The sequence below is a fragment of the Mytilus californianus genome, unplaced genomic scaffold (assembly GCF_021869535.1).
Source record: "Mytilus californianus isolate M0D057914Y unplaced genomic scaffold, xbMytCali1.0.p SCAF_7, whole genome shotgun sequence".
NCBI classification, from domain to species: domain Eukaryota; kingdom Metazoa; phylum Mollusca; class Bivalvia; order Mytilida; family Mytilidae; genus Mytilus; species Mytilus californianus.
The window spans coordinates 26611439-26750799 of record NW_026262723.1 but is presented as its reverse complement, the minus strand read 5'-3'; the positions used below and the strand labels follow the sequence as shown (position 1 = coordinate 26750799).

The window sequence follows — 139361 nt, the reverse complement described above, 5'->3', positions numbered from 1 at the left end:
CAAACCGATTAATTTGAGTGGTACAAACTATCGCATAAAAAAAATATATTACAAGTGTATATTCTTGTTCGAGCTAAATACATTTTGTACGAAGACAATTCGCCGTTTCAGAATCTAATGCATTCTGGGTAATGATTTTCAAATGAGTACACCAAAACGCCGTGATTTGCTAACAACACCCCAAACAATTGAACATTAACCAATGACGTGACGATGTTTTCCATTTGGGATACGATCAATGAAATTACCCACAGTCCTTTAGATTCTGAAACGGCGAATTTAACCTTTCTGATTTACAGTACCCAAACTAAATTTTTTACCCCTTAGTTCATTTGTATAAAAAATATAACTTGAAATTAATAGACATTAACATTAAATAAAACTTGAAGATAAAACAATTAGAAAAAACCTTGATGCGAACGAGTTAGATGCTGAATTACAATTATAAATCTTTGTAAGTTATAACATATTCATGATATTGACTACTTGTTCACGTTCATGAAAAAAAACGGTAGGGGATGGTACAATATAAATATGGGAGCCGTTATAAATTGCATGCATCCAAAATTTAATGAGTAATTGATTGGTATTTAACGGCACTTTTGGCTATTTCGTATGGTCAGTTTTTATTGTAAGAGGGAGCCACAGTGCCGGGAGGGTACCACCGATCGTCGGCAAGAAAACTGACAAACCTAGTCATTTAAGATTGGCGTCGAGCGCACCTGTCACGTGCGGGTTCCTAACTCACAACCTCTGTGTTGACAGGGTAGTGATATAGTAGTTTGACTACATAGGCCACTCGGCCACCCAGACCCATATATGCATCCAAAATTACTACTACAAAAAAATAATAGATCATTAGTTACACAGTGTGTTAGTACCCTAATACTATATATATATATACGGGGTCAGTAAATCTCATATGGGGTGAGATTGAAGCTTGAACCCTATATATGGAATTACTGACTGCGTATTTATCGTATTAGGTCACCAGTCTATGGAATGTGCGAATAGAGAAACCCGTTTCTTATGTGAAGTCGAGATATTTTCTAGTATGAAATTGTAAATATGCAGACACTCCACGAGGAAAGGATGTTTTTTGCTGTAAAAAATAATTTAATATTAAGATATATAAATACGTTCAGCCCGAAATGAATTCACGCGGCAAGCAGAAGAGTTTACTGTACATGTATTACCATTAATCAAAAGAGCGTGAAATCGATTATTATCAGATTTTCAAGGTCGTTTTAAAGGGAAAGAAGTCAAATAGACTAGTTAAACGAGCAACACGCTAAGATTTCTTTATGGACATATAAACTGTTAACCTATCGTTTACACGGCTGCCATTCGGTATATCGAGAAAAATGATCGTGAAAGAATAAATAACGGTGGTCAAGTATTGCGATTGGATCGTGAAAGATCTGGTATATGATCGTGAATGAAATATTATTGAGAAGACACATGCAACGTCAGTAAATAATCAGATTTAATCAATAATAATGACAAATATTGGAAAAATATAACTGTCTGTCAAAATGGTTCAACATTATGATCAGTATCCAAGAAAAAAACAAGACTTAAAAGTACACCGTTTTTACAAAACTACAAAAGGCTGATCGCTCTTCGAAATTTCAGAGAAATAAAAATGTAAACAAACATGATTTTTTTTCAAATTTTTAATGCATAAACTACTTTTCTCTTAGAAATATCGTTCAATATTACTGTTTAAAATAGTTCTTAAAGTTATTTTGATTTAGTTTATTCAGAAACTTTGCAAAAACGGTATTATTTGTATTTATATGTAATTTCTGATCGCGAAAGATCGGGTACCGTATTTTGATGATCGTGAAAAGGATCGTGAAAGATCTGTTGCCGCTTATTCGTTATTGCAAAAAATCCACGAAAACGATCAAATCTTTCTTTAAACAAGTGATAATTTATATTTTAAAATGGTATATCAAAAGATTGCATTTGCATGACTTAATCCGCTTTACTTTTGCATGTGAATAGGTCTATGATGGTTCAATGCCATTGGATCTGATTATTTGATAATACCACATAACAGACCTACAACACAACTTAATTTAACGTTCAAACACACTTACAATTTAATCAAACTAAGACGCCAATAAAAAAGTTTGTGTAGTTGATTATACAGTCAGTATAGTAAAGCATAATTACGGAGCCCCTTAAGTGTGATGTATATATAAATATTTTCGTTTGCCGGAGATTTAATCTGGTGTGCACCAGTTTGAAAACTCGTGCGCATGACTTTCAAACTAGTGCGCATGACTTTCAAACCGGCGCGCACGACTTTCAAAATGGTGCGCACGAGTTTAAAAGTCGTGCGCACCAGTTTTTGAAAGTTGTGCGCACCAGTTTATGAAAGTTATGTGCACTAGTTTCATATATCGTGCGCACGAGATTAAAGGTCGTGTGCACGAGATTTAAAGTCGTGCGCACGATTTTTCAAACTATTGCGCCACATTAAATCTCCGGCAAACGAAAATATTTCTATTTACTTGGTACTTAAGGGGCTCCGTAAGGTTAAGACTGTAAAGTAGATAAAATGCTACACAGAGTCAGCACCTAAATGCCTGGCTCATTAATTATTTGCTCAGGCACTGGTAACGTTTTACAAACTCTGATTATCAGCTGCAAGCTCCTGAAAATCGTATGGGTTGAGAAATGTATACTTCATTCGCGGATGAAGTTGGTTAATCGCTGCTAAGGTGAGGAAATTTGATAATTTAAAGATTGAAATCATCTCGTTTGTCATTTACTCTGGTATTGAGATGACCGTTGTAGTAAAATTCGGGGTATGTGTCTAAAAATGAAACCGAGGAAGCTGTGTATGTTGTTTCTGTAATCTCAAGTTCATGACTATTAATGGGACCCAATAAGAAAAGTTTGTATTGTTGATGGAAAAAACATCTTCAATATACCTGTATGTAAAATTAAAAAAATATAGCTTCCGTTTGATCTAACCCTTACGAAAACAAAAACGTACACATTAAGATATTTCCAGGGGAAAACCACCAGGTCCCCCTCTCGCTTCACTCATTTTTGGATGCATTACGCATTATATATACAAAGATATTTACATTTCGACAATTTACGCTCCTGGAGGTCTTATTATCTTGGATGCCTAGTTACATGTTGCATTGCCTCTTAAATGAAAACAGGTTTAAATATGAGTAAATGTATCACCAACAAAAATTAAAGCATTATTGTACGTTCTTAGAAGCAATTACACGCTTTAACCAATTACAAGTATACCAATTGGTAAAATAAATGCTGTTTTCTGATCATTAAGTCTGGACACGCCTTGTTTTTCACGATCAAAATAATACGTTGAATGATCTTTCACGGTCATTTTTTTTTATTAAAAATCAACAAAAGTATACTTTTTCAAAAATAATATAAACTTTTTTCAAGTAATAACATACATATAACATGTTACTTTTATTAATCTTCCCTTAGTTTATTTATTTTGTATTTACATTGTATCATAGGTCAAATTTATTTGTTCAGTGTATGTTCACTAGTGTTAATATGTCCTTTGATTGAGTTAAGCTATTTCAGTTGATATTTTATAGTGTGTCTTTCTATGTTATGATATTACACTATTGTTTCAGAAAAAGGGTGAAGGTTTAGTACCATTTAAACGTTTAAACCCGCTGCATTTGTTTGCACCTGTCCTAAGTCAGGAATCTGATGTTCAGTAGTTGTCGTTTGTTGATGTGGGTCATAAGTGTTTCTCGTTTCTCGTTTTTTATATAGATTAGACCGTTGGTTTTCCCGTTTGAATGGTTTTACACTAGTAATTTTTGGGGCCCTTTATAGCTTACTGTTCGGTGTGAGCCAAGGCTCCGTGTTGAAGACCGTACTTTGACCTATAATGGTTTATTTTTTTAAATTTTGATTTGGATGGAGAGTTGTCTCATTGGCACTTATACCACATCTTCTTATATCTATATATTTTACTGGACTATCTGACACAATAAAGATTAAGTTTCAAATATATCATGGTATATTGAATTGTGACCATTATGGATACAAAACGTGATTTTTTCTTAATGATTCTCATTGAATTGTGTGTCGCCTTTTGTGTTTTCTTAAAAAGTACTGCATTTTTTCATTAACTAAGTGCACAGTTTTATTAAGGAAGTTGAATCATTTTGACAGACATAATTTGTTTTTCTTATTTGAAAATACAGCAGATTTTTTCACAGATTTTGAAGTAGAACTACACTTAATTGCATTCACGATCCGATACCAGATCTCTCACAATCCGATCGCAATGCTTGACCACCGTTAGTTATTCTTTCACGATCATATCTCTCGATATACCGAATGACACCCATGGTTTAAATATAAACGAAAATTAATTCTTGAAATATGCTCAATATCAAAGTAATAGCAAAAGTTTATGTCCTTGTAAAAATTGTACTGCTACGTTTTTCTTTTATAAAGAAATAATTAAATGCTATTTATTTAATTGTAGATGCGTTATTTTTTAATGCAGTTGTGGTATGTTTTTATTGTACTATACTGCTTACTGTCAAAATAAACTTTTTTTCTCATTGTTGAAGGCCGTACAGTTGCCTATAAATGCTTACATCCACTTCATTTGAATTTTGGTGGATAGTTGTCTCAATGGCAATCATACCACATCTCCTTATTTTTATTTTGAGACATCTTTCGAAATTTTTAATTGTTTTTCAAACAAATTTGTATTAGATAAAAGTTATACCTGGCAGATGTTTTTCACTTGTTACGTTTATTGACAGTGTTTGATTTGTCAGTTTTATCGACGTCCCTTTTTTAAATTTGCCTTCGAGTTCGGTATTTGTGTTATACGTTTTATATGTGAAGAATAAAATAAGTTATGTTGTATAGACCGACCTAAATTTTCGTTCAAATTGGTGGCATCGACATAACATCAATCAAATTTCTATAAGAATAAGAATATTTGATTGAATCCAATTAAAGGGCCCGTTACCGAGCATATACATATATATATATAGTATTAATTATACAATAATTTTTTAAGATATATTACATTGAAAATAAATAAATGAATAAATAACTATACTCCATACCAGATGGTGTTTGAAAATAAATAAAATAAAATATCAACCCTCTCTAATACATAAAACATAAACTACATCACTTCTACATAGATATAAGAAGATGTGGTATGAGTGCCAATGAGACAACTCTCCATCCAAGTCAAAATTTATAAAAGTAAACCTTTGTAGGTCAAAGTACGGTCTTCAACACGGAGCCTTGGCTCACACCGAACAGTAAGCTATAAAGGGCCCCAAAATTACTAGTGTAAAACCATTCAAACGGGAAAACCAACCATTGCCAAGAATCTGTCCGGTTTAAGGGAGATAACCCAATTTGAAAACAATTATTTGTATCGACAAGGACGATAACCCGTCCTCGCTCCATATGGGGTCACTTGCCAATTTGACATATGCGATAAGACGCACAATTAAGGGGTTAAACACCCGCTGGTCTGTAAAGATAACTTCAGTGAAAACCAATACCAGATGTTATCGATAAAATAATTTTGAATCATGTTTTCTGTATTTTGTTGTAGTTTGTAAAATTAATTGAAGGCCGGAGTTCCTATCCGATCTTTGTTGAAACCTGGGACTACTGAATTAGTGTATAAGCCCCAGTTGAAACATTGAAACGACATGAGATGTTTTACCCAAATTGGTAAATGAAAAATGCATATAAATAAAAATAGATATTCTTATTCAAAATGAATTGAGCATCAAACTGACTGAAATGTAATTGAAATTTTAGTTCAACTATTTCACATATAATTGGCCGAAAAGCCGTTGTCTTACGGTTCTTTATATATATATTTAAAACGGGTACCTCGAGAATTCGGAATGTCTGTCATTTTATTTAAATTTAAACATCCATTGACAGTTCATATTTATTGAATTTAACAGTATACATTGAGTGAGGATAACAGCACAATTCCTGGAGTTAAATGAACTGTTGTTGGTTAATGCATATATGTCTGTTATATTTGTTTTTCGTAAATTGTTTTGTTATAAATTTTTAGGCCGTTAGTTTTCTCAATTGAATAGTTTCATATTTTTCATGTTTTGGCCTTTTATAGCCGACTATACGGTATGCATTTTTCTCATTGTTGAAGGCCGTACGGTTGCCTTTCATTGATTACGGCCACTTCATTTGAACTTTGGAGGATAGTTGTCTTATTGGCAATCATACCACATCTCTTTATTTTTATATGTATGTTGGATGTGTACTGGTAGATAATTTATCTTCAGATCGGTACTTTAGATCTTTTGTCTTCTGTAGATATTTTTTTGCGTGTCCATCTGACAAGGAAGCCTTTTCCTACTAATTTCAACAGTTTGGTCTTGTGTTGTGCTTTTATACCACTGCCCCAGGTTCAGTGGGATTAAGATAGATTTGAGCACTCACAAACATGTTTAACCCGCCGCATGCCACGGTTTATAGTTCTGTTTTAAGTCAGGAACAAATTACTTTTTCAAATCAAAATCAAATCAAATAATTTTATTGGTGTAAATTCCAATACAGGAATGATACCAGCTGACATTTACAAAATACAAATACAAAAACAGACAAAAATAAACAAAAAAAAAACAAATATACAGAGATATGTTTTCTCAATGATAAGAGACACATATTTTATATCTACATTGCGTGGAGGTGTTATTCATACTATATTACTTGTGATTACGTGGTTGTCGTTTCTTGCTGTCTGAAATATTTATTTTCTTGTTGTTATTGTTTTAGCATAAACTAGTTCGTTGGTTTTTTCCCGTTTTAGTTGTTTCGACAATTAACATGAGATCTGTCAAAACATGTTAACCCCGCCGCATTTTTGCGCCTGTCCCAGGTCAGGAACCTCTAGCCTTTGTGTGTGTTTTTTTTTTATTTTGGTTTATTTATATGTTTCGGAGTTTGGTGTGGCGTTCTTTTCGCCGAACTAGTATACATTATTGTGTAGGGACCAGCTGAAGCCCGCCTGCGGGTGCGGGATATTCTCGCGCTGCGTTGAAGACCCATTGGTGGCTTTATGCTATTTTCTGCTCTTTGGTCGGGTTGTTGTCTCTTTTAACACATTTCCCGTTTCCATTCTCAATTCTATCCTACTAATCTTACTATACGATATGGGTTTAGCTCATTGATAGAGGCCGTACAGTAACTTATAGTTGCATTCAACCACGTCCTTTGGTCTATGGTGACAAGTTGTCTCATTGCAAATTTTACCACATCGTCTTATTTTGTAAATTATTGTATTTACTTCTAAGTTAAACCAGAGCCATGTATATATATATATATAACTCTGGTTAAACCATTATTTATGAAGGAACGGGGGGTTTAAAGCTTTTCATACATTATGATAGCCAATTTATTCAGTTAAAGCTTACAGAACCCTCTATTATCTTGTGAATTTTGTGGGTGGAGGGTAGGTTATCTCGTGGATATTTACCTATTTATCTCACATTATATAAACATCTAAGACGCAAACAATAGAAGTTAAACAAGAAACAGGAATCATACAAGCTTCCAGCATCGTTTCAACCATATATCCACAGGTATATACCCTGAAGCTGACATGTTAATTGTCATACATGTACAAGTACCTGTTCAAAGCTAACAATCTTTACCGTTTTGTGAAGAAATTATTGATTTTCCGATTCAATAAATTTTAATTGAGACGAAAAGCTAGTGATAAAAAATTGACAAAGGGAATTTAATAAAAAGTATTTTTTTGTTGTTTTTTTTTTTCATTTCATACACTTTTCGTTTTGATTATTTTTGTCATCAACAAGTTTCTTTTTGACGGCGAATGTACAATTTAAGTAATGAAGGAATTTCAAAACTATTTAACGGGTCTTGAATGGTGCAAACTTTTCAATTTATTGTGCGCACATATTATTATTCGTGTATTTAGTTTCAAGAAATTAAATAACAGAAACTCGGTTTGATGTAAAATATATGATTAGATTTCATCATGCCGTATCAAGTGGTCGAATTCGTGAAGTATTCTAAATGGTTTTTTTTATGCACTCTTTAAAGTGCGACGAAATGGAATTGTTCTCCTATATGATTGTGTATTCAAATCGTGTTAAAATTGCCTAAAAAATGATTATCTAGGGATTGTCAAGAAAACGAGCCAGTTGTCTGATTGACAATCATACAACATCTTCTTCTTTTTTTTTTAAATAAATGTGAATAGAAACCATTTAATGCCATTGAAAAAAAATATGATTGTGTATTGATAAAACATTCAGATGAACAAGCATTTATTTAAAATGATTCGATTTAGATTTTGATTGCATTCTAATGATATATTTATTAATTTTCGGTTATAACCACGTGAAAACAGAAACAAAAAATAACTTAAAATCTAATCATCTTCAACAAGGATTTGTATAGTGAGATATACAAATCCCTGTCTTTAATTATAAAAAAAACGTTAATTATAATTATATGGTGTTTTGCTATTCCGTTAACCCTAAATCAAGTTTATACAAGATGTCGTTTACACTATATTACATGACTCTGGGAATATATTATGTCTCAGTAAGGAGGTTATATGAGCCTCCTTGGTCTCAGCATGACTGTATAAACACGATTGTATAACAATTTGTTATCTGTTTACACACACGATGTGTCCTGTTGTCAAATAGAAATTGATAGAAAAAAAACAAAAATCGCCTACTTTTAAATCAAATTTGGAGCAAGAAGAAAATAACCAATTTGAAAATAAACTACACCACGTTTAGCTTTAACTTTTCATCTTTTTCTTGGTCGCAGCAGCTAAGGTATATCATAAGTAAAAGTATTTTATTTATTTTTTCAAAGCTGACCACTCTTCCGAATAATGACATTTTCCTGTAAGAATAACGGCAAAAGTAAGCCATTTGACATCACTGTAAAAAATCCAAATTTGTTGCAAGAAGTTCAAACTTTATTTTAAAATAATCTATATCATTAAAAAGAAGACACATTAAGGATTCTGGGGATCTCAGCAGCTAAGAAAACCATTGAGAAGAAACTTGAATAACATCTTGTAAAGATTATTTTCCGTATAACTTCTATATAACGATTTTATCCATGTAGGGTATATGAATTCACGCATGCGCAATATTGACCGGACTGATTCTTGACAATGGGTCTAATCTATATAAAAAACGAGAAACACTTAGGAACCACATCAACAAACGACAACTACTGAACATCAGATTCCTGACTTAGAACAGGTGCAAACAAATGCAGCGGGTTTAAACGTTTTAATGGTACCAAACCTTCACCCTTTTTCTGAAACAACAGTGTAACATCACAACATAGAAAGACACACTATAAAATATCAACTGAAATAGCTTAACTCAATCAAAGGACATATTAACACCAGTGAACATACACTGAACAAATAAATTTGACCTATGATACAATATAAATACAAAATAAATAAACTAAGGGAAGAATAATTAAAGTAACATGTTATACTGCTGTGAAATGCTAAACAATTTAAGAAAAACAATATGCTCGAACAAAAATACCAGCCATTTGCAATAAATTTAAACACAGGTAAATGAAAATAATTTTGTTGTTAGGTATACATGTACAATTCCAATAGAGAAAGGAAATATTTTTACAAAATAAATAATTTTGATGTTCATAGTACGAAGTGAAAATTTATAGTAATACCAAACACTTATCAAAGCTGGTATATAGACCAGATATAACCCTGAATAACATTAAATAACAAAAAAACATTACAATTAGTATCAACAGGTCAAATAAACAAGAAAGTACGATTTGAGAGTACTCGCAGTTACTGACAGCTAGTTAAAAGCCAAAACAATTAATAATAAAAAATCATGCATCAGAAACTAAAATCAACTAAACACATCCCAGGGATTTAGTATTTTAACGTCATGGACAGTCAAAGAAGACATGACTTGTGCAATGCCAAAAATAAATGTATCGGCAGACAGTAGGATAGTTAGGAGTTTAACCTCTTTATAGATCAAAATGAACGTGGGTGTGTCTTTATACATCCCGTTTGAAAAGAATACAAATTTAGTTATGTTTTAATTTGCTGATGACAAAATCGATATTAGTGCCAATGTAAACCATATTCAAATATCTAATTACAACATTGGTAGGATAACCTTTACTAATAAGTTTTTTTAAAGGTTCGATGAGTTTACACGGTTCACATAGTGATTTCCGCGCTTTAAGTACAATATTACCGTAAAATTTAGGAACGTTTTTAATCAGTTTTCTACAGGTACAGCCAACATGTATATTTAGTTTCTGGATTGCAAATTTTCTCTTATTTCAGAACAAGTACTAATATATCTTGACACTGACGTATTAACATTTTCAGACTCACTGGACATCAACCAAATAAACTGTTCGTACTTTGAAATATAAGGTAAGTTTTTATATTGGAAACATGCTTCATTAAGAATAATATTCCTTTCTATTTCGTATGCAGTGCATTCCATTAAAAAATGAAACTTTTCTTCAACCTGCATATTTTTACACTGCCCACAAAATCTTGTAATTCGCCGGTTCATTGACTGCGAAAATTTGCTTACAGTTAGTTTTTGATTAGGTCATTTTAAGGAGAACCATTACAATAGGTCAGTGATATTTGGTATGCAGTTGTAACAGCATTATCATATCTCATTCACAGGGAGATTCTTTTGCCCTGCAACTTCAGTCATGTTTCATTGACTTTGAATGTGTTGCATAATAAATGCATGATAAAGTATTTTCATTCTAATTTCAACAATTGCATTTAACTATTAAAATTACATATAGACAAAATGATTATGGCGTAGAGTGCAATGGAATACGTTCAATAGCCATTCCACTGTCTTTGGTACATCATTGTCAAAGTATTTGGTAACCTCAAAATCATAGATCGTGCAAATAGGTTTTATTCAATGCAAATACATATTTACTCGTTTAAAAACAACATACTTGTGATAAAATGTTCAAAATACATGGCAAGTTGTAAATACGTTTGTCCTGTTAAATACGTCTATGTTTTAAAAAGAATAAACGAGTATTTTACGATGAATTTTTTTTTATTTCTACAAATGTCAACATTCGTCTGCGATTTACATTTACAAAAGAAAATATCGCTACTCCACATAAGAAACGGATTTCTCGATTCGCACTTTCCATAGACTGGTCACTAGCACACTGTGTAACGAATTTATCTTCCTGACTATCTTAACATTTAAAATTTAGACTGTTGGTCTATTAAAATGATCAATATAGAAATAAGAAGATGTGGTATGATTGCCAATTATAAGACAACTCGCCACAAGAGACCAAATGACAGAAATTAACAACTATAGGTCACAGTACGGCCTATAGAGTACAGCTAGTTCAATACCATAAACAGCTTACAAAAAAAGATCATGCATCTAAGACTAAATTATCAATCAGTATACATCCAACATCAAATGGATTTAGTGTAAAGACGTCGTTAACAGTCAGAAAAAAACATGATCTTGTGCAATGCCAAGATACAGGTATCGCTCAGATTTAAGGTATGACAAATTATTCAAATTGTGTTTTCTTGTGTCAAACACTACCCGTCAGTTAGCCACCATATGCGAAATAGCTGCGAAAATAAATAATTTTGTCACATTGATCGACCTTGAACAAAACTTCCAATTTACGTAGAACACCAATTATTTCCTCGTGTCAAAGTTTACGATTATTTGATACATCATGTGCATGTATTGCTTTGTTATTAATAATTATTTCTGTGCCTCATACAAAAATGTGCGAGCGGGTCCTTCATGACATGTTAGTTTTCTATAAAAAATAGGAAGATGTGATATGATTGCCAGTGAGAGAACTCTCCATCATGCAGAGACCAAATGACGTAGGAGTTAACGACTATAGGTCACCATACGGCCTGCAACAATGAGCAAAACCAATACCCATACTAGTTGGCTTAAAATTAAGTTGCGTTTTTTGACATTTCTTTCTTTCTATAATAGATATAAATATATATATTCTTTATTGGAGATCTTGTAAAGGAGACATACGATGGGAAATAATCAGAATTAAACAGTATTAATGGAATTATACTGGGGCTTAAAACAAATCCTACAGTTGAACAGCGTACATGTATAGAGTGCATTGACTTAAATACTTCCTCTTCATAAAAGTGAGTTCAACGTTATTTGATAAAAGAATTATCCATGAAAAAAACCCATCCTGGCCGATTTAAGTTATACAAACAGAACCATTGTAAAATCATATGATGCAATGAAAGTCAGACGAAAAACGTTGAGACATGAAGTTGTGACCGATTTTTCGTCACCACCCTGGTCAGCTCTTAAAGCCCCATATCACGAATTTAAGACGCCAAATGTGCTTAACCTACATGTAGCTCAAATATCTTTGACCTGGTCTTTTCTTTAACGTCAAGATGTATGACTAGACATTGATAAGTATGCCCTAAACGTATAAAGTTCTTTTTCTGGTAAGCTTGTAAAACACGACAAATCATTTTGTTCACGAAAACCATACAACTACAATGAGATTATAATCACATACATGTAGCAGATTTCCCAAAATATTTATAATTATGGAGATTGATCGTTGTTTGCTTTACGTCGAGTGCAAAAATTTCATAGATATAAGAAGATGTGGTATGAGTGCCAATGAGACAACTCTCCATCCAAGTAAAAATTTATAAAAGTAAACCATTATAGGTCACAGTACGGTCTTCAACACGGAGCCTTGGCTCACACCGAACAGTAAGCTATTAAGGGCCCCCTAAAATTACTAGTGTAAAACCATTAAAACGGGAAAACCAACGGTCTAATCTATATAAAAAACGAGAAACGAGAAACACTTATGAACCACATTAACAAACGACAACTACTGAACATAAGATTCCTGACTTAGGACAGGTGCATGTTCAGGACGAGATCAAATTAACAATAAATTCATTAAGTAGGTGCAGTAATAGAGGTTGACAGGATTGAACGGTGGGAAATTTGGACTGCCGCTAGAAAATGTGGCGATATTGGACATGGACAGAAATTTACCTGTGCAACAGGCCACCGACAAACCCCTCAAAGAGTTGTTGTAAGGGTTCGTAACTTTCAGTGAGCATGTCACCCTCTACACCAGGCGTCGAAATTAACGTCCCCATTCTGACCCCACGTGATTGCGTATTCATACAGCTCTCAGAGGCAAACGGACGCCCCACTTAAGCAAGGGTTTTATTGTCGGTCGATAAAAGACCCAAAATGGCCATTTTGTCTATTTCGTAGTCACCCTTGGGTTCGGCACAGTATGAAATCTTTTAAACTCGTTCACTTGCCTCGCTCATTTTAGGACTCGCACTCGACATTTTACAATTTCATGAAAAACACCTAATATTTGGGGCAAATGTTTTGATCCGCGGACTTTCTTTCATCATACCAAGAAAAAATGCAAGAAAAATATTCAATGCATGCTGGGACTATTATAATAAGTATAATAGTACCAGATGCATGCTAAAAATTATTTTAGTGCCATTATTACAGATTTGTTAATCAACCTATTTTTACTTTGCTATCAACATCAGTGATCCTAAAATGTTTCTGTCAGAAAAAAAATAACCGTAAAAATACACATAATATTAAAAATATTTTTGGTAAGGGAATTCCCCTAAATATACCAATAGAGTTTATGTTAACATGTAGAAAGCTTTAATCAAAGACTGAAGAAGTGCAATTTCGAAATCAAAGCATTCGTTTTTACTACAGTAAATATAAGGGTAATAACCATTCTTATACTTTAATCTATTGTAGGTGTGTATTGCATAATCACGCAGCGAAGTATACCTAAATAAAATTTCGTTTCAATACCCTGTTAAATGGACATCAATGTGTATTAAATGGCATTGTATATACTGAACATATGAAAAATGTCACCTTTTCAGTAGACATTGAAATAAAAAATATAATGTGTTAGATAAATATTGCGCGTACAATTTTTTCAACTGTTTAATGTTTCGGAGGAGTGAGTTGTAGCGAGCATATTAGGACTTTGTTTAACAACAACTTTATACAGCAAGAAAAACAATCATTGAACTTTTTTGCAGTGTTCAAAACAGTAAATGTGGAAACTGTTATGTTAATATATTTGCTTATTTATAATTCAAGAAAATGTCAACGAATCAGCTTTAAAATAAACCAACGATCCAAATTAAGCATAAAAGACACCTGAATTACCTATTATTGAAAACAAATTTTATCAAACAGAAAGTTGGTGTTATGTTTTATTGGATGCCCAGTATATTTAAATCCTGAAAGAATCAATATTGGTCATCATTACAATACTATGGTCAATTTGACGTTTTTTCAGTTTGTATATTTTGGAATTAAAATTTCGACTGTCGGCTAGTGCTCATGTTTAAATGATCTATATATAGCTAGTAGCAGGTTATGGTAGATAATTTTTAGTTCGTCTATCGGCCGCGTTGTCCATTTCTGTCTGTGGATTGTGAAAATGCAGGTATGATTTGTAAAATTTATAAATAGCTAAGATTAATTGAACATTAAATCACTTTACTTTTTTTTTTAGCAAATAATATATGTCTTTGTTTATAGATTTTCACGCTTCGTATTTTAAATACAACAGGTTGGGGATTATCTCCCGAATGGGTAATAATATTTCTTTTGGAATATACATGTATTACCCTAAATGGGATATGATTTTACTGAATTTTACAATTTTTGTTTTATTCAAGGTTAAATAATGCAAAGTGCAAAGGATAACATAAAACGCATCAACTTTGGTTGTCAACTTTTCAGAGGGAGCAATCAATCGAGCATCTTTTATAATTTTCTAGCTGGAACAGTCGCTGACCAAAAGTTGCTACTATTGACCTAAACAAATATACTCTTCAAAATTTTTGCTAATTTCTAAAATAAAGATATTTGCACTGAGCATTATATCCCATTTGGGCTATAATAAATTAAAAGAGTTAATATGACTTATTTGGAAGATAATTTCCATGAAACATCACTCATGACTCAGATCGACGTCCGGTCTCTAATTGACGTCCGTTCCTCAAATCCGCGTCCAAATCTGTCGTCACAATAAAAGATTTCAAAATCGACGGTCAATTCTATACCTCTCTAATCGACGTCTTTTTTGTTGTTCTCAAATCGACGTCCAATTTTTGGCTTCCCTAATCGACGTCCGTTTTATTGATTTGCCGCAATGACGTCATAACTTTATTAAAAGACCGATGTAAACAGGTTGTGATATCAATTTTAAAATCTAAGCAATTATATAAAATAAGTAGATGTGGTATGATTGCAAATGGAGAGATATCCAATAGAGTTCAAATGAAGTGGATGTAAGCAATTATAGTCTATATACTATAGCCTTCAACAATGATAAAAACCTTAGTCTAAGTAAAGACTCATACTGCAAAGTCGGCTATAAAAGGCCACGACATGAAAAATGTAAACAATTCAAACTAGAAAGCTAACGGTCTTATTTATAACTTTTGTTTCAAAACAATTCCGAAAAACAAATATGACAGACATAAACCAACGACAACCACTGGACTACAGACACATAAAGAATTTGGCGTGGTTAAACATGTTTGTGAACGCTTAACCCTCCCCTAACCTTGGAACAAACATAAAAACAAATGCCAATTTCTTTTGTATATGTTTGACTTCAGGTGTAAAAGTCAGAAATTTGTTGAAAAATATCTTACAGAGTCCGAATTATAGTACACTTAAAACGGTTGGCTGTATTTCTTTATTTTGTCCATTGTTGAATACTGAATGTTGCCCTTTATATGTCGTTTGGTTTTCTTTGTCGTTGGTTTGTTTTCTCATTGACGTATACTCACATGTCATTAATCAATATGAATATGAATGACTTTCGACAACGTAGATCGATTGGATTAGTTTCAATCAAGATAAATATTAATATACATGTATATGTTATAAGATGTCGTTGGTTGTCTTGTCATTTATCGATGTTAGTCCTTTTATTTTGTTTAGTTGATTCTTTGGGAAGAGATGTAACTGACTGTGTTGTTCCTTCTCATTCTGTACGTCTACTATGTCATTACGATTTGTAATGTATAAAGACAATACGTTACTTAAAACAGCTTTACATAAAGACAAAACGATACAGATGATATAAATAGAGATCAATCTAATAATATAATGCTGCGTCGGATAGAAATCGACCTCATTCAAAGGAATATCAATACATCTGTTACCTTTTTCGGGTTGAAAAAATCTCTATGGAAAATCTGTAACTGTTTGAAAATTGAGTTGTATAACATGTTATAAGAACCCTACAAAACAGACCAAACTTCATCTTTTATTTCGTATTTGTTCGAAAATCAACCAAAGTCTTATACATGTACATGTATACGTGCAGTAATTTATCATTTATTGATATTGGACATCGATTAGAGAAACTACAATTGATCGAACGTCATTTGGGCAATATATGACGTCACATTGGACGTCAATTAGAGGGTCAAAATATTGGCCACTGATTTGAGAATGTGACGTCAGACTTGGACGTCGATTTGAGAATCGGACGTCGATCTGAGTCTAGCATATAAATATATATCAAATGTGTTTTGTTGAAATTTACTTTTTCACTTTATGGTCTTTTGGAAAATGTTGTTTGTGCTGTATTTAGACCCCTCTACCAAGACATTTGTTTTGCATGCACACGTATAAAAATTGCGGTTTTTATCCAACGCAATCATAGGTTTGAACGTTGTTTTTAATTTATATTGTATATATATTTATATATATAGGCATAATGCAAGGCGATTTGGTGCCACGATATCTCAGTAGCATGAGTTCGAATCCCGGCCAGGGAAGAACAAAACAATTGCTTTCCGCAAATTTACTGATCTAACATTGTTGGTCTGCTATTTAGACGAAATATGGATACAGAATGTGTTTTCGGCCTTGTATATTCATCACTGGTGATCCGCTGGATAAAATCTGTCGTAGAGTTGTCACTGGTTCAGACGTACTTATAATATAATTATTTCTGTGACTGTATCCTACATTAATTTGTAAGATCCTCTACGATAGATAATTCAGCTGATCTGTAATATTCCTTCATGCCTTATATACCATGTATATTGTACACTGTGTTACGACGCTAGATAATAAACAGCTGCGCCATGAGCGCATGATACGCCCGTCGTCTTGTGTGTGAATTTTTATGCAATAAGCATAAATAGTTTCTGACATACGGCGTGACATGCGAAAACCCCTTTTTTTTTTACAAAAAACTCAATATCTCTTAAATAAAATTTTGAATCAAAACCAAAAAGTATACAGATCTTTAATTTAATATAACTAAGAAGTGTGTAAAATTTTTAGCAATAATCATAAATCGTTTTTGAGATACGGCGCGACATGTGAAAAACCCCTCCCCCTTTTTTTTACAAAATACTCAATAACTCAAAAATAAAATTTTGAATCATCACCAAAAAGTATACAGATCTTAAGGTTAATATAACTAAGAAGTGTGTAAAGTTTTAAGCAATAATCATAAACTGTTTTTGAGATACGGCGCGGCATGTGAAAAACCCCTCCCCCTTTTTTAACAAAATACTCAATATCTCTAAAATAAAATTTTGAATCATCACCAAAAAGTATACAGATCTTAAGATTAATACACTACAAAAGTCTAAAAGTCTGAAAAGACCAGTTTTTGTCTTAATTTGCATGAACTTTTACTCGACATTCTCCAAAAGTATGACTTGTGTCTTAATTTTTCTTGACAAATTCTCATTTATATTAAATTTGTATGAAATTTACTCGACATATTCTCGACATTCTGAATATGGTCTTAAAATTTCTTGACAAATTCTTGACATTTGAATACTGTCTTGAAATTTCTCGACATATTCTCGACATTCTTATTTTTTCTCAGTATGGCTTGACATATTCTGAACATTTTGAATCATGTCTTAAATTTACTTGACAGTTCTGAGTTTTACAAATCATGACCAATATTCATGATATAACTTTAATCTTTATTTCTCTTTATATGATATACTGTTGTTTCAAGTTACACTTCTTTACAACAAAAATAAAAGTTGGGCATGTAAAATCATTGAAAATTTGGGTATATAAATATTTTTACAAATGCAAATATGGCTATGAAATCTAAAGTATAAAATAATTCAAATGTGGGTGTGTTGATATAAAACAATTTCAATGTGGGTTTTTAAATAATTACAAATTTTGATTCCTAAATCTTATAAATTAAATGATTCAAACCAATCATACTGTAGACATATTTCATTCTACATTCATAATATTCAATGTTGATATGGTAAATAATTATTATACCAAAATGTGGTTTATATAAATAGCAAATTATTATGATATACAAATCATTCATTTAATTTAACAGAAGAAAAATTTGTGTAATGTCATCTGTTGGAATATATTAAGTATTAATTACACATGGACAGGATGTTCCCCATAAAATTAAGGTATTCCACACCCCAGAGTACACGCAACTGTCAAATAGAAGTTATTGCTTTACCTGTAATCAGCCATACAACTTATCAGTTGACCGACCATGCCACTACAATTTAAAAAGTTTGTTTATAGATGAAAATGAAAATCATTATTTTGATGAAAAAAAATTGAATTGAAATGGATTTTCTTCATCAAAACTATGAAGTTAATTATTTTAACATAAAAACAAATTGAATAATTCCCAAAGATTAAAAGAAAATTATTATCTACTCCAGGAATAATAAAAAAAATGTATTTATAATGGGTCCCATCAATATAGAAATCATCGGTCTTATGAAATGGTTCTCAAACAGACATGCATAATATAGATCTAAACATTTTTTTCTTTTCAGGAAGGAGTTATCACAAATATATATTTTTGATAAAAAATTATAAAATTCAACACTCAAATTTGAATAAAAAATGTTTTTGGGTTGTTCTAAAAAATGAATAAGGTTTTTGAATCAAGATGGGAACAAATTCTTTGACCTAAACGAAAGCCCCCCCCCTCTTTTTTTAGCCACACAAACCCAAAAGATGAATTGTGGGGTCCAAAAGAGATACAAGACACCTATTTTAGTAAAGCAAATTTGACTGACAGTTTTGCGAACGGCAAAAATCTAAATGCTGTTTGTCAATACCTTCGACTTATATTCCAAGTGAAAACAATTACTTAAATGTTTAATAAAAATAAATCAAAATTAAACTACATGGGGGATTATTCAGGGTATTCCAACTTAGTTGCACCAAAAGGGTATCTTACTATACCAATTAATCCTTGATTCTTCAAAGTTTAGTTTAACCATAATAAAAAGGAGTAAATAACAGCAATAGAATGTCATAAACAGTGCAGAATAAGTCTGATTACATTTCAGGCGAAATTTATACTGTTGAGATAGTGTCAAGACATATTTAAGACTGTCAAGAATGTGTCGAGACATATTCAGACATTATTTAGAATGTCAAGAATATGTCGAGACATATTCAGACATTATTAAGAATGTCAAGAATATGTCAAGACAGATCGAGACAAATTTAAGACAGTCAAGAATTGGTCGAGACTAATCCAGACTCTTATCAGATGATACAGGAAGTGTCGAGAAATTTTAAGACAATGTTCATACTGTCAAGACACTTGTCAAGAAAAATCAAGAACCTTATTAGACAAATTCATACTATGTCAAGAATTTTTAAAAATTATTCAGACAAATTAAGAATGTCGAGTAAAAATTCATGCAAATTCAGACTAAAACTGGTCTTTTCAGACTTTTTGACTTTTGTAGTGATATAACTAAGAAGTGTGTAAAGTTTTAAGCAATAATCATAAATTGTTTTTGAGATACGGCGCGACATGTGAAAAAAAAAACCACACACCTGTTTTAGTTACTAAGTCCCGTAACTCAAAAAGTTTTAATCTTATTTTCACCAAAAAGTATACAGATCGTTTGACCATCATAAGAAACAACTATGTTAAGTTTCATGAAATTTGGATAAGTCATTCTCAAGTTACGGTGCGACATGTTTACGCCGGACAGACAGACGGACGGACAGACGGACAGACAGACGGACGGACGCCGGACATTTGTATACCATAATACGTCCCGTCAAAAATTTGACGGGCGTATAAAAACTGACGAGGAAAGGTAACACCCGGCAACAGAAAGCCACTCGGCCACCCAGGACCATAAAAAAGTATATCCATCCAAAAATACTACTACAATAAAATAATGGATCATTAGTTACACAGACAAGTGTGCTAGTAACCTAATACTATATATTTATCTTACCTCCTATACATTTCTAGGAATATGATTGGTTAAAACAAACCGCGTGGAGACCGTGTATATTTCATATTAGGTTAGCAGGCGGGGCTTATTTCTATACACGGTTAGTAGTGGTGTTACGTCCCTTTATAAAAATAACACGGTGTTGAGGAAAAATCTGAAAGGTTTCAACAGACGAAGAAATTGATGATAAACGATTGAAATAAATTCATAAAACACATTTAAAGGTAACAAGTTGTTATTGTTGCCATTTATATTTGTATAGACAAATGGAGGTAGGTTCTAAATACTAAGTATTGAAGACTTAATCACTTTGATAGGCCGCTAGTCTAAATACTACATGTGAAGATAGTCGGCAAAATAAATTCGTTACACGGTGTGCTAGTGACCTAATACGATATATATGGGGTCAGTAAATTCCATATGGGGATTCGAGCTTCGCTCTCACCCCATATGGAATTTACTGACCCCATATATATCGTATTAGGTCACTAACACACCGTGTAACTAATAATATATACGGGTAGGGTCAATTTCATATAGGGTAAGATCCCCCTATATGGAATTACTGACTATCTTTACATTTAAAATTTAGACTGTTGGTCTATTAAAATGATCAATATAAAGATATGAAGATTGGGTATGATTGCCAATAAGACAACTCTCCACAAGCGGCCATAGCACAGAAATTAACAGCCATTAGGTCACCGTACGGCCTATGGAGAACTTGCAGTTACTGACAGCTAGTTCAAAACCAATAACAACTAACAAAAAAAAATCATGCATCTAAGACTAAAATATCAATCAGTTTACATCCAACCTCCAATAGATTTAGTGTAAAGACGTCGTCAACAGTCATAGAAAAACATGACCTTGTGCAATGCCAAGATACAGGTGTCGACAGATTATAGAGCCATGAATGTGCATATGTAAATAAAAATAATATTTATTTTGGTTTTAATTTACTGATAACAAAATCAATATTAATACCTCATGTGCATGTATTGCTTTGGTATTAATAAATTATTTCTGTGCAACATACAAAGATGTGCAAGCGGTTTCCTTCATGACATGATCGTTTGCTATATAAAAATAGGAAGATGTGGTATAATTGTCAATGAGACAACTCTCCACCATGCAGAGACCAAATGACGTAGGAGTTAACGACTATAGGTCCCCGTACGGCCTGCAAAAATGAGATAAACCATTACCTATACTAGTTGGCTTAAAATTTAAATGCGTTTTTTTTTTTTCTAATTTTCTTTCTTTCCATAATATATATATATATATTATGGAAAGCAATTTGTTTTGCATGCACACGTATAAAAATTGCGGTTTTTGTCCAACGCAATCATAGGTTTGAACGTTGTTTTCAATTTAGACTTTCTTATATATATATCTCGATTTGTTGTTATATATATATAATTCGTCTAAACAACAGCCCACAATGTTAGATCTGTAAATTTGCGGAAGCAATTTTTTTGTTCTTCCCTGGCTGGGATTCGAACTCATGCTACTGAGATATCGTGGCACCAAATCGCTTTGCTCTATGCCCGACGCGCTAGACCACTCGACCACCTAGGCTCTATATATATATATATGCATTCTTTATTGGAGATCGTGTAAAAGGAGAGATGCCAAATAAACAGAATTACAGTATGAATGGGATTATAGTGGGGTTTAAAACGCATCCTACAATTGAACAGCGTACATGTATAGAGTGCATTAGCTTGAATACTTCCTCTTCATAAAAGTGAGTTCAATAGATATAAGAAGATGTGGTATGAGTGCCAATGAGACAATTCTCCATCTAAGTCACTATTTGTAAAAGTAAACCATTATAGGTCAAAGTACAACGTTATTTGACATTATTTGATAATAGACTGAGTTATCCATAAGAAAATTCCCATTCCAGCGGATTTAAGATATACAAACAGAACCATTGTAAAATCATATGATGCAATGAAAGTATAGTCGGACGAAAAACATTGAGACAAGAAGTTGTGACCGATATTTCGTCACCAACCTGACCATATTACGATTTTGACCAGATCTTTTCTTTGACGTCAAAATGTCTGACTCGACATTATGTTGAAAGGTATAAAGTCCCTTCCAGGTTAGCTTGTAAAACAAGACAAATCAATTTGTTCAAGAAAACCACAAAACGACAATGAGATCGATAAATCGATAAATGTTACACAGTAGCAGATTTCTAATTATGAAAATGATTGATCGTTGTTTGCTTTACGTCCAGTGACAAACATCTCATGCATCTTCAGGTCGAGATCAAATTAACAATAAATTCAATAGGTAGGTACTGTAATGGGGGTCGACCGCGTTTAAATGTTGTGAAATTTGGACTGCAGCTAAAAATGAGGCGACATAAGTTAGGTACAGAAGTTTAGCATTGCAACAGGCCACCTACGAACCCCTCAGAGTTGCTGTAAGGGTTTTTAATTTCAGAGAGCGTAGCAGCCTCTACACTACGCATTGAAATTTTTTGCTTTGTTTGCATCAGTATTATAATTAATAATTTCTGTGCCTCATACAAAAATGTACAAGCGGGGTCCCCCATGACATGTAAGTTTTCTATTATAGAAAGAAGAAGCTGTGGTATGATAGCCAGTGAGACAATTTTCCACTATGCTAAGACCAAATGACGCAGAGGTTAACGACTATAGGTCAACGTACGGCCTGCAACAATGAGCAAATCCAATACATAACCCATGCTAGTCGGCTTGAAATTAAGTTGTATTTATTGAATTTTTCTCCTTTCCAATATATAATATATACATTCTTTATTGGAGATCGTTTAAAGGGAGACAAACATTCAACTTGACGCTGAGAATTCGAATAAACAGAATTATACAATATGAATGGGGTTACACTGGATTTAAACTGCATTAGGTCGTGAATACTTGCTCTTCATGAAAGTGAGTTCAAAGTTTAGATTTAAGAAATAATTCTTTCATGCCATGTTCTATGCTCGTTTTAACATGGATAGGCATTATATTTGTCAATATCTTTATATCGAGCGTTATTTCGATTCTAATAGGAAAATTTAGGACTTTCATCTTCTGAAGCGGACCTATAATACATAAAACGTTCGAAAGGCAGTCATTTTGATTTCACGAATTCAAAAAAATATAGAAAATCAACCGTTTCACGATAAAAAATGAACATGTGAACTTACTTTTAGAATGATTTTATTTAATTTCCAATCGAGCGACACCAACACAAATGTCCATTTTGATCTCCGGCGTTGTTTAAAATACAACTGACGTTGTAATTTTAATTTTACGTCAATCACGTGCAGCCTCTGTATTATTCGAATTACAACATGGCTTTGTTTCCAAAGCGAAAGAAGAACGTCAAAATAGAATTGATAATAGACTGAGTTATCCAGATATAAAAACAGAACCATTGTAAAATCATATGATGCAATGAAAGTAATAGTCGCACGTACAAAAATTGAGACAAGAAGTTGTGACCGATATTTTGACAACACCCTGAACAGCTCTTAAGTCCCATATTTCTCGATTTTGATGTCCGCCTAGATATTAAGTCTGTCCCAAGGTATAAAGTCCTTTCCCGGTTAGCTTGTAAAACAAGACAAATTTAATTTGTTCATGAAAACCACACAACTACAATGAGATAAATCAAATACATGTAGCAGATTTCCGGAAAATATTAAACATTTTATAATCATGGATATTAATTGTTGTTTGCTTTACGTCCAGTGGCAAGCATTTCATGCATGTTCAGAAAGAGATCAAATTAACAATAAAATGGATAGGTAGGTCCTGTAATAGAGGTCGACAAGATTGAATGGTGGTAAATAATAAGTAATGCTGCTAGAAAATGAGGCGATATTGGATAAGGACAGATTTAGAAATTTAGAATTGCAACGGGCCATCTTCGAACCCCTCAAAGAATTGTTGTAAGGGTTCTCAACTTTCAGAGATCGTGGTACCCTCTTCACGAGGCATCGAAATTAACGTCCACATTCTGACACGACGTGGCTGCGTATTCGTACAACCCACAGTCAAACGGATGCCCCGCTTAAGCAAGGGTTTTACTCTCGGTCGATAGAAGTCCAAAAATGACCATATTTTTACAGTCACCCTTAGAGTCGGCACAATGAGAAGTCTTTTGAACTTGGTCACTTGCCTTTAAGTTATTCGAAAATTAAAAACTACTCATTTTAGGACTCGCACTAGATGTTTTACAATTTTATGCAAAACACCTGATAATTGAGACAAATCTTATGATCCGCGGACTTTCTATTATCAAGCATAGGAAAAAACTAGCTATTCAATGCATGCTTACATGTAACATTATTATAGTGTTAAAATTGAGAATGGAAACGGGGAATGTGTCAAAGAGACAACAACCAGATCAAAGAGCAGAAAAGAGCCCAATGCCACCAATGGATCTTCAACAAAGCAAGAAAATACCGCACCCGGAGGCGGGCGTCAGCTGGCCCCCAAACAATAATGTATACTAGTTCAGCGAAAATGGACATCACACTAAACTCCGAAACATATAAATGAGCCAAAATTTAAAAAAACATACAAGACTAACAAAGGCCAGAGGTTCCTGACTTGGTGACATTATTATATAATTGTTAATCAACCTATTTTTCTTTGTTATCAACACCAGTGATCCTAAAATGTTTCTGTCAGAAAAAAAAACCCGTAAAAATACACGTAATATTAAAAATATTGTTGATAAGGGAAATCCCATTATCAAACCGATAGATCCATGCAGGAGATGTGAAAGGCTTTAATTAAAGGCTTAAGAAGTGCGATTTCGAAATTAAAGAATTCGTTTTTACTACAGTAAATATAAGGGTAATAACCATTCTTAACACTTTAACCTATTGTGGGTGTGTATTACATAATCCTTTAAATGGACATCAATGTGTATTAAATGGCATTGTATATACTGAACATATGAAAAATGTCACTTTTTTTAGACAATGAAATAACACATATAATGTGTTAGATAAATATAGCGTGTACAATTTATTTAACTGTTTAATGTTTCGGAAGGGACATTTGTAACGAACATAGGACTTTGTTTAACGAAAACTTTACAAGAAAAAAAAAATCATTGTACTTTATTGCAGTGTTCAAAACAGTAATTGTGGAAAGTAATAGTTAATATATTTGTTTATTCATAATACAAGAAAATTTCAACGAAACAGCAAATCAAAGATACAAAAGAAAATATAAAAGACACCTGATTTACCTATTATTGAAAACAAATTTTATCAAACAGAAAGTTGGTGTTGTGTTTTATTGGATTCTCAGTATATTTAAATCCACAAATAATCAATATTGTTCATGTCCTTAATTCTTGACCTGTTCCATGTACATTATAACATGAAAGTAAAAAATCAACATAACATTGCTATGGTCGTTTAAATTGTCGTTCTTTGTATATTTTGGAATTAAAATTTCGACTGTCAGCTAGTGTTCATGTTTGATCGATCTATCTATATATATATATATATATATAGCTAGTAGCAGGTTATGGTAGATAGTTTTTAGTTGGTCTATCGGCCGTGTTGTCCATTTCTGTCTGTGGATTGTGAAAATGCAGGTATGATTTGTAAAATTTATAAATAGATAAGATTAATTGAACATTGAATTACTTTACATTTTTGTTGAGCTAATAATATATGTCTTTGTTTAAAGAATTTCACGCTTCGTATTTTAAATACAACAGGTTGGGGATTATCTCCCGAATGGGTAATAATATTTCTTTTAGAATATACAAGTATTACCCCAAATGGGATATGATTTTACTGAATTTTACTGTGCAAAATTTTGCTCTATTCAAGGTCAAATAATGCAAAGTGCATATGATTACACAAAACTCATCAACTTTGGTTGTCAACTTTTCAGAGGTAGCAATCAATCGAGCATCTTTTTTAATTTTCTAGCTGGAACAGTCGCTGACCAAAAGTTATATTCCATTTTGGCTATTATAACTTAAAAGAGTTAATATGACTTATTTGGAAGATAATTTCCATGAAACATTACATATATACATATATATATATGAACGGTCATCGTAGCGACTACAAATGCAAGCCAGACCTCCCTCTCAGTCGACATTTGAGATCCCCTGGCCACACTAAGGCAGATCTCAATCGACTGACCATTACAATCATTGACCACAACTCTGCTTGGTCTAGGGAGGATAGACTCACTCGGGAAAGATTTTGGATAAGAAAATTAACAACTTTGGCACCAAATGGGATAAATGAAAAGATGTAGTTCTACTCCATGCAGTGCTTCACATTTGGGTTATATTGCTTATTATTACAGTCTCTGTTTCTATTTCTTTACCTTACTCATCTCTAAAATCTGTTGAATATACCAATTTAAATTGCTTAATTTTTTGAGGGATGTAAAAGTACCAAGCCACGTTCAACTAGTTAACCTTAGTCAAATTTTATTATCATATTTTAACGGCCGTTTGTTTGCGATGTTTAAATACGCAGACTCTGTTGTAACTACTCTACCGTTGTCAAATTTGAAATATTTACAAATTTAGATCGTTCAGTGCTGTTTATTTGGAATTCTTATTGACGCAATCGTTCTTGTAACATCATAACTGTCGTCACCGTTAAAGCTTTAGAATTGTGCTAGTTCATATCGCACATTAATATTTTTATTTAAAGCATATATTTGAACTCTCTGTTGTAATTAGTCATATAACCTATGTCGTGTTTAACACATATCTAGAATTGTGCAAGCGTCTTACCTGATGTTCGGTTTGACTTTTTTATTGTATAAATTTCAAGATTGTTATAGTTTAATCTAAGTAGACTGATATATGATTCATTCAACATCACAATCATATTTACTGATGAAGGATATCTGTTATCCGAAATATTTATAAATAATTACATTTATAGTTCCTTTTTTTTGTTATTGGTGTTGTTGTGTACACTTTTTAGGCGTTCATATATATATATATATATATATATATACAAGTCTAAATTGAAAACAACGTTCAAACCTATGATTGCGTTGGATAAAAACCGCAATTTTTATACGTGTGCATGTAAAACAAATTTCTTTTTAGAGGGGTCTAAATACAGCACAAACAACATTTTCCAAAAGACCAAAAAAAGTGAAAAGTATATTTTAACAAATCGCATTTGACAAACAGGTCGAACAACTGATGTTCTTAAACCCTGCTGACTGCCATTGACGATTGCCAAATAAATTGATCACGAGATGTAACATGGATCTTAATTATTAATTTAATACCAAACAGAAAAAAACAATAAACTTGCGGAGAAGATGGTATACCGCAAACATGAGGTGCAAAAATTTGTACACCATATCCGGATTTCGACAATTAATGTCTCTTCAGTGATGTTAGGGATCGAAACGGTATTTGGAAGGCCATATAATTTTCCTCAATTTAGGATTGATATATATATATATATATATATATAGTTTGTCCGCAGTTTGAAGCGCTTTGACCAATTGAACCCTTCATGTCTATCTATACTTTTTTTCCGTCGACAGAAACAAAGAAAAAAAGGGGGAGGGGTTCGAATGACGTCTTTCCAAACTGCGAACAGAATACTATTATTTGTTACTGATTACTACATTACTTATTACTAAGTACTAAACAAGTGTGAACGATCACTGCCTATGGAAGTATCTTATTTTCCACTTATAAAGTGGTGGATTCAAGAGTAGAGGGCGTAGAGGGCGTACGCCCCCTTTTGATTGAAAAATATATCATTGTCTAACATAGAAAGGTCCAAAAAAAATGTTGGCCTCGCTACTCTTAGCGATATTTCTTCATGCAGTTTTGTGGAATTACGTCCCTCCCCCGCCCCCCCCCCCCCCCACCCGGACATCATGATCTTATTTGTCATTTATCACTACCAAACAATTGCGGATATAATCGTTATACTCTCATTAGCCATTTATTAGCAAAAAAAAAAAAAAAAAACTGCAGACACAATACTTGAATTAGCCACCTATTACTACAAAAACTGATAAAAGAAGACTATAAAGTATTTTTACAAAAATACTGCATACAGAGTTCTCATATTTGCCACGTGTTACTATAACAACTACAGGCAGAATAATGCTCATAATTGCATTAAGTAAAAATAACAAAAATACCGAATTCCAAGGAAAATATAAAACGGAAAGTGCCCCATCAAACGGCAAAATCAAAAGCTCAAACACATCTAACGAATGGAAAACAACTGTCAATTTCCTAACTTTGTACAGGCATTTCCCTATGTAGAAAATGGTGGATTAAACCTGGTTTTATAGCTAGCTAAACCTTTCATTTGTATGACAGTCGCATAAAAATTCCATTATATTGACAGATATGTGTGAACAAAACAAACAGACATAATAGATAAAAATGCAAAAAATTAGGGTACAACAGTCAACATTGTGTTATAATCTTAATCACTATAAAACAAATAAATATGTCAACAAAGAAAAACAAAATGATATACTTATTACTACAAAACGGCGACAAGATAGCTCTTATTTACAACTAATTTCACAATATAACTACAAAAATAATACTCTTATTTGCCACTTATTACAAATCTGCGGACACAGTCATACCCTTTTTAATATGCAAAAATCCATATGTTGATGAGAGCCATAGACAACTAGTAGCGTAACAAGACAATTTATAATTGGAAGTTTCGGCTTGTGGTGTGAGGGTTTCTAAATATACCAATATTTGCATTTTACAATTTATAGGATTTTGTCTCAGCAGAGAATACGATGGATTCAGCATACCTGTCTCTTTTTGAGAACTCTTTGCTTCAGTCTTCCCCATGTTTTCTCCTTTTACTTGGAGCACCACTACGAGTTTTTCATTTTGGTTGGAGAAATTCTCCAAAACGGATAAATACTCTCGGAACTGTAAGTATCATTATAATTACAAACATAATTAGTCATATAATGGGAACGAAATACAACGATAGAAGTAGTAAATCATAGCAAGACAGGCGTTTTAAATTTAATTGCATGATGCTTATGCTGTTGGTTTAGTATCTAACGTCCAGTGGCAAATAGTACATACATATCAGGACGGAAACATGTTATTGTGATATGAAAGAGAACCATGCTTTGCACAATATCGGCAAACTGGGCCGGATCTAAACGTGCCAGTTCACAATACACATTAGTCTGTCTAAGAGTCGACCTGTCCGCGTTCTTACTCCTAAATGCTTAGAATAGTATGTATTATCTAAATGAATCTTTTGGCCATGCACAACATGAATTGACTCACAGTAAAACATTTATTATTTGTTCCTCTTACTGTTTCTTGAAATTAAATATTTAGAATTTCTTTTTTAATATTTTGATGGAGATTGTCCTAAATGCTAAATAAATGTTGCCGCAAAAAGACTGTCTTCAGACAAAAAGTCAAATGCAACTTATGTTTTAACGGTTATTATAATGAGTGCTTGATTGAATGATTTGTGTTTAACGCCACTTTCAGCACTATTGTGCTATTTCGTGGTGGTCAGATGTTATTAGTGGAGGAACCGGAGTGCCCGAAGCGAGAAAGGAGAACTGACAACCCTTGTCAATTAAGATTGGAGTCGAGCGCTCCTGCCACGTGCGGGATTCGAACTCACAATCTTAGCGTCGACATGCTAGCTAAACAGCAGTAAGACTACAAAGACCACTCGGCCAACAAGGCCGCCACAGAGACCCTTTGCTATTATAAAGATATATAAAATCTAAACGAACATGAGTTTATAACGATGTAGTAAAATTAAGTCAGCACTTGCAGACAATACACCATGAAACACAATGCGTTTAATAAAGGAAATCATACATGATTTTAGTCTGTTTGTCAGAAGTGGAAAACTTCTCCGTGAAGAAATTGGCAGGTATATTTTTTCGATAAATATATAATATGAGAAGTGAACACGATATATTGGTTTGATGCTGTGATCTATTGTACGTTCTTGTTTCGGAGGAGTTGTTTGTTGGTTTGGTCTATTGATGTTTTTTTCTTTGGATTGGCCAAGCCGGGGATGTGTTTAATGCATATCAGCGCCACAGATAAATGTCAAAGAATAAGAGGCACAACAAATAATAAAAAAAAAACGTTAATCGAAAATAATGAACAGATGTACGTCATGCAGTGTAACAAAAATCACTCTCTAAATATTATATTCTATAAATAAGAAGAACCTATTCAAATTAATCGTATTTTTCATTGCAGATTTTGACGGTTTTAATTGCTGTTTTAACATTGGGTGTGTTAGCACTTAATATACATGGCTTTCTGGAAGGTGATCCATCGCTGACGGAATTGTTTCCAGTGCTTGTCATTATAACAATGGTAATATTACATATATTCTTTAAAAATGCCTATTGCACATTTCAATATTATTCACACACTCAGGCCTTTGAAACTGTTTTACATTCAAGCATGATTTGAAATACACTTTGTTTTAATGTACCATTGAATAAAAGTTAATCATTCGGTGACAAATCCATGCGTATTGTACTTTATGCCACTGCTTAAATAGTAAGTCTTATATATGCATTTTTGATGTTGGTTGATGTATGACAGAAATCACACTAATTTCCCAGCTCATTTGTCCCGATATGACACCTTTATGCCAACCAGTTAAAAAAACGATGAACGTTGTTCAGTGTTTTTGTTAAATAATACAATCTAGCTATAAGTATCTAGCAATGCTATTGTTAAACGTGGTGTACTGAGAAAATGTAACAAAGTTCAATAAAATGTCGTTCCTAATTGACCGGATACTTGTGATATTTCCGTTTCTGTAGATATGATAGTAAGTATAAAAACAAATGGTATCCGGATGTCTATAAATAGAAGGCGATGTGAAGTTTATGTCATCGAGACAGCAACCAAACAACAAAATTTCCAAAAGAAATGTAGAAGAAAACATACAGTCTTTAACAATAGACATGCGTCTATATATATACAATATACCACGCTATAAATATAAATTGTCCTGATTCTACGCAAATGTTGATTAAACTTAGCAGAAATAATCAAAGATGATTTGATTATATTATTAACACCAAATCCCCCTCCCCCCAAAAAAACATAAAAAAAATGAATTTATACATCAGTTAGAAAAACTTTGGACGAAAGACACACGGGAATGTAGCGGGGTTACACTAGTTTAAAGAGATCTCAACCATTCTCCATTTTTTTAAATCTCAATCATTAGACTATTCAACCGTACGTAAAAGATCACACAATAACATAGAGTACACGAAAAGCACTTAGCTATAATAGAAAAGTAAGATAACATAATCACAAAATAAATAAAAGAATACTCGCAGTTACTGAAAGATAGCTCAAAGTACTTAACCTGTCACCATACACAGGCGCAGATCCAGCCATTTAAAAAAGGGGGGAGGGGTTGTTTCCATCCCCAAGAATACCATGATACTTTCACATAAAAAGGAAAAAAGGGGGGTTCCAATCCCTAGACCCCTCCTCCCCCGGATGCGCCATAATATATATAATTTACTTAATATTTATATTTTTTTTTTACTTAAAGTAAGAAAATAGTTTACTTGGGATGATTACAGATAATTATTACTTGAATGAATTGTTCTTACATTTACTAAGTAATTGGAAGATTATACTTTTGTACTTAAAGTTACTTAACGTAGTAAACCTTTATATTAGAATATGAAATGTATCGTCTTTGCTTGTATAACCAGGGTGAATTACTTAGTATTTCATATATGTTTTTATTTAGTAAATAGGTACTTTGATTATGGCATGCCTGATTTTGTTGAATAATTTAAGAAATATTAATTAATCATTTAAATCAAAGGAGTGGAATTCAAGTATTTTTCATTATTTTTCAGGCATTGGAAGCATATTTATCTCGAACAAAGAAGATATCACGGCCTCGTTCAAAACTTTCTTCACTGTTACTACTGATGCTGTTCTTGTCAGTTTTTCTGAGACTGTGTTTTAGCAGTTTACAAGAAGGTGTAACTTTACGTGTAAGTATATTTTGAAATTTTCAGTCAATCAAAAAAAAAATAATAAATCTTCATGCTTGTGTCCAGTATATACAGACCTTCTAAAATTCAAACTGACCACACGCACGATACACGCACGCACGATACACGCACGCACGATACACGCACGGTGAATGTACGATGAATGCACGGTGAATGCACGATACACGATACCCGCACGATGAGCGATGAGCGTTTCACGGAGGATTAACGAAAAATGTCTGTTTATTGTATATATATAATATTCGTAGTGTAGGAAAATATTAAATTTATTTGACGAGCTTTAGAAATAGAGAAAAAAAGGCGAGGCTTGCTAAGCTTTTCTCCTGTTTCGTAGCCAGTACAAGTACAATTTATTTTTTCAGACACTGTACAAATATTGGGTTTATACTGCAATTTAGCATTGAACTTAAACGTATAGTTTTTTTCTTCCGTCGATGGATTTTTCTAGTGAAATCGACATGACTTAAACGCGGACTTCTATGATGACCCAAATTGAACTCTGGTGTAAACAAACAGAAATTATTGAAAAAAAAAACATAACCGTTCGCTAGCAACAGAAGCAGGATAACAGGAGACTATATAGTATACTTTTATCGCTTCGTGTTATCTGTACACCTGTATTTGTATTCTAGTACATTGTAGTAGAAAGGACGATTGAAGAATAAATTTTAATCAACCGAGGCGAGGCGGTATCGTTGTAGCGTATTCGTTTCGAACGTTGACGCAAGATTGAATATTCAATAACCAGCAACAACAAAAACTTTTTTTTCTCATTGCACAAAGGTGTAGAGCATGTGCAATATATAATATATAAGCGAAACGTCCAATAACTAATGTATGCAATTACACTTCGACCGTGCGACCTTCATGGGTAGTCAAGGTTAGCCCTTAGTGCAACTACAATAACATATAACATAAATAAAATAAGTAGTTTATTATGCGAAAATAGACACATTCAACAAATATTAATTAGAATTTAGGGACCAACCATTTAACTTCAAAAAGGGGGGGGGGGGGGTTTTGTCTGAGTCAGACATTTTTTTTATATTAGTTTTAGTAGTTTTTCATCAAATTGGAATTTTTAGGAAAAAACCATAACCCCACTTCTTGAAGTTAAATGGTCGTTCCTTTAGTTCTTAGTTATTTAATAATACCCGATCGGGTCAAAACTAAGACCTTCAAATTGGTACCGTGGTAGCTGCTTTTCCGTTTAGTTGGCGGCAATTTGTAGTAAGAGTAGTGTAAAGTACATTTTGAAGTAGCATGTAGGTCAAGTTCAATCAAGTACAAATAAGGAGATCTGGCATGATTGCCAATGAGACAAATATCTACCAAAGTTCAAATGAAGTGGATGTAAGCAATAATGAGCAATCGTAACGCCTTCAACAATGAGAGAAACCCATACCGTATAGTTGACTATAAAAAGCCCCGACATGAAAAACATAAAACAATTCAATGGAGAAAACTAACGGCCTAATTATAACAATAGTATACGAAAAACAAATGTTACAGAGATGACCAAAGACAACCAATGAATTACAGGCTACTGACTTGGGACAGGCACATACAGAATGTGGCGGGACTAAACATGTTTGAGAGCGCTCAACCTTCGTATTGAATAAAAGTTTTATTGTTCTAAATATGCATGAAAAAGTTGCTAGTGGACGATAAATAGCCATCCATCATAATCATTATTGTACGTAACCACTTTGGCTGGCATTCTTCGTTTTTATAATTTAATTTTTAGATGCCCCTGGTTCGATTTTGATCGGGTCAACTACTTGGGATTTTGATTTTGAATGAGAACAACTCTTTGCACATTTTGGGCTTTTGTACAGCTTTCCTGGGTTAACTTCTTCAGGAATGATCAAAACCAACAATTTGAAAGTAGGAGGATCTGTATGGCAAAATATATCTAACAATTCTAATAAGAAAAATACCGAAATCTAAGGTACATTTAAAAAGTGAAGTCCATAAAAACCAAACGCTAAACTATATCAACCGACAGAACGATTAGAAACAACTGTCATAATCCTGATTTGGTGCAAAAAGAATGACAATTTGAATTACTGAGTTATCTTGTTTAATAGATATCTTTGTATTTTTATGATTTTGCAAGCTTTGTATCCTACATTTTATTATGGTTGCGGTTTGTCATCTATTTCCCGCATGAACAGATTCTTTTAGTATCACACCGAATGGAGTGTGCTATAAATAAGTGATACGAAAAATACGTAATTTTGATATGCTCATACTGCAATGTGGTACGAAATTGGGAACGTTCTATTGGCTATTCGTTAGGTCAGTGTTGACTTGTAAAGATAAGTATCATCCTGACAAAAGAGATTTTTTATTTCAAAGTGTGGCATACATGCAAGCAGTCACATTTGTCAACAAGAAATATTCTCTTTGTAGAAATTATTTCCATTCTAAAGCATAACAAAAGTTCTTAGCACGTTAGCGGATTTATATTTAAAGTGATGCTTGTTAAGTAGAATTTGAGGACAAATATAATGTTTACATTGAGAGAAAGATGTTTAGTCACTAGCTATGTAGTGTGAATTCATTGGCGGATCCAAGGGGGTGTTCCGGGTTTTGGAAGCCCCCCTTTATTTTTGATTTTTTTTTAAATATTTAGCTCTTTTTTTTTAAAATTATTTGAGGGTTTCATGGTGTTACCCCCTCCTTTTTAAAATGGCTTGATCCGCGCATGGAATTAGATATCGCTTGATATTATCAATCGTTATTTCATTTCATTAATATAATAAAATTGTCAATAACTCGAGTTGATAATTTTATTTTACCTCAGAAAACTATATGTTATTTAGTAAATACTATACTCTACTTTTGTTTTAATGTTTATATGATAAAGATGAGGCATCGGTGGTCGAATGTTCTTAGAAGTCGAACTACTGTATCGCTAACTTGTCAAGACTGCGGTTGTGAGTTCGAATCCAGCACGTGGCAGGTCTACTCGACTCCAATCTTAATTGATTAGGATTGTAAGTAGTTTTCCTACTGAAGTTCGGTGGTTCTCTACGAGTACTCCGGCTTCCTCCACAAATAAGAACTGACATCCACGAAATAGCATGATAGTGTTGAAAGTTGCGTTAAACTCCATCAATGACACAGTCAATATATGATCTAGAAAAAGAACCGGTACTATAAAAAAAAAAAAAAAAAATATTTAAAAATTTTCAGTTCAATTTGAATAAAGAACATTTTCTATTTTTTCAGAATGGAACCTATGATTTTTTACAAAGCAGCATCCTTTTGTTATATTGTGTACTGGTATTGATTCGCCTGGTTGAGTCATTGTTTTACAACAGTAATATTGTGGATTCTTCTTCAGGAAACCAGGTGACATTTAAATCAGTAATATATAATTTGTAATACTTTTTTAGCAATGGAATATTACGCCACAACTGCGAATTAACCCCGCCTTATAATGATTAACGTATCAAAAATCGACGCTGTAACATCCTACAGCAAGTTGTAAATCCATGCTGAGGCGCATGACAACCAGTTGTAAATTCATGCTGAGGCGCATATAATTCGCAGTTTCAGAATTAAAAGGACAACAGGTATTTCCATTATGAGGGTCCCGTCCGATATTAGTATACCCCAGAGGCAAACTTAATATTTACGGGGGGAACCAACCGAAATAGATATCCGTACCCATAAAAATAAAAATACAGACACGCCATTGTTTGACTTTTCATTTTAAAGGACGTCATTATGCGATAAAACTTATTCGGTACGCCTTTGAATATCACCCAGGGTATAAAATATATGTAATCTCACAGAATTTCGGATGCTATCATAATTATTTTCATTATTTGTAGGATAGTAGGTTCATCCTACTAAAAAGGTGTTGTAGAAGTAATAAGAGTGTATGGTGTCGTTAGAAATTAAGCATTTTTCCCGAAAGACGCTATGTGATTCTTTACATTTGTTTTGAATCACAAAACCTTGCCACAGTCAAATACACCTCGTGGTTACTTACATGAATGCATGTCCTATACAAAGGCTAGCGAATGCTATTTTGGAAATGACTGTTGGTCCTAATGTTTGACATATGGGGCTGTGAACGCTGATAATGTATGTGGTGACTGATACAGAAAAAAGAGATAACCGATCGCAAGAAAATACTGCACAATACAACAAATTACATTAAAAAACAACACCCGACTCCTTTAAAAAGCAGACAAACAGACGTATAAACATATAAAAAAAAACAACACTATGTACTGTTACAATAAACTCTTCATCATAGATACCTGGCTATAGATTCACAGATATTGTGGTGTTTATTTTAGGTTCCTGAAGATGATTTGAGCAAAACCAATATATCTGTTTTATCGTCACTTACGTTTAGCTGGGTAGAGCCGTAAGTTGAAATTGCTTATATTATTAACAACAATAATAATAATAATAGTAATTAAAAACCAATTGTTCCGTCTTTCCACCAGAAACGATATATTTTGATATGAAAATATAAAAATCCGGTTTTAAATGTCATTTCCAGTGTCAAATATATATGGTTTCTATACATTTTTGTTTGAAATAAAGGAGATAATTTGTTACTTCCGGTTTGAAAAATGTCACTTTCGGTTTTATTTGATAGTTTACTTGACACTGATTCCAAAAATGTATCATGGTTCTATATACTTTTACATTAAATAAGTACAAAAAATAGCTACTTCCGGTTTACACATGGTCACTTCCGGTTGGCTTTTTCAAAGTCATATGGCTTGCAACCTAATGCACAAAGTCCCATGGTTTTATCATGTATACATATGAAGTTAAAGCAAAGGTTAATATCTAGAACGTCAAATTTACCTATGACCTTGACCTCAATTTCAAGGTCATCAAGCAAGGACCTCATATCAAAAGACCATAGGTCTCTATTATGTATTGTTAATAAGTTATATTACAATTCATCTAACTTTTAACATTCAAGGGGAGAAAACTCCTAGTGAATGTTATCACTTCGCTTGGAATAGAAATTTCCTATTGCAACAGATCACAAATAACAATTAAGTGGAAATATTTGTCGATATCTATTACAGTTTCTTAGGAGTAGCATGCACAAGCAAAAGCAAAAAATTAAAACATGACCTTGACCTTTGACCTTTGACCTTGACTTTATTTTCTTTTTGATGGACCCAGGACCTCAAATCAGAAGACCCTAGGTCTCTATCACTAAAGATTTATGAGTTTCTATTACATTTCTCTTATGTCAAATACATAAGGGGAAATAACTCTCATATGGAATGTTCAGATCTCTTCGATAAAGATTATTCTTGACAACCTGAGGATGTAACGAGTTATTTGGTAAAATAAATTTGTCGTAATCTTTTACGGTTGCGAAAGATAGTACGCACAAAAAAAAACAGTGTTCGGGGAGATAACTCTTACATGAGAAAGTGTTCGGTTAAGCGGTGTCAGTTTCAAAAGTGTATAAACTGTTCGATATCATATGCAAAATATCTAAGCGACATCTTGTGAAATAACAATACAGTGCATGAAAAAAATTAAGTAGAGGAAAAAAAAAAAAAAAAAAAAAAAAAATCAGAACAAATCCTAAAGGTCTTTGCACGGGAAAGTGGAAAGTCCTAATAGTAATAATAAAAATTTTAAATGTTGGAACCCCCCTTTTTCTGGTTTTGTTTTGTTTTAATTATGCAAACGTTTCATAGTATTGTGATGGTTGGACCCCCCCCCCCTCCAAAAAAAAAAAAAAAAAAAAAGAAAAAAAAAAAAATGGCCTGAACCACGCGTTACAGTCACTCTGATATCAGGTATTAGTCATATACTAATTATATCCCTATTTGTTTTGACGTGCATAAATGAGCAAGTTTTGTCATGTGATCAGATTATTTTCTTCCTACAGTTAACAAATGCCACATACATATTTCAAGATTATTATTTGACCTTATTTCAAATTACCATTTTTGTTTTATTAATCAGTCTATAAACACATGGTCGTGTGAATCTTATAGTATTATATGTCCACTTTTGATAAAAATTTAAAACTATATATTTGATATCCAAGTGCAATGGTCTATCTCCTTATAGGCAACTATTATACGATATGATTGCACCCTACGAGGTTTTGTCTGATCTATACTGTTATATCGTCTTTACATTCCCATTGGATTATAATAGATTATTCATCTAGTTGTTACACAGGAAAATATCCTTATAGTGCTGCATCACCATTATTTAATTTCATGTATTTTTGCTGTAAAATAATTGTTTTCAAAATCATCTTACTAGTTGTATGCTTAAATTGTTTGCATGGTTTGAACTCAATCTATGAGCAGTCCTTAGCGAATCCTGAAGTCCAGAACTGGGGATATTATACAGTTAAAAAATTATGATCTATCTCAAATATAAATATAGGGATACATTTCTAAAACAGCATTGTTTGTAGTGAAGTGTTATATCTCCAGAAAAGGGGATGTTTATTTATCTTAAATGTTTGTCAATTAAATAAACAATCGAACATAGAGTTTCTTTTTATGTACGTGAATTCAATTCCTATATATAAGTTTTAATGACTAAGACAAATTTTAATGATATTGTGCTTTTAAACATTAAGTTAGATTTTAACCACTATATTGCCAAATGTGAAATACACCATTATAAGATTCACACGACGACATGTTACATTCAAGTTGAACATTGTACTTTCAGACTGTTTAGAAAAGGACGTGATAACAGCTTAAAACTAACTGATTTGCCACCATTTGCACCATCCAGTACAACAAAAACATGCATGGCAAACTTCGAAAAATATTGGACAAAAGAAGTAACCCGAGCTAACAGGTTTATAGCACATGGTTATCTCCCTTATACAATAATATTTATCATTTAACGGCACCAATTTACTGCGTTCAATGCGCATTTTAACTGCTTATATCTCTTCAGTGATGCACTTAGCCAAAATATTGGAAATATAAAACCCACTACATATACTGAAGGGTTGATCAAACAAAAAGGGACCAAACATAATACTCTAGACAAGGAATCAGAGTCACATGCAAGCACGCGGGAGATAATTCCTGACATCAGAAATATTATAATTAGACCAAACATAATACTCCAGACAAGGAATCAGAGTCACATGCAAGCACGCGGGAGATAATTCCTGACATCAGAAATAGTATAATTAGACCAAACATAATACTCCAGACAAGGAATCAGAGTCACTTGCAAGCACGCGGGAGATAATTCCTGACATCAGAAATATTATAATTAAAAAAAGAATTTTGTCATTCCTTTCTATTTCCATTATACATCATAAAGGAGCATAAGATTTCCAGCGATTTTTTGTCTGAACAGCTAGCATACGGTTTCCCTCTTTGTATATACTATCTTATACCAAAACACAGTCTGATGATAAGTAAAAACATAAAAATAAGTTTAAACCTACGTTATTGTTCAAAATCAAATTGAATGACAAAAATATCAGATAAACGTTTTTCAACATAGATAGTCTTTTCCATTTTGCACCAATAACCATCGGCAGCTCACCAGGTATCACATGTCTCATTTCAAATATGGCAAGCCGCAAATGACGTCCTTCAGAGGTTCATATGACATTTAACTGTCAATCAACAGGAAAACATTTAAAAAATATATTATTTTTATATTTGTGATAGTGAGAAAAAGGACAAGCACTTGGACAAGAAGAAAATTCCAAAAGCCAGGTTACTGACTTGTATTTGTAAGGCATCAGGACCACAATTACTATTGTCTGCATTGAACAAATTAATTACACATGGAACAGATATCGCACATCCATTCACCTTGACGTAAGTTTTGAATATAATCATGTATCAACACACTTTTTACACGAATTTAATCAAAGCTTGGTCATGCAATCATTCTCGGTCAAACATTGGCTATGGAAAATTCTACTTGTACAACAATTAACTATTCATTGAAGTAAAAAAAGGGCCAAAGTGTATTACATGTGTGCATTAATTCAATTAGAAACACCATCTATAATGGAAAACAAAGATAATTTTAGCTTCTTATTATTTTTCTCTAGCAGCTCCTGTGTAAACATGACGAATCTGACGGAGATTGCTCCTCCAAAAGATAGACATACTTGGTTTATATATATATATCATACTAATTATTTAATATTTGATTCAATGTTTCCGGCGTACTGGGTACCGTTTTCTTTTCAAAAACATTTAATTATATAATTCATTATTATACACTACGTACATTTTAATAAATATAATTTTTGTGTGATGCATTAAAACTCTCTCTCCGAAGAAGAACATACTAGGCAACCTCTTGTCAACCTATAATATACTTGTCGCATTTTAAACTATGAATCAGAGTTTCCCAAAATTTGGTATCAAGTCTCAAGTGAGAATGCTATGTGATGCTATAGCTCATAATTCATCTTGTTGTTTTTATTCATAGATTGTTGTTAGCTTGTATATCGTCAGAGTCACCCGAAGAGACACAGAAAGGCTACGTGTATGCCTTTTGTATCTTTGGAATCGAACTGATTAGAATCTTTGCTGTGATGCATCATATACACATGACTCAGGAAGCAGGGAGAAAGAATGAACTGGCACTTACAGTAGCAATTTATAAGAAGGTACAAACACATGTATATAATAAGCCCTTTGTGATTTGATGAACAGTTTTGACATGAGACTAATTAAAGATTAATTGAAAGAGAAAATTTGTTTAAATTGTTAAAACAAACCTCTTCAAAATTGTCCGTTTCTAAATTTTGAAATTGTGAAGAAACTTACATTTGTAAGGTTTCAACTTCCTTAGGAAAAATTGGCCTTAAATGGATTTTGGCTTTTTTTAAAAGTCCTTTTTGGTTATACAGCTCTTCAACAGTTTCGGTTCATCAACATTCTTAGCTTTCAAATATTCGGCTTTGAGTTTTCCTGACAATGGTAAATCCAGAAAAGCTCTTCGGTCGCCTTAAACGTATAGCGTGTCTTTAAATTTACTTATTTTTCTTTTTCATTTACTTCGATTTCCTCTCTTAATTTTACATTTAAGGAATGACTGTAATTTTTTTTCTGTCTATGAAGAAATAACATAAAAAATGTGGTGCACACTGAATAACCCGCGTAGCAGGTTATTTTAAAGTATTATGAACCACATTTTTTATGTTATTTCGAATAGACAGAAAAAATATTACAGTCTTTCCTTATAATTTAATTCTAAATTCCATTTTAAGCCGGAGTAAATCACGAAAAAACGTCACATGACAAAATTATGTATATGAGCTGATAGACAAAACACTGTCGGCCAATCAGAAGACGCGTTACATCCAAAATTAGATTATTTGCCTATATAGTAACGTTATTTTAGCTTTCTGTTTTATTGATCACGAAAACAAATTGCTTTTCTTAATAAAGAGAAAACCAAAACGTGCAACCTACAACACTTTATGCGGGAACTTCAATATGCTGTACACGTCTTATAACAATACAATTTAATTATATAATTTATTTAACTCAGACATATTTGCTTAAATTATATGTATGTAATATGCAAAAGAACAAGGTGAATTAACATACACAAAGCAGTTGAAAATATATGATGGTAAAAAAATTTAGTCGGACATGCAGTTATCATGGTTATAATTTTGAAATATTAAAGAAATAATATTGTAATTTTTTTGTCATTTTTATTGTTACTTTGATAAATCATTCACTTTCGTTACTTACATGCACACCGTTTAGTAATTGCTTCCTTCTTATATAGCCCAGTGAACTTTTTTTTCTTTGATATTGACTCAGATGAACAACTGCAATATAGAATCTAACACAAAACTAACGTTATGATCTCTACTTTTCAATTATCAACTTCCCATTACTCAGCAGTAACATACAATCTGCTCTATTGTATTTGCGTTTACATATCTTAATTCAGGGGCGGATCCAGTTATTTTTAAAAGGGGGGGGGGGGTGGGGGGTCCCAACCTAGGATAAAGGGGGGGGGGGGGTTCCAACTATATGTCCCAATTCACCATTCAAATGCATTGATCGTCAAGAAAAAAAGAGGGGTTCCAACCCCCCGGAACCCCCCCCCCCCCCCCCCCCCCCCTTCTGGATCCGCCACTGTTAATTGATACGTTACTCTCGTGCATGTTCACACTATTCCGACTTTATCAACAAAGGTGTGCTCCTTAAAAAAACCTCTAACAGAGTTATGAGAAAGGACTACTGAAATCGACACTACGCACGATTTACGATCACCATCACGAACACGTGATCACGAATTGGTTGACTGTTACGATATGTCTGTGTTTCAGCTTATAGAGACATGTTTTTACGGTCATATATCTTAAAATTCCAGAATAGTAGTTTGATCTGTCAATTTGCTGAGTTGTCCCATTTCTAATGCTTGATTTGTATTGCGGGTGATACATGCATAATAGGAGACGCATACCCTATCGTCATGTCAACGCATCCGGTCTCGCTGCTTTTGGAGTTCCTGCGATTCCATCAGTTGTGTGTATTACCTTGAGTTGTATGCTCGTATGGATTTATGAGATATGAACAGCGGTACACTTATATTGTTGTGTCTTCCAGAGAGTGTATTTACTATATATACTTATGTATTTTTGTAGATACTAAGACTATCAAATACATCAAGAAAATCTTCTACAGTAGGAGAGATTATAAATCTATTGTCGGTTGATGCCGGGAAAATAGGAGCATGTATGTGGAGTATAAATGATGTATGGGCAGTTCCATTAGTTTTCTGTACCTGCTTTTATATCACATGGAGAACGCTAGGTATATATAGATATATATTTGCCAAATTTTGTAAAGCTCTATACGATGCATGCAGGGATTTTACAACGGGGAAATAAATCATTATTCATACTTTTGAATTGTATTTAGTTTAGTGCTTTAAACTTCTGTATTGTATGTACATGTAGAAAAAAAAATCAAAGACCAAAAACATAACAACTTAAATGCAAGCGTCATCATTTATCTGTAAGAAACTTAGATTTTGCAATTAAACCAGGAAAATACAAGATAGTACAGCGATTAATATTTCCATACAAAAGCAGTGATAAGTTATCGGATCATTATGATGACTGACGTAATTAAAATTCCATTCCTAATCAATAACTACAAAAACATTATCTGAAAGTGTTACTGCATTTGGAAAATTTTACATAATGACACTTTTTCTTTTTTATCAGAACAAATTGCACATTTTAGCTCAAGAGAAAAAAATCAAATATTTATTTCAGCTGTAAGCCTCTCATTTCTAATGAGGGACCGACTCCCCTTAGATATGAGAGTCTTACATCTAATACAAATTATCAGTTAAAAAACCTGCGATTTTCATAAATAATAATGATTGAGTTGAGTGAGGTCTACCAAAACATATTTTGCTACGAGACATCATTCATCAATATGTGAATATTGGTCAACATTCTATTTATTAAAAAAACAATAGTATTACACAATTTCAAATCCTTTGACAATTGTTATACTTTTGTAATTTTAGTGGAAAAAAATATTGGTTCATATCATACTCCCTTCTTTCCGATCCTTTGAAGAACCCACAAAAATTAGTCAGAAAGACAATGCACAGCTTTACCTCTTTATGTTCCCGCAGCAGGTTTGCTTTGCTTAAATATACAGCACCTTGAACATCGTCAACACATTCTTCAATTCACGTACCGTTAGTTAAATTTTAACGGATGTATTTTAATCGTTTGCACCGTTGTAAAGATTACATTGTGAATTGTAAGGAAGTATTATCTTCCTCTATAATTGTATAGTGCATGATAGATGAAGTTCAAATACGTTTGTTTGTTAAATATCTAGATTATTTTTTATAACACTTTGCATCATTAACATTATAGAATACATTTCTTTCAACAGGAAATGCAGTAGTGATAGGTGTTGGTGCCTTGGTGGTTCTTATGCCTATATTTTCAATATTCATAAAGAAATCACATGCTTTTCACGTAAGTATAAATGATAATTATTGTTCACACTTAAGTGAACAAAGCCGCAACTATAGACTAATGATATGTAAACATGTACCGACGGACACGAACTTCCAGAGAATCTCCCAGACAGCGAGGGACCAGGATTAAAATAAGTTTTATTTGCATTTAAATGAAGCATACATAGATTAGAAATACCCTGACAAGTTATTTTGCTAGATTCTTCAAAATAACAGAATTATGGTCATTTTTGTTAGTTTCGATTTTATTAAAAATTTTCATTCTTTTTTTTATATATTTGTTTTCACATGTATACTTATCTATTATAGTGTGTTTTGGGTGTGTGTGTGTGGGGTTCAAGACTTTCTCTATTAATTAAAATGCAATGGTAGCTTTACCAACGAAATAACTGAAGAATTTTAATTTGGTTGCCATAGCAACAATGTATTCGAATCTGCAAATAATACAATCATGTTATGATGAATTAAACTTTTTCTTTTCTACGTCAATTCTAAGAGAGTGAATAACAAGATATATAATTATATATATAAAATATGTAATAAACCACCAAAGACCTGTGTATTATTTAATATGGTCTCTTATGTTCATTTATTATCTTATTGGTGAATACATGTATCCTGAAAAAGTGATTATATCAAAGATCTGTCAATGCAGAGTAAGATGAAAAATCAAACAGCATGATAAATAAAAAAAGGGCATGTATGTAAAAGGGATGTTAAAAAACTTTCAACAACATATACATTTTATTCATGTAATTCTAAGACAGTCATAGATAACAAAACTAGAGACTACTTTTGGGGTCCTAATGGGCAGGTATACCTTGCTTGATTAACATGTACCGGTATATAACGGAAATGCAGCAAACTGAATACGATCAATAATCTATTTAGATTTCATACTCTTTTCAACCACAGCAGAAGCAATAATTGTAATGCGCTGCGTCACCAGTTACATTGTCTTCTGCAATTGCGACCGCCAATTCCCAATATACGGTTACAACAATTCAATACCTGTTGATACAGTAAATTGATTAACATACAATCGGTATCGACAAATGTTCAAATAGCTGATATGATGTCTTTTGACAACTCCGTGTTCATTATACTTTTTAACAGGTTTTAAAGAAGAGTTTCACTGATGCAAGAATCAAAATGATGAATGAGATTTTAAACGGGATACGCGTAAGTAGCTTTGTGATCAATTTGATAAAGTTGGTTGATAATTCCACCTTTATAGAATTAGAGCCGGTTTTGGCTATACTTTAGGTTCCTTAAGGTGATCAGCTCTTCAACGTTTGTATTAGGTTTAAGACTTTCAAGTATTTTGACCTGGAGCATCACCGAAGAGACATTACTTGTCGAAATGCGCATCTGGTGCAGTAAGATGTATATCGTTTAAATTATTATAGATCCCTTTCGATTGTTGGCAGCCTATTTTTAATTTTGATTTTGAAGTTTTTATTGAATTATATTTTACAAACTATTTGAATGAGGAACTAGCCGCCTTGAAACTTAGATTCATCTAGTTTTTTATAACAAGACAATTCAATGTTAACAGCTGACTGGAATTTACAATAACTTTCCTGGCAGTGAGAAACTGTGTGGCCCTTTACTGAAATTAAATTGTAATACTTTATAATAAATTCATTTCATTATAGTAATACATGTATTAAAACAAGAATATGTGGTACCGGTATGATTACCAATGAAACAACTCTCCATCAGAGACCAAATGACACAGACGTTAACATTTATAGGTCACCGTACGGCCTTCAACAATTGCAAAACCCATACCGCATAGTAAGCTATAATAGGCCCCGAAATAACAAATGTAAAACAATTCAAACGAACTGCCTAATTTATGTACAAAACAATGAACGAAAAACAAATATGATATACCGCAACTAACGACAACCAGTGAATTACAGGCGCCTGACTTGGGACATACACATATAGAACGTGGAAAGTTTGGGTACAAGGTACATGTAGCATTGGGTTTGAAGTCTTCTGTTTCTTTTAAAAATATAAGATAACCCCATGACATGTTTATTTTGAATTTGTTGAAGGTTATGAAGATGTATGCATGGGAAGAGTCGTTTATGCAACGTATTACAGAAATACGCGATAAAGAATTAAATATGAGACAAAAAACTAAAAGAATGGAAACATTCCAGCACGCATTGTCATCATCAACGCCTTTTATGGTAAATATTTTAGCAGCCAATCAATCTTTATAAAACTTTCAATCACCTCTACGTCTTTTATGGAGTTTTTTTACGTCGGTTGTAGGAAAAAAAATAGTTGTTTCTACCATAGCTTGTCCAAGTTTCAAGCGGATATTTAGTTACGCTGGTATCTGGAATATGCAGGTTTTTGTATACCTGTAACCGGAGAGCATGATGCTTCTGAGAAAATCACATTGTCTCCACCGGGACTCTCTGTATTAAAGTGCAGCGCTCTAACCCACTGAGCTAAAGAAGTACTTCCTTAGCTCAACCGCTTACGGCTGACTTAGTATCTACTAATGAAGGGAAGCAATCCTGTCCCATATCTTATTGTTGACTTTTGAGACGTATAAACAACACTTTAAAGGGACATTTTATTGCGTACGTTCAACTGATAAAACAACTCCATTACTTGGGTCTGTACCAAGACAAAAAAGGATACTAGTGTGCAATTTAAAAATTAGGTCCAGTGAAAACAAACAGCATCGTGAACAAAACGAAAATCCACCACAACACAAACAACAGCAAACAACACAATCAAGATAAAAAATAACTATTCAACAACGTAAGCTCTGTTATAACCAGAATTGACTCCTGCAAATCTGTTATGAATATAAACATCAAAACATAAATAACAACTGAAATGTGGGAATCGTTTGACACACTGTTGTAAGGTATGTTCCTGCTATGCATGCATCAACAGACATAAGAATCCGCAATACAATTAAAATGTCACAATACGCAATCTGTTGATTAACAGATCATACGACACTTCTGGTAATTACAGGTTAAAATTCGAGATGACATATATCATGATAAATAAAAATAAAAATATGCGAAATGATTGCTGATACGTCAACAAATATTCTACAAGAGACCAACTAACAAACCAAAACCAACGACCCCATAGACCTGATGTAAGTAAAATCAACAAGGAAAAAAAAACCAAATATGACAGACAATAAACAACGACAACCACTGAATTATTTGTTCCTGACTTGGGACAGGCACACACAAAATGTAGCGTTGTTTAATAAGCGATCCAACCTCTCATATCATTTGACACTGGTTAAACAACACACCTTAAGAACAAACTGTAAACATTCATTGAACAGGGATTAATATTTCAGATTGGCGCAAAGCACAAAAACAAATAACAAAAAAATACATTAAGTGAAGATCAGAGTACTCGAAGTTACTGAACGCTAGTCGAAGGCAATAACAACTGATATACAAATCATGGTTCCCAGACATAAATATCAATCAGTACACATCCAAAATTTAGTGTAAAGTCGCCAACAATAGACATAGAAAAACAAGATGTATGACATGAAATAGCTTAAAAATTTCGAAGTTGCCATCAAACACAAATCAATTTATCAATGAATGAATCAATAAATCAATCAATCATTGTGCATGTAAAAAAAGAACAATAGCGTAATCATGATAATGACATATATACTAACGAGAGACAAACAAGGTGCAATGTTATGCCATACAATAAAGTTCTTTATTAATTACCACCTGAATTGTTTTTCAGATATCATTTTGTACTTTTGGTTCGTATGTGTTCTTGTACCCTAACGACGCTATGTCAGCAGAGAAAATATTCTTATTTACCTGGATGTTTAGAAATCTTCACTGGGCTTTGCATGCCGTTACACATACTATCAACAATTTTAATCAGGTGAGTGCCAAGAACAACAGGAAACATTTTTCGCCTGGCGGGTGATGCGTGCATTGCAAGAGAAAGTAACCTGTTTACATATATGCCTAGTCTCTCTCTTTTTGGAGTTATTACTTTATTATTATTTTCTACTTCGTTTTGAACGTTCTTGATTGAGTTATGAGATTTAAAAATCGGTAAAACTATGGTTTTCTCTAATGAACTACTGAGACTTTAAGTTTGGTAAAATAGGGTCATTAACGTTAAAATATTTGAACGACAGAACGAGAAATAGACATAGCCATTTCATGATGAATGAAAAATCCAAAATAAAATCGCTAATACCTTGCTTTGGTTTTACCAATCCGCAGTAGAAATGCTTAAAAAAAATGAATATACCACAGCTACTATCAGACATAATAAATGAAAGAAAAATCGACAAGATTATGGAAAGAAAATTGCAAACGACAAAAAAGAGAAGCAAATGCCTACAAAAATACTGAGCAACACAATTCACTCCTGAAACCAGGATGGACTCCCAGACCATCGGGAAGAATAAGGAGATCCTGCACCATATGTGGCACTCGTGATGTTGTTCATAACAAGTACAATTCGATGATAAGTCTCAATCGGTAACACTGTGTCACACTCAAAACAAAGACGATAATATTGTGTTGATGATTGCAAAATGTCTGTGACAAATATTCCATTACGGCCAAAACACATCATGGTGTTTTTTGTAAACATTTTTAAGGGTTGACGTCAATTTTAACACTAGGAATTGTGAATTGAATAGCTTCATTGTAAGCAACAACCCTCTATCAAGGAGATGATAATAGAAAAAGCAAAGTATTGTGATAAAAAACGTTGGGTTTTTAGTTGCTAATAATAGGTTTAATAACAAACGAGAATTGCATATCGCTTGATATAAACTCGAGGTATTTAATTTAAATAGATTAATAAACGAGCCTTCGATCGTCGAGTTTATTATTGATAATTATATCAAATATCGAGAGTTTATATTAAACTATATCCAATTCTCTCTAGTTGTTGAAACTATTTCTCTTATAGTTAAAGCTCTCTTGTTTTAAATTACAAATTCAACAAATCGTTGATCTAGTCTTTTGCACATAGCAGTTCGACGTCATATATCCTGTTCTTACGTTAAACTTTAACACTAGGCACTTTAAAGCCTTTTGTACGCTTCAGAATGCAATAAAACTTGACATCTTTTTTGCAACATTTCTGTTTTAGGCTTACGTATCGTATCAACGAATCGAGAATTTTCTTAACAATGAGGAAATAGATGACGATTTTATAACACGGAGTAAAGAGACAAGTGAGTAGTTACTTATCAATTATGGACTTTTGACAGGTTCATATATAATGTATTGACTGAGTGAAAGTCCTTAATTTATATATTACATATGTAAATAATGTATTTGGAAAATGGCGTTCAATGTTCTTTCTCTGTATTTTTAAATTGTATTTTGCAAGAATGTTAACATATAATTGAAAATTTCAATATTCTTGGAATAACTTCATAGCTTGTTGCCTTAGCTTTCTTGTATTCTTAGCGTCTGTATTTAACATAAAATTCTTGATATCTCCTTCTGATAAATTTGCAACTTTTCTTTTCGTCTGCGGCGCTTCCTCCATGGTTGTTATTTGTGACGTCATGACGTCATAAATCTAAATTTAGCAAGATTTTTTATATTGACCGTCAATATACATATAAATAGAAACATAGCTTCAATATACTTAAAAATAGAAACAAAGCTTCGGATACACAAAATAACCTTTGAAACACGTGATCATAATATCCAATGAAAACAAGAGATGTAATATTTGTCTATATTACATATAGTTCGATTTTCCTGTTTCTCATTGGTTTATTTGATCACGTGTTTCCGAATTAATATATTTTGTATTTTTTTCACTATTTTGACATATTGTCTCCAGCTACTATTTTTAAAAATGATATTGACTCCATGTTACTAAATATAGTAAAATCCAGTCAACTTCATTTCCAAAAATAGTAACATCGAGTCAATATCATTTTCAAACTTACACTATATACATATAATATATATATAAATTAAGGACTTTTACTCAGTCAATACTTTATATATGGACCTGTAATTTTATATTAAACCTCGGTCAATATAATCTGAACAGGTCTATATATAATGTATTGACCTCGTCAAAAGCCCATAATTGATAATTAATATAAATAAAATAGAAGGATATTTTGGGTAAAAGCCACCGATACAGCACCCCTATGACGAAACAAAATGACCACATTTCAAGGTTAATTGACAGTCTTAGACCATAAATAAACGGTATGAATGAAGCATTACAGTAATTATGACAATTATCTGAAATTAAAAAGTGAATATTTTATATAGTCTAGGCTCTTATTTCCTTAAGTCAAAAAGAATAAAAATAAATAAAAAACAAAACTCTGTAATTAGCATGTGATATTTAAACAAACGCTTATGAGACTACTAATACATGTAGTTGCGCTGAGTAACTCGATTTTTAATTATCATTTAAGAATTAAGAAACTAGTTTCATTACTGTAATCATTATTTTAGTAATCATTTTAACTGAGTTCTATAAGTTTTCTATGTACCCTCCCCCTTTTTTTTTACATTTTTACCTTTTATATCTGTTTGTATTGTTCACACATTGTTGTCAATATATTGGAATTTTATGCGACTGTCATACAAGTGAGAGGTCTAGCTAGCTATTAAACCAAGTGTAATCAGCCATTTTCTACATAAGTAAATGTTTGCACTAAGTCAGGAATATGACAGTAGTTTTCAGTAGTTTGATGTGTTTAAGTTTTTGATTTTGCCATTGGAGAAGGGACTTTCCTCTTGAATTTTCATTTGATTTCGGTATTTTTGTTATTTTACTTTTTTAATCATTTAACTATGCCATCATGCACCAATTCCAATTACTTAATATACTTGTATATGTTACATTATATACAAGATTCACAATTGTACCATAATTCGTTCCACATCACATCATACATGTCATGCATAATTCATACTTTCAGCATCATAAGAAGGTCTCCATGACTGCAAACAGCATTCCATATGATATCAATAAGGTTTATTAGGAAAGTCACAATTGTTGACATTCGATGCTGGCAAACAAGTTTAAATATTTCTATTTTTGAATTAAGAAAGAGGATTTATTATTTCTTATTTATATGCAGAATATGGAATTACATTAACTGATGGAAATTTCAAGTGGGATAAAACGGCAGAAACAATATTGAAAGAGTAAGTATTTACTGCTTTTAAAAAGAAAAATATTAACATATGAATTTAATTAAATAAAACAGAAGAACAAAAGACAATAGCATATGGTCAAATTGCTAAATGCCTAAAAAAGCAAAGAACAGTCTACAAACATTACACCACAAAATAAAACTAAGCACACGAGTTAACCTCAAGTGAACCGGAAGGAAACAATATCATTAACTACTTAGACATATAAAATATTTCAATGCAGTAGTTGCTTAAGGTTGTTTGCAATCGTGCTGGTTCTTCAAAATTACATTTTATATTCACACCTCAGACTCTAGCAAGTGGCATCAGCTAAATAGATAATTATTGTTATTTGTCAGTTACTACTATATAATCTGTGGAATTAATGGTACAAAGGAACATCAAATAACTTTGATTCAAATGCATTTACAATGTTTCATGACAAATAAATTGTTTGGTAGTTGTTTCCCCATCATAGTCGTATTTAAATTAAAAAGGAAAGTACTAAACTGCAGTCTAAAACCGTAAGTTTCAGAAAAATAGACAACATCGTTGAACATTCAAAAAACACAATACTATGCATTAAAAACTTGAAACTATGCAATGGTTACCCCTCCAAACCAAAACGCTAGTAGTTAAGATGATCCTTACACAGCTACTTTTGCATAGGTATTATTTCTGTACCAAAAATATATAGTACTGGAAATCTACTTTTAATATTCAGTACTATTTTGTAACTTTAAAATTATTGTAATATTTAGATACATGTATTTTACAATACTTGATATGTACTTGAAATTTAAGTACTACAAAATTTTGGTTACACCGTTACATTTTCAGTATTTTGAAAGTTTGTCTATTTCAAATCTCTTAAAGTTATGATTTTCAAACATGGAATATTGTTATAACTGTTGGTTTTACTTCTGTACCAAAAATTTCAAGTACAAATCAAGTACTGTAAAGTACAGATACCTAAATATTACAAGAATTTTAAAGTAAAGAAATAGTACTTAATATTAAAAGTAAATGTCCAGTACTACAGATTTTTAGTACAGAAATAGTACCTATGGAAAAGTAGCAGTGAAGTATTTACACAATAACTTTTCCAACAGTGAGAATTCGGTCTGATTTCATCTGTGTGAAGGCAATTAGCAGTACTGATTCGTTAGTAGAATAAACATTGGTGTCTCATTGGCACTCATACCACATCTTCCTATATCTATGGTGGTGAATTTTGGTTGTTTTTTGGACCATTTTTTTCTTTGAATAGAAACTTATACTGTAATTATAAACATCGTATTACTTGCATTAGAACGGAGGTTACCGGTCGTTTTTAAACCCTGATCGTATTTGATTATCGAGACACCGCGATATACAAGACTGTAGGAAGCGCAAGACAACTTTAAAGGCTTATGAATAAATAAGTTTTATTATAATTAGATTCGGTAAAGAATGAAAACCAGGACATACCATAAGCTCTAATGAGCTTTTAATCGACCAGCTGTATAAAATACATACCAACAAGAAAATATGTGTATATCTCTCGTTGATGCGTAAGTTGAATATCTTTTCAATTAATTAATGTAATTGTAGCATCAATCTGAAGATACCAGAAGGATCACTTATTGCAGTAGTTGGATCTGTAGGATCTGGAAAATCTTCATTTCTTACTTCACTTCTTGGTGAAATGGAAACGGATACGGCAAACATTAATGTAAAGGTACGTAGGAAAATCTTCATTTGTAACGTCACTTCTTGATGAATTGGAGACGGATACGTCAAACATAAATGTAAAAGTACGTAAGACGTCTTCAATAATTAAAATAAATTCATTTCCACAGATATTAAACACGTGTTATCATTCATGTACAGTTGATATTTTTTGTTGATTTATATTTGTTTTTTCTGGTTTATCGATAAGATAGATATAGATGTTTCAGCAATTATGTTTGGTTGATAGTTTGTTTTAAAGTAAGCAAAACTGACAGCATGCCTGTTCAGAAAACCATCGAAATGATAAGAAATAAACAATAATGTCTCCTCTTTAGATGGCCCGAGGTGAAGCTTATTTTGATTATACATTTTATAAAATTCTAGGCTCTTCAGTCAACCCTCAACAATTGTATGTTGAGTATTAATACGTGAAGTGTGATTTCATACTCCGTGCTAAAGGTTTCAGTGCTTTCAAGATGAAGAGCAGTTGACACCAGTGCTGTTTCCTCTTTGTTGCTTTACCAAAGTTCCAGCACGGATTTCTGTTTTTCTTATACTCTCTTTTCAAGTATTTACAGAACTTTGGTGGATATTTGTTTAAATGGTTATCAAACGACATCTCCTTAGTTTTATATTTGGCGGAATTACTTTGTATAAAAGGATGGGATCACTTACATTATAAACTCCCTCATATATTTCAATATCATGTCTCTCTACAGGGTTCGGTTGCATATGTTGCTCAGCAAGCATGGATAATGAATGCAACATTACAGGACAATGTGTTATTCGGCGATAAACTGAAGCAAAAGACATATGAGCAAATAATTGATGCAACATCTCTAAGAAAAGACTTAGAAATGTTTGCAGCTGGTGATCAAACTGAAATTGGTGAAAAGGTAAAATATGCAGTTATTATCTCTTGTTTTTAAGATCGATAATTTCTAAAAACATTTTTTTTTTTTTGCAGTAATACATGAAATATTGGCGCATTTAGTAAAAATGAAAGAAAGAAGAAATGTTCTCGTTTGTTGCGTGTGTATTGCACAAACCTTTGAATTGAAGATTTTGATTATAAATTAAGACAGGATATATGAATCTGTATTCTATGCATTTCAGTTTTTTGTTCATTATAAGTTTCAATTTTCAGCACCTCTCACAGCCTTTTATATCTAAGTTGTCATGAATATACCAGATATATACCATACGTATACAAATCGCAACTGCTAATAAATACAGATACTCCTTAAAATGCATATTGATATCATGATTAAGAATACATATTCAACTACACAGGGCATCAATTTGAGTGGAGGACAGAAACAAAGAGTAAGCTTAGCACGAGCATTGTATAAAGACGCGGATATATATCTCCTTGACGACCCACTAAGTGCTGTAGATTCACACGTTGGTAAACATATTTTCGATTCAGTTATAGGTCCAAGTGGTATTTTGAAGGACAAGGTATGTATCAGTTAACACTCATCCATGGTACAAAGCTTATTTGTTTTGATTTGCCAGACGTGCTTTCATCATGAAAGAGGCTATCGAATACAAATAGTTAGAAATCAAAATCAAGTTCGAAGTGAAACAGCACTTAACACCAATCATTAGAAATGAGTATACCTAATACAGCAAAGAACACCTTAACATACCAGAAGAAAATCTTTAGTGTTTCAAATATATCAAAATTATGTTAAAAACATAATTATGACCACAGGATGTTATATGTCAACAAAGATTCGGTACATACTGGTCTGGTAGTACTCTTAGGGTCTAAAGATTAATTTAACCGGCAGCTCATCAAATATAGTAGGTCAGCAATTGGCAATAGGCACGTTCCTTCTTTATTGACATTTTTGTAGTAGCTAAATATGCTAAATACCGGAACTAATTACACAGAAAGAAAATGAATGGTCAATGGTCCTTTTTTGGAGAAATTTGACGTTGATAATTTGTCGTGAAATGATTCTATCTAGATTGTTCGTGCTTTTATCATTTGCATACTTTGTTTTTAAAAAAATATAGAAAAAAAAAATAAGAGTTTTATAACATTTTGAAACTTTTTTTTTAACTATTTATAAAATAATAATGGGAAGGGAAAGTAGGGGGTTAGTGGGCAAAATATCTGAAGGCATAACATATAAAAAAAAACCAGTTGATTTCGAATATCTGACTAATATTTAAATAAACTCATCATAGATACATGTACCAGGATTAAAATTTTATATTTGCGCAAGAGGCGCATTTTTTCTACAAAAGTCTCATCAGTGTCGCTTCAATTGAAAAATATTAAAAAGGCCAAATAAATATGAAGTTGAAGAGCATTGAGGACCAAAAATTCCTGAAAATTTGCCTAATACGGCTAAATTAATCTACTCCTGAGGTAGAAAAGTCTAAGTGTTTCAAAAATTCCAAATTTTGTAAAATGTTAATTTATAATTATGACCATATCAATGATAATTCATGTCAACACAGAAGTGCTTATGAAGTTAAGCAAACACCTATTGCTTAATGTGTGTCAATTCAGATGCAATACTTTGTATGATATACTTTTATGACACTTGGTATGATATACTTTTATGACACATGGTGTTGATACTTCTCATTTGTTTGATCAAATACTATTATTCAAGCTAATTGATAAATCAGTATTTTAATATGTAAAGTGTTTATATACATGATATATATAATTACAGACAAGAATACTTGTAACACACGGACTTAGCTTTCTTAGAAATATGGATATGATAATCACACTAGTTGATGGTAAAGTAGGAGAAATAGGATCATTTACTGAACTCATTGGACATGATGGCGCTTTTGCAAAATTTTTGAAAATATATATGATAGAAGAACTGACATGTGGAGACCCTGAAGAAGAACAAGAAGGTATACTTCTGTTCATAAGATTTATTTCATACTTTGTAAATCGGAAATAAAGGTCATAAACTCCCTGAATGGAGTTAACTTCAAAATTTATACGATACAGTTTCATCATACAAAACTACACAAAACGAAATTCCAAAAACCCTTTCATCTATCCCCTTTCAGAATTTTGAATCACAATAGATTCGCATCGTTCAAAATTGCCCAAAAATTAGTGTGAGTCAAGAAATTGCATGCTTCATTATTTGTTTTTCTAAAATGGACTAACATTTAAAAATGATATAGTATTCCCCAATTACAATGTACAATGTACCATACAACATAAACCATGCCCCTTAATCCATTACACCATACACCTTAGACCATTACACAATTACACCTTAAAACATTACCACATTACACCATACAACTAACACTATTACACAATACACCTTGAACCATTACACCATTATAAAAAATAAGATGAGGTATGATTGCCAATGAGACAACTCTCTACAAGAGATCAAATGACACAGAAATTAAAAACTATAGGTCATCGTACGGCCTTCAACAATGAACAAAGCCCATACCGCATAGTCGGCTATAAAGGCCCCGAAATGACAAATGTAACACCATTCAAAGGAGAAAACTAACGGCCTAATTTATGTACAAAAAATGAACAAAAAACAAATATATAACACATCAACAAACGACAACCACTGAATTACAGGCTCCTGACTTGGGACAGGCGCATACATACAGAATGTGGCGTGGTTTAACATGTTAGCGGGATCCCAACCCTCTCCCTAACCTTGGAAAGTGGTGTAACAGTACAACATAAGTACGAACTATAAAAATCAGTTGAAAAAAGGCTTAACTCATCAGATGGATACAAATAGAAATACATCTAACAAAAACACAGAGTGGACGTGGCCGGGTACTTGTATATCCCAACAACAAAAAGACACTAAATACTGATCTGAGAGTACGCGCAGTTACTGACAGCTAGTGCAAAGCCACTAACAACTAATAAAAAAAATCATGCATCTAAGTCTAAATTATCAATCAGTACACATCCAACATCCAAAGGATTTAGTGTAAAGACGTCATAAACAGTCAGAGAAAAACATGACCTTGTGCAATGCCAAGATACAGGTATCGACAGATTGTAGATCCATAAATGTGTATATGTATATCAGAATAATATTTAGTATCCTTTTAATTTACTGATAACAAAATCAATATTAATACCAATAAAAACAATATTCAATGATCTTATTACAGTGTTGAATTGGTAACCTTTTAGAATAAGTTTATTTAAAGGATCGATAAGTTTACCAGGATCGGTTATGAATTTCCGGGAACAGTTAACAACATTTCCGTAAATATGAAGATGTGCTATCCCGTTTGAAATAAGTTTTCTACAGGTACAACCAAACTTCAAAACCAAATCTTTATATCTATGGAAGAATTTAGTAAAGGTTTTAAGTAATTTGTGGTAACGAAATCCCTGGCTTAATAATTTACCAGTAATACATAGATTACGTTCGTTAAAATCAAAAACGTCACAACAGACACGGGCATAGCGAACTAGTTGTGAAATATAAACACTGTAAGATGGTGCCAAAGGAACATCACCATCCAAAAAGGGTAGATCAACAATAGGGAACGAAAAATCTTCCCTTTTGTCGTAAATTTTAGTGTGGAGTTTCCCGTGTAAAAGCGATATATCTAAATCTAGGAAAGGACAGTTATTACCGTTTATATTTGATTTATTCAAAGTAAGTTCCTTTTGGTAAATTTCGGCAGTATATTTAGAAAATTCTTGATTATTTAACGAAAAAATATCATCAAGATAACGGTAAGTGTTGTTTATTTATCAACTGAATGCAAAATAGACGGGTCTTTACTGAGTTTGGTCATAAACTGTGATTCATAACAGTACACAAACAAATCTGTTATTAAAGGGGCGCAAATAGTGCCCATAGGAATATTTACAAACTGTCGATTAACTTTGTTGTCGAAACGTCCATAATTATTATCAAGGAGAAAATTAACAGCTTCAATCATCTCATCACACCAGTAAGTATATCTAGCATATTTACTTTTCTCATTAGAGAAGAAGGCATTAAATGAATTGCAGCAAATATATTTGCATTCAGATTTACCAAACGATCATTTAATTAAATAGGAAAACTTTTGAGATAAGATTGTGAGGAAGTGTAGTGTAAAGAGTAGAAAAGTTAAAACTGTGACCAGAATCAAAAGGACCATCAAAAGCACTTAATTTATCTAAAACATCCAAACAATTTTTTACACTCCAAAAAAAGTTAATTCCACTATTTTCATATATTTTATTACAATAGTTTATAGTAAGTTTTTTGATAGTACATGTAGTTAATGAACTTGTTAAAAGCACTGAAAGATCAGTTGTAGAACACTTACTAGAGGCCGAGATGAAACGATATTTAACTGTTTTTTGTGTAGTATAGGTTACCAATACATAGTTGGAACCTACAAATGTTCAGAAGAAGCCTTAAGCTATGATGTGGTTATGATATGTTTGTTTACTATATGACTCTCTGTGGAGCGCACGGACTTGAATGTAGGTGAATTTAACATGTCATTCTTAAGAACGTCCATGTAGTATTTACGGCATACCACCACCACATACACCATATACCTTACACAATTACACCATACAGTTAATGCCATAACACCATGCGCATTAAGCAATAATAGAATGCACTTAAAACCATTACACCATACAACTTTAAACTTTTATACCATACCTATTCAACCATTTTACCATGCACTTATAACCATTTTACAATACAAATTAAACCATTATACCATAAACCATAAACCATCACACCATACACCTTAAACCTTAACACCATACATCTTAAACCATTCAATCATACGCATTAAACCATTACACCATACGAATTTCGTTGGGAAGGTTTTAACATTCTAGGGCTGAAGCAATTATTTTGAAAACATTAAAATCGTCATGTGTTTTGTAATTGATCAATGGACATACATTCATTGTTACATATATCATACATTTGATTATTTAGGTTTTTCTTATTCTTATATTTTTTGTGGACTATTAATTGTAGCATGGAAGAGGAATACACTGTGTTACAGCTGTCTGCCCGTCCTTTAAGGAAGAGGTTGACTGTAGATTTTTTTGTCGTCTAATCTATGATATAGTTGCTCTGAAATTAACCAGCATCTCTTTAAAGCTTATTTATTTTCATATAAATGCATACCCTTTAATATTTCTTTTAACGCTATCTGTTTATATTATTTAGTAATGAGTATTTTTCAATTTTTCAGCTCTTGCATTAACAGAAGAAGTTGCATCCGAACTAGAGAGAAGTGGAAGTTCATCAGTTCTAATGAGGTATATATTTTTTATTAATGTAATTGTCATTGTTAACATTGTTTCCTTTTTTTTTAAAAATTATTTTAGTTTTAATTCCAATATAACTATGATATCATTCAAAAAGGGATTTGTGCTGCAATAACTAACCATTTACAAACAAAGTTATGTTAATAACCAAACAAGATATGAATAAACTGCGATTTAAAATGCGCTTTTCATGGCCATTAAATACATGCATAATTTTTATTTTCAACTTTATCATATTATATAAATATATCATAAAGTTGAAGTGTTTAGTATATAGTTAATCAATGTTAATATTCTTTATAGACAGCTGTCAGAGATAGCACAATTGAAAAGAATGGAATCAAGCGAGGATGAATCATACAAGTCTAGACCCTCATTACTAAGTCGTCATTCTGAAAGACCCACATTACTTAGACGTCACTCTGAAATATATAAAAAGACGATTGAATATGGATTAGAAAATGAAACGGTAGAAAAATGTGTGTTGAAGAAAAATTTTCTGAGACAACAGTCAGCAGATATTCATTCTACCACAAAATATTTGAATAGTTCCTTGCATGAAAAATTGCATCATACTTCCAATCAACATTTGCAGTGGTTAGAAGATAGAAACATATACAACCCTGACCCCTTAGATGATATTATAAACGATATATGCGTTGAAGACGAAAGTGAACACAGTATTATGAATAGGTAAGATTTCCTATACACAATGAGCTGTTTACACAGAGGCACCCTACAAAACATATTGTAAATACTCTTGAATAATCGAATATTTGTAGCTGACTTGACATCGGTATACACTATTCAATGTATTCGTTTAACTATTCTTGTAATTTTGATTGTTTATACATAACATTTTTATCCCTCTGTCGATGTCACTATTGGTTGACTGTGAAATGTTGGTCATTATACCCCCGCTTTAAAAAAGTGGGGGTATACTGTTTTACCTCTGCCTGTCCATTAGTCAGTCCGTCAGTTCGTCCGTCAGTCCGTCTGTCAGTCCCATGAATATTTTTCGTCGCATCTTTCTCAGGAACTACAATACAAGGATTTCTGATATTTTGTTTCAGGGTTAATATAAGTCAGGTATACCGTGTGAGGCGTTTTCAGATTAATCACTCAACAACTTTCTGTTAATCGAACACTTGTTTCATTTTACACATGATAGCCAAGTTGAAAATTTTCGTCACATTTTTCTCAGGAACTACAATACAAGGATTTCTGAAATTTGGTTTCAGGGTTTACATAAGTCAGCTATACCGTGTGATGCGTTTTCAGATTCATCCCTCAACAACTTCCTGTTTACCTTATACTTTTAGCGGGCAGGGGTATCATTAGTGAGCAGTAGCTCACAGATTCACTTGTTTCACATGTTTCATTCGTGTTGATCAATTTGACATCATGGGATGGCTTTCATATCAAATGTTAGTGGTAGACTTATAAGATACGGTGTATCGTGTATGTTTTTGAAAATAGGTTAATTTGACAAAAAAAAGAGGCTTTTTGTGTTTATTTTTTAATTACTAAAGAAATCAAAAATCGATGAATTCGGAAGTGAAAATAGAGACTTTCATTGCATCTATACAGATAATTCGATAATTTTTTTCGGACTGTGCGTCCGTTCGTTCATTTGTTCATTCGTTCGTCCGTTCTTCCGCCCGTCTGTCCCGCTTCAGGTTAAAGTTTTTGGTCAAGGTAGTTTTTGATGAAGTTGAAGTCCAATCAACTTGAAACGTAGTACAAATGTTCCCTATGATATGATCTTTCTAATTTTAATGCCAAATTAGAGTTTTGATCCCAATTGCACAGTCCACTGAACATAGAAAATAATAGTGCGAATGGGGCATCCGTGTACATTCTTGTTTTTATATTAAAATAGTCATTTTTTTACAAACTAAGAATCAATTATTATGATTATGAAAAAAAACTTACTTAAAATACAGAGGCACTATACAGTTTGTATGGAAATAAAGGATACCAAAGGGACATTCAAACCTTAAGTCGAAAAAAAACTGACAACGCCATGACTAAAAAAGAAAAAGACAAACATACCAACAACAGTACACAAAACACAACATAGAAAACCAACGACTGATCAACACGAACCCAATCAAAAACTGAGGTGATCTCATGTGCTCTGGAAGGGTAAGCTGATCTGGCTCTACTTGTTGAACCCGTCGTGTTGCTAAATAGTAAATAAGAGGCAACAATTGTTTAGCAAGGTTCAAAAATAGGCTAAAGATACATTGTTCGAAAATAAACTTACAACGCCATGGTAAAAGAATTATTGATCAAAAGACAAACGTTACAGTATACATGGTATACAAAACACAACATAGAAAACTAATAACTGAGCAACACGAATTCCCCTAAAAATCGATGTTGATCTTTAGGAGCTCCGGAAGGGTAACCAGATCTAACTCCGCATGTAGCACTTGTCAAATCTTATTAATTCATTTAGCAGATACAAATCAACAAAAACAAAACAAAATTGCATCAACTTCAAAGGAACGAGGTCTGTTGACTTTATTTTAAAATTTCAGATTATCTGATTCTGTTTTTATTGACTAGTATTTATAAGATCTCAGCCTTGAGATGAGATGTAGTCGTGAAAAACCTTCGAGTTTGAAAGGCCATCATTGATGATCTGTTTATCGCTATTTTGCCTATGACGTCGTTGATGTTTACCTAACAACGACAAGTGCGCCTTTAGTCTCAGACGATAATTTTCTATTTTAAGCGAGTAGTATGATATGCAAAATTATCCCGAAAAAGATCAAAGGAAAAACATACTACATGTAAATAGCGATAAAAAAAATTACATTGATTTGCTGAAAAAATTCATGACCAGTTCTACATTATAAATACTACATTTTTGAAATTGTGAAAATGGTAAATGCACACACAAATGTATTGTATTCACTAAACATTTCGACAAAAGATATCATTATTACATAACAGACGTTCATCTCGATCATATCGTTTTCATGTAGGTAGTATTTTATGACAGGCAAGATTCATTCAATAGCATATTCAATCACACTGTACATTCTGACACTATGAGTAAAATTAAAAGGACGCAATATTGAATTATATACGAAGTGAGAGATTTAGCTAGCTATAAAAGCAGGATTAATCTGCCAATTTCTACCTAAGGAAATGCCTGTACCAAGTCAGAAATATGACAGTGATTTTTCATTCATATGACATGTTTGATGTGTTTGAGCTTTTGAGTATCTTTCCATTTGAATTTTCCTTGGAGTTTGGTATTTTGTTATTTTATTTTTATTTTGCAGACTATCCTCACGTTGTTTGTCAAGACAAGCATCAAAGTGTATTATCACGAATGATAATGAAAAATGCACCAAAGCATCACTGATAGAAGATGAAACCATTGAATCAGGAACGGTATCATATTTATCTTAAAATATGTCAATGAACATTTTTAATTTAATTAATTCTTCAAAACAAATAAAATATCATTCACTGCTCATTGATAATACAGCACGACAAGAACACTCGTATATTTTAACTTATCCAACATTGTCAGTTTAAACTATGACCACTAATTCACAAAATTTCTTTCTTTTATAAACATTGCGTTAAACAGTTTAGTTATCCTTCATGGAACTACTTCCTCAAGATTCAACTTTTTTCATATTTCTTTGTAAGATTTTGTCAACATAAATATCTTCAAAAAGCAACATAAAAAACATTGCATAAGTTTGTTAAAGACTTAACTTAAAAAAAACTCTGTGGTTAAGAGTGAAAAAAAAAATCAAATTAACTATCATTGCTTTCAAAACGTTGTATTGACATAAATGCATAAATAAAAATACTTTTGTTTTCAATAGGTGAAGGTCAGTGTTATAATGTCCTACGTGCGAGCTATTGGTATTAAGTTGTGTATAATTGCATTAGCATTCAATATGGCACATTACGTAGCGGAAATATATTTGGACGTGTGGCTAAGTAAAATCACTGATGATGCTAGTTCTGACGAAAAGGACCGACCATCTATCAAAATGAGAGTTGGTGTGTATGGAGCCATAGGCTTAATAAGAGGCAAGTTTAAACATAAGTGAAAAACAAGATTTGCATACTGTTTCATTTGGTTATATCATAAAGCTATTACACTTTCTCATACATTGTTGACTTGGGTAGATATTTTGGGTATTTGTTGAAGTTTTTTTTAAGTTTCCAAAATATTTGGTTTTTTAATTTACCTGAAAGAGACTATTTCAGAAAAGCCCTTCGAAAGCAAACCTGAAGTGTAATTTCTTATTTGTGATAATGATAAAAAATATTCGGTCGTACCTGTTTTTAGTGATTTGAAATATACATGTAAAAATATAACTTTAAACCTTGAACGTTACATTTAATAATTTTAGGCATACTTATCCTGATAACAGAACAATTGGTAGAAATCGCTATGATAAATGGAGCTAGAAAGCTCCATACTAGCTTACTAAACAACGTTCTCATGTCACCGATGAGCTTTTTTGATTCAACTCCACTTGGTAGAATCATCAACAGATTTTCAAAAGATATTGAGTCTATTGATGAAGACATTGTATTTATGTTCAAAGATGTAGTAGTCAGCGGTTTCTATTTTATCATGTCTGTAATGGCCATGTGCAGTGGGACACCTCATATGATTTTGGTCGTGGTACCAATAAGTATGGCTTTTTGGTACATCCAGGTAAGTGCTTTTATACATTTTAACATAATTGCATTCATCTTTTATAAACGATTTCTACATAGTTTGTCGAAACGTGTTCACAAATGAATGCACCCGACTACAAAAGTAAACAGATAAAGTGCTGGTCCTTATTTTTTGTGTGTTTTTTGCTGTGCATGTACTGATTTTGTGTCATGGATTGATACCAATATCCTTAGTTTTTCTAGTATGATAAAAAAAAATATAAGAAGACGTGGTATGATAGCCAATGAGATAATTCTCCACCAGAAACCAAATGACAAAAAAGGTTAACTAGAGTAACGATTTATTCTTCTTAAACTTTAGATTACTAGTTCTCGTTGATATCATCGGTTCATAGGTCCGTACATGTAGCAACTCTGACATGCATAGGACATGTCGTTCTTAAATTATCCAATGATAAATTTGTAATTTTACCTGATTAATGTAAGTCAGGAAAAGTGTTTGCACACAATGTATTAGTTTTTTTTTTGTTTGATGTTTATTTACAACATATGTTCTCGATTGAGTTCACTGTAAACAAATTCTAATTTAATATGTCATATTATATGTAAAACGTAAAAGAGTTACATAGGGGGAATGAAAAAAACGTAGATAGGATGATCAATTCTGTCAAAATCATGCAGCAAAAAAATGCACAGAATTACAAAAACAAAACTGAACTGCACAAACCCAACTAAAATTTGGGTTGACCTACTGTGGAGGGATTATCAGTAGAAGTGCCATATATCGTGTTGATCATAACAAGTAGTTCAGTAATAATCACAGGAAGGAAGATGAAATTGCATGAACGGTCAACGGAACAAATCCGAAGTCACGGCGAACCACCAGTTGATCATAACAAAAAAACCCAATCATGTCAAATAAATATTAAAAAAAAATGAAGTCAATTTTTGTTTGTTTACTTAAATTTGTAACAAAGAATTCTGTCTACTTTTTATAAGTGTAGAACACAAAGAAAGGCTTAGGCAAGAATTTTTTTAAACATGAACATTTTTTTTTGTTCAACTTTAGCAATGTTTAAGATTTGTCACAATTAATCTGAAAAAAAATGAATTATAGTACATGTTTTGTTATCTCCCTTCTTTTATCCAGCAAACAACAGTACCAACCCGACGGCAATTGCAAAGACTAAGTTCAGCTGCGCGATCACCAATATACTCCCATATGGGTGAAACCATATCAGGGTGTTCAACCATACGAGCATACCAACAGGAGAGTAGATTTATCCAAGAGTTGATAAATCGATGCGATGATTATAGTAATTGTATTAATCTTATTTGGTCAACAGGAAAGTGAGTTAATATATTTGCATAATTTTATATTACTTTTTAGGCTAAAGTATTTGTAACTTGCAATAACTTTTAAATATCGTTAACCCTTTTTTTGCCTAACAACACAGTCAAATACATTAGGACAGTTTCAGTCCCGATTTTATAAGGAACCTTCTTCAACTTTTGTAGTCTATAAATACAACTGATGCGTTAATTGATCGTTTGTGTTTAACGCCACTTACAGAATGACCAGTTTTATAGATGTAGTCATCTGTAGAATACCAGGAGAGAACAAACCTTCGACAGGATAATTGGAAATTTAATCAATATCCTATTAAGATTGAAGTCGGATGCATGTAGCCGAAATTAGGTTTTGAACTTACAATCTCGGAGTTGACAGGCTAATGATCACCGATAAGATTGGAGTCGAATACTCCTGGCCAAAGTGAGATTTTGAACGTACATTATTAGAGTTGGAAAGATAGTGATCAATGATAAGATCGGAGTCAAATTCACATGGCCAAAGCAAATATCTTGAGTTGACATGATAGTGATCAATAATAAGATTACAGTCAAATGTGCTTGGCCAAAGCAAGGTTTTGAACTGTTGATCTCAGAGTTCACAAACTAGGGAATCATAAGAATTGCATAATACTTTTGAACTACCATAATTTTGATTGGTTGATTGTTGGTTGCTTAACATTCACTGTCATAATTTGAAAATGATAGTTTTATGAATACATTGTTTAGAAATAACTTGCACATCTTGCATGATTAGAATAACTATCTAATAAAGAGAAAAAATCAGTAGTCATAAATTATGAACAGTTCTTTATACAAGCGACCAATTTAATGTTATGGAATCTGTGTTACAAGGGAATCGTTAGAGAACATAATTCTTCTATACATAAAATTGATAATGGAAATGGGGAATATGTCAAAGAGACAACAACCCGACCAAAGAGCACACAACAGCCGAAGGCCACCAATTGGTCTTCAATGCAGCGAGGCAATCCCGCACCCGGAGGTGGTCCTCAGCTGGCCCCTAAATAAAATTGTGTGCTAGTTCAGTGAAAATGAACGTCACACTAAATTCCAAAACATATAAATGAACTTAAGTTAAACATACTAGACTAACAAAGACCAGAGGCTCCTGACTTGGGACAGGCGCAAAAATGCGGCGGGGTTAAACATGATTTGTGAGATCTCAACCCTCCCCCTATACCTCTAGCCAATGTAGAATAAAGAAACACATAGCAATACGCACAGTAACACTCAGTTCAAAAAAAGTCCGAGTCCGATGTCAGAATAGGTAACAAAAGAAATTAAGCAAAATGACAATGAACCATAAATGAACAAAGGACTACTAGCAGTTACTGACATTCCAGCTCCAGAACTCAATTAAACTGATTGAAAGATTATGTCTTCATCATATGAAAATCAAGTACAGTCCCTCCATTTAGGGGTTTAGTATCATACCATCATAAAATATATGAGAAGAACATAACCCGTATCATACCAACAACTGGTTTTAGAATAAATGTGTTTATTTCCGATGCAAAGACCCTATGAGTGAATCAACATTAATACCAAAATATGCAATCCTTAATGACTTGACAACAGTATCGTAACTATATCCATTCCGAATAAGTCTGTTTAAAGGTTTGGTTAGCTTTTGAGGTGAATGCCGACATTTTTGTGCTTTGTAAAGAATATTACCATAAAATATTGGATGTGAAATACCTGAACGTATAAGATGTCTGCGTGTTGATTTATATTTACGAATGATGTCCTTGTACCGATGATAAAATTTAGTAAATGTTTTGACTAGTTTGTGATATCGAAAACCCTGGTGTAATAATTTTTCAGTTATACAGAGATTTCTTTCGTTGAAATCAAATACGTTGTTACAAACACGAGCGAATCGAACAAGTTGAGATATATAAACACCATAAGATGGCGACAAGGGAACGTCACCATCTAAAAATGGATAATTAACAATAGGAAATGAAAAATCATCTCTTTTATCATAAATTTTGGTATTAAGCTTCCCGTTAAAGATAAAGATATCAAGATCCAGGAAGGGCAGTGTTCATTGTTAGTATTAGATTTATTTAAAGTCAATTCGGCAGGATATATCTCTGTATATATTTGATCTACATTAATTGACAATCTTATCATTATGTAAATGTGATCTTTCTTCTAGATGGACACATATCAGAAATGATTTCCTTGGAGCGATTGTAGTATTTTGTGCCTGTATGTTTTCGCTGATTGGTAAAGATCATCTCACTGTAGGGATTGTCGCTTTGACATTTACATATGCCTATAAAGTAAGAATGACAATAATAAATAGCTAAATTTGAAATTAAAGTTGCACTAAAATATCTTATCTTGAATTTTTAGTTGCCCTATACAGAAAAGGAATCAAAAGCAAAAGACCTTTAGGCAGCACGTCAATGTTACCTAGATAAACTATTTTGTCAAGTCTTACTCAAAAACAGCACAACACAGTGAACCCTACAAAAAACAACACAACAAAGGGAGTAGTAGATGAACAGAACGACCAAAATAACTTAAAATCAAACAATAGTCCAAAATTACACTCGTCACAGACTTATAAGTATTGAGCAAAGCGAACCCAAAAACAAAAAAAGAAATGTGCTCTGCTGAATAAGTGAGCTGGTCCTGTTGCACTTCGATTGTCCTTCATTTTACATTGTTGATACACATAAGTTAATTTTCTTGTGGGTATATGTTCATGCCCAATTCTCATTGTTACTGATTGTCCTGATGTTTTTTATCGATTATTTTGTATTGTTGGTTTATATATTACATGTATTTCTGTTATTGATTTTGCGTTATTCTTTATACATATGCCTGTACATCTACTAGCGTTTAAATAATGATGTTTTATTTGCCATTTAACATGAGGATTTTTTTGTTACTCACATATTCTGACATGTTTTTTAAAACTCAATGTTGACTTCAAGCGCAATAACAACTTTTCATATTTTTAGATGAAGGATCTTATTCGATGGTTTATGTTGAATTACGCCGATTTTGAAACCAACATTGTTAGTATTGAAAGAGTCACTGAATTCGTTGAAACTCCAAAAGAGGTATATTTAGATTTATTGAAATGTTGTATTGATATTAGAGAGAATTACAAAACAAATTTTCGTTTTCATCTTCTTATTCGTTTGCCTTTAAACCAGAACAAAATATTAATCTACCAAAATGTTTTATCAAAACTCTTAAGTCGAAGCGAACACAACAAATGAAAAATGACAAATGACACAACTAGATTCCACAAACCAATACATAAGAAACTATAGACTGACTAATGAGAATCCGAATAAAAACCGGATGTTACTGTTTGTTTGTGTGATTCCTGCTGAAGGCCTCACTGTGACTTTGAGATGAAGAACAGCAAAAAAAAAGCGCTGTTCCTTTGCTTTTTGTGTTTTTTTATCTGTGCATGTACTGATTTTGGGTCATGGATGGTTACCCAATATCCTTTGTTTTTTCTATTTTATAAGTTGTTAACATTTACATCATTGTAGTTTTAAATTGGTGTTTGATTACAAGTTATACCACAATTGTTAAAAATAAATATGCAACTTTTTCAAAAAGTGCGTAACACAAATGTGTTTTGAATCTTTCTTCAGTGGGATGCTTATATTGCACGGTTAACGAATGTCTGTTTGATTACAATTCAAGTTTTGACAATAACCTGTACGAAATCAGACGCCTGTAAATGACACGGAAACCAGGCGTAGAAATCATACTTTATCCTGGCGTCATTGCAGTGTTTAAGGAATGCATGTCCAGGCGTCAACCAGGCGTAAACCAGGCGGAAACCAAGCGTAACTGAGGCGGAAACCAGGCGTAAAATTAGGCGTAATATTTAAATGAGTACGCCTGGTTGACAGAAAATCAGGCGTAATATGCAAATGAGTACGCCTGGTCAATAAATAAACCAGGCGTAATGTCCTTACATAATACTACACTTAATTTAAATCAGTGTGTTACCCTAGCTGTGTACTTTGTGTATTAGATACAAACTTGTACTGTTGCTTAAAGTTCTCACTGTTTGACATAAAACTTGAAATATTAACCATTGAAGAAGCTATATAAATAAATACATATTAGACAGACACTGTCTCAAATAAGTTTAAGTTTAAATAAGAATTATGACGATTAGTTTTTCTTGACATAAAACTAGCATTTTGACTAAGTTGTTTTGAAAATTAATGTCATTTAAACTAAAAAAATCAATGATAATACTGTAATCAAACTTGTGAAAGATTTAAATGTTATTATCCAAGGATGAGGGTTTCCAGATTAGAAATTAATGGTAAAAAATAAAAAATCAATAACTTAGTTACTCACATAATTATTATTTACCATGGCCATGTATACTACTTTCCTTTCATTTCACAATTTTCATTCATCAATTTGATTCCATAGTTACAATTTCAAGTTCTTTCAAAAAGCACAAAAAAGTTAATTTCCCCTGAATATATATGAAGCTGCCATATGTCCAACTTGCAAGCTAATACCAGAGAGCCAAATTTTGAAAAAATTTCCCATGATCCTTTTAACAAAGCATTATGGGTATTATGATTTACGCCCTTCCAACAGTTTTACGACCGTAGGAAAATTTACGCCTGGCTTATTTCAATTTACGCCATGTTTACCACTTTTTTCTACGCCTGTAAATGCTACAAATTTACGTTTCCTGCTCCATTACGCCTGGATCCGGACACGTAACTACCACTTACGCCTGGTTTACGCCAGATTTCCAGGCGTAATACGCCTTATAATTTCGTACGGGAAGGAATGCATTATAACATCTCAACAATATTTCCAAGTTTCATACTTTTGCTAATCATCTATGGACTAAATTTTGCAACAAAACATAGCCGTACTGTCTTTGAACCCAGTTGACTTAAAAAAACCACACATCCTACCAGTCGCACGCACACTAAGAGCCAAACGATCTTAGATGTTCATCTTTAGTGGTTAGTGGACACAAACCTGTCACATCTGAGTTTGTAAGTTCGAACACCACTCGTCGCGAGTTGTATACGACTGTGATCTTTATTATCAAGGATTGTTAGTTTTGTAGGTACTTCATCTTCCTCACCAATATACCTTGCTGTCAAAGTTCTCAAGATTAGCTTTATAGACCAATAAACAAACAAACAAACACATACACAAACTTACAAACATATGAAATTAGATGATATATTAAGGATTTCTATCAGTAAAAGCAACCATTTCTCTTCAAATATTTTCTTGTGAAAAAAATAATTTTATCTAATATATATTTTGTGGTATTATGTTATTGTGTACAAGTTATCTCAAACAATCTGATAATATGTAGGCGTTATGGAGGATTCAAGAAACAAAGCCAAAACCAACATGGCCAGATGAAGGTCGTGTAGAGATGAACGACTATGGTGTTCGCTACAGAGAGGACCTTGATTTAGTATTAAAAGGAATAACCAGTAAAATACTGCCCTGTGAAAAGGTAGGAACTGCTTATTGTATGCATTTTTGTCATTATTAGATATTTCTAGTTGCATGTATATGGTGTCAATATCCTATGTTTTGCTAGACTTGAATTGAAATAAATCAAACCTTTGCAATGCCACCTCTTTGTTTCATAATGTGGTTTTATATTTTAAGATTGCATATGATATTTAATTTGACAATGTTTTGCATTTGCATATTGAGTGTTACATGTATATAATGTTAAGTGTATGTTTGCATTCTAGTTTGCATTTCAAACTGTAAATTGAGTGCCGCTGATATGAATAATGTAGACGTAACGCTTTTATAGCATATTAAAGTTTAAGCTTGGCTTCCATGATGAACTTTTTAAGAATAAAATGCACGTTTAAATTTTGAAACAACAACACGCTTGGGATTTGAAAAAAAACTCATTTTCTGGCCTAACATCCTACACACGATTGTAGTATAAAAGTCAATTCTTCTTTTACTCTAAAATATTTTTATTTTTACTTGACTGAAGATTGGGATAGTTGGAAGGACTGGAGCAGGAAAGTCGTCATTGACAATGGCCCTCTTTAGAATACTTGAACCAGCACAAGGCAATATAATTATCGATGGTGTCGATATTTCCACAATTGGGCTTCACGATTTAAGATCAAAGATCACAATCATACCACAGGTGAGAGTTTATTATAAATAAGACCAGGAATCATCTGATGATCCATAATCATAATTTCAACTTTCATATTACTCCTCTCAGTAGCCAGCGTTCCACTACAGATATGCATGATATGATTTCTGATAAACATTTGTTAAATTATTTCCTAAAAAACTAAATTAGAAAGAAACTTGTGGTTAGAATCTCTCAGGCAAAGCAGACCTCATATGGATGTGACTTTTCTTTTTAAATTTCTTTAATTCATAAAAGCTTCTCGAGCTTCTTTGAGGTTAATTGTTTTGTAAGTTTTAAAATTTAGACTTTGATATTTCCTGATGAAGTTCAATTAAGAAAAATAAAAAAAAATACAAGCTTCGAGCGGAGAAAATTCATAAACTGTTGTTTTCATAATCACAACGATTATCTTGACGTTTTCCGTAGGCATACCTTATGAATTTCCTGCCAAGAACATGTTCATTTATTTAATGATATGGACATCATATTATTCCCGTTATCTATTTATACATAGGATCCAGTTCTTTTCTGTGGAAGCATCAGGATGAATTTGGACCCGTTTGACGTTTTCTCGACTGAAAACATTTGGAGAGCACTAGAACATGCCCATTTAAAAGATTTCGTCCAAGGACTGGAAGACGGTATGGATCACCAATGTTCTGAAGGCGGGGAAAACCTAAGGTACGACAACAATAATCTTTCAATGTTGGAACAGTTTTTACTTGAAAACAAACATGAATCAAATGCCTTATACTTTCTACAGGCGTAATTGATAAGCGGATGTTTAAAATTTCGTCAAAAGTTAAAGAAATATTCTATTAAGTCTTAATGTTCATTATATATTGCCTTTACATGATACTACCTTGTTTCATTAACACATGTTACAGTGTTGGTCAGCGCCAGTTGGTGTGCTTGGCAAGAGCCTTACTACGGAAGACAAAAATCTTGGTGCTAGATGAAGCAACTGCTGCCGTTGATTTAAAAACAGATGAACTTATACAAAACACAATTAGAACAGAGTTTGCTGATTGTACAGTATTGACCATAGCTCACAGATTAAACACAATTATGGATTACACCAGGTGAGGAATTTATAAGGATGCCCATTGATTGTTCACTTTTAATATGCATACATCAGCTCGAAGCGATATGAGAAGTTGCAGGATGATAACTAAATTTTTTGATTGTCAATACAGTAGAAATTAATTTAAATTCTATTATGAAAGTTTTATGAAATGAAAAAAAAAACTGTTATACTTAATATGTAACTGATCTTCAATCGTATCGTTTGATACTGTGTTACGTGCACCTGACACATGTCTTACCTATACACTTGATTCATGGTATTAAGTAAACACAAATATTTGAAAGCCACAAATGTTAACCAGTTGAGAGTATGAACCTTAAAAAGCTCTTAAACAAAGCTTTAAAGATTACCTTTGTCCAAATGATACACAACCTTAATTCTTTTGTTCGATTGATTAATAAATTTGAACTTTTCAGACACTATACCAATTTTGCTATAACTATGGAAAGCTTCGCCTTAAAATAAATGTATAAAAACTAATGAATACATTCCTGAGGGTCAGAATAGAATATAATGTTCCGTTAATAAACAAAATTAACACAACAATCTAGTATTTGCAAATGCAAGTCATTTTCGATGAAGCATTAACCACTGTATATACCGTTGTCACCGTTATCCCTTGACAAACGGTTTAACATCCATAAACAACGTAAATAAGTGTCATTTCAAAACTGGTATTTTATAAGTTTTATAATTCTTTTAATGGTTCAGTCGAGTGTAGGCTCTTTCTGTAAAAAAAAAACCTGTAATCAGATGTGTTTAAACTTATTTCTTCACGATTTGTTTTATCAGATATTCCTCGTACTATTCTTCTTTTCCTGTTATGATGGCATTATATTTATGGTAGTTACTTTAGTTTTGACTTTAAGATAAAATGGCTACTTGATTTAGTCAAGCGCATTTACAAAAGTTGCTTTTATATTATTGTCATATTGAATCTTTACATGTTCATGTATTTGATTATTCCAGAGTTATGGTACTTGAAACTGGAAGAATAAAGGAGTTTGATTCCCCCACCAATTTACTACAGAACAAAGACAGCGTCTTCTACAGTATGGCGAAAAATGCTGGACTGGTAAAATGAAATTTGAAAAGAGTTCAAATTGTAGAAAGCATTCATATTTGACGTCAAATATAAAACAGATGCATTTATTGCATAATTTCTAATTGATTGCATGAATCATGCATAATAAATGTCATCGTGTGGATTCATTTTAAACGTTTACATTATGAATAATTTGGACAAAAATGTTTATCATATCAACTGCTGCCATTAGTTGATTTATGTGAAAGAAAGGCGAAGGATACCACAGGGACATTCAAACTGAAAGGTCAAAAATAAACTGACAACGCCATGGCTTATAAGGAAAAGACAAATAAACACCAGTACACAAAACACAACATATAAAACTAAAGACTGAACAACACAAACCCCACAAAAAATGAGAGTGGTCCTAGGTGCTCCGGAAGGGTAAGCAGATTCGGCTCCACATGTGGCACCCGTCATGTTGCTCATGTTAGTACAAACCCGGTGATAAGTCCAATTCGGTAGGTTACATTCCGGGAAAAGGGGACGGGATTGTAGTTACGACATTTGGAGCATATCTGTTGTCATCTGTGAATCGGATATTTCATAACTGTCAATCACCCCGTTATGGCGTCTGTACAATTTACGAGGGACGATTTCAACTTCACCAATTGCAACTCTCAGTTTAATAGCTTCCTAGTGCATGTAGTGAGCAGTAACCTTCTATCAAGGAAAACATGATAGGAAATACAAGCCCGTGAATATCGTATCAACTTAGAGATATATACTCTGTATGTAGGTGCTGCTGGAATTCTGCTACATAAAAATTAGAAGTTCACAATTAGGAAGCTGGAATCATCTCTTTTGTCTTAAAGTTTTGTTTTCAACCGACCCTCATTGTCAATTTCTAGATGTAAGTCAAGATATAAGGCCGACTTAACTTTATCTGATGTATCGTTTATCATAAGTTCGATGGGATAGATGAGTTCAACATAGTCACCAAATTTGAATTTTGAATTATTAAGCGAAAGCACATCATCTTTATAGCGGCAACTGCTAACTACTTTTCATTTTTCCCAAGAAATTTCTATATGAAGTCTGACTCATATGAAAAAAGGAACAAATCACTTGAAGAGGACTACAGTTGAATTCCATGGGATTGAAAAAACACGTCCTCCAAACGTGACAAATATGTTGTCAATCAAGACATCAAACTTCTTAATAATGTCAGTTTCAGAGAATATTTTGTTTGAATCACAGTGGTTTTTTGTCGAGCCTGCGACTTTTGTCGCAGAAAGCTCGACATAGGGATAGCGATCCGGCGGCGGCGGCGGCGGCTACGGCGGCGGCGGCGGCGGCGGCGGCGTTAGCTAACTTCTTAAAAGCTTTATATTTTAGAAGATGGAAGACCTGGATGCTTCATACTTTGTATATGGATGCCTCATGTTACGAAGTTTCAGTCAGTCACATGTCCAATGTCCTTGACCTCATTTTCATGGTTCAGTGACTACTTGAAAAAAAAGTTCAGATTTTTTGTAATGTTAAATTCTCTCTTATTATAAGTAATAGAATAACTATATTTGGTATGTGCGTACCTTGCAAGGTCCTCATGCCCGTCAGACAGTTTTCACTTGACCTCGACCTCATTTCATGGATCAGTGAACAAGGTTAAGTTTTCGTGGTCAAGTCCATATCTCAGATACTATAAGCAATAGGTCTAGTATATTCGGTGTATGGAAGGACTGTAAGGTGTACATGTCCAACTGGCAGGTGTCATCTGACCTTGACCTCATTTTCATGGTTCAGTGGTTATAGTTTAGTTTTTGTGTTTTGGTCTGTTTTTCTTATACTGTATGCAATAGGTCTACTATATTTGGTGTATGGAATGATTGTAAGGTGTACATGCCTAGCTGGCAGGTGTCATCTGACCTTGACCTCATTTTCATGGTTCAGTGGTCAAAGTTAAGTTTTTGAGTTTTGGTCTTTTTTTCTAATACTGCATGCAATAGGTCAGCTATATTTGGTGTATGGAATGATTGTAAGGTGTACATGTCTAGCTGGCAGGTGTCATCTTACCTTGACCTCATTTTCATGGTTCAGTGGTCAAAGTTAAGTTTTTGAGTTTTGGTCTTTTTTTCTAATACTATATGCAATAGTTCAACTATATTTGGTGTATGGAAATATTTTATGATCTATATGTCAGTCACGCAGGTTTTATTTGACCTTGACCTCATTTTCAAGGTTCATTGCTCAGTGTTAAGTTTTTGTGTTTTCGTCTGTTTTTCTTAAACTATAAGCAATAGGTCAACTATATTTGTTGTATGGAAGAATTGTTAGCTGTACATGCCTGCCTAGCATGGTTCATCTGACCTTGACCTCATTTTCATGGTTCATTGGTCAATGTTTAGTTTACTTGGTTAATGTTAAGTTTATGTGACAGTTGTAATAAAGCTTTATATTTAGGACTATCAACATAATATCAATGATTAGTAAAGAAGGCGAGACATTTCAGCGTGTGCACTCTTGTTTTTCCAAGAACGATTTTGCCCTACCTACGAACAGAAACTTAAACTTATATCTTTTGCTTTTGAATAGCGGGTAGAAAATACCAACTTAAAAAGATGCGCAAGTTACCAAAGGAAAAGTTAAACTTATAGGTCGAAAACAAACTGGCAATGCCATTGCAAAAAGACAAAAACACGATTAAAAGACAACCAGTTTACAAAGCACAGCATAACAAAATAGAGACTGAGTAACACGATTACCACCAGGGGTGATATCCACTTTTTTTACATTTTTGATTTGCTTTTTTATTCTGTTTGTTTGTTTGTATATTTGGCAAATACAGCAACTATTTGAAAGGTGAATGTCTTCCAAAAGATAGATGGTCTCTATGTACCTTTCTTATGAATAGGCTGTTACTTTGTTAAATAGTAGATAAAACCTTGGTAAATACAATACATTAAATCATTCTGATTCCAACTGATGCTTTCTTTTCCTGAATATATTAGAAAAAAAACTCATTTAGTCTTTAGATGATGTAAATTAAAGTAAGTAACTTTGTCAGAATGACATCGTGGACATGTAGATATGTTGCGATATAACAATGTCAGATTGGCATCGAAAACATGTAAACCTATGGCAGAGTTCCAATATCAGATTGCCCTCGAAGGCTCGGGAATCTCTTGCAGAGCAACGAATTAATTGGCACATGTGATAGAAGGATTAATGGCGTTGATTGTTGGCCTTAAACTGTTGTCTGCTCTGTGGTCAGGTTATTGTCTCTTTGACACATTCCTCGTGTACATTCTCTATTCTACTACAATGTCAGTTAACGGGTACTTGCGTGCATCTTATAATTCTACTTATGAAGCTTATGTATGTATGTATGTATGTACGTAGATCCCTCGAGAGCTGCGAGGGTACAGTGGAATCCGTGTACACTCCCTATCGGGATTAATGGAGATGTGTCACTAACGTATTTACAATGTTCAATATTTCAAGCTTATCGATGAAGTGAGCCTCGTATGTATGAAGAAACAAGTTGGCAAGAAGAGAAGCACAGTTGAGTTCCATGAGAATGAAAAGTTATTAATATGGTCAATAAAAATATGACAAATATCATGAAACTGTCAAGTAGTAAAATGATAGTAATATTAATAAACAAACCTTCAAAATATGAAATGAATCAAATAAGGACTGTTATGACTAAGGGGAAGTCTATAAAAAAATGAAAGAATCAAACTAAAGGCTATATCAACGAACAACTGGAAAACCAATATGTCAGCGTCCGGTCTTGCTACCAGCATATTCCGAAGAAAAAAGGTTAAGCTGTGTTTTATTGCTCTCATCTGTTAAACTGTTATTTATAGCTCCGCTTTTTTGACAATATTGGGAGACCGCCAAAAACAAACATAAGTGTTTAATGTGACAATGGGACAATAATTGGATCAAGGAACCTAATCTGCGTAAACAAACCTCACAGACATACAACACAACTGAATTAAAACAATCAAACATACTTGCAAATAATTCTCACAAAGACGTTAATAAAAAGTTTAATAAATAAATTAAAAAAAAAATTTCGGCAGTTACTTTTTATCGGTCCAATTTAACAGCATCACAGGGGGTATGAAATCGTAACAATTGAAATTAGAAACAATCTAAAATGATGATACTCTCAAGCTGACATTAGAGGATGTATTATATGATTTTATTATAAATTCGAAACACACAGCAGTAAAAAAAATACACAGAAAACTCAAGACACAACACCATGGATCCCTACCTAACTGGGGATAACATCAGCAGCCGCAGAAGGATAAACAGATCATATTCCATATGAAATATCCTTCGTGTTGCTAATGTGAGGCCAAATCTGATGATAAGTCGGATTTTGTGATGTCCCATTCGAGGAAAAAGGACAGGATTGTGGTTACATAGCCCTGGTCATCCAATGCACATATTGCCCATAACATTCTACCAACTAGTGATGAAAAATATTTCGTATCACTTTCTATTTGATAATGTGACTCTTAAAATAATTAAATTTGACATTTTTATATTTCCAAATAATATACGATTTCCTACGATACAGGCATCATCTAATAAACTCTTTGTTGAATAAACGTTAACACTACCAACGTAGGACTACCACATTGCATGGATATTGGATCAAACACCACAAAAAAAAAACAACCAAACATTTTATTATTGTAACGTTACCTACAAATTTTGGTTGTCATTTTTACAGACAATTTAATCATTTGATGAGCAATTCAGCATCAGTAAGACAGAAAGTTTGTTGGAATTTATTTAGAGTTTGTTTATATCTTTGCTAATTATTATTGCTTAAAACCACATGCACTAGGACTTAAATTCAGAATAAAACCATACCAATCTAATGAGTTTTAAATTGCAAACAAAAATAAAAGAGCAAATGCGTTTGACAGATTCTGGTCTCCACTATAAACAATATGATCGTGATTTATTATCAATAAATATTTGAATTATACGGTAGCATGGGTAGTGAGCAGTTGATATTTGATTTTTAGATATAAGAAGATGTGGTATGAGTGCCAATGAGACAACCCTTCAACCAAGTCACAATTTGTAAAAAAAACCCATCAAATATAAAAAAGAAGGTGTGGTATGATTGCCAATGACACAACTCTCCACAAGAGACCAATTGACACAGAAATTAACTATAGGTCACCGTACGGCCTTCAACAATGAGCAAAGCCCATATCGCATAGTCAGCTATAAAAGGTCCCGAAATAACAAATGTAAATCAATTAAAACGAGAAAAACTAACGGCCTAATTTATGTACAAAAAATGAACAAAAAACAAATATGTAACACATCAACAAACGACAACTACTGAATTACAGGCTCCTGACTTATACAAACAGAATATGATGGGGTTAAACATGAAAGCGGGATCTCAACCCTCCCCCTAACCTGGTACAGTGGTGTAACAGTACAACATAAGAACGAACTATAAAAATCAGTTGAAAAAGGCTTAACTCATCAGATGAATACAAATAGAAATACATCTAACAAAAACACAGAGTGGACGTGGCCGCCTAGCAGGCACACAACGTTGATTTAACATTGAATCAATGTTTATTTTCTATGTTGAATCAATGTTGAATTATTATTAGATTTTGCAAATTTGTATCAACGTTGAAATCCTACGTTGAATCAACGTTGATATTCAACTTTGAATCAATATTGAATAATGGTTGCTTCAACATTGTTTAAACCAATAACTCACCTTGAATTCAGATTGAATTCAGGGTGAATACTATATTCAACATGGAATCAAAATTGGTTAGTGGTTGTGTTCAACTGTGTTTCCACCTAAAACTTAAGTTTCATTCATCCTGTATTTTCTATGTGTTGCATTCCATAATTTTATACTGTAGCAATATTCAAGCTAGTGTCTTCTCAAGGCCCTCTACATGCTAAATGTCATAGCAACATTTTGCCGCAGGAAACTTTATCCAATAACTGCTCCATCAGACCAAAATATAAAAATTAATCTCAGAAAAAAATTGATGAACTTTAAATAATATCATTGCCTGGTCATATTTGACATGATGTGATCTTTTGCTCATTGTTGAAGACTGTATGGTGACCCAAAGATATATAAATAATGTTCTTTGGTCGATGATTGTATTGTTAACAATAGGCAACCATTAAAACTTTGAATATATACCATTGACTGTCAATTACTCATAGAAGAATTTCCAACAATAAAATTGAGAGACCACATTCTTGTGATAAGAGCATGGCTTGACCATGATGTCAACAACCAATCAACTGAATAACAAATATGTGTGTTTAGGGCTTTCCTACGAACCATAATTTAACCCCCAAGATTTTTTTAACATTTAACGATATGCATATAAAAACACAAATTATCATAGAGAAATATTGATCTATCCTAATTTTTGAAAGCACACAACCCTTAATACACATAGTTTTTGCCCAATGTCTATTCTAAATATCTGAGTGATCAAAATATAAAACAAATTTTGCTGTTCCTACTCCATGTATTCTAATGTCCAACCACTGATTATAGAGAAATATTCAATACGATAAAATAAAAATAAATTTATTTATTAATAGTGAAAACTTCAACTTCTTTCTTTTCCCACCCTGTCTTTTTGGAGCCCATTTTAGAAAGGTTGTTGTTTGGTCAGACACTTGTTCCATAGGTCTTCATGATGACATCTACAAAATCAAAAGTTATAACATTGTCAAGTTTAATACTGTTCAACACATTTAACTATTAATAACTTCATAATGATGATATTTAAAGTATAAATCAAAAGCATAAGAACTCATGAAAACTAAATGAAAGTTAAACTTCCATCTAAATCTCAACTACATTTCCTTTTATATAGACCAGAAGGTATAATCTGCAAGAAAATCCTAAATACTACATTTTAACTTGAACAAATTGAAGGTTTATCCACATATAAAATTGAGAATGGAAATGGGGAATGTGTCAAAGAGACAACAACCCGACCATAGAACAGACAACAGCAGAAGGTCACCAACAGGTCTTCAATGCAGCGAGAAATTCCCGCACCCGGAGGCGTCCTTCAGCTGGCCCCTTAACAAATATATATACTAGTTCAGTGATAATGAACGCCATACTAAACTTCAAATTGTACACAAGAAACTAAAATTAAAAATAATACAAGACTGACAAAGGCTAGAGGCTCCTGACTTGGGACAGGCGCAAAAATGCGGCGGGGTTAAACATGTTTATGAGATCTCAACCCTCCCCCTATACCTCTAGCCAATGTAGAAAAGTAAACGCATAACAATAAGCACATTAAAATTCAGTTCAAGAGAAGTCCGAGTCTGATGTCAGAAGATGTAACCAAAGAAAATAAACAAAATGACAATAATACATATATAACAACAGACTACTAGCAGTTAACTGACATGCCAGCTCCAGACTTCAATTAAACTGATTGAAAGATTATGTCTTCATCATATGAATATCAGACACAATCCTTCCCGTTAGGGGTTTAGTATCATACCATCATAACATATATGAGAAGAACATAACCCGTGTCATGCCAACAACTGGTTTTTTAATAAATGTGTTTAGTGCCGATGCAAAGACCCTATAAGTGAATCAATATTAACGCCAAAATGTCTTTTTCTGTATTACTTGTGCTGCTGCATGGATATCTGTCTGATTGACATATACAAGGGTTGTAAAGGGGGGTTCTTAACACGAAAACACGTGAAATAAAAATCCCCAAACGTCGCACGGAAAATAAAAATTGGGATAAACGAAGCACGAGAAATAAAATCGTAAATGTTACGGAAAAAGTACTAGCAGTTATTACTCAGTCGTTCTTGGAGTTCACACAGTCATGATAATGGACACGACGACCCTGCGGTCACCTTTTCGCGTCTGCTAGTTGCATCCGATTTGAAAAAAAAATTATTTATAACTTGATAGCAATTAATATCCATGATATCCTGGGAACACATAATTTAAAAATGCAGACTGACTTGGAATTTAGTCCCGGTTTACTTTTTTTATCAAATGTGGGACAAGCACGAGAAATTAAGAGTACCAACACGAAACACGGAAAATAAATAAGGGGAAACACAAATATTGCATGTCGAACCAAAGACAAGAAAACGAGAAATAAAAAGGCCAAATACGTTGCATGCAAATATTTCTTTACCACCCTCATACGATGTACCCTTCATCTTTGATTACCTTGTCAAAACACTACTTCAATTTTGACAGTAAAATATTAAAGGTCCAACTTGCTGAGCCATATAGCTTCTGACCTTTCCATCCCAATTTTGTAAACAACTCAAGCCCCCCTTTTTGTGAGATTTCGTGTAACTGAATTGAACAGGTAAATAAAGATAAAATTTCTTTTTACTTTTGATTCAATCATATGATGAATTCAAATAGTCAACGATAAAAATTCATAAGACGTTGCAAGGTAAATCGTGAATGGTAACATGCTAAACATCCCCCTTTTCCTCGTGTAAAATTTCAACTTTTCAGTACAGTTTTCATAACAACTTGATATGCTCACATTTCTAAAATACGATACTGTATTTACTGTAATCACAACAATTTATATATACTTACGATAAAATATAAAAGCTGTATACAGGAAAGATTTAATAAAAACTCTGTAGAATCACCTTGTGGGCTCGAAAGCGGATATTCAAACTTTGGCAACAAAAACAACTGCGCATGCGCATATCTGAATTTGTCTTAAAATAGAAATGTAAAAAATGCCGCGAAAATTTAAAAATCACTATTCTAATAGATCTATCGGTTGTTTATATTACAAGTTATCAACCTTTGTTTATGAACTGATATATACGTCTTTCTCTTTAGATTGTTAAAAAGAATAGAAAAAAGGGAATGAAAACAAGATATTTGACATCAGCAGCCACGGAAAAAGGGGGCATATTTTTAGGGGAAGGGGTTATTCACAAATATTAATATTTACTGTATGATTCTGTATGCAAGCTGGTTCTATTAATTTATTATGTTTTGGGGTGGGTGAAATTTGGGAATTTCTATTATATGGTGTGCAAAGTTCATGATTAATTTATGCTGATATACACTGCGATTGTTTTATATATTATTCTATTATCACCACGACAATAAGTGATAAATCTACTGAATATTCTATTTCATGTGAATATCGTTGTCAATTTAAAAAAAATTGTGATGTGCCCAATACTTCTTTTTTGACAATTCTGGTATCCACAACTACTGGGTTTTATATATGATCATCTATTGTTTAGCCAACGTTTGTTCAATATTGGTGTTTCAACACAATGTTAATTCAACGTTGAAACAATGTTCTAATTTCAACGTTGAATTGTCAACGTTGAATCAATGTTGAATATTTGTTGATCAATGTATAACCTAAAATCAACAAAGATTCAACGTTGATTCAACAAAGCGTGCCTGCAGGGCGGGTACTTGTATATCCCAACAACAACAAAAAAAAACACTAAGTACAGATCTGAGAGTACTCGTAGTTACTGACAGCTAGTTCAAAGTCACTAACAATTAATAAAAAAAATCATGCATGTAAGACTAAATTATCAATCAGTTCACATCCAGCATACAATGGATTTAGTGTAAAGACGTCATAAAAAGTCAGATAATTTAAACATGACCTTGTGCAATGCCAAGATACAGGTATCGACAGATTGTGGTCCATGAATGTGTATATGTATATAACAACAATATTTAGTTTGCTTTTAATTTACTGATAACAAAATCAATATTAATACCAATAAAAACAATATTCAAAGATCTAATTACAGTGTTGAATTGGTAACCTTTTAGAATAAGTTTATTTAAAGGATCGATAAGTTTACCAGGATCGTTTCTAAATTCTTGGGTACTGTAAACAACATCTCCGTAAAAATGAGGATGTGCTATCCCGTTTGAAATAAGTTTTCTACAGGTACAACCAAACTTCAAAACCAAATCTTTATATCTCTGGAAGAATTTAGTAAAGATATTAACTACTTTGTGATAACGAAATCCCTGGCTTAATAATTTACCAGTAATACATAGATTACGTTCGTTAAAATCAAAAACGTCACAACAGACACGGGCATAGCGAACGAGTTGTGAAATATAAACACCGTAATATGGTGCCAAAGGAACATCACAATCCAAAAAGGGAAAATTAACATAGGAAACGAAAAATCGTCCCTTTTGTCGTAAATTTAGTGTGGAGTTTCCCGTGTAAAACCGATATATCTAAATCTAGGAAAGGACAGTTATTACCGTTTAAATTTGATTTATTTAAAGTAAGTTCCTTTTGGTAAATTTTGGCAGTATATTTAGAAAATTCTTGATTATAGAACGTAAAATTTCATCAAGATAACGGTAAGTGTTGTTGCATTTATCAATTAAATGCAATTTAGACGGGTCTTTACTGAGTTTGGTCATAAACTATGCTTCATAACAGTACAAAAACAAGTCTGTTATTAAAGGGGCGCAATTAGTGCCCATTCGAATACCTACAACCTGTCGATAAATTGTGTTGCCGAAACGTACATAAATATTATCAAGGAGAAAATTAACAGCTTCAAACATCTCATCACACCTCCAGTAAGTATATCTAGCATATCTACATTTCTCATTAGAGAAGAAGGCTTTAAATGAGTTGCACCAAATATATTTGCATTCAGATTTACCAAACGACCATTCAATTAAATAGGAAAACTTTTGTTTAAAGAGTAGAAAAGTCAAAACTGTCAACAGAATCGAAAGGACCATCGAAAGCATGTAATTTATCTAAAACATCCAAAGAATTTTTTACACTCCAAAAATAGTTAATTCCATTACTAGTATTTTCATATATTTTATTACAATAGTTTATGATAAGTTCTTTGATAGTAGTTAAGGAACTTGTTAAAAGCACTGAAAGATTAGTTGTAGAACACTTACTAGAGGCCGAGATGAAACGATATTTTACTGGTTTTTTGTGTAGTTTAGGTAACCAATACATAGTAGGGACCTTCAAATGTTCAGAAGAAGCCTTAAGCTATGATGTGGTTATGATGTGTATGTTTACTATATGTCTCTCTGTGGAGCGCACGGAATTGAATGTGGAAGAATTTAAAATTTCATTCTTAAGAACGTCCGTGTAGTATTTACGGCATACCACCACCACATTGCTGGCTGCTTTGTCGGCCGGTACAAACACAAACCGCTTTGATAGTTCTTGAAATTTATTTCTTATTCTGGAAATTACATTCCAAAACCATTCAAACAGGAAAACCAACGGTATAATCTAAATAAAAAAAAACGAGAAACGAGAAACACTTTAGAACCACATCAACAAACGACAACCACTGAACATCAGGTTCCTGATTTAGGACAGGTACAAACACATGCAGCTGGTTTAAACGTGTTAATAGGCGCCAACCTTCACACAACCTGAAACAATAGTTTTACATCACAACATAGAAAGACACACTATAAAATATAGATTGAAATGGCTTAACTCAATCAAAAGACATATTAACAAAACAAGTGAACATACACTGAACGAATACATTTGATCTATGACACAATTTCAATACAAAAAAAATAAAGTAAGGGTGTTAGTTGTAAAACAATATCAGAAAGACAACCATAACCTTAGACACAATACCGCCAAAGAAAATAACGTACAGAAGTAAATAAAAATAATTTTGTTGATAGGTATACAATTGAGTGCGGAAATATATATTAGTTTATATTTAGACATGCATGCATACTAATGGTAAGTTTATAAATTGATAGTCTTTCACATTTTATTCAATGTTTACCCCAAAAACCATATTCAGTTGGTGATTGTAGGGGTAATTGTAAAATTTTGACAACTGAAAAACAAACGAAAGATAACAAAAAAATGTGATGAACATTTTTTCAAATGCATGTATATACATTATACTTATTGCATTAGAAGAGTATAGCTTTTATGTCGGCTCAAATACAATATGAGAATACCTAAATCACATAACGCTTCTTTTCACTTGCATTTTGCGCCGAAGTGCTCTCAAAGAGAGGCGAACGATACCAAAGGGACATTAAAAAGTCGAAAATAGACTGAAAACGACATGCCAAAAAACTAAAAAGACCAAAAGATAAGATTTATAATACTGTGTTTCTTTTGTCTTTCATGTTGGTGATTGTTGTATTTCGTATCGATATGGTCAAGCTGTTTTCAGCTGACTTTTACAGTTCATTTCTCATATTTGACTGTCATACTAGTATTCCTGATTTGGAGAGGATTGAGTACCCAAGTATTAATAAACTGCGACAAATGTTTAAATGCCTGACTCAACACTGGGATCTGCTACCAAGTTGCCGTCGTTGGTTGCTGTCTGCAATCCATGTTTTATTGATTAAATATTAAACACATACACAAACTTACAAACATATGAAATTAGATGATATATTAAGGATTTCTATCAGTAAAAGCAACCATTTCTCTTCAAATATTTTCTTGTGAAAAAAATAATTTTATCTAATATATATTTTGTGGTATTATGTTATTGTGTACAAGTTATCTCAAACAATCTGATAATATGTAGGCGTTATGGAGGATTCAAGAAACAAAGCCAAAACCAACATGGCCAGATGAAGGTCGTGTAGAGATGAACGACTATGGTGTTCGCTACAGAGAGGACCTTGATTTAGTATTAAAAGGAATAACCAGTAAAATACTGCCCTGTGAAAAGGTAGGAACTGCTTATTGTATGCATTTTTGTCATTATTAGATATTTCTAGTTGCATGTATATGGTGTCAATATCCTATGTTTTGCTAGACTTGAATTGAAATAAATCAAACCTTTGCAATGCCACCTCTTTGTTTCATAATGTGGTTTTATATTTTAAGATTGCATATGCTATTTAATTTGACAATGTTTTGCATTTGCATATTGAGTGTTACATGTATATAATGTTAAGTGTATGTTTGCATTCTAGTTTGCATTTCAAACTGTAAATTGAGTGCCGCTGATATGAATAATGTAGACGTAACGCTTTTATAGCATATTAAAGTTTAAGCTTGGCTTCTATGATGAACTTTTTAAGAATAAAATGCACGTTTAAATTTTGAAACAACAACACGCTTGGGATTTGAAAAAAAACTCATTTTCTGGCCTAACATCCTACACACGATTGTAGTATAAAAGTCAATTCTTCTTTTACTCTAAAATATTTTTATTTTTACTTGACTGAAGATTGGGATAGTTGGAAGGACTGGAGCAGGAAAGTCGTCATTGACAATGGCCCTCTTTAGAATACTTGAACCAGCACAAGGCAATATAATTATCGATGGTGTCGATATTTCCACAATTGGGCTTCACGATTTAAGATCAAAGATCACAATCATACCACAGGTGAGAGTTTATTATAAATAAGACCAGGAATCATCTGATGATCTATAATCATAATTTCAACTTTCATATTACTCCTCTCAGTAGCCAGCGTTCCACTACAGATATGCATGATATGATTTCTGATAAACATTTGTTAAATTATTTCCTAAAAAACTAAATTAGAAAGAAACTTGTGGTTAGAATCTCTCAGGCAAAGCAGACCTCATATGGATGTGACTTTTCTTTTTAAATTTCTTTAATTCATAAAAGCTTCTCGAGCTCCTTTGAGGTTAATTGTTTTGTAAGTTTTTAAATTTAGACTTTGATATTTCCTGATGAAGTTCAATTAAGAAAAATAAAAAAAAATACAAGCTTCGAGCGGAGAAAATTCATAAACTGTTGTTTCCATAATCACAACGATTATCTTGACGTTTTCCGTAGGCATACCTTATGAATTTCCTGCCAAGAACATGTTCATTTATTTAATGATATGGACATCATATTATTCCCGTTATCTATTTATACATAGGATCCAGTTCTTTTCTGTGGAAGCATCAGGATGAATTTGGACCCGTTTGACGTTTTCTCGACTGAAAACATTTGGAGAGCACTAGAACATGCCCATTTAAAAGATTTCGTCCAAGGACTGGAAGACGGTATGGATCACCAATGTTCTGAAGGCGGGGAAAACCTAAGGTACGACAACAATAATCTTTCAATGTTGGAACAGTGTTTACTTGAAAACAAACATGAATCAAATGCCTTATACTTTCTACAGGCGTAATTGATAAGCGGATGTTTAAAATTTCGTCAAAAGTTAAAGAAATATTCTATTAAGTCTTAATGTTCATTATATATTGCCTTTACATGATACTACCTTGTTTCATTAACACATGTTACAGTGTTGGTCAGCGCCAGTTGGTGTGCTTGGCAAGAGCCTTACTACGGAAGACAAAAATCTTGGTGCTAGATGAAGCAACTGCTGCCGTTGATTTAAAAACAGATGAACTTATACAAAACACAATTAGAACAGAGTTTGCTGATTGTACAGTATTGACCATAGCTCACAGATTAAACACAATTATGGATTACACCAGGTGAGGAATTTATAAGGATGCCCATTGATTGTTCACTTTTAATATGCATACATCAGCTCGAAGCGATATGAGAAGTTGCAGGATGATAACTAAATTTTTTGATTGTCAATACAGTAGAAATTAATTTAAATTCTATTATGAAAGTTTTATGAAATGAAAAAAAAAACTGTTATACTTAATATGTAACTGATCTTCAATCGTATCGTTTGATACTGTGTTACGTGCACCTGACACATGTCTTACCTATACACTTGATTCATGGTATTAAGTAAACACAAATATTTGAAAGCCACAAATGTTAACCAGTTGAGAGTATGAACCTTAAAAAGCTCTTAAACAAAGCTTTAAAGATTACCTTTGTCCAAATGATACACAACCTTAATTCTTTTGTTCGATTGATTAATAAATTTGAACTTTTCAGACACTATACCAATTTTGCTATAACTATGGAAAGCTTCGCCTTAAAATAAATGTATAAAAACTAATGAATACATTCCTGAGGGTCAGAATAGAATATAATGTTCCGTTAATAAACAAAATTAACACAACAATCTAGTATTTGCAAATGCAAGTCATTTTCGATGAAGCATTAACCACTGTATATACCGTTGTCACCGTTATCCCTTGACAAACGGTTTAACATCCATAAACAACGTAAATAAGTGTCATTTCAAAACTGGTATTTTATAAGTTTTATAATTCTTTTAATGGTTCAGTCGAGTGTAGGCTCTTTCTGTAAAAAAAAAAACCTGTAATCAGATGTGTTTAAACTTATTTCTTCACGATTTGTTTTATCAGATATTCCTCGTACTATTCTTCTTTTCCTGTTATGATGGCATTATATTTATGGTAGTTACTTTAGTTTTGACTTTAAGATAAAATGGCTACTTGATTTAGTCAAGCGCATTTACAAAAGTTGCTTTTATATTATTGTCATATTGAATCTTTACATGTTCATGTATTTGATTATTCCAGAGTTATGGTACTTGAAACTGGAAGAATAAAGGAGTTTGATTCCCCCACCAATTTACTACAAAACAAAGACAGCGTCTTCTACAGTATGGCGAAAAATGCTGGACTGGTAAAATGAAATTTGAAAAGAGTTCAAATTGTAGAAAGCATTCATATTTGACGTCAAATATAAAACAGATGCATTTATTGCATAATTTCTAATTGATTGCATGAATCATGCATAATAAATGTCATCGTGTGGATTCATTTTAAACGTTTACATTATGAATAATTTGGACAAAAATGTTTATCATATCAACTGCTGCCATTAGTTGATTTATGTGAAAGAAAGGCGAAGGATACCACAGGGACATTCAAACTGAAAGGTCAAAAATAAACTGACAACGCCATGGCTTATAAGGAAAAGACAAATAAACACCAGTACACAAAACACAACATATAAAACTAAAGACTGAACAACACAAACCCCACAAAAAATGAGAGTGGTCCTAGGTGCTCCGGAAGGGTGAGCAGATTCGGCTCCACATGTGGCACCCGTCATGTTGCTCATGTTAGTACAAACCCGGTGATAAGTCCAATTCGGTAGGTTACATTCCGGGAAAAGGGGACGGGATTGTAGTTACGACATTTGGAGCATATCTGTTGTCATCTGTGAATCGGATATTTCATAACTGTCAATCACCCCGTTATGGCGTCTGTACAATTTACGAGGGACGATTTCAACTTCACCAATTGCAACTCTCAGTTTAATAGCTTCCTAGTGCATGTAGTGAGCAGTAACCTTCTATCAAGGAAAACATGATAGGAAATACAAGCCCGTGAATATCGTATCAACTTAGAGATATATACTCTGTATGTAGGTGCTGCTGGAATTCTGCTACATAAAAATTAGAAGTTCACAATTAGGAAGCTGGAATCATCTCTTTTGTCTTAAAGTTTTGTTTTCAACCGACCCTCATTGTCAATTTCTAGATGTAAGTCAAGATAAAAGGCCGACTTAACTTTATCTGATGTATCGTTTATCATAAGTTCGATGGGATAGATGAGTTCAACATAGTCACCAAATTTGAATTTTGAATTATTAAGCGAAAGCACATCATCTTTATAGCGGCAACTGCTAACTACTTTTCATTTTTCCCAAGAAATTTCTATATGAAGTCTGACTCATATGAAAAAAGGAACAAATCACTTGAAGAGGACTACAGTTGAATTCCATGGGATTGAAAAACACGTCCTCCAAACGTGACAAATATGTTGTCAATCAAGACATCAAACTTCTTAATAATGTCAGTTTCAGAGAATATTTTGTTTGAATCACAGTGGTTTTTTTTTCCAAGAACGATTTTGCCCTACCTACGAACAGAAACTTAAACTTATATCTTTTGCTTTTGAATAGCGGGTAGAAAATACCAACTTAAAAAGATGCGCAAGTTACCAAAGGAAAAGTTAAACTTATAGGTCGAAAACAAACTGGCAATGCCATTGCAAAAAGACAAAAACACGATTAAAAGACAACCAGTTTACAAAGCACAGCATAACAAAATAGAGACTGAGTAACACGATTACCACCAGGGGTGATATCCACTTTTTTTACATTTTTGATTTGCTTTTTTATTCTGTTTGTTTGTTTGTATATTTGGCAAATACAGCAACTATTTGAAAGGTGAATGTCTTCCAAAAGATAGATGGTCTCTATGTACCTTTCTTATGAATAGGCTGTTACTTTGTTAAATAGTAGATAAAACCTTGGTAAATACAATACATTAAATCATTCTGATTCCAACTGATGCTTTCTTTTCCTGAATATATTAGAAAAAAAACTCATTTAGTCTTTAGATGATGTAAATTAAAGTAAGTAACTTTGTCAGAATGACATCGTGGACATGTAGATATGTTGCGATATAACAATGTCAGATTGGCATCGAAAACATGTAAACCTATGGCAGAGTTCCAATATCAGATTGCCCTCGAAGGCTTGGGAATCTCTTGCAGAGCAACGAATTAATTGGCACATGTGATAGAAGGATTAATGGCGTTGATTGTTGGCCTTAAACTGTTGTCTGCTCTGTGGTCAGGTTATTGTCTCTTTGACACATTCCTCGTGTACATTCTCTATTCTACTACAATGTCAGTTAACGGGTACTTGCGTGCATCTTATAATTCTACTTATGAAGCTTATGTATGTATGTATGTATGTACGTAGATCCCTCGAGAGCTGCGAGGGTACAGTGGAATCCGTGTACACTCCCTATCGGGATTAATGGAGATGTGTCACTAACGTATTTACAATGTTCAATATTTCAAGCTTATCGATGAAGTGAGCCTCGTATGTATGAAGAAACAAGTTGGCAAGAAGAGAAGCACAGTTGAGTTCCATGAGAATGAAAAGTTATTAATATGGTCAATAAAAATATGACAAATATCATGAAACTGTCAAGTAGTAAAATGATAGTAATATTAATAAACAAACCTTCAAAATATGAAATGAATCAAATAAGGACTGTTATGACTAAGGGGAAGTCTATAAAAAAATGAAAGAATCAAACTAAAGGCTATATCAACGAACAACTGGAAAACCAATATGTCAGCGTCCGGTCTTGCTACCAGCATATTCCGAAGAAAAAAGGTTAAGCTGTGTTTTATTGCTCTCATCTGTTAAACTGTTATTTATAGCTCCGCTTTTTTGACAATATTGGGAGACCGCCCAAAACAAACATAAGTGTTTAATGTGACAATGGGACAATAATTGGATCAAGGAACCTAATCTGCGTAAACAAACCTCACAGACATACAACACAACTGAATTAAAACAACCAAACATACTTGCAAATAATTCTCACAAAGACGTTAATAAAAAGTTTAATAAATAAATTAAAAAAAAAATTTCGGCAGTTACTTTTTATCGGTCCAATTTAACAGCATCACAGGGGGTATGAAATCGTAACAATTGAAATTAGAAACAATCTAAAATGATGATACTCTCAAGCTGACATTAGAGGATGTATTATATGATTTTATTATAAATTCGAAACACACAGCAGTAAAAAAAATACACAGAAAACTCAAGACACAACACCATGGATCCCTACCTAACTGGGGATAACATCAGCAGCCGCAGAAGGATAAACAGATCATATTCCATATGAAATATCCTTCGTGTTGCTAATGTGAGGCCAAATCTGATGATAAGTCGGATTTTGTGATGTCCCATTCGAGGAAAAAGGACAGGATTGTGGTTACATAGCCCTGGTCATCCAATGCACATATTGCCCATAACATTCTACCAACTAGTGATGAAAAATATTTCGTATCACTTTCTATTTGATAATGTGACTCTTAAAATAATTAAATTTGACATTTTTATATTTCCAAATAATATACGATTTCCTACGATACAGGCATCATCTAATAAACTCTTTGTTGAATAAACGTTAACACTACCAACGTAGGACTACCACATTGCATGGATATTGGATCAAACACCACAAAAAAAAACAACCAAACATTTTATTATTGTAACGTTACCTACAAATTTTGGTTGTCATTTTTACAGACAATTTAATCATTTGATGAGCAATTCAGCATCAGTAAGACAGAAAGTTTTTTGGAATTTATTTAGAGTTTGTTTATATCTTTGCTAATTATTATTGCTTAAAACCACATGCACTAGGACTTAAATTCAGAATAAAACCATACCAATCTAATGAGTTTTAAATTGCAAACAAAAATAAAAGAGCAAATGCGTTTGACAGATTCTGGTCTCCACTATAAACAATATGATCGTGATTTATTATCAATAAATATTTGAATTATACGGTAGCATGGGTAGTGAGCAGTTGATATTTGATTTTTAGATATAAGAAGATGTGGTATGAGTGCCAATGAGACAACCCTTCAACCAAGTCACAATTTGTAAAAAAAACCCATCAAATATAAAAAAAGAAGGTGTGGTATGATTGCCAATGACACAACTCTCCACAAGAGACCAATTGACACAGAAATTAACTATAGGTCACCGTACGGCCTTCAACAATGAGCAAAGCCCATATCGCATAGTCAGCTATAAAAGGTCCCGAAATAACAAATGTAAATCAATTAAAACGAGAAAAACTAACGGCCTAATTTATGTACAAAAAATGAACAAAAAACAAATATGTAACACATCAACAAACGACAACTACTGAATTACAGGCTCCTGACTTATACAAACAGAATATGATGGGGTTAAACATGAAAGCGGGATCACAACCCTCCCCCTAACCTGGTACAGTGGTGTAACAGTACAACATAAGAACGAACTATAAAAATCAGTTGAAAAAGGCTTAACTCATCAGATGAATACAAATAGAAATACATCTAACAAAAACACAGAGTGGACGTGGCCGCCTAGCAGGCACACAACGTTGATTTAACATTGAATCAATGTTTATTTTCTATGTTGAATCAATGTTGAATTATTATTAGATTTTGCAAATTTGTATCAACGTTGAAATCCTACGTTGAATCAACGTTGATATTCAACTTTGAATCAATATTGAATAATGGTTGCTTCAACATTGTTTAAACCAATAACTCACCTTGAATTCAGATTGAATTCAGGGTGAATACTATATTCAACATGGAATCAAAATTGGTTAGTGGTTGTGTTCAACTGTGTTTCCACCTAAAACTTAAGTTTCATTCATCCTGTATTTTCTATGTGTTGCATTCCATAATTTTATACTGTAGCAATATTCAAGCTAGTGTCTTCTCAAGGCCCTCTACATGCTAAATGTCATAGCAACATTTTGCCGCAGGAAACTTTATCCAATAACTGCTCCATCAGACCAAAATATAAAAATTAATCTCAGAAAAAAATTGATGAACTTTAAATAATATCATTGCCTGGTCATATTTGACATGATGTGATCTTTTGCTCATTGTTGAAGACTGTATGGTGACCCAAAGATATATAAATAATGTTCTTTGGTCGATGATTGTATTGTTAACAATAGGCAACCATTAAAACTTTGAATATATACCATTGACTGTCAATTACTCATAGAAGAATTTCCAACAATAAAATTGAGAGACCACATTCTTGTGATAAGAGCATGGCTTGACCATGATGTCAACAACCAATCAACTGAATAACAAATATGTGTGTTTAGGGCTTTCCTACGAACCATAATTTAACCCCCAAGATTTTTTTAACATTTAACGATATGCATATAAAAACACAAATTATCATAGAGAAATATTGATCTATCCTAATTTTTGAAAGCACACAACCCTTAATACACATAGTTTTTGCCCAATGTCTATTCTAAATATCTGAGTGATCAAAATATAAAACAAATTTTGCTGTTCCTACTCCATGTATTCTAATGTCCAACCACTGATTATAGAGAAATATTCAATACGATAAAATAAAAATAAATTTATTTATTAATAGTGAAAACTTCAACTTCTTTCTTTTCCCACCCTGTCTTTTTGGAGCCCATTTTAGAAAGGTTGTTGTTTGGTCAGACACTTGTTCCATAGGTCTTCATGATGACATCTACAAAATCAAAAGTTATAACATTGTCAAGTTTAATACTGTTCAACACATTTAACTATTAATAACTTCATAATGATGATATTTAAAGTATAAATCAAAAGCATAAGAACTCATGAAAACTAAATGAAAGTTAAACTTCCATCTAAATCTCAACTACATTTCCTTTTATATAGACCAGAAGGTATAATCTGCAAGAAAATCCTAAATACTACATTTTAACTTGAACAAATTGAAGGTTTATCCACATATAAAATTGAGAATGGAAATGGGGAATGTGTCAAAGAGACAACAACCCGACCATAGAACAGACAACAGCAGAAGGTCACCAACAGGTCTTCAATGCAGCGAGAAATTCCCGCACCCGGAGGCGTCCTTCAGCTGGCCCCTTAACAAATATATATACTAGTTCAGTGATAATGAACGCCATACTAAACTTCAAATTGTACACAAGAAACTAAAATTAAAAATAATACAAGACTGACAAAGGCTAGAGGCTCCTGACTTGGGACAGGCGCAAAAATGCGGCGGGGTTAAACATGTTTATGAGATCTCAACCCTTCCCCTATACCTCTAGCCAATGTAGAAAAGTAAACGCATAACAATAAGCACATTAAAATTCAGTTCAAGAGAAGTCCGAGTCTGATGTCAGAAGATGTAACCAAAGAAAATAAACAAAATGACAATAATACATATATAACAACAGACTACTAGCAGTTAACTGACATGCCAGCTCCAGACTTCAATTAAACTGATTGAAAGATTATGTCTTCATCATATGAATATCAGACACAATCCTTCCCGTTAGGGGTTTAGTATCATACCATCATAACATATATGAGAAGAACATAACCCGTGTCATGCCAACAACTGGTTTTTTAATAAATGTGTTTAGTGCCGATGCAAAGACCCTATAAGTGAATCAATATTAACGCCAAAATGTCTTTTTCTGTATTACTTGTGCTGCTGCATGGATATCTGTCTGATTGACATATACAAGGGTTGTAAAGGGGGGTTCTTAACACGAAAACACGTGAAATAAAAATCCCCAAACGTCGCACGGAAAATAAAAATTGGGATAAACGAAGCACGAGAAATAAAATCGTAAATGTTACGGAAAAAGTACTAGCAGTTATTACTCAGTCGTTCTTGGAGTTCACACAGTCATGATAATGGACACGACGACCCTGCGGTCACCTTTTCGCGTCTGCTAGTTGCATCCGATTTGAAAAAAAAATTATTTATAACTTGATAGCAATTAATATCCATGATATCCTGGGAACACATAATTTAAAAATGCAGACTGACTTGGAATTTAGTCCCGGTTTACTTTTTTTATCAAATGTGGGACAAGCACGAGAAATTAAGAGTACCAACACGAAACACGGAAAATAAATAAGGGGAAACACAAATATTGCATGTCGAACCAAAGACAAGAAAACGAGAAATAAAAAGGCCAAATACGTTGCATGCAAATATTTCTTTACCACCCTCATACGATGTACCCTTCATCTTTGATTACCTTGTCAAAACACTACTTCAATTTTGACAGTAAAATATTAAAGGTCCAACTTGCTGAGCCATATAGCTTCTGACCTTTCCATCCCAATTTTGTAAACAACTCAAGCCCCCCTTTTTGTGAGATTTCGTGTAACTGAATTGAACAGGTAAATAAAGATAAAATTTCTTTTTACTTTTGATTCAATCATATGATGAATTCAAATAGTCAACGATAAAAATTCATAAGACGTTGCAAGGTAAATCGTGAATGGTAACATGCTAAACATCCCCCTTTTCCTCGTGTAAAATTTCAACTTTTCAGTACAGTTTTCATAACAACTTGATATGCTCACATTTCTAAAATACGATACTGTATTTACTGTAATCACAACAATTTATATATACTTACGATAAAATATAAAAGCTGTATACAGGAAAGATTTAATAAAAACTCTGTAGAATCACCTTGTGGGCTCGAAAGCGGATATTCAAACTTTGGCAACAAAAACAACTGCGCATGCGCATATCTGAATTTGTCTTAAAATAGAAATGTTAAAAATGCCGCGAAAATTTAAAAATCACTATTCTAATAGATCTATCGGTTGTTTATATTACAAGTTATCAACCTTTGTTTATGAACTGATATATACGTCTTTCTCTTTAGATTGTTAAAAAGAATAGAAAAAAGGGAATGAAAACAAGATATTTGACATCAGCAGCCACGGAAAAAGGGGGCATATTTTTAGGGGAAGGGGTTATTCACAAATATTTATATTTACTGTATGATTCTGTATGCAAGCTGGTTCTATTAATTTATTATGCTTTGGGGTGGGTGAAATTTGGGAATTTCTATTATATGGTGTGCAAAGTTCATGATTAATTTATGCTGATATACACTGCGATTGTTTTATATATTATTCTATTATCACCACGACAATTAGTGATAAATCTACTGAATATTCTATTTCATGTGAATATCGTTGTCAATTTAAAAAGAATTGTGATGTGCCCAATACTTCTTTTTTGACAATTCTGGTATCCACAACTACTGGGTTTTATATATGATCATCTATTGTTTAGCCAACGTTTGTTCAATATTGGTGTTTCAACACAATGTTAATTCAACGTTGAAACAATGTTCTAATTTCAACGTTGAATTGTCAACGTTGAATCAATGTTGAATATTTGTTGATCAATGTATAACCTAAAACCAACAAAGATTCAACGTTGATTCAACAAAGCGTGCCTGCAGGGCGGGTACTTGTATATCCCAACAACAACAAAAAAAACACTAAGTACAGATCTGAGAGTACTCGTAGTTACGGACAGCTAGTTCAAAGTCACTAACAATTAATAAAAAAAATCATGCATGTAAGACTAAATTATCAATCAGTTCACATCCAGCATACAATGGATTTAGTGTAAAGACGTCATAAAAAGTCAAATAATTTAATATGACCTTGTGCAATGCCAAGATACAGGTATCGACAGATTGTGGTCCATGAATGTGTATATGTATATAACAACAATATTTAGTTTGCTTTTAATTTACTGATAACAAAATCAATATTAATACCAATAAAAACAATATTCAAAGATCTAATTACAGTGTTGAATTGGTAACCTTTTAGAATAAGTTTATTTAAAGGATCGATAAGTTTACCAGGATCGTTTCTAAATTCTTGGGTACTGTAAACAACATCTCCGTAAAAATGAGGATGTGCTATCCCGTTTGAAATAAGTTTTCTACAGGTACAACCAAACTTCAAAACCAAATCTTTATATCTCTGGAAGAATTTAGTAAAGATATTAAATACTTTGTGATAACGAAATCCCTGGCTTAATAATTTACCAGTAATACATAGATTACGTTCGTTAAAATCAAAAACGTCACAACAGACACGGGCATAGCGAACGAGTTGTGAAATATAAACACCGTAATATGGTGCCAAAGGAACATCACAATCCAAAAAGGGAAAATTAACATAGGAAACGAAAAATCGTCCCTTTTGTCGTAAATTTAGTGTGGAGTTTCCCGTGTAAAACCGATATATCTAAATCTAGGAAAGGACAGTTATTACCGTTTAAATTTGATTTATTTAAAGTAAGTTCCTTTTGGTAAATTTTGGCAGTATATTTAGAAAATTCTTGATTATAGAACGTAAAATTTCATCAAGATAACGGTAAGTGTTGTTGCATTTATCAATTAAATGCAATTTAGACGGGTCTTTACTGAGTTTGGTCATAAACTATGCTTCATAACAGTACAAAAACAAGTCTGTTATTAAAGGGGCGCAATTAGTGCCCATTCGAATACCTACAACCTGTCGATAAATTGTGTTGCCGAAACGTACATAAATATTATCAAGGAGAAAATTAACAGCTTCAAACATCTCATCACACCTCCAGTAAGTATATCTAGCATATCTACATTTCTCATTAGAGAAGAAGGCTTTAAATGAGTTGCACCAAATATATTTGCATTCAGATTTACCAAACGACCATTCAATTAAATAGGAAAACTTTTGTTTAAAGAGTAGAAAAGTCAAAACTGTCAACAGAATCGAAAGGACCATCGAAAGCATGTAATTTATCTAAAACATCCAAAGAATTTTTTACACTCCAAAAATAGTTAATTCCATTACTTGTATTTTCATATATTTTATTACAATAGTTTATGATAAGTTCTTTGATAGTAGTTAAGGAACTTGTTAAAAGCACTGAAAGATTAGTTGTAGAACACTTACTAGAGGCCGAGATGAAACGATATTTTACTGGTTTTTTGTGTAGTTTAGGTAACCAATACATAGTAGGGACCTTCAAATGTTCAGAAGAAGCCTTAAGCTATGATGTGGTTATGATGTGTATGTTTACTATATGTCTCTCTGTGGAGCGCACGGAATTGAATGTGGAAGAATTTAAAATTTCATTCTTAAGAACGTCCGTGTAGTATTTACGGCATACCACCACCACATTGCTGGCTGCTTTGTCGGCCGGTACAAACACAAACCGCTTTGATAGTTCTTGAAATTTATTTCTTATTCTGGAAATTACATTCCAAAACCATTCAAACAGGAAAACCAACGGTATAATCTAAATAAAAAAAAAAACGAGAAACGAGAAACACTTTAGAACCACATCAACAAACGACAACCACTGAACATCAGGTTCCTGATTTAGGACAGGTACAAACACATGCAGCTGGTTTAAACGTGTTAATAGGCGCCAACCTTCACACAACCTGAAACAATAGTTTTACATCACAACATAGAAAGACACACTATAAAATATAGATTGAAATGGCTTAACTCAATCAAAAGACATATTAACAAAACAAGTGAACATACACTGAACGAATACATTTGATCTATGACACAATTTCAATACAAAAAAATAAAGTAAGGGTGTTAGTTGTAAAACAATATCAGAAAGACAACCATAACCTTAGACACAATACCGCCAAAGAAAATAACGTACAGAAGTAAATAAAAATAATTTTGTTGATAGGTATACAATTGAGTGCGGAAATATATATTAGTTTATATTTAGACATGCATGCATACTAATGGTAAGTTTATAAATTGATAGTCTTTCACATTTTATTCAATGTTTACCCCAAAAACCATATTCAGTTGGTGATTGTAGGGGTAATTGTAAAATTTTGACAACTGAAAAACAAACGAAAGATAACAAAAAAATGTGATGAACATTTTTTCAAATACATGTATATACATTATACTTATTGCATTAGAAGAGTATAGCTTTTATGTCGGCTCAAATACAATATGAGAATACCTAAATCACATAACGCTTCTTTTCACTTGCATTTTGCGCCGAAGTGCTCTCAAAGAGAGGCGAACGATACCAAAGGGACATTAAAAAGTCGAAAATAGACTGACAACGCCATGCCAAAAAACTAAAAAGACCAAAAGACAGGATTTATAATACTGTGTTTCTTTTGTCTTTCATGTTGGTGATTGTTGTATTTCGTATCGATATGGTCAAGCTGTTTTCAGCTGACTTTTACAGTTCATTTCTCATATTTGACTGTCATACTAGTATTCCTGATTTGGAGAGGATTGAGTACCCAAGTATTAATAAACTGCGACAAATGTTTAAATGCCTGACTCAACACTGGGATCTGCTACCAAGTTGCCGTCGTTGGTTGCTGTCTGCAATCCATGTTTTATTGATTAAATATTAATCAGACCACTGGTTTGCAGTTTGAACGATTACATTTCATCTTTTTAAATAAAAAAGGATGGCTCTTCACCAACAAGACTTTACAATTATTTATAGTGTCCCATGGTTAATGGAAACGTCTCAGATTCTAATTTTAAAGTCATTTCGTTTCCATCAGGACGGACCTGAAATCACAACATCCTACGCTAGAGGAAACTAACAGATTATTGATCATAGATTCTCTTCTAATCACATTCATTAAAGGTATTTTACTGTTTTCATGACATATTTTATGAGAAAAACTACTGTGCACAACAACCTTTGGGTATTTGTCATGTTCCTCATATACACAATTATATAGTTATAGTTAACGGCAAAGAAAAAAAAAATAAATAAACGAATAATGTTAATTCCGTATGAGAAAACTTTGAAGATTTGTGTATATTTTACAAAAGCAAGATACTTTAGTAACTCTACGTGAAATTACGTTGACTTTAGCTAGGTTAACTCTATCTAAGTCCGTCCAATCTAAATGGCCATTTTCTTTCCCAAAGAGAGGAACTTCATCAGTTGTATCTTAATGTGTTACGTTTGAAGAATTCGAGGTTACAAAATTATGTGCAATAGTCTCTGTGCAATACATTTACAATGTATGTAGACCGGGTTCGATGAACATGACATATCGATTTTGTACATGTTGTCGACCTATCGTAGTATGAGTCTTCCAGTTATTTAGATTTTTTTATAAATGAGATAACTATGTATTTGAGTTCATGGTACAACTATATATCTCTTTAGACACTAAAATACGAGTCAAAATTTACCGGAAATTTTAGAACTATACTAGTCTATATCAACACGTCCCATTGTATTTTGATGTAGCATATTAATTTGGTGAGAATTCTGAAGATAAAAAAAAATTATTATATTGTTTTATCCTGCAATCAGCTAACTATTGTACAAATAACAGGTACACAAATAAATTTTTGCTTTATTTGTTCTCCTGTTACCCCGCTTCCATGTTGAGCAAGCGGTAATGTGGATATTTCTTTTTGCGTACCAGTTCATTTTGAGGTCCTCTTCGCGGTCCGCGTTTAAATTATGTCGATTTCTTTGAATAGTTAGAGACAATGATTTAGATTTTAACAACTAAAGTTTCAAGTTTTGGGTGTAAATTTCAGGATAAAAACAATATATGTACATTGTCGGAAAATATAAAATGTATTTGTACTCGCTACGAAACAGAAGAAAAGCTCGGCGAGCCTCGTTTTTCGTCCTGTTTTTAAAGCTCATACAAATAAATTTTATATTTTCCGACAATGTACATATATTGTATATATATCTGTACTATGTTTCAGAAACATATGACATAATTTCTATAATTTTGTAATTCCATAGCCAGAAAATGAACGATCGTTCCGTTGCTTGATAGAATAGAACGTTTAAATTTGTCAAACTTTATGGACTTTCCTTTTTGAATTAACCTAAGGGTTCGTTTTTTTTTTGTAAAGATGCTGTTTTACTTTATGTGCTTGTTAATTGAAATACAAATGAACGAAAAGAACATATATTAGATTCCTATATAACTCTTTACTTTTAGTCAAGTATCAAGGATCTCATATTACAATTAAATATGGAATTTACCTCTATATATGTTGAAACAGACGTGAATAAATAAACGATTGAAGCATTTGCATTGTATTCTTAAGAATAATAATAAAGAAAAATTCCTTATATAATAGGTGGTACCATGCTGGCTTCCAAGGCAACACTGAACTAATCATGAAATTTAGCTCTACAATCTGTCGATAACTGTATCTTAGCATTGCACAAGGCCATGTTTTTCTCTGACTGTTTATAACGTCTTTACAATAAGTCTGTTAGATGTTGGATGTGTACAGATTGATAATTTAGTCTAAGATGCATGATTATGTTTTATTAGTTGTTATTGGCTTTGAACTCGCTGTCAGTAACTACGAGTACTCTCAGATCTATACTTAGTGTCTTTTTATTGTTAGGATGTTCAAGTACCCGGCCACGTCCACTCTGTGTTTTTGTTAGATGTACTTCTGTTTGTACCCATCTAATAAGTTAAGCTTTTTTCAACTGATTTGTATAGTTTGTTCTTAAGTTGTACTGTTACACCACTGTCCCAGGTTAGGGGAGGGTTTAATCGTCCGCTAACCCCGCCATATTCTGTATGTGCCTGTCCCAAGTCAGAAACCTGTAATTCAGTTATTGTCGTTTGTTGCTGTGTTACATTTTTTTTTGTTCAATATTTTGTACATAAATTGGTTCGTTAGTTTTCTCGTTTGAATTGTTTAACATTTATCAGTCCGGGGCCTTTTATAGTTGACTATGCGGTATGGGCTTTGCTAATTATTGAAGGCCGTATGGTGACCTATAGTTGTTAATTTCTGTGTCATTCGGTCTCTTGAGAAGAGTTGTCTCATTGGCAATCGTACCACATCTTTCTATTCGATTTGACATCAAAGACAATATCATGTTTTTTCTTGCACGATCATATCTAAATGTAGTTCTCTATTACAAAAAAAAAATCAGTACATCAAGATGCAGTACGAAATGGAAAAGTAAAATAATTTTCTACCAGGCTTATATGACCTCACACATTTCTTTTCTAGCACCATTACTTGGTATCCTTATAAAAACATTAGGATTTCAAAATGCTCCTAAATCCACAAGGAAAATTTAAAACTGCTGTTGTTTTAATACTTTTCTTGTGATTAAATATTTGTAATTGTCACATGGAAATGAAGTATTGATACAATTCAAAAGCAAACAATGAAATGGTCAGACAGGAAGATTATATACAATATATTGACTGTAATGTTAACATAGGCAATACAAAAAAAGAGCAAGTAGTCGGATGTCTACTACCTCTATTAGTATAACTTTGGGTTCTAAACAAGCGATATGAACCGTTCTAAGAAAAATACCTAATAAGTATAAAAATAACTAATCTAATATAATTTAATGCACAATACACATGTCACATACACTTCTGTTTCGTATTTGATTGATTGATTGATTGAAAAAAAAACAATAATTTAGAGAATATTCTTAGAAGTGTGGAGAAGACGAACATACATAGGATTCAAATCAGGTTTAAACTGAATGTTATTGTTTTCTGAGGGGATAATTCCTAGCAATTTCTTTTTATCAAGTGCCTTAAAAGCATTTAAGGTATTCCAAAAAAAAAAGGGTCACAGAAAGTTGAAAATGCTTTGCTTGAATAGTGAAGAGAGCATGGCACTATCTTCTCGAGGCATCGAATTTAACGTCTTCATTCTGTTCAGACGTGGCAGCTAATTTATATGATAAATCCCGTACAGCCATATAGACACCTCAGATTGGGTTCATAAATTTGTGTTACTTGATAAGAAATCTTTTTACATTTAAAAATATTACAAAATCGCACTATTCTCTGCGAAGAAAAAAATATGCACTTGTTAGAATTTATACGTTTAGTGTCTAAGTATTTCTAAAAATAGTTAGTTTAAGTGCTTGAACAATTGTTGTGTTGTTCTGTATACCACGTCTTCTTGAACATAATTAACTATTTTTTTTTAGAATGGATGTAAAATTGAAAATTACACTTTGTTTTTATTTATTTCCGCGTAATTGTTTTTCCATTTCAGCATCCACCTTGAACGCACGATATTATGACACGATGTATCTTGAGGCATATTTTCTGTTTGGATTTATGTATTCTGTTAAAGGTAGGATAGGTCAATAAGAATATTAAGTTAACACACATATTTTACCTTCAACTGGATAAGACAACGACAAATATATATAATTTTATATGTATCAATGCAATAACACATGAAGAAGAAATGGGGTGCTGAAAAGTATATATATATGTGCATTAAGGTACAAACACAATTAAACAGAAGAGACCAAATTGCTTAAATATAAGCAACTATAAGTCACATTGTGGCCTTCAATATTGAAGAACATTTGAAATAATCAAAATTTGGAATTGTTTGTTTGTTGGCATTTAACGTAATCAACGCACGGAGCCATTTGCGATATCATTACCGCTAGTTTGTTTTGATGAAAGTGTATACACTGATACTCTGATATCAACAATAAGGATATACACTGAGACTCACATATACCAAAGATAATATCTATAGACATGACTGTGATTTTAATTGTCATATATATAAAATGTGAGTATCATATCAACAGTCATGCGTATACAATTAGGCTATTATTTCCAAAAGCATACATATTATGAAAATACTGTTTAACTTTCCTTCCAACTGTCTAACATGCATACAGTGTAACTATCATATCAAGTACCATGTGAATACGTATGGCCGCCGTGTGATTTGTCATGCATATATAACAATACATTGTTACTGTCGTATCAACTACTTTAAATCTCGTTCATCTGACATGATTAAAGCAATGCTTGTGGTATCAACTGACATCAATATATCCATGACACCGTATCAACTGTCATTTACAGAACTACAGTGGTCGTATTAACTGTCATGAATATACCCATGACCGCTGCATTAAGAATGTTAAGGGTAAAACGATAAGCCGTACCTATTCTATCAAACGTCGGTTATATCAATGTATATTCCAATGACTGTTGTATCAGTTGCTATGCATATATCAAGACTGTCGTATCAACCGTTATGCACATAACCATGACAACCTTCTCAAGTGTTATGCATGCATCAATAATTGGCGTGCTATTTTGGCATTCAGTTACCCATAACTGCCTTCAAAACTGCTATGCATATATCGGTAACTGTCTCATTAATTGGCAACCTGTACACTGTGACTCTCTTATAAACTGTATTGAATATCATCAATTACCGCTAAACCATCTGTTTTAATATCCTTTAATGCGCATAGAATAGAGATATTCAAGTATAATATGTTATGAAAAAAATCTCTGTTCACTGATATCAGAAAATTGCAAGCAAGTGACTGAGCTTAGTGCTGATTTAAAGAGCAAGGAACCGTAAAATACAGGTGTGAAAACTATGGAGTTATGTTGTATATGCAACGAACTTTATCTTACTTCAAACCTCAAAAATTGTCTCCTAAAGTGTTATGCTTATATCAACAAGTGTCTCATCAATTGGCATGCATATATCCTGTCGTATAAAGTGCCATGCGCGAACCCATGATCATCATTTCAAATGTCATACATATACCATGTATACCTATGAATCTTGTATTATCTTTCAAGCACTCACCTGCGTTTTTTTTTAATCGTTACACATACACTGTGTCTAAACTACCCCGGCAAAAAATGTTTGGACTCGATAGTATCTAATATCCGGCACGGTGACGGAACATCAATAGACAGAGAATAGGTAGTTTTCTGTTTATTTATTTGTTATTGTTATGATATCGGAGAATATTTATACATATATAACTATTTTCTATTGTGAGATGTAATATTTTCTACAACCGTTCTAGATTAACAGAGAAATAAGTAAAAAATGCACGTCAAAATGACGAATTGAGTGAACCTTGCCTCGAATTTGTCTAATTTCTCCTTAAATTGTTCACATGGTACGGAAAGAAAGGCACGGAAAGAAAGATATTCACATGGAGATTGCAAAACTAGTCACTTTGAGCACCTCAATACTTGTATTTTTGCGTATGGAACGAAAGAAATGGGTCATGTCAAAATGGAAGCACCCGGTTTTGTCAATGTGTACAACCCGGTTTTGTCCTAGATTTCACAAGGCAGAACCCGGTTTTGTCAAAGAAAAAAATGCATAATCGCATAACTTAATTGAACTTCAGCAATCAAAAGGAGTTTGGTGGCTGGTTGGAAAAAGATTTCTAACAGAGGACAACCTGTTATTTGTTTGAATCTGTAAACACTTAATTCCTACTTTATTGGAACAAAATAATTATAATTTTGCTTTGCATTGAAAAAATAGTCTTTAGTTTTCTATGTTGTGTCATCTGTACTATTATTTGTCTGTTTGTCTTTTTTGTTTTTTGTCATGGCGTTGTCAGTTTGTTTTCGATCTATAAGTTTGACTGTCCCTCTGATATCTTTCGTCCCCCTTTCCTGAATAATACGCGTAGAGGGTTATTTAAAATGTGTGTACCACATTTTTTATGTTATTTCGAATAGACAGAAAAAATATTTAAGTCATTCCTTATAATTTAATTCTAAAAAGGAGTAAACCATGATAAAAATGTTGATGATGTCGCGGTTACATGACAAAATTATGTCTATGAGCTACACTTTCAGCCAATCAGAGGACGTGTTACATCCAAAATCAAATTATATAAGGACGGATTCATGTTTTTTCAAAGTGGGCGTAATTCAAACAGCTTACATACCGCAGAGCGTAGCGAAGTGAACACGTTTTGGACGAATTATGCTAAAAAAATCGTAAAAAAAAAATTTAATTTTTTGGGGCCATCAAAGGTGAGGTGGGGCGTGTGACCGATACGCCGCCTGGATTCGCCACTGATGTATAATACTAAATCGTATACCAACTTAAATTTTTATAAGAAATAAGAAAGCAAGGACACCCGCGAAATTGGATGTATGTGAGTAGGATACCATGTTTATTCTAAAAATTCACATTGATATTTTGGAATTATCGGAATGCGAGACCAAGGGATGCAAATTCGTGGCGGCTTGAACTATTTGTATGAAGCTTCATATGTCAGAAGTTAGAAGTCCTGACTGCAAGATACCTCGCACACAGATCTTTTATGTAACGATGTTTCTATCTGTCATGTGTCCATTGCCTTTGACCTCATTTTCATGGTTCAGCGATTTCCTAACAAAATGAATAGCTGATAATGGTTGATATCTATGATCAAGGTTAACATTTCGTGAACAAGTCCATATCTCTAAACCATAAGTAAAAGGTCAACTAGATTTGCTCGTATGGTGCACATGACTATTTAAGTGACCTAGCTTGAACTTATTTTCTTGATTAATTGGTAAATGTTAACTAAAGATTTTTTTTGGTTGGTTTTAATGATTGTAATGTGTTCATGTCCGTCTGGCAGGTTTCATCAGACCTTGACTTTTTTATGGTTCCATGAACAATGTTAATTTTATGAGATACTTTTATTAAATTATTTATCTTACAGACCTTCAAAATAGTTTCGATAACGATCATTCCAGCAGTCGCGACATGTCAGTGCGTACAGTCAATCCTGTATAAATAATACGTAGTAGTATTTATTTTTGTTAAAAAAAAAACGCAATTGAAGTTGTTTTGCCATGTCTGATTAGTTCATTTCGTTCGTGTAAGCCTTATTTATGAAATGTTAGACTTTTTTTTAATTCAAGAACGGTGCAATCTTGTTTGGAATTCTTGGTTGGTTTTAGCTCACCTGACCCCAAGGGAAAAGTGAGCTTTTTTCATCACTTGGCCCTCATCGTCCGTCGTCTTCCGTTATTTTTTTTACATAATCTTCTCCTCTGAAATTACTGGGCTACAATACATTTAACAAACCTTATCCACAATCTTATGTCGGTTTTAAAAGGTCTAACGAACTTATGCTTAACTGTTTTTCATCATCATTGGGTTATCTAGTTTAAAAAGTTTTTGATGAACCACGCTTGTCAACAAAGATAGAACATAGGGGGATGCAAGTTTTGTCTATTATTTGAAAACAGCTATAGATAGAGAAAATTTAACAGGGGCAAATATATTCATAATGTTGAGCTTTACCTTTTGTCCATACACATCAAAACTCTCACACGAGTTCTTAAACAAGTTAATGTCCTTGAATGACAAATTTCCCTTTTTTTCCATTTCTAGATATAAGAAGATGTGGTATGAGTGCCAATGAGACAACTCTCCATCCAAGTCCAAGTCCATTTCTGTCTATTATCTTGAAATATATAAAAGTTATATAGCAAAAATGATCAGCAAGACAATATATACGAAGAAGTCGACTTGGTCGATATCTTGTAAGAATAATTGACCTTTAATTACGATTTTTACCATTTCTTTGCGTTTTTGCCAATTATCTTACAAAAATCTTCTCCTCTTTAACAATTTAATTAAACTTGGCCACACGCTTTATAGAGGTATCTGGTTTGAAAACCCACATGATCAGCCATTTGTAAATTTATTTTTGTTTGTTTCAGGGTACCAGTGTTAACGTTGTTTTTCATAAAATAAACACAACCGGGTTCTATACATAGACAAAACCGGGTCATTGTGTAGTAAACAACATTGACAAAACCGGGTGCTTCCATTTTGACATGACCTATTCCTTTCGTTCCATACCCAGAAATACAAGGATTGAGGTGCTCAAAGTGACTAGTTTTGCAATCTCCATGTCAATATCTTTCTTTCCGTACCTTTCTTTCCGTACCATGTGAACAATTTAAGGAGAAATGAAACAAATTCGAGGCAAGGTTCACTCAATTCGTCATGTTGACGTGCATTTTTTACTTATTTCTCCGTTAATCTAGAACAGTTGTTGAAAATATTACATCGCACAATAGAAAATAGTTATATATGTATATATATTCTTCGATATCATAAAAATAACAAATAAATTAACAGGACACTACCTTTTCTCTGTCTATTGATGCTCCGTCACCGTGCCGGATATTAGATACCATCGAGTCCAAACATTTTTTGCCGGGGTAGTTTAGACACAATGACATATACATTTTTTAATGTTGTGCTTTTGTTTTACACATAACAATGAACATGATAAAAAAACAAACAAATATCATATGTTTTATGCTATATTAAATGGCATATTTAATGTTTAATGTTTTTCATCGAACATTTTTGTATTTTTTGTTGTTGTAACAGTAGTCTTTTATATTCTTATCCACATATAATTTTAAATTAAAATGCTAATTTTAGTTTGAAACAAAATTGCCGAAGATCGATTTGGCTATTATGTTTAAGGCACAGCTGTGGGTCAAATACTTCTTCGCGTATTTTGGTACCTATTCATCTTGTGTACTTTAGGGAAGTCATTTTACAGTCGTATTTTAAAACTACAGAATTTGTTTTTTTGGTAGTTGAAGCGTTGCAGTCGTCAATTGGGCATTTGCCGGGTCGCAAATGATGCTAAACGGATTTTTACAACGGTAAAATCTCAATTGACGGCGACACCTCTTCAAGTGCAGCATTGTTATTCCTATTTTGATGTTTTATATATAAAAAAACAAATAATAATAATAAAAAAAGAGATACAAATGTAGCACATTACAGCAAAGGAAAATGCATAAAATAAAAAAGAATCCTATAAATTTCATGAATGATTTTTGCGCATTGACATCACGACACAATTTGACTCATAAATATACAGCTTTCACATAAGTGGTTATTCCGCTTTTCGTACGCTCCAAATGGGATAATTGCTAATCTTTAATGTTGGAATTTTAAGGTTTTTTTCATATGTTTGATATTATTGTATTAATAGAACATTTAGGGATTCAAGTAATTCAATATGGCGGCCCAGGACATGTCAAAGAAGGCGAAAGATACCAGAGAGACATTCAAAATCATAAGTCGAAAATAAACTGACAACGTCAGGGCTAAAAAGGGAAAATAAAACAACAGACAAACAATAGTACAAAAAAAAACACCGCAAAGAAAACTAAAGACTGAGCAACACGAACCCAACAAAAAACTGGGGATGATCTCAGGTGTTCTGAAAGAGTGGGCACATCCTGCTCCAAATGTGGCACCCATCGTGTTGCTCTTGTTAGTACAAAAGAATCAATTGTGGATTGGAAATGAAACAACTTGTTTCATAAAGACTACATTATAAGTAGTAAAAAACACCTGTTTTTATTGCGGAATTGAACAATATAAAACACATGACATCCTACAGACGAAGCTGTAATTGTAAAAATACATTCTTTATCAAACAGGAACAACCTTCAAAGTCACCAGCCAACAAAACGTTTGGAATACTCACTTCGATTGTGGAACAGGTTACGAAGTCGCTGGCAAAAATGCTTTTAGCAACTGTCAACCGGAAACCTGCAAGAAGATAAATCTTAAAGGAATACTAGTAGATAAAACAATTAATATTAACGACACATATTGGGTAAATGGATATGTGTTGATGTCACCAATCATGGAATATCTTGGTAAGGTCGAAATCTGAGTATAGAACAAGGGCTAAAGTAAATTAGCCAATACAAGGGGACATCAGAGGGTCGATGTCAGTTGTTGGTCTTCACTAGTACACGAATTTGTGTTTTAAGCGGTTATTTTGATTTTTAACTTTATGATAAAAATCTAATACTTGAAACGTGAAGTCTTATTAAAAGTTTGAATTATTTTTCATTTATTTTCTTGTAGAAAATCAGTACTGTCCAGACATTTTGCTTTTATTTAATCCCCTACTTTTCAGAACCTTTCAAGAACATTCAATACGTTGGTAGTTTGTACAGGTTAGTTTACTACAAGCGAATTGACTGAACAGTCCTGAATTCATCGCAGTGGATAAGTTTGAAAATTGACTGAAAGACTGCACATGATTCAATCTTTTAAGAGCTGTTCAGTACAAAATGAATCTTTCAGTTCAGAATTGGTTAACTATTACAAGTTTGTTTTCTTAATGACGACTTCAGTATGTACACTTAAGAGATTTATCTAGCAGAACTGACTTTAAATAAAGCTAATACTAACAATGAACACTACCCTTTCCTGGATCTTGATATCTATATCTTTAACGGGAGGCTTAATACCAACATTTATGATAAAAGAGATGATTTTTCATTTCCTATTGTTAATTATCCATTTTTAGATGGTGACGTTCCCTTGTCACCATCTTATGGTGTTTATATATCTCAACTTGTTCGATTCGCTCGTGTATGTAACAACGTATTTGATTTCAACGAAAGAAATCTCTGTATTACTGAAAAATTATTACACCAGGGTTTTCAATATAACAAACTAGTCAAAACATTTACTAAATTTTATCATCGGTACAAGGACATCATTCGTAAAATTTATATAAATCAACATGCAGACATCTTATACGTTCAGGTATTTCACATTCAATATTTTATGGTAATATTCTTTACAAAGCACAAAAAATTTCGGCATTCACCTCAAAATCTAACCAAACCTTTAAACAGACTTATTCGGAAAGGATATAGTTACGATACTGTTGTCAAGTCATTAAGGATTTCATATGTTGGTACTAATATTGATTCACTCATAGGGTCTTTGCATCGGAAATAAACACATTAATTCTAAAACCAGTTGTTGGCATGATACGGGTTATGTTCTTCTTATATATCTTATGACGGTATGATACTAAACCCCTAACGGGAGGGATTGTACTTGATTGTCATATGATGAAGACAGAATCTTTCAATCAGTTTGATTAAGGTCTGGAGCTGGCATGTCAGTAACTGCTAGTAGTCCTTTGTTAATTTATGTATCATTGTCATTTTGCTAAGTTTCTTTTGTTACCTATTCTTACATCGGACTCGGACTTCATTTAAACTGAGTTTTACTGTGCGTATTGCTATGTGTTTCTTTATTCTTCATTGGCTAGAGGTATAGAGGGAGGGTTGAGATCTCACAAAACATGTTTAACCCCGCCTCATTTTTGCGCCTGTCCCAAGTCAGGAGCCTCTGGCCTTTGTTAGTCTTGTATGTTTTTTAATTTTAGTTCATTTATATGTTTTGGAGTTTAGTATGACGTCCATTTTCACTGAATTAGTACACAATTTTAGTTAGGGGCCAGCTGCGGCCCACCTCCAGGTGCGTGATTTTCTCGCTGCGTTGAAGACCCATTGGTGGCATTCGGCTGTTGTCTGCTCTTTGGTCGGGTTGTTTTCTATTTGACATATTCCCCATTTCCATTCTCAATTTTATTGATTTGAATTGAGAGACCTTCATTTATTCTCAAAACAATTGGTTTAGAGCACAATTGGTTCTTAAATTTTGTCATCATTGTTATTATAACTTGTACCAATATTTCCATCACTATCATTCCAATCGTTGAATATTTGTATAACATGCAAAAGGGTTTTAAATGCATATTTGTGAAATTAGTTGTACAGAGATATAGAAAATCTGAACTATCATTTTTTTCTCAAAAAGGTCGAGATCTATCATGTGTATGTGAAAATCTACAAAATCTAGCTCATTCGATTGAGGAATGTCAAATTTGCCCAGTTGATCTACAGTTCCTGTGTCATAACACATCAGACAAAGGTAATCTTAACTGTACAATTTGGTAGCGTTCAAAACATGAATCTTACATTTAGATGACATATATTGTTATATGTGAAATATGAACGATAAAAGTGATAGTATTTCCTATGCTAATAAATAACTATGTTGCAATAATGAAGGGTATAGACACATAATCTGTGATCAAAAACAATAGCAAGTGATATGTGTCTCGACGTATTTGATGCAAAGAAAATTATTATTATTATTATCATTATTATCATCATTATTATTATTATTATTATTGTTGTTGCTGTTGTTATTATTATATCATTATTATTGTTATTGTTGTTAATGTTGTTGCTGTTGTTACTATTATAATTGTTATAAATTATCATTAGGTCTTTCCCCTTTAATTTTTAATTTTTTTTTCTTCCGCCAAATTTTTGTATTGCAATATGTCTCTTAGATATTTCTTATATTGTATCGTACAGTGTATGCGTTTTTAATGTCACCCTGCTAAGCCGACCAATTCTCTTTGTAAGCGTTATCTCCCCATTCACTGTTTATCTTGTATGTGCATATCCTTTTGCTATAAAAAGAATATCGACAACATTCTTGTTCAAAATTGTTCGTTTAATCCTTCATTCTTGTACATGATAAAGCCATTGTGTCTTTTGCAAAGGGTTGAGTGACATATGACCTTGAAAAATATCAACCGGAAGTGACCTTGTGCAAACCAGAAGTAGCTAGTTTTGCAGTAATTCATAGGAAAAATACTTAAAAACTACATATTATTAGAATCAATATACAATAACCTTTTAATGACACCTAAAGTACCGCCCGTGCGAGGGCTGTATAGCCAGTCAAGGTCGTTTAAAAACTCCTATCATCATCACCTAAAGTCGCCTTTTGAAAATCGGAAGTAACTCATTATCTCCCTTATTTGAAGGAAAAGTATATAGAAACCATATATTTTTGGAATCAGAATAAAGTGAGCTATATATCATATGAGACATTCTATCATACATGGCATTCTCTTAACCGGTTGTAGCATATTATATCCCAAGTTTAAGTCAAAAGTATATAGAATCTATATATTTTTTTTACCTATGATTGGACGCCAATAGTAACTTCGGGTTCACCGGAAGTAGCTTCTTATCAATTATTTAAAAATGTAATGTGGAAAGACCTTCAATTGTTCTCTGAACAATTGGTTTTTAATTCTTATAATTATTATTTTTGATAATTATGTGGGTCCCTAATTTTATTCTCTCTAGTTTCTATTGGCCACGATTTTGTCTTTCTTTCCGCTCTTTATGATTTTAATTGCTTTAATCATTATCTTCCCTTATTCAACACGAACGAGCACCTACAATATGTATATTCATGAGTGATCTAAATTTTACCACTACCTCAAGATATATGAGAAAGTAAAAGCGTCCTTTAGTCTGTGGAAGATAAGTAAATTGTTTCATGCTGAACTAAAGCTCATTTTGTTTATTTGAGGTCAACATTGCTTTTATTTTCGCAGTGTTCGTACTACGTAAAGCAGTTTGTTTGATATTTTACAAACGTTTGAAACAAAAACTAGATGATGAATGAATTGGCAAAAGCATCGTTTTTCAATATGCTGGGGATTCTCAATTATTCTTAGGATACCAATTTTCGTGGATATCATAGGTAAAGGAAAAATTTTCAACAAAGTACACATTTTTTATAAGCTTGTGTGCATACATTTGCAAAACCACGAAATCCAATATCGACTTAATTACAATATTTCCACAATCCAAGAAATTTGGTACCTACGAAATAAATTAATCCAAAGTACAACTTGGCTTTGTAATATATCAATTCCTTTAATCAAGACCTTGCAATGTCTCTTGTCAAAAGCAGTTGATCACAAATGCACTATACCTACATTGTGTCCAGCCACTTCAAAAGTGCAAGATGCTCAATGTTTGTTTTTACAAGTCATTTGAATTGACGACAAACTATTTCAATTTAATAGTAGCCAATGCAATACCATTTGCTGGAAATCTATTAAATGTACGGTCTGCTTCTTTGAACAATAAAGTTTGAAATTTTTATGACAATTTACTTTTTTTTATTATTATTATTATCATATGCGAGTATTTTTTTACTCGCAGATTACAATGAATTAGCGTAAATAAATCCCTATGAAAAATAAGTCGGGTTATGGTATAGAAAGGTTTGTTACTAAAAAGTACATGTTGTATAAAATTTTTATACTAGACTTTCAAAAATAAGTATGCATAACCTGTTCAATGTTATATTTTACAGAGGATGGCAAACGAATTGAATCAAACTGTTCTCAGATTCCTTTAACAATGCGTCAAGCACCCAGGATCTGCTTAAAATCAGGTGCCTCCTTCAAAATATCAACACGGTCTGGCGAAAGTTGTAATATAGACTCGGTAGCAGTCAACATAAATGACTTCCAATACAGCTTTGTTAAGTTGTCGTTTGTGTGGAATACAAGTAAGTAGTTTTGGAAAGTAAATGTCAATAATACAAGTTATAACACACTGTTTCAAGCATCTGGTATTTAGTCTTAATACTTAATTATTATCATTGATATCACGAATCACATCGGAGACATCAACTAAGTTATAAATAACCATGTAAATGAATAAATTGTTTAGGAAAAATCAACAAATAGTATTTGATAATGCCAGTGTGTAAACGCATTTATACAAGAAAATCAAATGATCTTCTCCATTTTGTTTCCATTAACTTCAAATTCTTAATGAAATTCAATCAAAAACAACAAGTTACTCTTACTGTATTGTATTTCATAAATATAAATATCTTACTTAGCGTAAATTCGATATCAAATGTATACATGTATTATTACGAATCTTTAATACTGTGGATTCATTATTATTCGTTGGATACCAATTTTCGTGGATTTCGTGGGTACAAGTGAACCACGAAATTAAATGTTCAACGAATGACATATTTTGTATAGGCTTGTACACAGACTTTCGGTAAAACCACGAAATTAAATATCCACGAAGATGCCAATTTTCCCTAATCCACGAAAATTAGTACCCACGAAAATAAATGAATCCACAGTAACCTAAATAGTATGTAAATATTCTGTAGTTTATAGTTGGACCTTTTCAGCATAAATATAAATATGAGATTAAATAATTGACATGTTCGTTACGTCTATTTTTTTAATTAAAAAATGACGTTGTTCCCTTTGAGTTTCTTTATTATAATAAAAGATAACTATGCTAATCTTATTACCCTGTTTGAATAGCCCCAGTGGTTCAGCGTTAGTCATGCATATGTAGTTATCGTCAATTATTTGTAATGAGATTCTTGTACTAGTACATGATGTATTGATTGATTGTTGATTCTTGATTGCTTAACGTCAAGTGACAAATATTTCATGCATGATCAGGACAAATTTTTAATAATTAATACAAAAGGTAGGTTCTGCCACAGTGAAATGAGGGAATTTGGATAGGGATAGAAATTTCGCCTTGAAACAGGCCACCCACAGTCTCCTTAAAGGGTTGTTGCAAAGGATATTAACGTGCAAAAAAAAACGTGGAAGTCTCTATACAAGAGGCAGCGGATTTGACATCCCCATTTTGAACTGATGTGACTGTCTGTTTGTACACCCAACACAGCCAAATGTACGCCTAAATTTGGCAAGGGTTTTATTGCCGGTCTAAAAAAGACCAAAGTGGCCATAATTCTATTCCTCAGTCACCCTTGAGTGGTGATATGATGTATTTGTCTCCATTAATCTTTCTCATATGTTCGCGGTATAGGATTTTAATACAAAAAATAGTCGTCTGATCTGAAAATTTACCGATTGTCTTCTTTTTTCCCTTTCGTGACAGTTTTATTTGAATCAGGATACTCATGGCGGGTGATATATGTATGCTTGTCACACTTATCATGTTTGAAACTTCGCCTGTTGATATTTGATTTCGCACAATTTCTTTGGGGTTTATTTTAGGGTGAAACTAATAACTCTTAAAAACTACGCTCAGTTTTTTTTTTATTGATTTCATTATTACTAATTATATTTCAGTAAATCATTATCTCATAGCCAGTTAACACTTTTGGTTATACGGTTTACTGCATGTTGATTTGCTTACATACTTTTTTTCATAATTAGTATTTGAACTTTCTTCATCGAATGTAAACAAATACGAAATTTGCACTGAATCATAACTTTCACTTAAGATTTACAACAACATAAAAATGTATGTGGTCTTAATCGATTTATTTAGGACCTAAATCAAAATATGAGTACAAATGTCTTGCACTTCGTTTAGAAGATAATAAGGTGATTAAGCTCCTTCCTATTAACTGCACTGAAAAGAGAAAGGCCATATGTCACAAGGTGTTAGATGAAGGTAAGTGCCACATATTTTGGATCTTTTAAAGCAATTTCAAGCATACAAGGAACAACCCTATATCACAGGGTACTAGATGAAAAAGAGAGCCGAAATATGCCAAAGGGACAATCAAACTCATAAGTCGAAAATAAATTGACAACGCCATGCCAAAAAAAGAAAAAGACCAAAAGACAAACAACAGTACACAAAACACAACATAGAAGACTAAAGACTGAGCAACTCGAACCGAGGGGTGATCTCAGGTGCTCTGATAGGGGAACGAGATCCTTCTCCACATGTGGAACCCGTCGTGTTGCTCATGTAAGTCTTATTCGTTAGGTCACATTCGGGATTGTGGATTGTGGTTACGACAATTCGAACATATATGTCGTCATCTGTGAAATAGATATTCCATAACGGTCAACCAACTCGTAATAACGTCCCTTAAACTTTCGAAGGGATGATTTCATCTTTATCAATTGGAATTCTTGGTTTAAAAGCTTCCTTGTGAGCAGCAATCATCTATCAAGGAAATCGTAATACGAAACGCAAGACTTTGAATATCGCATCAACTTGGAGATATATATTCCATATATAGGCACTGCTGGAATTTTGCTACATAGAAATTGAAATTTCACAATTGGGAAGCAGAAATCATCTCTTTTGTCGTAAAGTTTGTCGTAAAGTTTTGTTTTCAACCGACCCTCATTTGAAGGTGTATATTATTCACTTACAAAAAATTACTAACAGTTTAAAAATTTAAGAATACAAAAATACAAAAGACATAATTTTCATGCGCTTAAGCTGTAATATGAAACGCTTTATCTTCTGTCTAAATTATATCATACTTGAAATTTTTGGTCCTAATAAGATGATAAGTTTTGATACTACGTTGACTTATTTTATAGCAAAATAATACATGCAATGTTTTATATTTAGTAAAAAATGATCTCGTTATAAAATAGCAGCTACTTCTTCATTTTTTTAAGAAATAAACTAATGCAATCTGTCTGATATCGCTGACAAACCATAACTCATCATGTTGTAGCTGCTGACCATATATCACATCATTGTTTTCACTAGTAGCTGTGAAAAGTATTTATCAAAACAAAATTGAAATAAAATATATTATTATACATATTATTAAGACATACCACGTGTAACTTTACAATACAACATTATACAACCGTAATTACATATTCTGCAGTATAAGTATGCTAGTGCCGTATTTTGCTGCACATTTTTGCTGTTTGAAGTGTCTCTCTATCTACCATAGTTTCTGCACACAAAGAATTAAGTGAAAAAATTATCTTTCAAGAGTAATATTTCCTATAAGGGTGTATTGAGAACTTCGGTCAGGTTGACTTGTTTGTAGGTCTTACTATTTTTGTCATTGAAAGTTTCTGTCTTATTATCAAAGTTTCTGAAATAACTTAAAGATTTGATAGAAATAGTCTTCCAAGGGCAATAAGTGATCAATTGACGAATTCAGTCATTTTATGTATTGGTAGATCTTACTTTGTCGAACATTTTTGTGGTTTAAAATTTTTATTTATCTATAAAGTTTTCAAGATAATAACCAAAAACTGTGAAATTTCAAACAAAAATGTTATTTCAGGGTAATAACTCTCAATTGGGTGGTCAGTGTATATTTACGCCAAACATTTGTCATTTTAAACTGAAAAGTAGATTTTTGCAAAATGCTCTACAAATTTTAAAGTTAATTGGTTTGATAAATGTAACAAAAACCTTTTGAAGTCACTTCAGAAAAATCATTTTCGTAATGAGATTTGAAAGTTGTAATTTTCATGAGATTACATTTTTTGATTTGACGAGCATATTATAAAAATTAATGATAAGTTTGTGTTAAAAATGATTTAATTTTATCAACAGTTTGAATAAATTAAAACATTTGCATTTGATTGTTTTAGAAAAAAAACATATTTCAATCTCCTTCTAAAGAACAAAATATTGAAATTGCTAACCTTAAGCATTTTTCAATTTGACATTAAAAATTGAAAAATGAAAAGTGCTCTAACGTGGAGCATTTTTCATTTTTACTTTAAATATTGAAAAATGAAAATGCCCCAACGTGGAGAATTTTTTAATTTGATTTTTAATATTGAAAAATTAAAAATGAGCCATATTGGTTGAATTTTCATTTTTTCGAAAATTTTCTCAAAAAATGAAAATGCTTCTGTGTGGAGCATTTATCAATTTTTGTAATCGTTTGACAAAATGAAAAATGCTCCAAAGAGGAGCATTTTTCATTTTTCAATTTTATCAAAGATATTGAAAAATAGATAATAAAATTATTTTTTCATTCATTGTTAACAATTTAGAAATTATGTTTTTATGTTTTAAATATATACATGTGTGTATGTGTGAACCCGTATATACACATCTATTACCTTACCCCGAAAAGAAAGGAAAACAACAACGCACCAGCAAAATTTGGTAATGTGGCGCAGGATTATTATGCAATGTTATTTCCCTTGTTTAAAATCCTGAATTTCATATTTCCCTATTTAATTATTTCCATTGAGCTTAACTAAATATTCTCTATATATCTGTTAAATTAAATAGATATTGGTATGTTGAATTCATTGTTAAAGATATTTATTTTTATTTTCAAGTTTAGTATTTGCATCGTCGCAAATCATTTGTAAACTTCTTTAATAACTCAATGTACATTTAATATAACATGTGTGGAATTGCGTAGTGGAAATACCGACCGTGCAATGGCTGTATAGCCAGTCACGGTCGTTAAAAACTTCCATATATATAGTGGAAATATCCTGGGCATATAAATTCCTGCACTTGAAGTTTTGTATTGCACGAGGCCAACATATTGGATATTCCAAAGCTGATTAAAAGGACAAAATAGTATAGCCAAAGCCGGGGAAGGAACCAGACCTTTGCATGAGGGAGATATATTCCTTAATCTTAAATAATTAAAAAAAAATTGTAACAGGAAATGTTAATAACACAAAATTCCGTATTTTCATGCCAGTACCGTAGCACTGGCTACGGGGATGGTGATACCCTCGCGGACAACCTAGGAAAGCTGTAAAGATAAAAAACAACACCTAGGAAAGATGTTCTTTTCCAAATCTCCCTGTATTAAGGTTGATGAATATGCCATATGCCTTCTAAATACGGCTCATTTTGGAAGACATTGAATGCTCCATTTCTTAACTTGATAAAATGAATTATATATTTTAGCTCACCTGGCCCAAAGGGCCAAGTGAGCTTTTCTCATCACTTGGTGTCCGTCGTCCGTCGTCCTGCGTCCTTCGTCCTTCGTCCTGCGTCCGTCGTCCGTAAACTTTTACAAAAATCTTCTCCTCTGAAACTACTGGGCCAAATTTGACCAAACTTGTCCACAATCATCATTGGGGTATTTAGTTTGAAAAATGTGTCCGGTGACCCGGCCAACCAACCAAGATGGCCGCCATGGCTAAAAATAGAACATAGGGGTAAAATGTAGATTTTGGCTTATATCTCTGAAACCAAAGCATTTAGAGCAAATCTGACATGGGGTAAAATTGTTTATCAAGTCAAGATTTATCTGCCCTGAAATTTTCAGATGAATCTGACAACCCGTTGTTGGGTTGCTGCCCCTGAATTAGTAATTTTAAGGAAATTTTGCCGTTTTTGGTTATTATCTTGAATATTATCATAGATAGAGATAAACTGTAAACAGCAATAATGTTCAGCTAAGTAAGATCTACAAATAAGTCAATATGACCAAAATGGTCAGTTGACCCTTTAAGGAGTTATTGCCCTGTATAGTAAATTTTTAACCATTTTTCATAATTTTTTGTAATCTTTAACAACAATCTTCTCCTCTGAAATTACTAAGACAAATTTAACCAAACTTGTCCACAATCATCATTAGGGTATCTAGTTTAAAAAAATGTGTCCGATGACTCCGCCCGCGAACCAAGATGGCCGACATGGCTAAAAAATAGTTCATAGGGTAAAATGACGTTTTTGGCTCATATCTCTTAAACCAAAGCATTTACAGCAAATCTGACAGGATAAAATTGTTCATTAGGTCAAGATCTATCTGCCCTGAAATTTTCAGACCAATCAGGCAACACGTTGTTGGGTTGCTGCCCCTGAATTGGTAATTTTAAGAAAGTTTTGCAGCTTTTGGTTATTATCTTGAATATTATTGTAGATAGAGATAAACTTTAAACAGCAATAATGTACAGCAAAGAAAGATCTACAAATAAGTCAGCATGACCAAAATTTTCAATTGACCCCTTAAGGAGTTATTTTCCTTCATAGTAAATTTTTTACAATTTTCATAAATTTTGTAAATTTTTGTAATTTTTTACAAAATATTTTCCACTGTAACTACTGGGCCAAGTTCATTATAGATAGAGATAATTGTAAGCAGCAAGAATGTTCAGTAAAGTAAGATAAACAAACACATCACTATCACCAAAACACAATTTTGTCATGAATCCATCTGTGTCCTTTGTTTAATATGCACATAGACCAAGGTGAGCGACACAGGCTCTTTAGAGCCTCTAGTTTTCACTGTTTTTGGTTTTCATTTACTTAGATATTTAGATACTAATAGTGCCTTAACATTTGGCATCCATCGTCTCTGTTTACAACTAGAACAAGCTTAGGTCCACATCTCCGAATCTCAATCAGAATTGCTCCTGCTACATTTTGGTCCCGCGAGGTGGATGTTGAATTTTACAGCATTTTTTTTCTATTTTTAACTGAACTACATTATTTTGGGAAAATATATAAGAAATGAAGCAGACATTTGAGTAAGTGCTTGGTGTAATTAGATACGACTGTCCTAAGTAGACTAGTTTTGAAGATTTAGATGGATAGTTGTTCCTGGGGTATTTTATTTTTATAGTATGGTTTATTTGGTAAATGTATAATTAGTTATGAATAGGTTTGATGGTGTCAACATTGATATTACTGATTACTTTGTTCATTTTGAGACAGTTTTTCTATGGAATCATTGGAATGAATGTGAGGTGGCATTTCAGTTAATAATGAACTTAAAAGGTGAAGCTAGTTTACGTTTCTTTAGATATAAGAAGATGTGGTACATTGTATGAGTGCCAATGAGACAGCTCTCCTTCCAAGTCACAATTTGTAAAATAAAACCATTATAGGTCAAAGTACGGTCTTCAACACGGAGCCTTGGTTCACACCGAACAGTAAGCTATAAAGGGCCCCAAAAGTGACTAGTGTAAAACCATTCAAACAGGAAAACAACGGTCTAATCTATATACAAAACGAGAAACGAGAAACACTTATGAACCACATCAACAAACGACAACAATGAACATCAGGTTCCTGGCTTAGGACAGGTGCAAACAAATGCAGCCGGTTTAAACGTTTTAATAGGTATCAATCTTCACCCTTACCCGAAACAAAAGTGTAATTGATATGATTATGACTGCTTGAAAAAATTACTTATTCAGAGGTTCAATCTTAAGGAGAGGGTGTCCTATTTTAAATTTCAACTGCGAGTTTGTAGTTTGAAGGAAAATGAAACAATTTATGAATTTGGTCAGCGTTTTAAGATACTAGCTCATATCACTTATCCTGATAATTATTCAGACTTAGATGTGTATTTTAATGACTTATTTACATCATGTTTGAATATTGAGATGGCTAGATTTGTCACTTTTAAGCACCCTTATAGTTTAGGTGAAGCTTTATCACCGGCTATTGAGTATGAAGCTGTTCATTTTTCTGGTGATTCAGAAACTATTGATGAGCGAGAAAGCTGTTCATAACAGTTTTAACATTTTAATTAATATATTGAGGAGGCAATTAAGATCACGTAGGGAAAGTAAACCTAGGAAATGTTTTAAATGTCATTAGTTATGTCATGTCATGTATACGTAAGTGTCCAAATATTTCTTTCAGACTTCATGCTAGAGATGAAAGGTCTGCAGATAGTGAAGTGAAATTCTCAAAAATAGACGGGATAGTAAAGAACGATTTGAATCACAAATTTTAAAGTTCAGATTGTGTTACCTTTGTTCAATGTTTGCTTTTAGATTGTGTTGTTTATATACAGTTTTACATTATTGTTATTTCAATGTAATCAGAGATGTTACACTTCTCAATTTTGGCTGTTTGGTTTTTCCAAGAGAGGGATGCTGTATGTCTCATATATCGCATGTTGTTATATGTTTATGTATAAACATATTGTACGTGCAGTTTGAAGAGTAGACTGTTAAGTAGTTTTAGTATGAATTGGTTTGTTTTATGAGTTGTTGCTTGTTTGTCTGGTTTGTGATCTCTATCTAAATATTTAGTATTTAGAGAGTTTATGGAAATCCGACTTCTTGACTTTTGTTAGTTATGGCAGAAACCAATAGAGTAAATAAGCTTGAAGTAAGGAAAACTTTTAGCCTATACAGATGGATCTGATCCATTATATAGAAACTTGTATAAAATTTGGGCATCGTCCAATTTTTTTTCTTCAGAATCTTGCACAAACCAACTTTATTTTGAGAACCTTGCATACAGCTGGACCCGATCCATCTCCGGTGGCACACCATTTGTGCTACCATTATCAACAACGCTGGAATGTTGTAATAGGCCCCGGTGGTACACGTCAAATGTACCACTGTGAGATCAACCATGGTGGACATTACCTTGTAAAAATTAAATTACAAGACTAGGCCTGCTGTAAAGATCAAAGACCGTATATTTTGTTTAGCTGTATGGTGCATTCAATCGATGACACAACGTCTGTGTTACCGTTATTTCCAACGTTGGAGTGCAATTATAGAACCCGGTGGTACACGTCAAATGTGCCACTGTGAGATCAACATTGGTGGACATTGCCTGGTACAACTTTTCATGGATATCAACATTAGATTTGCCGTTACAATACATATGTATTTGCTATAAAACTGAATTTGAAGACTTCTTACCAAGAAGACGCAAAGTTCTCGTCCGTTAACAGATGAACCTGATTCTCATGTGTGTTTGTGTATGTGATATTCATTGACATTTATTAAAAAGTTATCAATATTTTACATGCGTTTTAAAGACATTAAATCTGATAAACGTTGATAGACTTTTGTTAAATTTAATTGTCAAATGTTAATTCATATACATTTGTTTTCGTAAAGGAAGAGGAGGGTAGCAGGTTGATGTTTTGGTCTCCCTTGAACATCATCGTTATTTAACTTTAATGATATATATCTGATTTAATGTTTGATTATTACAAATTATTCATAATTATTTCATATGACATTTGCAGTTTGCGTATTTATTGGTACAGACACATAAATTTGATAGACATTTTAAAATTTTGCAGACTTTATTTATGAAATTTATTGTTTGTCTTATGGGGAGGAATGTGGAAGACAGGATTATTATGTAATTGTTATTTCCCATGATTAAAACTAAAAATTTCATATTTCTCTATTTAAGGCGAAGTAAATGTAATGCACGCCTCTAGAGGAATTTGGGACAAAAAACGTGCGTCGTTAGTTACGCGAGTTATCTCCCCTACTCCCAGAAAACACAAAATTATTTTTGGACAATTGCAGTATGACCAGAACGGACGCTCAGAAGAAAAAAACACTCGATCTACCTTATAAAACTGTGGCTGATAGTGGTCTAATTTGCAATTATACCACATCTTTTTTTTATATTATTTAAAAAAAAACACCAATTCATTTGCCTTATATACAGGCACGATTTGTATGGCATTACACACATGGTAAACTTGTATAGCATTTCACTATGGACAGTCTCCTTGCACTACACTAGGTACATTCTAATAAAATTACACTAGGTACATTTTTTTAACCATCATAGTGGATTCTGATAACATCGCCCTTGGTACATTCTTATAGCATTACATCCGTATATTAATAGCATTACACCAGTACATTTATAGCATATCACTATGTACACAAAAAATTACACTATACATCATCATACTTTATTTCCTCCTATAGGAGATTGACAACATGCATATATAAATTATGTACATTTATAAAGTTTTGAAATTATATAATAGAATGTCACTTAATATTTTGGATGGAAAAGTATTTACAGTCTACAGTATTTTAGAAAGGAAAATCCTTCGTTAAGGACTTCCAAACAATGCTCTGGTGCTAAAAAGTCTAAGAGAGCTTCCTGATTGCCAAGCAGAAAGCAAGACACGTACTCGTCTGATTTCGAAAGAAGTGTGTATACGAAATTGTCACTAGTCATTTCTTATGGAAAGCCTCAGATGTCATATATTAGAGATTTACAAATCGTTATGCTGAAGCTTAAAATGTAAAGTTAAGACAGCGTGATGTTGAATTGAGTCATCAAAATGCTAACTCTAAATTACAATATGCTAAGTTGAATCTGCGCAATGTTGACTTGCAATGACAAGTGCTTTATTCGTGATAGTATAATGATAAGTCACGATGTTGTGATGATATGCCAAACACACGTAACGTTGGGTTTAAAGTACATGATGTGAAGTTGACGTTGCATGATGTTAGCTTGCAGATGGATACTGCTCAGTCATACACTTCGACAGCTATGATAACAAATAAAATGAATAGCTAAAATGTATGGTGCTGACTTGTTATTAATAAATGTTGAGCTGAGAATGTACGATGTTATATCATTGTGATATTACGATAGGTCTATCATGCAATCTGTTGATTTAAAACACCATATAGCACGTTGTTATACCATTAGAATGTCACTATAGGCTACCACACGATATGCTCATTTAAAACTACATGATTTTCAGTTGAAACTAGGTGATGTTAAGCTAAGATAGCATGTTGTTATATCATTTGAATGTCACGATAGGCTTACCATACAATATGCTCATTTAAATCTACACGACGTACAGTTGAAAGTATGTGATGTTGAGCTATGATAGCACGATGTTAAATCATAATAATATCACGATAGGCTTGCCATACAATATGCTCATTCAAAACTACACGACGTACAGTTGAAAGTACGTGTTGTTGAGCTAAGATAGCACGATGTTATATCATTATGACGTCACGAGAGGCTTATCATACAATGTGTTGACTTCGAACTACACGATGTAAATTTGAAGTAGTTTGGTCTTGACTTGACACAGTAAAATGTTAAGTTATAAAAACAGAACGTAAAGTCAAAATAAAACAATGATAGGATGACATATACTTAAGCAGAATTGAAGATTTTCGGTGTTGACTTCGAATATAGTACAAATATTAGATCGTTTTATGTTAAATTGAAAGACAATAACGATGCGTAAAACATTACAGAATTATGTGAATTGAATCTGCAATTCTATGGAAAGGAATGAGGGACAAATCCCCAGGATTTTTTCTTCTTCATTTGCAAGTTGATGAATATTAATGAAATTTAACTCCGGAGGCAAAATGATATACAAAGAAAGGTTTTCCATAAATTCATAAAGCAAAAGAATTACCCATCGCTATATATTACATTTGAATAAAGTTTTGCCGTATATTTTACATGTTTTGTTTGGATTTTTTTTTATGATTAAAAACAGACTTTTTTATGAACAATATTTAAGAAAATATTTATTTATGTTGTGTGTTAATATATACAACATAATATTGTGCTTATAAGACTTATGACTGTGAAAGATCAACTGATATTACAAATAATACGCTTAGCGTAGGACTGAGAGGGTCGAAGCTATATAAGAATGTGACCCCCCGGTCTTGTTAGAGGTATCTGAAAATTTGAATTTTCTTTTTCACGAAATAAAACAAAAGAATCTGGACTTAATCAAAAGCGATGCGATTACGATTTCCATAGAATGTCAGAGACGGTTTGTCGACTAGTTCGTTGAAAATTCGGCTAGGCAAGTAAAGTACGTCTTGTAACAATGCAGGGTTTATTCATATTCATATCACACTTACATGTTCTCGTCCTGATATACATGTAATATTTGCCACTGTACGTAAAACGTACCCCTTTTTCCCGAAATAAAACCAAAAAATCTGGACTTAATCAAAACCGATGCTATTTGGATTTCCATAGATTGTCAGAGATGGTTTGTCAACTCGTTTGTTAAAAATCGGCTAAGCAAGCAAAATATGTCTTGTACAGAGCCAAGATTTATACCTATTCATATCACACTTACATATTCTCGTCCTTATATGCATGCAATATTTGCCACTGTACATTAAATACAAATACATTTTCATCAATTCTTTTTTATGAAAAGGAACCTATTTTTAGCACGTTCATCGATTTCACACTCTGTAATTCCTGCTTTTTGGGAGCTCGAAAATTATAACACATTCCTTCTTTATTTGCAAAATCGCCAAGTGATGGGTGCCACATATGAAACAGGATCTGCTTACCCTTCTGGAGCACCTGAGATCACCTTTTTTGAGGGTTTCGTGTTGTTCAGTTTTTGGTTTTCTATATGTTGCGCTTAATATACTGTTGTTTGGCTTTTGATCTTTTTTCTCTAGTTTATTTCGGCTGATGAGTTTTTGTCATGATATTGTCAGTTTGGTTAAGAGTTTTACTATCCCTTTTGTATCTTTCGCCTTCTTTTATCCATTTTTGTGTATTTTTTTTTCGATTCTCCCCTCCCCCTGAACAGTATAATAGATAGATAAATGAAAACAGAAACACTTTTCAACAAAAGGAGCTAGATCTACAAGTAACTCGACCCGACCGAAATTGTAAATTTTTCCTTATTAGATAAATTGCCCTTAGGGTAGATCGGGTGTCCCGCCATCTAAGGGAGCTACCATTTGATTTTTATTGGGGGGCTAGGATGAAATTTGAAAAAAAGGCAGGACAGGAGTTTTGAGTAAAAAAAGGCAGGATGAGCAACTTGGCAAAAAAAAAGGCAGGATGACAATTTATGTAAAAAAAAGTCAGAATGAACTAATAAAAAAAATTGCAGGACCGAATAGAGTAAAAAATAAAAAGGCGTGACAGAGATTACAACTAAAAAAAGGCAGGACAAAAGTTTTCATCCTAGCCCTCTCCCCTCCTCCCACCCCCCCCCCCCCCCATAAAAATCACATGGTAGCTCCCTTAGATTCTCATATAGCACAACACAATCGGTCTATATCTAAAAAACATATACACATTTTGAGAGAGGAATGTTATTCATATGTAGTACTTTTCATCTTGATGAAGAAAAATTATGTGATTTATCTGATTAAAACGACTATTTGTTTTTGAAAACAGAACGTTTTTTGCATATGTTTTTCAACTTTTCCATATAGGGGAGATAACTCGGATCACATTATTTTTTGTCGTTTTTTATTTTTTTAATTTTTTGCCATGGCATTATCAGTCTGTTTTCGACTTATGAGTTTGAAATCCCTTTGGCATATTTCGTCTCTAATGTAGGAATGTGTAGGGACTTTATCTATTTTGTTTTGTAGACAGAAAACGAGTCTCGTAATCCCAATTTTTATTTTTATTATCTAACATTGAGTTTTCCATGTATAGTTTATACAAAATCTGACAATACTGCATAACCTGTATAGCTTGCAAAATGCTCTGTGGCCCAAACTTTTTATTATGTTTTTCAAAAAAGAATAAACTACATTTTGGCAAATAATTTTTAAAAAATCTACCGATTTTTATTTAGACCACACTCATAAAAACTATAAGAGAGAGAGAGAGAGAGAGAGAGAGAGAGAGAGAGAGAAACTGTTGACATAAAAAACATATCTACAAATTAATCAAAGCAATATCAAAATAATTCATGGACTTTAACAATTTTTACAGATTTTTGATTTTTTCTTTTTCTCTGAAAACACATATAGATAGAGAGAAGCTGCAAAGAACCAAGAAAATCACTATGGACAAGAAAATAAGTGACGGAAATCATTAATTGGCTTCTTATTATAAGTTATAGGGGTCATTGTCCATTAATGACTTAACCAATTTAAAAAAAATAAAATATTCTCCGAGTGGATATATACATAAACCTAGGCACTATCTTACTTGGTGCTGGAAAAATGGTTGGCACTGCTGTAAATGATGATTTTTTTTTTTGAAAGATGACGATTTAGACTGGAGTCTCTAGGTCAAATTTCATAAGTTTCATATAGACTTCATGTATGAGCGAAAAGTATACAACAGAATCTACCATACTTTATGTTTGGGTTGGCCCCATGCAGTAGGACTCTTCCACCTGTCAATTCTTTTTGTTTGATTTCGTGGAAAAGAAAATTCAAATTTTCAGATACCTCTAACAAGGCCGGAAAGGAAGGGGGGGGGGGGGGGGGGGGGGGGTCACATTCTGATATAGCTCTGGTCCTCTCAGTCCTACGCTTTAGCGTATTATTTGTCATATCAGTTGATCTTTGTTTTTTAAGATTAAGACTCCAGATTCTTATGTTTTATTTCGGGGAAAACGGGAGTAGTAAATACAAATTCTCCGATAACTCTTACATAGATGTGATTTTATATGAGTAAAATTTGACCCTCACAGTCATAAGTCTTATAAGCACAATATTATGTTGTATATATTAACACAGATAAATATTTTCTTAGATATTGTTCATAAAAAAGTCCGGTTTTTAATCATAAAAAAAATCCAAACAAAACATGTAAAATATACGGCAAAACTGTATTCAAGTGTAATATATAGCGATGGGTACTTCTTTATGAGTTTATGGAAAACTTTCTTTGTATATCATTTTGCCTCCGAACTTGCAAATGAAGAAGAAAAAATCCTGGGGATTTGTCCCTCATTCTTTTCCATAGAATTGCAGTTTCAATTCACATAATTCTGTAATGTTTTACGCATCATTATTGTGTCTTTCAATTTAACATAAAACGAGCTAATATTTGTACTATATTCGAAGTCAACACCAAAAATCTTCAATTCTGCACAAGTATATGTCATCCTATCATTGTTTTATTTTGACTTTACGTTCTGTTTTTATAACTTAACATTTTACTGTTTCAAGTCAAGACCAAACTACTTCAAATTTACATCGTGTAGTTCGAAGTCAACACATTGTATGATAAGCCTCTCGTGACGTCATAATGATATAACATCGTGCTATCTTAGCTCAACAACACGTACTTTCAACTGTACGTCGTGTAGTTTTGAATGAGCATATTGTATGGCAAGCCTATCGTGATATTATTATGATATAACATCGTGCTATCGTAGCTTTACATTACAAAATTTCAACTATACGTCCTGTAGTTTCAAGTGAGCATTTTAGCTTAACACGTTGCATCGTGTTGTTATCAGTCAACAAATTGTATGGTAAGCCTTTCGTTTCAATATAGTGGTGTAGCATCGTGTTATCTTAACTTAACATCATGTACTTTCAACTGTGCATCATGGTGTTTTAAATCAACAGATTGCATGATAGACCTATCGTAATATCACAATGATATAACATCGTACTATCTCAACTCAACATTTATTAATAACAAGTCAGCACCATACATTTTAGCTATTCACTTTATTTTTTATCATAGCTGTCGATGTGGATGACTGAGCAGTATCCATCTGCAAGCTAACATCATGCAACGTCAACTTCACATCATGTACTTTAAACCCAACGTTACGTGTGTTTGGCATATCATCACAACATCGTGACTTATCATTATACTATCACGACTAAAGCACTTGTCATTGCAAGTCAACATTGCACAAATTCAACTTAGCATATTGTAATTTAGAGTTAGCATTTTGATGACTCAATTCAACATCACGCTGTCTTAACTTTACATTTTAAGCTTCAGCATAACGTTTTGTAAATCTCTAATATATGACAGCTGAGGCTTTCCATATCTTGTACAAAATTTAACACTGTAGTGTATGGCATCAGGGAAATATGGATTCTGAATATTTGTTTTTGTCCCGTCTGCTTGAACTTTTTTCCATTAATTTAGGAATCTTTTCAATGACCCCCCACTCCCCTTTTTTTGAAGTTCAATGGTTTAATCATTGAATAAGCAAATAATAAATTTCTATTTATACAGAGTATTCACAATTTTTCATGTGCACATTATATACCAAGACACGACATCGTGTGACCGATAATATAAATTCCAATATACACGGATGCCCCACTTACACTATCATTTCCATGTTCAATGGACCGTAAAATTGAGTAAGAAATCTAATTTGGCATTAAAATTAGAAAGATCATACCACAGGGAACATGTGTATTAAGTTTCAGGTTGATTGGACTTCAACTTCATCAAAAACTACCTTGACCAAAAACTTTAACCTGAAACTCGCACTTTCATTGTATATGTTCAGTGGACCGTGAAATTGGGGTCAAAAGTCTAATCTGGCTCTAAAATTAGAAAGATCATATCATAAGGAACATGTGTACTAAGTTTCAATTTGATTGGACTTCAGCTTCATCAAAAACTACCTTGACCAAAAGCCTAACCTGAAACTCGCACTTTCATTTTTAATGTTCAGTGGACCGTGAAATTGGGGTCAAAAGTCTAATTTGTCTCTAAAATTAGAAAGATCATATCATAAGGAATATGTGTACTAAGGTTCAAGTTGATTGGACTTCAGCTTCATCAAAAACTAACTCGACCAAAAACTTTAACCTGAAGCGGGACGAACGGACGCACGGACGAACGGACGCACAGACGAACAAACGGACGCACAGACCAGAAAACATAATGCCCTTCTACCAGTTCTGCCAACTTTTAATAATGCAAATGCGTGAGATTTGGCCAAAATCGTAAAGATCAAAGAGAAAAAGCAATAGATCAAAGGAAAATGCCGCCAAATAAGCATGAAATATGCGTGAACTCAATGCGTGAGACTTTGCAGCCCTGCTCTACTATCGTAGGTGGGGCATAAAAACATAAATTTAGTGTGTTTTTAGTATGTCCGCATGTACCTTTATACATACCATTCTTTGTCCGAATATACCCTTGATGGTGTCCGAATATACCCAAATCTGTCCGAATATACCCAAATCAACATTGCCATACTTTTCACTAGCCTGGGCAGACGGTAACCTAAGAACCAATGAACGTTCTTCTATTTTTGGCTTGTAAGTAACGTGACTTTTCCAAAAAATCACAAGGGGGAACAATCACGTGATGGATGTGGTCACAACAGCGCTTTTCCAACACAAAAAAACAAAAGTGTCCGAATATACCCAGTCTTCCCCTAGATACACGTTTGAGGGCGTTAGCCAGAATGGGTGTATTTAATTTGCACCCAGATATTAATGTCAATAATATAATTTTAACAGCTGCCCAGTATTAATGTTTTTTTCACTTTATGTATGTGTACAAGTTATCATTTTGTAAAAATTATAATTTGTACAAAAAAATCGTACAAATTAAAATGTGTATTTTGACTTTGTACAAATTGTAATTTGTACAAAAAGTGCTTGTACAAATTACAGTTTGTACAAAATTTGACTAAATTTCGCTTATAACTTGTACAATAATTTATATTAGGGATTTTTCTATAAAAAGCATCGACACTCTATATAACTTGTATGCTTTGACCAGTGTGTAAAAAGTGCGAATCCAGTTAGTTCATTTTCACTGTTGTATGCGAGTATGTCTATTGTAGAATAAAGGATGATGGGGAAAAACTGCGTTTGTTTACTTTTTGAAAATACAAAATAATTGATTCGAATGTATTTTTAACACAATTTCATTAGAATATAACTTTTAAATGTATAATAACAGGATGAAAGTCCAAAAAAGTGTCATTAAAGCAGCAGAATCCATAATATTGATTACTGATTGCGATTCATTTTAACTATACATGCGATACTAAGTGGAATCATTTCTGATGTGGAATTTTTGAAGGTGCGATGAATTTTCATTGTTGTTTTATATGTTAATTCGACATGCAGCAACTGAAAATAGTTTTTAAATGACTTTAATAATGATGATATTTTCAATTTGAAATGCAAGCTAATATATGCTTACTTGAATATACACGGGTATAACCACGTTCATATCATGCATATTCAAATAGTGTTGGTGAGTTTGCTATTAGCTTGCCATTGATCCGAAAATTTACTGGAGCTGAACATCCATGAATATAACGTATTTCTACGGCGTATTTTCCCTTAAAAGTTTTAGAACTCGCCTAAAAAAGCTTTGAAAATTTGTCACGCCGTGTCATACATATTTCTACCATATTGATAGGCTTTTGCACAACGAACAGTACAAGAATGTACAACGAACGGTACTAAAGAAAGTAAACAAACTACAAAGAGAACGAATCGTACACTGCCAAAATTCTGAATTCAGTTTTTCAACTAAATGTCTTCAAAAATAATTCAAACAACGGTTTTCTCAATCGCATTATATATTTTTAACAACAACAAATCACAAAATACACGGTCGCATCAGTATAAGAAGAGCAAACCAACTATGCTCTATTTGTAGTTTAATCAAGAATTACACAGAGTGTTTGTTTCACGATGTTTAAATGTAATTCACAGACCTGTCTATTTAAAATAGTCACATGGAGTTCATGGTCAAATGTCAAGGTCATATTCTAAATTTTGACTTTTCCTTGTTTTATGATCTCCTCTGTCACTTTAAAAGATATATAAAAGAACTAGTCCAAAATGTTTGCCAAATTGTGGCTATTCGTTCCACTTCTTTATGTTGAAAAGCTACTAGAAATAAAAGCAAGCAATATACCAATAGCTTTTGCTACATTTAAGACAAATTAATTAAAACAGTATCATTCAATAGAAAATAACATGTGCCTCTAATAGACACGTCTAATTCAAAATGAAAATTCAGAACACAATATTTATAAATCAAAAGTATCAAATTATTCACTAAAAAGCACTTTATCTATTATTAAATTCACCTACAGTGAAGTTTCTGACCATATTCCAACTAAAAACATGTTACCAATTCACACTTTTTATACAGTAACTGAAGTTTACATGCGGTATTCAAAAGTTGTTTCCATCGCCAAAAACTATTAAAAACAATAAATATTCTAACAAAGTTAATATGTTTACACTATGCATCTAAAACAAGAGTGCACACGCTGAAATGTCTCGCTTGGTTTACTTATCATTGAATGTATGTTGAAATCTGTAAAATGATGTTTTACCACAAGTGTCACATAAAGTTAAACTTAACATTATCAATGTTCTATGATAAAAAGGTCATGGTCAGATGAAATAGGCAAGACAGACATGTACACCTTAAAATCATGCAATACACCAAATATAGTTGACCTGTTGCTTATAGTATCTGATAGACTGACAAAATTACGAAAATGTATCATTGACCAATGAAGCATAAAAAAATGAGGTCAAGATCCGATAATACATGCCAGACAGACATATACACCTTTCAATTATTTTATTCACCAATAGTACCGGACCTATTACTTTAAGAGTTAGAAAAACAGACCGATACCCCAAAACTGAACATTGACGAATGAACCATGAAAATGAGGTCAAGGTCATATGATGCTGGCTAGAATGACGTGTATACCTTAGTTAACAATCATTTTATACTAAAAATATAGTTGACAATTACTAGTACGTATTGTACTTGAAAAAACAGACAATAACACAATAAAATGCCTCGACGATCACAGCCTGATACGACCGCAGAGGTCGAACCTTGAACAGTTGGGGAAAGTTTTGATACAGTATTCAAGCTTAATACTGTCTAAATTCGGAATATATATGATAATTTTTTTTACACAATATAGGTTTCTGACACAAAAACAATGTGGTCAATGTCTTAAAAATTTGAAATGGGACATTTAATATACCTTGAATGACCTGATATCCAAAATCTTAGATTCAGTTAGATTCAACATAAACAAAATTTCTAGTTTAAATAAAACAAAGTTAAATTTTGGACCCTTCAAACTTTAATATGGACTTATTTGCAAACAGGAGCCATAATAAAAAAATCTGAAGGCACAATAAGATCCAGCATTTCATACAGCCGAAATAATTAGTTTTTGATAAAACCAAACAAAGTTTAATTTTGGACCCTTTTGACCTCAATATAGACCAAATTAAAAATAGGGCCCAATATCGAAAACAGTAATACAAGGTTAGAACCCTAAAAATCTTGAAAACAACAATAGATCAATAGAAACTATAGAAAGCAAACATGATCAGCAATGCAAGGTATACATAATCAACCATTCAATATTATGGGCGCAGCCATTTCATGAAGATAACGTGGTATTCAGAATTAAAAATATGGCCAAGAAATGTGCACCCGTATTTTTTTTATGTAGAAGAGACTTGTTAGAGATGTCTTTTCTACGCTAGGCTGAGACATGATTTTTAAGTGCAAAATTATTAGGGAAGGGAGATAAGTACAAATTACGCGAAGAAAAACAACGGGAACCTGTATTTTGTGGACCAAAAAATACTGTCCGAATATATTTTTTGTAATTCTAGCAAGGTTGCGTTAAACAAATCAAATTCCAAAGTCTGTATTTATATAAATCTCGAAAAAGGCTATCATTGATGCCTAAGGGGAAATGTATTGTATATTGAAATCTACTATACATACATGCTAATGGCCGAATTATGAAGTCAATTACTTTTTTCAGTTATTTCTCTTGAATGAAGTTTGCTACCAACTTTTGGACTACTATTTTGCAGGGATATTTTGCATCGCTAGATTCCTATATTCTCGTCTTATTTCTTTTGTAGGCAAATTTACATAGGCTCAGTTCAAGGTTCCAACATCCTTTTAGACAGGACAATTTTAATTAAATTTAACACACATGAGGCTAATGTTCCAGATATTATAGCAAAATTCTCAGATGCAGTATACGAGGAACAAGAAGACATCGAAGATTTTGTATTGACAGATACTAAGGGAAATCAAATACTAGATACAGAGGCAACAAGAGGTAATACATAAAAAAAATGTGTATATCTTCTATTTTGTTACACTAATTTTCCATTTGTACAAATGTCGGCAAATGACATAATAAGAAAGAAATAATACATGGTAGACACTGAAACTGCAATCAACACTGATGGGATTATATACTAAACTTGAACAATACCAAATGAAGGTGGAAGATCACTATATTTCTTGTAATAGAAAATATTCTAATGTTTTGCCATAATAATCGATTTTAAGGTAGTATTGGTGTCTTTCGTCATCTTGGATTGTAAAAAACAGAGAACCTTAGGTCCAGATTTTCAATAAAATTAGCAAAATATTTATGAGGAATCAATGCAGATAAATATGTGAATTTTCATTTCAAAGAATAAATTTATAAGATTTTAATTAGAAGTAGTGATATTTTTACAAGCGTAGATTATTTTGGCTTGCTTTTTTTTTTTTTTTAATTTAAATTGGCATTTTCAGGGTAGATAACTTTGAAATGTGCATTTTCTGAAGGAATCTAAATGAAATTTTGATATTTTGTATTTTTATCTGGAAAAGACGTACGGTGACTAAGTACGAACAAATTCTATCATTTGTATTTTAATATACTCCCATACCACCTTCACATGTTTTTATCACAAATAAACAGTATGGGCCACCGTGTTATTTACAAAATGTGCACAGAAAGAAATCTATGACATAGAATTTACAAATACAATATGAGAAGATAGGTTTAATAATATACAGTAATTTTAGAATACAATGTATAAAATGAAAAAAATTGTGTCAGGAACTTATTTTCTAGCTCCAAGTAAAAAGGGGAAACTTCATTAACATGCATTTATAAAAATGTTAGTATAAGGGTTATCTTTCCTTGTATCGATAAGTTGAGAAATCTAACCGAACAAAAGCATAATCATAATCGGTATTGATAAAACGGTCAGAATAACTCAAACAGTCATTTATTTTTCTTTGTTTAAATAAATAATGCTAAAATAAAAGCATTTTGTTTCAAAATTCGCAGATTTAAGCAAATAACTAGACCGATTGAGTACTGCTATTTTACACTCCAAGATGGTGGTATACACTAAAGTTATTTTTCCGTCAATACCAAATTTGATAAGATAATAAACAAATTTAGCCCAAAAAGGCGCAAGTTAGGGCATACGTGCAATACCCTTATGGGTAGTCAATGTCGTTAAAAACCTCACTCGTCGACCAAATTGAAAAGCTATGTCTGCTATGGTGCCAAGGGACGCTGCGATTGGGTACACATTTCTAATGAGTCTGAGCTCTCTGGTGCAAGACTGAAATTTGATCTAAAAAGTGTGCAACATGAGCAACTTATAAACGAAATTTAAGAGTACATGTATTTGCGTTTTAAAACTTGGCCCATCCTGTATTTCAAAAAATGTTTCTTTCGACTATAGGACTAGGATACTGGAAAGGCAGTGCCCTGAAAATTGTTGGCCTTACTTTATCAGACTATTACTCGTTCAAGAACTCAACATTGAGGCGGACAAGGTACGTTCCAGCATTCCTAATATCGATATCAATAAAAGAAGATGCAAGCATGTATGGGTAATACGTCATTAAGAGAGCAACCAAATGACACTGCTGACCAATGAATACTAGAAGTCAACACTTGGTCTTCGTCAAATATGTCAGCAGAACATCAGGCTCAATATCGTCATGTGTCACAATATGTTTAAATAATTGAACATAATTTTAATTATCAAAGATCTGGTCATAAATTCCAAAACACTTCAAGGATGTACTTAGGTGAGGTTTTGGAATTTTTGTCAAATATTCAGACTCCTTGGTTTTTGTCCTATGACACAGGGTAAAATATTTTGCCCCATAACAGCCATTTTTCTCTTCATTAATGACTTCACTAGCTCATAAAATGTCATTTACCGAAATTTAAGCAGATTCCAGATTTCTTTTCCATTGATTTGAGACCAAAATAACACCAATGCAAATATAAAGTAAAAATCCGAGTAAGCCTGTTCCCGCCATTTAAAACCATTAAATATCTCGATAAGGCTCCATAACCTATCAATATTTTTAGTTTATTTTGTTCATTAATTAACGCTCTTCTAACTAATAGTATCAATTCAAAATTCTAGATATTTTTAATTTCACCAAAGTACATCCTTAGGGTAAAACATAGGACAACAAACGAGGTTCATGAATTTGGACAGGCATTTTAATCTGTGGCAGGGCTTAACTAGTCTTCGAAATCGTAACCATTCGCAGTCAAAACATTCATATAACATCTTCAAAATCTAGTAGAACAGAAATTATCAATTTGATTAGTAAAGCTTTTAACAATGTCCACATTATAATGACCAATAATAAATAGTTAGATAGGTCTGACATGCAACTTTTTGGGGGGTATTAAGCTCATACTTAGCGTGTTACACTGTCTTTTGTAAATCTCAAAAACAAAATTTTAAACATAAATATGTACTCCTCATACAGGACAACAGATCCAGAGGATAAAAAAAGAAAATTAGAAGATATTGAGAAAAAATTAACTGATATATTTAATGCCGGGAAAAAACTGAAATCCATTTCCGATGGAATAGACACTATATTTAAACTGGTGTCTTCACAAACGACCGTACGGTTATCAGGTCTGCAGGCAGAGGCAGTAAAAAATAGTTTTACCTGCTTGATTTGCAAAGGTATTGTTTTTCCTTTTTCTAAACATTTTTCGTAATGATGGAATTTATTAGATTTGAAAACATGCAAAGTTTTGATGAGTGCACATCGGAAATAAAATATGAAAGAAAAATAATAAAAAATAATGTCGACATTTAAATAAAAGCACTGCATATCAAATTAATAATATGTTATATCAAATTGACAATTTAATGCGATTTCAAATAGACAATTTGTTATAGCAAATTGATAATTTGTTATATCAAATTGTAAAAAGTAAATTAGCATGGCCCTAAAAGGCATCCGTACATATTCTCATTTTCAAATTTGCAATTTTTGTAAAATAAATGTATAAACATCAATAACATTCTTTCCTTCATTGTCAATAAAAAATATTGCAGTTCTTCCGAAAGTTGAATTGATTACGTAATGTTTAATATTCAAATCATATGGTATGCTCTGAAACCGAGGGGTTCTCCTTATCAATGGATGTGTCGCCGTCAAAGGCAATGGCTGTCTGTAGCCAACGCCTAAATGATTGACAGAATTCTGTTGGACATGTTTTAATATCTGTTGTGTACCTTTTGATTAACCTATGTTTCTGTCTGGTAATAGCCTCCTTCAACACACTAAAGATTCTGCTATATATGTTTCTGACAAGTTCCGTTTGCAGGAGAAGACATCCAAGTAAATAATCTTTATGCTGTGAAAC

General features: G+C 32.7%; 1 protein-coding gene and 2 long non-coding RNA genes across 8 annotated transcripts; 1 reads left to right on the top strand and 2 right to left on the bottom strand.

The window, feature by feature from the left end:
* Positions 1–25766: 25766 nt before the first annotated feature.
* LOC127707424 (multidrug resistance-associated protein 1-like) lies at positions 25767–89640 on the top strand. Of its 6 annotated transcripts, none has more exons than XM_052211932.1 (33): positions 25767–25990; positions 29152–29316; positions 30635–30754; positions 32278–32418; positions 35677–35799; positions 36759–36829; positions 39142–39273; positions 40110–40262; positions 40888–41068; positions 43070–43238; positions 44346–44431; positions 45550–45615; positions 46500–46637; positions 48199–48345; positions 49579–49663; positions 51554–51620; positions 53202–53328; positions 54041–54217; positions 54615–54782; positions 56018–56210; positions 59529–59595; positions 59908–60297; positions 62904–63015; positions 63462–63672; positions 63999–64309; positions 65423–65622; positions 67808–67934; positions 68622–68723; positions 86530–86676; positions 87181–87339; positions 87848–88014; positions 88221–88415; positions 89391–89640. In XM_052211932.1, the coding sequence occupies exons 1-33, from the start codon at positions 25985–25987 to the stop codon at positions 89503–89505; spliced, it is 4818 nt and encodes a 1605-aa protein (XP_052067892.1). In that variant the 5' UTR covers positions 25767–25984; the 3' UTR covers positions 89506–89640. The 6 variants fall into 6 exon arrangements, with proteins under 6 accessions (XP_052067892.1, XP_052067895.1, XP_052067894.1 ...); XM_052211935.1 differs by lacking the exon at positions 86530–86676 and adding an exon at positions 70994–71140 and having other exon boundaries at positions 25768–25990; XM_052211934.1 differs by lacking the exons at positions 86530–86676; positions 87181–87339 and adding exons at positions 70994–71140; positions 71645–71803 and having other exon boundaries at positions 25768–25990.
* LOC127707426 (uncharacterized) lies at positions 80515–82683 on the bottom strand. The gene is made up of 2 exons (XR_007984853.1): positions 82556–82683; positions 80515–80649 (listed from the first exon to the last, which is right to left on the bottom strand). It is a non-coding gene; the product is annotated as an uncharacterized LOC127707426 (long non-coding RNA).
* A 5151-nt stretch (positions 89641–94791) lies between the features above and the next one.
* Positions 94792–97226, bottom strand: LOC127707425 (uncharacterized). The gene is made up of 2 exons (XR_007984852.1): positions 96833–97226; positions 94792–94926 (listed from the first exon to the last, which is right to left on the bottom strand). It is a non-coding gene; the product is annotated as an uncharacterized LOC127707425 (long non-coding RNA).
* Between the last annotated feature and the right edge of the window lie 42135 nt (positions 97227–139361).

What these genes read in the sequence shown, in the direction of transcription:
- LOC127707424 (XM_052211932.1), top strand. An exon ending in TATCACATGGAGAACGCTAG is followed by an intron (nt 43,239 to 44,345) that starts GTATATATAGAT and finishes TTCTTTCAACAG; the next exon opens with GAAATGCAGTAGTGATAGGT. An exon ending in GAAGGCGGGGAAAACCTAAG is followed by an intron (nt 88,015 to 88,220) that starts GTACGACAACAA and finishes CACATGTTACAG; the next exon opens with TGTTGGTCAGCGCCAGTTGG.